The sequence below is a fragment of the Nymphaea colorata genome, chromosome 7 (assembly GCF_008831285.2).
Source record: "Nymphaea colorata isolate Beijing-Zhang1983 chromosome 7, ASM883128v2, whole genome shotgun sequence".
In the NCBI taxonomy this organism is placed as follows: Eukaryota; Viridiplantae; Streptophyta; class Magnoliopsida; order Nymphaeales; family Nymphaeaceae; genus Nymphaea; species Nymphaea colorata.
Genome location: NC_045144.1, coordinates 17,047,337 through 17,176,465, shown reverse-complemented (window position 1 = coordinate 17,176,465; position 129,129 = coordinate 17,047,337). Strand labels below are relative to the sequence as shown.

At 40.5% G+C, this 129,129-nt stretch overlaps 7 protein-coding genes across 8 annotated transcripts; 5 read left to right on the top strand and 2 right to left on the bottom strand.

Annotated features, from left to right (window-relative positions):
• Positions 1-9,860: 9,860 nt before the first annotated feature.
• On the top strand, positions 9,861-15,485 carry LOC116257541 (chaperone protein ClpD, chloroplastic). Its single transcript, XM_031634389.2, has 13 exons — positions 9,861-10,942; positions 11,597-11,757; positions 11,880-12,109; positions 12,230-12,338; positions 12,420-12,550; positions 12,877-12,978; positions 13,055-13,336; positions 13,416-13,543; positions 13,638-13,932; positions 14,123-14,356; positions 14,507-14,740; positions 14,993-15,271; positions 15,401-15,485. The coding sequence occupies exons 1-13, from the start codon at positions 10,248-10,250 to the stop codon at positions 15,443-15,445; spliced, it is 2,925 nt and encodes a 974-aa protein (XP_031490249.1). The 5' UTR covers positions 9,861-10,247; the 3' UTR covers positions 15,446-15,485.
• A 6,058-nt stretch (positions 15,486-21,543) lies between these two features.
• Positions 21,544-72,761, top strand: LOC116257294 (transportin MOS14). Its single transcript, XM_031633907.2, has 24 exons — positions 21,544-22,251; positions 25,439-25,537; positions 25,693-25,917; positions 26,144-26,263; positions 28,000-28,083; positions 28,881-28,940; positions 29,742-29,870; positions 30,071-30,132; positions 30,339-30,395; positions 30,595-30,718; positions 31,378-31,509; positions 35,890-35,970; positions 53,645-53,758; positions 53,913-53,992; positions 54,117-54,252; positions 55,065-55,214; positions 56,334-56,419; positions 58,064-58,251; positions 58,347-58,439; positions 70,135-70,322; positions 70,430-70,541; positions 70,802-70,959; positions 71,813-71,929; positions 72,022-72,761. Exons 1-24 carry the CDS (start codon positions 22,042-22,044, stop codon positions 72,244-72,246), a joined length of 3,030 nt encoding a protein of 1,009 aa, XP_031489767.1. The 5' UTR covers positions 21,544-22,041; the 3' UTR covers positions 72,247-72,761.
• Positions 72,762-76,194: 3,433 nt separating this feature from the next.
• Positions 76,195-77,546, top strand: LOC116257937 (universal stress protein PHOS34-like). Its single transcript, XM_031634960.1, has 4 exons — positions 76,195-76,384; positions 76,479-76,576; positions 76,686-76,807; positions 76,931-77,546. The coding sequence occupies exons 1-4, from the start codon at positions 76,213-76,215 to the stop codon at positions 77,028-77,030; spliced, it is 492 nt and encodes a 163-aa protein (XP_031490820.1). The 5' UTR covers positions 76,195-76,212; the 3' UTR covers positions 77,031-77,546.
• Positions 77,547-81,989: 4,443 nt separating this feature from the next.
• LOC116257768 (U2 small nuclear ribonucleoprotein A') lies at positions 81,990-96,390 on the top strand. Of its 2 annotated transcripts, none has more exons than XM_050078807.1 (8): positions 81,990-82,406; positions 83,723-83,748; positions 84,796-84,925; positions 85,032-85,237; positions 91,832-92,008; positions 92,591-92,641; positions 92,805-92,984; positions 95,956-96,390. In XM_050078807.1, exons 1-8 carry the CDS (start codon positions 82,325-82,327, stop codon positions 95,959-95,961), a joined length of 858 nt encoding a protein of 285 aa, XP_049934764.1. In that variant the 5' UTR covers positions 81,990-82,324; the 3' UTR covers positions 95,962-96,390. The 2 variants fall into 2 exon arrangements, with proteins under 2 accessions (XP_049934764.1, XP_031490603.1); XM_031634743.2 differs by having other exon boundaries at positions 81,995-82,406; positions 83,723-83,763.
• A 2,353-nt stretch (positions 96,391-98,743) lies between these two features.
• LOC116257674 (UDP-glucose 6-dehydrogenase 4-like) lies at positions 98,744-101,132 on the top strand. The gene has a single exon (XM_031634623.2). It carries the CDS (start codon positions 99,087-99,089, stop codon positions 100,533-100,535), a length of 1,449 nt encoding a protein of 482 aa, XP_031490483.1. The 5' UTR covers positions 98,744-99,086; the 3' UTR covers positions 100,536-101,132.
• A 1,815-nt stretch (positions 101,133-102,947) lies between these two features.
• Positions 102,948-114,138, bottom strand: LOC116257490 (DNA repair RAD52-like protein 2, chloroplastic). The gene is made up of 4 exons (XM_031634297.2): positions 113,369-114,138; positions 112,548-112,585; positions 107,110-107,201; positions 102,948-103,371 (listed from the first exon to the last, which is right to left on the bottom strand). Exons 1-4 carry the CDS (start codon positions 113,746-113,748, stop codon positions 103,228-103,230), a joined length of 654 nt encoding a protein of 217 aa, XP_031490157.1. The 5' UTR covers positions 113,749-114,138; the 3' UTR covers positions 102,948-103,227.
• Positions 114,139-123,732: 9,594 nt separating this feature from the next.
• LOC116257287 (uncharacterized) lies at positions 123,733-125,159 on the bottom strand. The gene has a single exon (XM_031633901.2). The coding sequence runs from the start codon at positions 124,916-124,918 to the stop codon at positions 124,169-124,171; it is 750 nt and encodes a 249-aa protein (XP_031489761.1). The 5' UTR covers positions 124,919-125,159; the 3' UTR covers positions 123,733-124,168.
• Positions 125,160-129,129: the final 3,970 nt, after the last annotated feature.

The following is a 129,129-nucleotide window of genomic DNA, read 5'->3' as shown; positions in this document are numbered from 1 at the left end:
TCAGTTTATCAAATCGCCGTGACCGTGATGATCCCCTGGAGTTTGGATCGGCTTTCCAATATCCAACTAATTGGTTAGGATAAGGTTTGGACTTCTTAGCCGTTTTTTTTTTTTTTTTGTTGTATCATGTTTGGATTGCAATCCAAATCCAGTGTTTCAACTTTAGAGGTCGTTTGGCATTAGTAACAAATTTTTATTGTTCTACGAAACTATCCAAAAAAAACGTGTTTGTGTATTTTAAATTTTGCTTTTATGGGCGCAAATGGCGTCCGAGTTCATGTGTGGAGTTCAAGTTTCCGAACAACTAGTGAGCAAGTCCAGATCCAAATCCAGGACGGGCACCAGCTGTGGGTCCAGTGCACCGAAATCGAAAAGGTCTGGAGGTTAGATTAGACGCTCGCAAAAGAAGATGGAGATTAGCTCCTTTTATACGCATCGCATCGGCTCATATGATACTAAAATGGTATGAGCTTTGAAGGAAATATTTTTGCCTTCCTAAATTATTACATCGGTTTTAAGTCAAATAATTAAGAAGTAATCCAAACATATCAGTTGATACCCGACACTGGCGGTGTTGTAGAATTTCTTATCGTCCCATCTGTTATACACCAATTGTTATCTTATTACTGCTATATATTTATTGAACGGTTTTGTTTACTTTAATACGTTTTACAATAAACAAATGGTTCCTGGAAAAACCATCAAAAACCATGTTTTTAATGAGCTTTTAAGACTTGGTTGGTATGTTGGTTTGCATGACACCTTCTTAACCATGCTATGTTTTCACTTTCTGAGATTTGGTTTTTGTTTGGATGACTGTCAAAAAGGGGATTTGGTGGGTGCCTTTGGAAATTAATTTCAACTAAATGACAATTATGTAACAGTTAATTTCTTCAGAGAGAGAGGGAGAGATCACAATATAGAAGAATTGTAAAACTTATGGATTTCAAGCGAACTAAAATGGTTATTAAAAGCCATTGAATGCCATATTTATTTACTTTAGATTTGAGATCCAATGTGATCTTTCTGGTCCGACCATGGGAATAATTTGATTTGAGATTTAATTGATAAAAAGAAAAAGAAAAAAACAAAGAAAACAGTTCAATAGTAACTTATTAAGATGGCGTTTCGTTGTTTGATAACCACCCAAAGAGTCCCACAACAGCGTTTTGATGCTGTTGTAGGAGTGCAACCAAACAGGCCCCAAACTTTTTTGTCATTTAACTGAATCACTGAATCTGCGGCTAATTTTTGTTATTCTTTGGATTACGTTTGGTACAAAACCCATAAAGGATAGCGAAAGTTAAAGGAAAGTCGTTCTTGCTTGAACGAAAGTGCCTTCGCTTTCGGGAAGATCTCCCTCTCTTCTCAATGCTGTAAAACACGCAACGCTTTTCTGCATTTGGTTGGCTAACTTCAATATCCGGATGCCAATCTCTCACCAACTTGGATGATCATCCATGTCGTTCAGATCCCCATTTCTAGTGAGATGACCCGATCACGCAAGCTTGTTTGTTTCTTAATTCGATGACGCGTCCACTTTTAGAAGTGATTATATACGGAATCTTTAATTTGCTGGCGGCCCAACCTCAAATTTAGTAGGACTTCAATTTTTATTTAATTGACCACCTCTATCAAATAAATGTATGCATCGATTGAAATCGGTTCTTACGGATATCCACATAAAATTCATTGTTTGCAATATCTTTGATATATAATGAATTAAATTGACCTAATCCGATGAGGTGGATAACAAAATTACTAGTAGAATGTAAAAGTCCCGACTCTCAGGCGGTCTGGAATTAATTCCGGGTCAAATTGAAAAGTTGGCTAAATGCAACATCTGGACCTGGGGCGACATTAAATGGTGCAAGGATAGGAAAATGGTTTCAAAATAAACCCCCAAAATTCAAGGGCCTTCTATAGTTGATAAGTCCAACCTGTGATTCTGACCTGCTTCTGATCCATTGAAGAGTCAAGTCCGTTTTCAGAACCACAAATCAACTCTAGAATCATTGTAACTATAAAGGCAACCGAAACAGAACCCAAATGAGCCCATCTCTTCAGGAGGAGCCAAATTGAACTGCCTCCTTGCATGCCTTTCTTGATACATTTCCATTTAAGCAGACCTCCTTTAGTCAAGTGGGCCTCTCATTTCTTACTTTTCCGATACCATGCATCACTTTCAGTGACAACTGCACAACATGAGCCGTATGTTAAGTTGATGAAAATCATTTCGGCTATTGATTTCAAATATATGGAGATTAAGTTGCAAATGTAGAAATCAAACTGTTTTTCAAGAGTCCAACATACCCTTTAAAGGAGGAGAAAGAGACAAACAACCTACATTCCTTAAATGAATTCTTTAAGGGGCATTTTAGAATATTTAAAAATAAAGTTTTATATATTAAATTTTTGAAATTTTTTATTTTGGTCCATGTGCAAATTTTGAAAAAACTATAGTCAGCCCCGTAAAAAATTTTAGAAGTTTTGATCAACGTACATGAAGTTCTAACGAGGGATATGTGCGAACTAACTAGACATATCCTTGAACAGTTTTTGAACAAGTGTGAAGCCTATCTGTCGACGGAAAACAAAAAAAAAAAAATATGAGGACAATTTTTTAGATCGTGACCAGAGGGAGAGCTCGTAAATGACCTTATCTCAAGGGGGGCGTTGATAGACTGGGAAAAAAATCAATATTCAAGGAAAAGCTTATTAATTTTTTTAAAATAAAACTGCACCAATTAAAAAAAAAAAAAAAGACTTTTCTGCTCATCTAAAAAAACAGGTGTATTTTCATAAACACCTCCTTTTCTAAAAAAGACTAACATTTTTTTTTTGAAAGAAAAAGTCTGGCCGAAAAATCTCTTACAAGCAAACTGTGGTTCGTGGTAGAAATGAATTCTGTTTGTACAACTTGGGGTCAGGAAAATGCAAATAAAATGAATTCTGCAGCTGCTCCTGGCGGAGTTGAAGCTTTAGAATTTTCCTCGTCGGGGTCGGTCAATTGAGCGTCAATTAATTAAGGGGGTTAAAACTGAAAATTTCTTAAACCGGGATGCGAGTCGATCAAGGGTGAAGAGGATGAGTCATTATCCAAAGCAGATGCCTCCATCCTCTTCCTTTGTATCATCTCCTTCATCGGGGAGAAGAAGGACCTCGCCCCACGTGGTGCGGAAGAGATTTCTACTGTCTGGGGAATATAACGCTTTTACGTTATAGGGCGGAAAAAGCAGAAACGGAGGCGATTCGAATAATATGAAGGAGAATTGTTCCTTCATCTGTGACAGTGAACGAGAGAAGAGGAGGTGGTGGATGTCGTGGAATGCCATTCACTATGCCACCACCAACAGCAGGGACAACACCACCTCCACAGAGAAAAATTAATCTGTTTGGCGTAAGTTACAGCATATGTAACCGAAAGGCTGAAACTTGCCATCAAGCATTTGGGAATCAGTAAAGTACTTATTGCCGCCACTTGAGGACGGTGGTGGCTGCAGCCTCACCTCCTCCACCAGTACTGGCGAAATGAAAGGTCCCCTCCTCACCTTTTCGACTCTGCAAAAGGAATTTTTACATATCTTGATTCCAATAGTTTCCCATTTAAAAAATTTCAGATCATTCGAATCGTGAAAGCAAAACCCAGTAATGCGTTCCGCCTTGGTGGATTTCTCTCTCTCTCTCTCTCTCTCTATATATATATATATAATGCTTCAAACAGAAGCTTCATTAAAACTTTTATTAGTCTGTCGCTTTTTCTTCCCTGATTTCATCTATGCTTACAAGGTCGTCTAGCGAAAACAGGCGCTTAAATCACTGGAATCTAACAGATATGTTCATTCTCTCACTGTATGGATCGCTTTGATGCCACGATGGAACTCTTCCCTGTTTAGGAGCTGCTGTACCTCATTCCTTTTCCGTTCCTCTCTCCCAACTCGCGAGTGCTCTTACGGAGACGTCGGGCATTCTTTGCCTCTGTGTCTTTTGCCTTGGAAGCGACCGCCATCGGTGATGTACCGCCGAAAGGAATATCGCTGTTAAGAAGGAACGTACGTGTGGGACACGTGCGAGAGCGTCTCTCTTCAATTGGTCCCAACCTAAATCATGTGCACGTTTCTTGAAAGGGACATGGAATTCGGCCTGGTGACGTTGACACGACCCCCGAGTTTCAATAACTTTTTCTTCTTCGATAGACTCTTGCGATCTAAAGCGAGGAGTTAAAATACATGGAGCTCCATGTAACTTTATCGTGATGCGTTTGGCACCAAGTGCAAGTGCAAGCGAAGCAGATTGTTCTTCTTCCTCGCCAACGGGTAAAAGCCACAAAGACCACGCAATTCAAATCAATCAAAGACCTTAGTTTTATTGGAGCAGTACTGCAGCATGGATTGTGATACATAGTAGGTAAGTTTGGACATGACAAGGCAACCCTCAACCCTTTCCAACATAATTTATAATATGTTGTCCAACGAAAGATCAACCCGGCTCCTACGTTCTCTCTGGACTAATAAAATCATTACTCGTACGATTTAAAAACAGATGGCTTTTATTGTTCACTAGCTAGCAACCACTCGCAATGTTTGGGCGTACGGTCTCTGGTGATGTGGTATGTCACATACCTAGAGCATTAAAGTTGTACAACTTAGATAAGCTTTCTATCAACATGTCCTCAACGTTGTCTTCCCCACGACACCTAAAACATTATACAACTATGTGCTAATTTTTATTTCGTCCTGTCAAAGCTCCCTTTTCACTTTATTTTTTAGCCGGATGGAATGCTCGGCCAGGATTGCTTTAGGATTAGTGCTGGCAGTTGATTAATTTCGTCTATATATATATGTCGTGCTATATAGCTAAATAAAGACTAAATCTTGCCTCCGAGTGAGTGTCATCTAAAGAAAGATAAATACTGTTAATCTATAAGTTCGATTTGTCTTGTTTCGCCTGAAATTCAATTTTTCTTTTTTCTTCTTTCACTTTCCGCAAGTTTACTAGTCCGATTGATCTCGTGGGCATGCACACCTTTGGCATTGGCTTTTGATACAATATCTATTCTTCCAGCTGGATCAGCACCCGAAGCAGAGTTCATGCAATTATGACGCGGTGCTAATGGGGATGGATATTCAAACAACGTATACAGCTCCACCATGCGTGCTTTCTTTTGCTGGACTCGCCCTTAGTAAATATCAAATTAAATGTTTAATTAAGATCGATGCCCGTGGGGCTGAATATCGATTCAGAATTTCAACCATCTGCTTAATTTGCCATTAAACAGCTGCTCCATATAACTGGATTCGGATCTACCTAAATCCAAATACCAAATTAATGTTTCACGCCCCACATAGACTTGAGACCCACATACACTTGAGAACACTTCCTTTTTGAATTGAATTCACTTAAATTGTTTGTTGATGACCTGATAGTGTAGATGGGTTAAGCATATATGTAGATAGTTTAAAATTAACCAGTAATTCAGGTGCCTAATTCGTGTTTTTTTGGATAAGAACTGAATATGCATGTATCTTTTGAATTCAGAAAAGTTAATTATACGTTTTCAGTCCATCGATTTTAAGATCATTAAAAGAACCCTACCTGCTCGAACGAGTGAGTCGACCACTAAAACACCAACATGTATGTATTACGTCTTTAGGAATATTCTATTTACAAAAGACGCTGCAATTGAAAAAAGGAGATTTAAAAAATTTCAAAAGTATAAAAAACATACCTACAGCAGGCCACTAGTATAGGCTAGAGTAATCTACAATATGCAAGAACTCAAACTAGTGGCCCAGATGTGGAGGATAATTGCTTCTCTTTTTGCTCATTTTTGGGTAACTGGTAAACAACAATTGCTAATGGGTTAGAATCAAGCTAAGCTAATTTGTTTTCGATGAGTTATTTACTAGGAAACATGGTTACCGGGTTCAAGTTACTGCAGTGGATATTGTCTAATTTGGACTTATATATTGTAGTACTCGAGCTGGATTCAGCTAATTAGTAATTGGGTGTAGATGAAGGTCCACAGACTATGGGTCATTTTCTCACATGGCATTGAAACATGAATCGTTCTATTCGGATAGTCTGTCTAAGTGTGCTAAAAAATTGATTAATTATGTAAGTGCAACGGAAAGAAAAAAAAAAAAAAAAAATCAAGGAACATTTCCTAGCTACATTTTGCGTCCCCAAACACGGACCGGCAAATGGGTTGCAAAGAATAGAAAGGCCCATCCTTTGGCAACGAAAGGGCCCGGACCACCATACTATCGATAGGAAAGGAAAACTCACATTACAACGCTCCTCACACCTGGGCTTCTACTGCCTTCTCTACGACCATGAATGCTCAAAAATATCACGCTGGGAAAAAAAAGACGCATCCGTCTCTAGCACCAAACAGCGTAGGACAAGCTACATACATATATGGTCCTTCACATGTCCATGTGCAAAAGTTTTCCACATCGATGATACTGGATCACATAAGATATTGAGAAATCGGGAGTGAAATTGCAAAATTTCACCTTGTTGGATACATTAATTGCAGCAAGGGAGAGAGAGAGAGAGAGAGAGAGAGAGAGAGGAAAAAAAAAATGTTTTCCTAGAAAAATAATTAGTAGAAAAGTAGCAAAAGTATCGGTCGACAAAAATTTTGGCTGGCAAACAAGAATGTTTCCTATCAAACAGGAAGAAGTGATCACAACTCTGTTTCCTCCGGATCTCTAGGGTCTTCAGTACGCCATGAACGACCTTGACATCATGATTCCATCGTTTCCTCAGAGTCAGGCACGAGGACTTAAATTCCCAAGTATGCATGGCAAAGCGCCTCCTCTTGGTCCACCACCCTCTCCTTTGATTATGGAAGTCTATTAAGAAGAAAACCCAAAATCTTCGCACCAAAGACAAGGAGTACATCTTGTGCACTAGAACGAAGCCAACCTCATGGATGTTGATCAAACCGCTGAGCTTGAGTCAAGCCTGGCTTGAACCCCTAGCCCAAGCTGTAGCCTGCTCGATTAAACCAATTTGAAAGAGTCATAGTACAAAAGAGCTCTACTCAGTTTTAGCATAGAATCTCCACGATCGAATTCACTCTTGTTCTCCTTTACAAAGCACGGTCTCCTCGGGCTTCAAAGAATATCAGCTACTTCTGCATCCCCAAAAGATGGTTCCAAATACAAAAATGGGGGGCTGGGAGAGACTGTCAGCGGTAAAAACTGCCTTCTGTTTGAAAGGTTTGCCCCGTGAACGGGGAGACTTTCTTCGTTCTGGGTCCAGCTTGTCCCTGAGGTGGAATTGTTCTAGGACATGGGTCAAGCGACAATCCACTTTTGTCTTTGTGGTTTAACAGACATCCCCAGAGAAGGGATGTCCCTAGGGTTAAGGCGAGAAAGAAGAAAAGTTATTCGGAAACATGTTGAAGTCGCAAGCGAAAGAAACTTGATCATGCTATCAAAGAAATTCATGCCAATTGGTCATGGTCGATTTCTTTGAGAGAAGGCTGCAGACAGTTTACCAAGTTGACTTAGTAGTTACTAAATTTCACAGCAGTTGATGAAACACTTGGTAAAGGAAGGTGGAAACTTTTGAGCCATTATAAGCCTCGTAAACTTGAATGAAAGCTCCAGGCCTTTTTGTGGCCCTCGTTCGGCTTGCAGATTCCTTGCATAAGTCACAAGTTTCGAGTTTTTTACTGTCAACATGTAATGTGTCTACATATGAGTTAAAAATACTACCAGCGTCGCATGCATGTGGGATAGTCCATCTTCCATTCAGACGCGCACAGAGATATCTTGTGTGTCTTCATTCTTGAGGCAAACCTTGGATATTCATGTTCTCCTCCACCCTGGACAACGTTTTCTGGAAAAGTCATCCATGGTTGGGCTATCCTATCCTTGCATGCAAACAACTCTCCAAGTTAAGGAAATCCCCCTCAGGTCATAAAAAGGAAATTAAGGGGCTCGCTTAGACAATCCATCGGTACTGGCCGGTTATCGCATCGGCGGAAGCCGATCATCCGATGATCGATGGGGAGCCCTGTTCGATGCCATGCACATTTTTGCTGCCACCCTCCTCCAACCCCCCATTTTTTTTTATGTCTTTCCATAATTAAGTTTCTGCTCTTTTTGGGTGATCGTTGTGTTGGAGATCAAAATTTTGGTTAAAAGTTATCAGGTATAAAATTTTAAACTTTGAAGCGGGATTAATTGAAAAAAGTTTACTTTCTGTGTTGATTTCCTTTTGTATCGGTCAAAGTTTGGTTGAAACACTTACATAAGAATTTCTATCAAAGGTGGAAAACTCTAAATAAAAGATTAAACTGTAATCCGTATTTCATGTAGAAATTAAAAAGAAAAAAAAACAAAAATTTAAATAGGAAGGCGAGGTCCTAACTAATCCGGAATGCACCTCTCTCTTTAATAAGTGAAGTGTAGCCAGAAAAAGGAATTTCGACACGGGGCTCTCGTGCCACAGAAAAGATAAAAGATTCTTGTAGTTGTAGGGGGCCGTACCGTACTCCGATTATTTGAACTGCCGCCATGACTTCACCTGAGCTGAGAGGCAGATCAACTTCACTTTATGGAGTTTCAAGTAGAGAGACGGTGGATGAAAGGGGATGGGAAAGAGATGGTCAACGGTCCAAACTGTAGCACCTCTCACGGAACCCCCCCCCCCTCCCGCTTTGACGAATCCCGAAACGACATGCGCCGACTTCTTCCTCCCCTCCCCGCAAGTGGAACTGGACGCTGCTGCTCCACCTCCACCCCCGGTCTCATCCGGCGGCCCTTCTCCCCCTTTCACCGCCGCTCGTTGCAGCTGTACAGCTACCACCAGTAGTCGGTAGGGGCCCGTCTCCCTCAACACATCCCAAACCTCATGTTTAATTTTATTTCCATGTGCACACGACACTAGACTTCTCCTCCTGGCCGGGCCCCCCTTGCCATCTTCACCTTCTTCCAACCCCGGATCTTTCGTTGCAGTTATATATATATATATATATACCCACGGACGGCCTCATCTCCCGTTGGTAGCAGCAGAAAAGTAAAAAGGCAAAGAAGACACGGTTGGCGATGACCGTTAACCGGTAATGCTACTCCCCACACGTGAATGATTAAAAGGTCGCTTTTTGTTTTTACTCTCAAGAGCGATGAGGCACCACCGACTTCAAAATTTACTGATGGTCAGACAACACTGTAGACAGCTTACGCTCTGGATCCGGAAAATACCATTTTTTTTTTTCTTGGAAGCCAAGACAACGCATGACTTGTGAAACAGAACCTCGAGCGAATGTATCTCCCCTCTTCTTTTCTGTTACAACAGCGTTTTACCTGTCTGTCATCCAATTTGAATCAAATCCTCCTCCTCTTCTTCTTCCTCTTTTTCCACACCGTTCTCTAAAATGGAAACAATATTTACAAAAAAAAAAGACTTTTGGCAACACTCGTGCTGCGTGTGACTTGCTCATGCCTGTGGACTATTCAATAGCCACCTTTCTTTTGTGAGTTTCACACTTTTTTCTCTTCAAGTTCGCACCTCATTATTGTGGTTGAGGTTAAAGTCCATGAAAGCACGGTATATATGTGATGAATTATGGGAAAGTTTTGACTTCAAAGTATGGTATCGGTTTCCACTAGAAAGTAATCTTCTACCGTTGTTGAAAATGAATCAATTCACCTTATCTGTTCCTTCGGCGAGGCATTCTGCCGGTGGTTAACGTCAAAAACTGGCCTCGTAAAATTAACTAATAAAGACTTGGATTGCTCCAAGGTCTCGGTTGGGTATATTTTATAGTAGGAAAAAAGCTGTTGGAGGGATGTAGCGGGAGAGGGAGGGTCCCTCCCTCCTCCTCCTCCTCCGCTCTTTCTTCCCCCCCGAGTTGAACGAAACGAATACATACAAAAAATCAGAAGTTTCTTTCTTCCTTTCCAGACTCTCCTTTCGGTTCCGTGCTCGCTTCGTTTTCCTTCCTCCTCACCTTTAGAATCTCTTCCTTCTCTCTCACACTGCCCCGCCTCCTCTCCTCTCTAAATCTCCATGCGCACGTAGCAGCCTCCCCCTCCCCCTCCCCCTCCCCCTCCATTCCCTTCCTTTCTCTGTACATTCTATTTATATATACGTCCAGCCTCCACACATACAGCAGAGCCCCAGAATCACCATCACCACCACCTCCTCCTCCTCCCTCCTCCCTCCTCTTCCAATCAATCGCCCCCCTTGGCCGATTCTTTTCCGTCCTTTCCCTTTGCACCGCAGAGATGGAAGCGGCAGTGGCCTCCTCTTCTTCCTCCTCATCCTCCTTGCTAACCGTAAACATGACGGTGGCGACTGCCGATTCTTCCCCTCTGTCCAGGCGCTTCCACCGCTATGGTCCCAACTTCTGCGCCTCCTCCTCTTGCTCCTCCGTCTCCGCCAGGTTCCCGCCTTCCTGCTGCCTCCGCAAGAGCCCTCCTCCTTCCTCCTTCCTCTCCGGCAATTACCAACGCTTCTCCCTCCAGGGCTTCGGGATCGCGACATCTCCGTCGCGACGACCGAGGCGCAGGTGCTTGCGCGTGTCGGCCGTCTTCGAGCGCTTCACGGAGAGGGCGATCAAGTCGGTCATGCTCTCCCAAAGGGAGGCGAGGGACTTGGGCAAGGACATGGTCTTCACCCAACACCTACTCCTGGGCCTCATCGCCGAGGACAGGTCTCCGGAAGGCTTCCTGGGATCCGGGATCATGATCGAGCGGGCGAGAGAGGCCGTCCGAAGTATCTGGAAGGATGATTCAACCAAGGAAGGAACCAGCGGTACGCTCTCCGCCACCGATGTCCCCTTCTCCATCAGTACCAAGCGCGTCTTTGAGGCCGCCGTCGAGTATTCGAGGAGTATGGGTTACAATTACATCTCCCCCGAGCACATTGCCATTGGGCTTTTCACCGTGGACGACGGCAGTGCTACCCAAGTTCTGGAGAGGTAGTGGAAATTATTCGTTTTTTTCTTCTTCTTTTTCTATATTCGCATCTGATCTGCTTTCTAGACGTTGAAGGATGCTATCTGGTTTTCTTTTGCTGTCCCAATTTTCTTCTTGTATAGTGAAGTTCTGTCTCGGCTCGTCCAATTTAAGCCAAAAAAACCGAGAGGATATAGCAGCAATATCCTCGTAAAACTTCATCAACTGAACGTCAAGCTGAAGTTGAATTGATTGGGGTTTACTGGATAGATGGATGGAGTATGATAACGTTCTTGGTGAACCTTGTGTTGGAGTAAGAACGTAGTGACTCTGTAAGTATCGCGGGAGACAAATAGAAATAATCAAACAAGGATTTCTTTATATGTCCCCTGAATTGGCATGTGAGGGAGAGGCTCCATGACTACCGATTTGAAAGTCTGCTGGTTTGAGTTTTAATGGCTGGTTGTTTATCCTGAACACTAGTCACGTTTCAGTTTACTCTATCCGTAGCATCTAGAGAGATTCTTCATGCATATACGTGAGGACATCAAAGTTTGAGTCAGTAGGCAGACCATTGGATGCGACTTCCTAGTTGCTAGATTTACCACAAATAGTAGTTATTGCATACTTTTAAGCCTGTTTCTGCAATAATGTGATCATGGTAACGTTTCTTGCAGGTTGGGGGTAAAAGCAGATGACTTGGCATCTGTTGCTGTCTTAAGGCTGCGGGGAGAGCTAGCCAAGGATGGCAGAGAGCCACCTAATATGATCAAGAAATTGAAGTCTAAGCCAACTTCTGGCATGCCCATTACCGCGAGGAATACAGATAAGAAGAAAGGTTGGTAGGAGAATATTCAGGTCAAACCTGGCTAGTTTCCTGTCCTCTTTTTCCTTCTTCTTTACTAGTCGTTAACGGAATAAGTTTAAATTCTAATCCTTGTGTTCCAATGCTCTTTGCAGAGAAAGGTGTTCTCTCCCAATTTTGTGTTGACCTTACTGCTAGAGCGAGTGAGAATTTGATTGATCCAGTGATTGGTCGTGACCATGAAGTTCAGAGGATTGTCCAGATCCTTGGTCGCAGAACTAAAAACAACCCAATTCTTTTAGGGGAACCAGGAGTAGGGAAAACTGCAATTGCTGAAGGGTTGGCCCTGCGCATTGCAAATGGAGATGTTCCTACATTTCTTTGGGTATGTATACACACACGAACAACATGAGCTTATTGGTGATTGCAGTGTGTCCTTGCATGGTGCATTTTAAAGAGACGCTTTTCTTATCCACTTCTTTGAAGCGCCAAATGTTATCTGCAGGAAAAACGTATAATGTCCTTGGATATAGGCTTGCTGATGGCAGGTGCGAAGGAGAGGGGAGAGTTGGAGGCACGTATCACCAGCTTAATCAGTGAAGTGCAGAAAGAAGGTACATGGATGAATTCTGAAATGTTTATACACCGTTCAGATGACTTGTCATTTTCATTGATTAACATATTCTGTAATGCAGGTAACGTTATCCTATTTATTGATGAAGTTCATATACTTGTTGGATCTGGCACTGTTGGAAAAGGGAGCAAAGGAGCGGGGCTGGACATGGCTAATTTATTGAAACCCGCCCTTGGGAGGGGAGAGTTACAGGTACATGCATCTTCCAACCAAAAGCAATGCATGCACATACATATTATATTTACTGCTTTCTTTCCACAATTTTTGTATAAAAATCGAATAATGAGATCGTGGCATTTCCCTGTACTTTGCCGGTGATATGTATTTCCAGGTTCTAATCTGTCTAATTCAATTAACAATGAAAAACGAAGCCAACAAGCCTTTCTCAGCTTGGATTCCTTTTTCTCTCCTTTTCCCTTCCTCTTTCCCCTGTCATGATGCATTTGAAGTTACATGTTGATGGTATGCATATGTAGTTCTTTCTTGGTGGGATACTGACATATGCCAACTCTATCTAGTGCATTGCATCTACAACGTTGGATGAGCACAGGAAGCATTTTGAAAAGGATAAGGCATTGGCCCGGAGATTCCAGCCTGTTTTAGTGAACGAACCAAGCCAGGTAGGTTATTATATAATCTTCAAAGACTGGCACTGTGATTTCTTTTCTAATCGTTTCTCTTCTAAATGTTTCCCAGGAGGATGCTGTCAAAATCTTGCTGGGTATCCGTGACAAGTATGAGGCCCATCACAAGTGTAGATTCACTGTGGAAGCTATAAATGCAGCAGTCTACCTCTCTGCAAGATACATTGCAGACAGATACCTTCCTGATAAGGCTATTGACCTCCTTGATGAAGCTGGAAGCAGAGCCCGCATGGATGCATTTAGAAGACGAAAAGAAAAGCAAACCAGTATACTTTCAAAATCACCAAATGAATATTGGCAAGAAATTAGAGCTGTTCAGACATTACAGGAAGTGGTATGCTCTGCACATATTTAAGGTTCTCATACCTATTAGTTATAAGGTTTTAATAGGACTCATGGAATCAAACATGCAGGTTTTGTCGAATAAAATTAAGTATTCAATTGAAGGGGATGCCTCAAAGTATGAGAATGCTGCACCTACTGAGACAGAAGGCAATGATAAAGTTGTTCCAGAATCCTGTCTGGATTCTGATGAGGCCGAGTATGATATCTAATATATATAGTTTCCAAGCAAGCCTGAAGGTGTTGACTGAAGAAACTAGTTTTCTTACTGGTTCAGTTGATTTCTTTTGCAGGCCCGTAGTGGTTGGTCCTAATGAAATAGCTGCAGTTGCTTCCTTGTGGTCGGGGATCCCAGTTCAGCAGTTGACGGCTGATGAAAGGTTGCTTCTCATTGGGCTTGAGGAACAACTTCGTGAACGTGTAATTGGTCAGGACGATGCTGTCAGTGCCATCTCACGTGCTGTGAAAAGATCACGCACAGGCTTAAAGGATCCTGATAGACCTACTGCAGCTATGCTCTTTTGTGGTCCAACTGGAGTTGGCAAAACCGAACTCACCAAGGCTTTAGCTGCATCATATTTTGGATCAGTAAGTCGCATACGATCACTGTAAACAGTTAGCCCTTGTCCGACTTAGTTGCAGTGCCAGTGTTTCCTCCTGTCATTTAGTCATAAACTTGCTCCCAGTCACATCTTTCTGGCATAGATATTCTCTGTATTTCCTGGTTGATTAGACCATATTTTGCCTTTTGCCTGACAGTTTTTCAACTTATTTCCAGGAGGATGCAATGATAAGACTGGACATGAGTGAATACATGGAGCGCCATACAGTAAGCAAGCTGATTGGTTCACCCCCGGGATATGTGGGATTTGGTGAAGGTGGCACCTTGACAGAAGCTGTTAGAAGACGGCCGTTCACTCTGATATTGCTTGATGAGATTGAAAAAGCTCATCCAGATATATTCAATATTCTGTTGCAAGTGTTTGAGGATGGTCATCTGACTGACTCTCAGGTATGTTGGATTCACTAAAACTGTCATTTTAGCCCGAACATGGGTCATTGATTTTATATCATTAATGAACAACCATGATTATGTACTATTGGTGAATATTCTGCATCTCAGCTTTGCTGTGAATTGCTCATTGTTGTTCTCAATGTGCAGGGCCGTGGAGTTTCATTTAAGAACACATTAATTATCATGACATCCAATATCGGTTCCACAGCCATTGCGAAAGGTGGGCGCAGCAACTTTGGTTTCATGATTGCAGAGGACAATGATTCTTCATATTCTGCTATTAAGGCCCTGGTTATGGAGGAGTTAAAAGCATATTTTCGGCCAGAGTTACTCAACAGGATAGATGAAGTGGTTGTTTTTCGTTCTCTTGAGAAGGCACAGGTATTGTTTCCTAGTAACATCAGCTGTCATATGCCTATTCTACTGCTGAGAAGTGCCCTCTGGCTCTGCTAGGGTTTCTTATATACGATGATGTGTGTGAGTGAAAAGCATCTGAAGTTGACCAAATCGTACTCATGTCCACTAGCTTTTCTCTGTTGGTGCTTGCATTGCATTCTCCATTAAGCGTGTACATCACTAAGTTCTGGCTGGTATTGATTATTCTCTGATTTATTTGTGTGATTCTGATACCAGATGCTTCAGATTCTTGATTTGATGTTGCGAGAGGTTAGAAGCAGGCTATCGGCCCTGGGGATTAGCCTGGAGGTCTCCGATGCAGCCATGAACCTTATATGCGAACAGGGTTATGACCGAAGCTACGGTGCCCGGCCTTTAAGAAGAGCCGTAACTCTTTTGGTTGAAGATGTGATAAGCGATGCACTCCTTGCAGGAGATTTTCAGGCAGGTGATACTATTGTTATAGATGTTGATGCCACAGGAAACCCGTTTGTCAAAGGCGACTGGGACCACAAGGTACATTTATCATCAGCTGCGCCATCTTTGTGACCGGCAGTTCTGTCAGCAGAAGTTTGTATACCCCTCTCCGGGGCATCTTCATTTTGTATAGCTATGTATAAGAATCTATTCTTTGCGCCGTTGCAGGCCTTAAATCATCTTGCAGCGGCTTGTAACCTACAACAATTATAATTTATAATTCAAGATGGGGGACGGAGATTCTTTACTGGTACTGCTTGCTTGTTCCTATGCATTTGCCAGAAATAGCCAAAAGAAGACACCGATTCTTTGAACTTTTCCCGTCGCCGCTTTTGCGGAGCTTCGTGGAAAAGGTTTCGCTTTCCTGTTCGATAGCTTTACATTCCATGTATTCGGCAGGAGTGCCAGCAAAACGGAGTTGGTGATCGTCTCGTTACTCGCCTCAGTCAATGTATTGCAGAGAAGGGATGGGATTTACTCAAACTGACGAATGGAAGAGGTGCCCTGGTCGTTCTGCCGCTCCCGTCTTTGAAGCCTTGTACATGCATGCAGCAGACTACCACATAAGTAGCAAAACATACTTCAAGTTTGCTCTATGAGCATGCAAGTACTTCAAAGCCATTACCTAGGACTCCCGGTCCTCTAAACATGGTCGTGGTTTTTCTGCCGCTCTTGAATACTCCAAGGGTGGCACTTCCAATACCTGGTAATTTTCGTGGACGCATTGCACTGAGATATTGACGAGCAAAACACAATTGCTTACATGTTAGATGGTTCAAAAATTGTACAGTATATGGGTCTCTGCAGAAGTGTCTTCTGTCTATAAAGGCAGAAATAAGGGCAATCTTGATTAAAATTGGTTTTTTTATCAAGAATATATTAAGAAAAAATTACAAATGACTAGGCCCAACGTTTGCGCAAACAACAGATCACCGCCCAGGGTTCCACATTCCACAAATCACCACTCCACTTGTCATCAGAAAATACCCCTTGCAAAACATTTTTTCCCAGATCACTGCCCAACTGGATCAAAGAGGCCATCATGTAGCCATTGAATGGAGAAGCCATCTGAGACTGCGCGGAGGAAGAAAAAGTACCGAGAGAGAACGAGAAGAGAGGCAGACTCATTTATCTTGTACTACCTGTAAGAGTCAATTGTGAACAAAGTACAATTGAAACTGCAGACTTGAAAAGCATAAAAATATTTTCATTGCAGGCCATCTGGTGTTGAATGTCATGTTCCTATTATCCTAAGTCTGCCGATACTCTTAATTTTTTCTTATATATATGTCAATTAAGGTGGAAAAGAATAAGTACAAGGTTCTTGTATACGAAGATTTTTGTTGTCTGCCGCTTCCAATCATCGTTGACATCTCATCAACTGGTCAAGTACTACATGTCCAACGCATTGTGGAGGATTAGGCGCCATTTCCGCCATATGGCACATTAATAGTACTCTTATTTTCAAGTGGTTGTCCTCTATCTTTTAACTGCAATAAGTTTGGTCAGTTTTTCTAAGGCATACATACAATCGGAAGGTTAGGTGGTCCTGCTAATGCTAAGTCAGAAGTTTTGCCATGCTCAATCCATATTTTCAAGTGAAGGGTTTCCATGATAGAAGCTATATATATATATATATATATATATATATATATATATATATATATATATATATATATATATATATATATATGTCTTAGTTGGGCATGTTTTAGTGTGACACTTTTCTAGTGCAAGAGTGCATCAATCACCATTGCTTGTGGGAGTGAAGTGGTTTCCTAGGGGTCTACCGTGCGGAAAATTGGGTCGGTGGACTAAGATGGTGTCTTGGCTCATTGTGGATGACAAGTTGTAGATGCAACTCAACCTGTAGTGTTCGTATTTTCAGCCTCCTAGTAAACGTGTATTATGCATGCCCAAAGGTAAAGAAGATACAATGCACTTATTTTTTGGGCTTAATAATACCTGTTTCATTCAAGCATACTTAGATGAAACTTGATATCGTTGTCAGATGTATTATAGCTTTCCAAAGTCATATATTGAACTGTCTATTATGCGATATAGCAAGAAAAGAACGGCTGCAGTGAAGGACCTGATTGTTTTTCGCATGATGGATCATTTGGATCAAAATAAACAATATTACTTATATGGGGCGTTAAGTTTCAAATGCGTTCTCTATATTGTTGGGAGGTTCTAGTAGATGTCTCGTTTATTGGGTAGACATGTGGGATTATATTGAGTTAGGATATCAGCACTATTTAGTTCATCTAAAATTGTGTTTCTTGGATCTTGATCTTTCAAATTATGTTCCTATAGTTTGTTATTAGTTCCAGTCTCCCGTTTGGCTTTGTTTTGTTGGTAAAGTTGAGACTCTCTCTCTCGCTCGCTCGCTCGCTCTCATAACAGATTTTCAAGACATGAAAACCAATCAAATTAAATGATTCACAGGTTGCAACATCAAGAACAACCTTACTAGTCTAAAAGCAAGTTAGTATTTATTTCTATAATTACTTTTAAGGGGGTGTTCGTGATAGAACCTCGCTGCCAAGACGCTATCTCTACCCAAGATCACGCTCAGTAGGGCAAATCGATTTCAACTTTCTGATCTGCCGCTGCTTCTCCTTCTATCGCAAGAACAGTGAAGGCAGATGTTCCTTCGGCCGATTGGGGAGAAGAAAAAAAGAGTATTGAGGACGGGAGGAGGATTGACGCCATCAGATCGAAGAAAGACACCAGCCGTCGCTGGTCAAGGGTGAGGAGAAATCAATCCGGCCGTCGCCGAGAAGACGAGTAGACTTGGTTGAGAAGAAGATGGGATGAGAGAGAAAGTGACGCCCAAAGTGAAAATCAGTTCATTCTTCATTCAAGCGTAATCCAAAAAGCCCTAATTTCAAAGCTTATATACATGAGAAGCGTCCCGGTTCACTTAGCTCCTAACCCAAGACGGTACAAAGAACTTAAAATAAAACGATTCTAACACGTCTCAAACCGAGACGGTACAAAAGAGTAAATAAACATAAACAAAAGGGCGTCTGGATTGGATCTGGTTGCGCCCGCTCTTTCTACGGATCCGGACCCTGTCTCACCTTTTTCGACCTTAGCTGCTCCACCCGCTCCTCCCACTGCAGCCATATAAGTAATACCCAATGGTTCTATTAGTGTCGAACCCTGAACCATGCCAAGGTGTCGTGTGGTCCAACTCACTCGCGTGCACTTAGCCCTATGTACCTAGGTGCTAGTTCAACCCTGCATGTCGCTCCTTGGGCTTGCGCCCATCCTTGGCCGTGCGCCATGCTGCGGCCTGCTGCTCACGGCTCTCCCTACCGAGGCTAACCTCACCAGGCAACAAGGACATAAGCCTATCGGGTGGTAATCGGCGTGCCCAACTGCTACTCACGCCGCTGGTCGGCTCCATTCTAGAGCTCTCGGCCAGGCCTTCGGCCGTCCTCAATGGTGTCAAAATAAGGGATGTATCAGTTCGATTGCTTTTGATATGAAATCCTCAAGATTTAAGAATGTTGCGTTAAGATCCAACCCCTCTCCCCCTTCAATCTTGAACCCAACCTTTTATCGATACAAAAGGCAAAATAAGCATTTCGAGTGTGCGGAACGGTGTCTGTGAGAGGCTCAAGTTCTGCGCACCAGCGGCGTCTTCTTTGTGCTTGAGGAGGCAGCAGCAACACCAAGGGGCCGTTTGATGGCTTGGAAATGTGGAATTGGAAATATATTTTTAGAAATATATTTCTTGGAAAAAATGAATGGGGAAAATCTTTCTGATTCCAATTTTGGTGTGTGTGTGATGACTGAGGAATATATTTCCAGAAATATATTTCTATGTTTGATGAAAAAGAATTATATTTCCATATTTTTAGAAAATTAATTCTGAGTTTGATAATAAGGAAAGAATGTGTCCATTTCCAATTGTGCTTTGCAGTTCGAACATGTTGAATCAGTTTTAGATTAAGTTGATTTACAGTAAATTTACAGTTTGGTCTTTTGAGCCATGGTCTTAGTATCTAGACTTATTTATGCATCGTCTGAGTGCTCTGCAGAAATCGATCCATCTCCATTTTCAATCTTGTCACTTAAAAAGTATAGCTGTCATGAATACACTAACTATTCATACTAAAATTTGTCTGGCACAAAAATGAGAAGGGACTTCATCAAGAACATCATTGTGGACATATATATTGCCAGCCCTTGGGAACATTCTGTTTACAAGCCTTCTCCAGGTTCCCATTCGAGGAACAAATCCATGCCGTATCATCTCTCTTAGAACCAACTCAGCATCATCTAACAATCTTTCAGTACAGAGTCCTTGAATCAACAACTTGAATGATCTAAAACTAGGAGCAGAGCCTTCTGATATTTTTCGGTACAAATACACTTTTGCATTTTCTGAATCGGGCCAAACTTGCAGAAATGAAAATGAAATTTATTGCAGCATTTTCGAAAGACCATCCAATGGGCACCCATTTCTGTATCAAAGCCAGATCATTATCAACCCAAAGCAGAAATGGCAAAAATAAGAAACACAGAATTGGAGCGATCTCACAGCTGTTAACAACTATGCCACATCTTTCAAACTAGAAAAATGAAAGACCAAAACAGAGAAATAGAATCAATACGACACCAAGACCACTACCATCACTGGAAGGGCCCAGGTTAAATCGTTGAAGTGCCTAATGAAAGCAGCTTAAGAAGAGTTTCTGCTCTCTCTCTCCCCCTCTGCCTTGAATATTAGAAAAATACTGCTAGGTGCTAGCAGTAATTTGACACAAAAAGACTCACCGAGACAATTTCAGTTGGTGGGTGAAAGGAAGAAGAGGAAAAATCTTGACTGTGAGGCTGGCCTGTATAAAGCCCCAGCGATTCCCTGACTTGGGTTTGATTAAGCAACACCTTAGTTGGCGCCTCACAAAAGCAAACCCGTGAACACAGGTTTTTCTTCTTCTCTTTCAGCTGCTGCTGCTACCGCTTCCTCGAGTTCATGCGCAGACCCGAACCCTTCACTGGTGACTTGCTTAGATGACTACCAGACCCTGAAGAGTCTTCCACCGCTTCATTTCCAACAGACTTGAGGCCGGACTTAATATCCTTAATTTGATGAACCATGGATTTTACCATTGAACATTAACTACATCAACAAAAACATGCTATTAGCTACATCAACAAAAACATGCTATATCAAATCCACATCAGTCATGGATTTCAAATCTAAGATCATCAAATGGCCCCTTAAGACGGCCATCTGCATGAGTCAATTGAATGCTGATTTATTAAATTTTAAAAGTCGAATGGCGCTTATTCTTTGCAGAAACAATGTCTTGTTAATTTGTAATTTTATGGCCATTTAAAAATATGATCAACATGAAGAAAGTTCAATTTAATAACGACTGTTGATTTGAACACACGATTAGATGATAATCTAAGAATATTGTATGAAATTTACTTGTCAAGTTCATGTTTAGAGATTCAATTAAACTAAAAAATAGTGTTAACTTTTACATATGGTTGTATAATTTTCTCCGAGGAAAGCCAAAGTTTTTGCAAGATTGATTGGAACACACTTTATCGTACAAGCGGTTTCAACCGGAAACACACTTCAGTTATAGGAACAACCCAATGGGCCTTTGTTCTACAAAGGGTTAACAAGATGAGCTGCTACTCAGGTGGCGGATTATCTTGATGCAGCTACACTGTCTATAAACCAACAGTGGGCAGACTTTGATATGAGCAAGCCAAGGAGCTCGCCTAGAGTTCACGACGGCGTGATAATGGGTATGCAGCTGTCAGATCCTTTTGTTTAAATTCAAACAGCAAATTTGGTTATGGACAGCTATTTTTGCTCATTTGCCAATAAGGATTGGCAACAAACCACACCACGATCATAGATCCTTTGATTTGGGTTCATCTTTAATCTTCAACACTTCATATTTATATATAGATAAAGTCAGGCTTTCTCCTCTGCTATCATAGATCAAACTTTTTTGCTAGTTCAGACAAGTAAAATAACAATATTTTATCAGTACGAATTTTTATTTCAGCAAAAGCAAGCTGATATATGAATTGAGGTAAGCTCATCAATCGTGCTCTATATCCAACCATTTTTTAATTTTAATCTGAAAATAATTTTATAAAAAATTTCAATATTTAACAAAACAAAAATACTTGGTTTTTGAGCTCACCTACACTACAATTGACAAGACAAGACCGTTCACAGCATAGAAAGAGCTTGTGAAGCATTTAGGACGCAAGGCTGCATCTCTCGAGCTGAGCTGTAGCTATGGAGCGAGAATGATACGTTGGATATTTTCCGAAGGTTTACGGGCGGTTGTTTCTGACATAATCATAATCATCATCATAGTCATCGTCATCACTCTCTTCACATTGCCTCTGCTGGTGCCGCCGCCGAATCACCGGCCGCAACCGCATTATTATTTAAAAGAAAAAAGTGTGAAATGAAAGAAAGGGGGGAGGAAGACGGGCGCTAATGAGAAGACGCCGAGTATCGTCCTCAACAGCCGATCGTTGAGGCCTCCAATCGCTGATGATGACGCTGCCGAAAAAACCGAGCCTGCAGGAGCAGCCTAAACCCCACCGTCTCTGCTCCTCCCCTTCCGTCTGAAGCTGCAATGGTTTTCATGGACCCGTCCTTTTCTCGTTGACTGCAGCACCCTAAATTCTTACTCCTATTCCTCTCCTGGAGAAGCCCACGCCGCTCTCCCCTCTCTTCCTCTTCTTTTTGTCCCTCCATTTGGATCCTTCTTTCTTGAGGGACTTCGGTGGGAGGCGGGCAAGAGAGGGGGATGGAGTTGCAGATGAAAGTGGCGGAGGCGGTTCATACGCTCAACCACGGCATTGAATCGTCGCTCAGGGTTGCAGCCAATCAATGGCTGGTCATGTTTCAACAGACCGACGCCGCCTGGGAGGTTGCCACTTCCATACTTACCTCCAAATGCTCCCCTTACATCGATTGCGAGGTCGAATTTTTTGCCGCTCAGATTATCAGAAGAAAGGTACAATCCCATTTCTTTATCTCTATCCATGCCCTCGTACTGTCATGCCCTCTAGAGGGTGAGGGAAATCGTTTCTTGACCACTACATCCTTCTCTACGAATTATCTGCCTTTCTGCTTAGTATCCTATCTTGCTTTCTGATAGACAAGATTAACTGTGGAGCTTGCCCTTGCCATTCCTACTGCCTGGATCCATCCGCATGTATATCCTCAGAATAAAACAAACTGTTTTCACCTGTCTTCTTCAATCAACCGTTTCCTTCGTGAAGGTTTGGAAAAGGTTTAGACTCAACGATTGGAAATTGAAGGGAACTGTCAAAAGCGTCAAGATTGGTTACAATAGTGGCTTTAATGCGTTTCGTGTTTTGGTTTTCGGCCATCGAGTAGCGTTTTTTCTTGTACCAACTACTTCAGTACCCTGAAAATCTTAATAAGATATAATTCAAGTGATTATCGGGCTATCTACCCTTTCCAAGGCCGACAAGGCTTTTAGGACAAGAACAGACTGTGGATGGCATATAAACCTTTGCTCAGGGGCGCAAATGAAACGGAACATTGACATTGTGTAGGTAAGGATAGCATGAAATATAGATTTTATTGGGTCATGCGCATAGATAGGTTTGGGATACGTTCCACCGTATTCCATCATTTATTACTATAGGCAAGGGAACGGAGAACTTGATGCTATTTTAGCAAAAACTTGTCATGTTTAAGATGGCTTCAGTAGCCAACACATTAGCACCTGTTCCAACTTAAAAGCTTGCCGGTTGTGTTTAGCTCAGTGGAGTGCTTAAAAAACCCACAACCATCTACTCATCTGACTTGTCTGATCCAGTCACCTGCTTGGTCATAAAGAAATAATCAGTTCCTCCAAGACTGGTCCTTAGTTTTAGCATGACAGCTGATCAATAGGTCGACCTTTATGAGTTTCAGCATCACTTAGCTGATAGATGGGTTGACTCGAAGTGATGTATCTAAGGCATGTTTGTGCCCCACAAGCACACACACACACATGCATATTCTATAAATTTTCAATATGTTGTATTTAAAAAGATGATACATATGCATGCAATAATAGCCACAGTTAAAGATATCACTAAAAGTTGCATTTTATTTGCATGTCTACATTATTATACACATTATACATGCAATATAGTAGAATAGATTGTACTAACACCATAAGAATCTGAATTATCAACACCCTGCCAAGACATGGCCATAAAACACTAGTCGAGAAGTAAATAGATTGCTATTCTGATCCAGATACAAATCAAAATGAACTATTGACTGCTTGGGAAAGTGGTAATATGCTCAAATTTGTAGAACTCTGATCTCCATGAAGTCACTAACATGTCGGCTTCTTGAATATGAAACCATTACTTGCTGATTATTTAGGAATTCAGCCAAAATCAGACGGTTGCCCTGGGTACAGACTTTAGGCAAACCTATGAATTGCACTGAGAAAACCTTTTGCACCTTTAGTCGTGACATGCTTGGCTGATTCTGGGACTTCATATTGAGAAATAAATTGTGTACATATTTGTTAAAGTGCCTGTGTTGTGTGAATTGTGAACACAGGTATTAGTTTCAAGGATGGCTAACATTGGAAACCGGACATGTTGTGTAAGTATGTGCAAATATGTGTCTCTGCATGTCTGCAAGCAGGATTTCATGATATGGGTGACATGAATGGGGTTCTATGATATAGATAAAATTATGTCAACTGTCTTGGATATGCAAGGTGGATTATAATATATGGACAAATAAAAAATTTAAACCATGATTTTTGTCAACTTTCAAATTTTTAATAGTCCACTTAATTGTCTAAAAAACATTGATTAACAATTTCTAAATTCTAGTGTTTTGTATCATGATATTTATTGGTTGGTAACTTGGTATTATTGGGGACACTTGAGGCATGATTTTTAAATAGTAGGATGGTGGTTTAACATTTGTGGATTTGTATGTGCCTTTTGTGTTTTCTACTTCTGGGTATTGTTTAGCCAATTTAAGATTCATTTCAATTAGAAATGCTGAGCTATATTGGGGTGTTCGTATTCCCATGGATTCTTGACCACCTATTAGAAGAACTCGTATATTATCTAATAGTCTATGAGTATATGGTTGTTTGCGCTGAATGTAAAAGTCTTGTTCAATCATACAAATGACAAATCCTGTTCAAATGACTTGATAAAGTCTTCAACAAATAGCACACAATGAGACAAATTCAAGAAAGTTCACTCTTAATGATGAAAAGTGCACTAAGTTACATAAAAGCTGAATATTATTAAGAAAGAATAATATTGGCATGGGGAAACATTACAATGAGGAGAATTCCCTTATTTATAAAGTAGAATAGAGCTAGCAAGAGCTAGCCGTTGGAGCTGTTTCAATGGCTCCAAATAGAGCTGTTGAACCTTGAAACGGTCCAATGGCTAGATAAGTCTGGTCAAAGCCTAAACCTGACCAGACTGAAACCCAAGAAAATAAAAATAAAAACAACATAATTACAAATAAATAAGAAAAAAAAGTATCATTTCGGAGAAAATACATTTTATTTGAAAAAATGCAAAAAACAAAAAATTAAAAACAGCTCAGCTGAAAAAAGGGGAAAAACACATTTTTTTGAAAAAAATGTAAAAATGAAAAAAACCACGTTATTTTCACGTTTGTTTTGTTTTTTCAATTTTTTGTTTTTTTTTGCATTTTTACATTTTTAGGTTACTAGTTTTTATTTTCACATGCTATTTTTAGAATGTTTCCTTTTTTAACTTTTTAAAGCTTAGTGAGATTTTCCCAATATTTTCCCAAGAAAACAACTCTAAAAAACCTTGCCATTTAATACCCAAAAGTGATATTTGTGTGACAATGAAATGCGTTGACTCCTATATACACCTGTACATTATTATACACACACATGCCATATTATATAATATATATGTATTTGATCAAATCTGTATAAACATTAAACACATATATAACAGTAATGTACACACATAATGACATATTATATACATACATATATATATATATATATATAGTACATTGATTTTCTAATACTGAATTCATGAATGTTTTAATGGTACTGTACATTATGCTTAAAGTGTTATTAGTTAGTTATTTCTGTAGTTTTTTGACATACTGCAACGGCTTCTTCTTACACATGTATTATTTTCTTGTCACCACAGATCCAGACTGAAGGAACTTACTTGCATATAGGGGCTAAAGATGCTCTTTTGAGCTCTCTCCTCCTTGCCGCAAAAAGGTTCAGTTTGGGTCCTCATCAGGTACTTTATCTTCTAAAAAAGTGTTTGCATCTGTGTGCTGATAGTAAAATCTCTTGCCTTTAATAAAATGTCAAGCTTCTTGGATTTTGTTTCTCTCTCATTGATTAAACTTGAGAGATTACCATGATGCCATCTTTGTCATTTTGTTATTACAGCTGTTAACTCAAATCTGCCTTGCATTAGCTGCACTTGTCCTTTGTGCGGTGGAACATAAGAAGCCTATTGAGCAACTCTTTTCAAGTCTTCAGGAACTTCAACTACAAGGCAATGGTGATATTGCAGTGCTAGAAATGTTGACAGTTCTTCCTGAAGAAGTTATTGAGGACCAGTATAAGAACAATAAGCTAAGTTCCTCTACTAGGTGGCAATTGGGTCAAGAGGTCCGTAATTGTTTACATTTGTTTTGCTCAAGATTTTATGGATATGGGTGCTCTTTTTTTCCACCTTTGGTTCGAACATCTATATCCCTCTCTACTTTTGAAGATCTTTAGATTTTTTTTCTCTTCCTTAATCTATCTTGTGCTTGTTATTGCTGTAGGAAGTGGATGTTTTCCCGTTATGTTGCATTAGGTGTCCCTAATTTATGTTTGATTTTTCCTCTGGCAGCTCTTATCGCATACCCATGCTGTTCTTGACTTCCTGATGCATCAGTCTCAGCAGAGATCTGCTGATGGCGTTCAACTTCATGAGAGAAACCGGAAAATTTTAAGATGTCTGTTGAGCTGGGTGAGTCAAATTGCCTTATCTTATGTGCATTGCTTAGCCTTTTAGTTGTGATGTTGAATGATATTCTGTTTGTCATGGTTTAACCTGCATGGTCTTCCATTACAAGTTTGGATCGTTGAATGCTGCCGCAACTCAGTTATTACTGGAGAAATGCGGCACATATTACAAAACTAGAGCTAACCTTGGAGCCAACAACCATTACGCATTCATCAAATTTGTATTGTGGGTTTTTCTAGGTTTCTTATCTCATAGAAATAAAATTGAAAAATAGAAAAAACAGGAGAAAGACTGTGAAATAATATGTATTAACATATGTATCTTGCAAAAATATACTGAGATGATCATAAAAGTTCCTTAAAAAAACAACGTAAATAGAAATTATATGCATAAAAATATATCAATAGAATCTTTTTCCCCAAGAATCTTGCAGAAATGCTATGATATTTATTTCTATAATCATGATATTGCTATGGTATAATTTCTTCATCAGTACTTTGGAAAGGTTGCGATACTTTTGCTAATTTTATCAACTGCTACTGCAAATTTATAGTGTGAATTTTAAAATGAGTGTTGCCTTTGGAATTCTGTGTCTACACTCTTACTGATGATAACAATTAGTTCTAACTTTGTTCATTTAATTCGACCATGTCACAACGAAATCATATATTGCGCTAGTGACAACTACAATCTATCTATAAAAAATAGCCGAAATGGTTCAAAAGGACACTTTAACTCGATTTTTATCATTTCATCTTGTGACAAAGCCACTTTGGGTATGGAAGAAGGTGTGAAAATCACATTCATGTGGTTAGTTTGGGGACAAGAGGTAAAAGTATGAGTAATTTTGACAATCATGGAGGTGATTTTTGTGTGTAAAAAACCTTAGAAATCATCCTGTTGCCCACGTAGATAACATCTGTGTGTCAGATTTAACAAGAAATGCTCATGGAAGTGGTGCAAGTCTTGATGTCTTATTTGTGGATTAAGAATTCAATTTGTGCTATATATGTATTTATGTATGCATCTGTATGTGTGTACGTATAGCAACGCACCCATTCATGGGCTGGCATGAATGAGGCCTGTGTTAGGTCATGCTGTTGGCTAGCTCAGCTCAGTCAACCACCCATGAGCCTATCAGTTTAATACAGCTGCACTAGCCTGTGATAAATCCTGATGAGGACGAGAGACACACCGAAGTATGTCAGGTAGTAGAGAATGGAAATGAACCATGGTTCTTGTGCACATGGTACCTTCTCTCATGATCAGTATGACTAACAATTTTGTATAGCATGATTTGGTTGACTGTGTAACACTAAAACTTAGCTTTCACCTGATGCTGCTTCTCCTGTTATTGAAGACAGTATCATCTTCTTTGGTTCACATCCCTACTACAAGCCTCACCATGTCACTCTCTCCATGGCCATATTTGACTCAAAACTGCAAGTAGGACGTGGACTGCAGTTAGTTACATGGCTTTTCATTGTACTAGCTGGTAGTAAATTTCTTCCTAGTGTCCCTGCTAGAGGCTCGAACGTCACTCTTACCACGCCATATTTATCTCAACATTTCAAGCAGGAAGTAGACTATAGCTAATCATCACTTTTCTGGTGGTAGTTTTGTCATGAGGTCTAGATTTCATTTTGTTATGTGTCTCTTAAAGGATATAGGAACATGGACACTCTAAATGTGAGATATGCATTATAAATAATTCAATGTTTCACTTAATTATGTTGCAGGTGCGTGTTGGATGTTTTGCTGAGTTAACTCCGTCTTCCTTGCCAACACATCCACTGCTTAATTTTGTTTATAATTCGATGCAGGTATTCAATTTTCTGGTTTCTGCTATCTGTGTTTCTTCTTAAACCTATCCATTGACTTCCTTGCATGGGACAGCTATGTGATAACATATTTATGGAATGGCACAACCAACAAAAGGCCATGTGTTTTGAAAAATTTATATAGGGGGAGCATGTCAAGCTAGTAATTGAATTTATAATGGAAAAAATTGTAATCGGCAAGCCTTAAATTGTTGATAAGAATTTTGAAATTACATGTTCTCTTCTTTGTGCTGTTTGTGTACTTGAAGTTTGCAGCATAATCTTGTAGTTTTGAGGAGGCCAGTGGAAATTCTTTGCTTATGGAATTTGTATTTTCTTGATGGGCTGAGATTTGTGATGACCTATGTAATCAGCATATAGTGTTCACTCTGCACTTTCCTGAATCTGTTGGGTCTATGAATCCCATTTTCTGTGTCCTTCACAGAGTTTCTTGGTCCTGATAACAGTTCTGTGAAGTAGGTACTTTATAAGATCATAACAATGTATTGGCATATGTCAAAGAGAAGCACATAAAGGCAGGAACTTGACTGAGCATTTAGACAAGCTTACGAGCAGCTGATTGGTATAACATTGATCTGGTAGCTGTGTCCTTTAAATATTTGAAGGGGTTTAAGAACCTTACTACACATGTTAAATTTTAATTAAATCTGGCCACATTTAATTGCATGACCCTGTTAATGGTTGGCCTTTCTGTCCTTAGTGAAGTGGTCATGTTTGAAATGTTTTAATAGTAGAAACAACGGGCATTTGGCTGATTAACAGATTTTGTCTTTGTCCAGGTCTCATCTTCATTTGATTTGGCTATTGAAGTTCTTACAGAACTTGTGAGTCGACATGAGGTATGGATGGTGTTTACTGTTTTGGCTGTTTGCATGCATATAAGGTGTATCTATATTTGGAGCTTTAATGATAAAATTATGCTAGGAAGTAACTGTGATTGTCTTTAAAAAAATTTCTTCTTCTTAATTTTTCCATAACATTTTTCTAAAAATTATAATGTATACTGTACTTACATGCTCATACGCTATTTTGTGTTCCATGTTAGAATGACATAAAACCCTTCCTCAAGATTTCTTGGTCACCTTTAATTACATATATTGAGATGCATTTGTTGTCTAATTGTGCTTTTTCCCTTACTCATTCCATTTGGATTTCTTATGTAAATCTCAATCTTAAATCCAAACCATAATCCAGGCATGTGATCCTGGAAAAGAAAGGAAAGAAAAAGAACAGTTGGTTTCCCCTCCCATGGCGTTCCTCTTGTCTGATTGATGTGAGTGGAACACGGAGAGGAGTTTCCTTTTGTTTTGTTTCATTAATTTATGTTTTGCATACAACATTCATCAAATTATGATGCCTCATTTTGGACGCAACTGGGATGAGTCTTGATTCCCATAGAACATTGATCCAATATGAAAACTCACTTAGAATGCAAGTGGATTGAATCCCTGCCATATGTTGTTGGATTTTGATTGATTCTTGTCAGAGTCCGATGAGGATAAAAAAATTTGCAGTTTCCTCTTAGCTAGTCTGGGCCCTTCTGAATGGCAACAGTCATTTGGATGAGGATAAGATAATTACAATGTGGAGTCATCTTTGTCATCATCTTCTATTTCTTACGGTTTTGTTTTTTAATTCAGGGTTTGCCTCAGGTGTTGCTTTCTAGAGTGCAGTCGTTCAAGGAAATTCTTCTTCAACCTGCTTTGGCAAATGGAGATGAAAAGGTTATCGGTGGTCTAGCATGCCTAATGGCTGAAATTGGGCAAGCGGTGAGGAACTTTTTTCATCCTAGCTGAAAATATTATGTGTTTCTTTTGTTTTTGGGCGTGGTGGTTACTTTCAGTAAATGGTTTTATGTTTACTTTGTGTTGAGTAAATTGGTCTGCAAATAGCCTGCTTTGATGGATATACTGCATTTGAAGCCAACCATTTCTTATAGGTTTGTGATATTATGTTCATCATGAATCAGGCACCGGGATTGATTGCTGAGGCAAGTCCAGAAGCGCTTGTGCTTGCAAATGCTCTTTTGAGGTTACCACTTACTGTCACTGAACATGTTCAGAGTGTAGTCCTTAATCATGTTGGGACCGCACAATAATCTATTCATCTTTGATATCCAAATCTGACCATTTTAAAGATGGTCATTGTGCCACTTTTTAGATTATTTCAAAGTCTTTTCTCTTTCCAGTTCATGTGCTGTGCACTCATTCATTGTCTTCATATTGGGGCTTTGGCAGTTGTGTTGCATTTCCAAGTGAAGACTGGGAGATATCAGATTCGACGTTGCAATTCTGGTTTGTATGCTTGGCCTTCTTTCTGACGAGTGATAATGTTCCATCTGTATGATAAACAGCCAGATACTTGCATCAGTCAGGAAAGATAAAAGTTGGATTGGTTTCAACCCCTATTGGTCATTTTTTTTAATATATCTTCAGGTTTGATTGGTGGGTTTCATTTTTCTTTTATTCTCCACTGAATTTTTTGTCTAAATAGGTGCACACTGGCGAGTTATCTTCTTGGGCCAGATAATGACAAAGGAAGCAATAAAGAAAGTGCCGTGGAAATGTTTTTACCTATTTTCTCAGCATTACTTGATGCTCTTTTATTACGTGCACAGGTGATTTTCACTATTTATGATTATTTGTGCTTTGGAAATTAGGGATCTTTGATTAGACAGTCATTCTAGTTTTCCTTCTTGAGAACCTGATTTACAGCTAAAAGATTTGTGTTTTGTTTATACAGATGCTGAATGCAGTTTGATTCCTTCTCTTATTTAAGTGAATCATGACCAAGGCAACTTCTATGATACTGATATTTTTTAATTCCGCTGCAGTCTTGATTTATATTTTTTATTATAGTGGTTAAATCTAAGGCAGCAATATCTTCTTCCATGATTCTCCTAACTTTCGCTGTGGATCATAATTTTTCCGGCTAAATCTGCAAAGAGGATCAGTCATGGCCATGCTTGAATATGGACACTATTTAATAGGTTAAGCAGCAATATTTAGTTAGATAAAGTAGTATATAAAAGTTATCTGTTTCAATATTATGTAATTTCCATTTGTATATAATTGGAAGCTGGCTACTTCAGTAAGTGCTTTAAAATTCAGTGCTGGATTTTGTGCTTAGGAGTCCTACATTTTTAGCAATTGTACCAAGTTAATTCTATTGTGCGACGCATATTAGTCATCTGACAATGTGTTTTCGTTTCTAACTAATCTTTTTTCTGATGGATCCTTTCATCATTAATGGCTTCCATTGCTTGTCTTTTTGTAGGTTGATTCCAATGAGTTCGATGACGATGGGGCTTACAGTGTTCCTGATGGTCTTATTCAATTTAGAATGAATATAGAGGAGGTTTTGGGTGATATATGCCACCTTTTAGGATCTTCCACATTTGTTCAGAAGGTTCTCTCTCTTTTACAATTCTCATTCAATTCAATATGATGTTTTACTTATATCTTTAGACACTCCGTTGGTTTTTTCAAAGTTCTCATTTACATATGCTTTATGTTAGCCTGTTTATGTCATGTCTGCCAATATTATTTTATGTACATTCTGATGGTTAAATTTGAAAATTTTATTAAAATGAATAAAACAGGTACTAAGGTGAGTATGTTACTACAAGAATATCAAACCAGTAACGAAATGCAAAGGTGCAGTACTATTTTGCAAAGCTTGAACAGTACTATTTTGCAAAGCTTGAACAGTACTATTTTGCAAAGCTTGAACCTAACATGCAGGACCTATAATATACACAGTAGAGATCAAGAAATGCATTGTGCATCAGGTAAACTATATAAAAAAATTCTGGAAATAGCACAATTGAACTGCAATTAGAAATCACTGCAGGTGTAAAATTGTACTTTTATTCTGATGTTTTCACTTGATAATTGCTTCAGAAGGTGTGAGGCCAGTTTGTGGGACATAAAAGTCTTGGTCAAAGAAGGCATTTCTTGCGGAAGCAAGAAGGGGATCATCTTTAAAAAATAGTGGGATCTAGGGATGCTTTTTCCTGCTGAATAGAATTTGTTTTTGTGTAGTATGCTTCTTCCACATTCAAATGCATTTAACCTATTAAGGCTGTATTTGCCTAAGAAACTAGGAAGCCTATGTACCGTTTGTTCCCTAGTTGCTTCTAGAAAGTATTATATTCCGCCCGAGGAAAAGGGGGAAAAAAAGTGGAATACCCCTGTAGAATTTAGATAGATAACTAGAGTTGAGCAGTGCTGATCTAATTTTGATAATGATTGAAGAGCTATAAAAGCCTAACTAGATATTGACAATTTTGTCTTCTCTCGATAGAAATGTCTGTGGCTACTACTCCCACAGTATCACATACATAGTCAAATTATTTCCGTTATTTATATATGCTGGATGTTTTTGGAAAATGGTACTTTTTCTACTGCAATATCTGTGCTCTTCCTGCGATAGATCAACTGGACCACGTGCTTGTCTATGGGTCTTCCAACGACTTTCCTTTTGGGTGCATGTGATGCACCTGGATCCAAAATATCAAGTGCTGATTGTGATGACATCTTGGGTCTGAATTGAGATCTGATCCAGATTGAGACATGGTGTATATTTGGGCATCCACATCTTCTACATTTTAATATGGTTGTAATCTGTTTCTATGATTTATGGCATTATTTTCCATGTTATGTCTTTGTAATATATAATTAGGATGAGATTAGGTCACACCCCTCAGATTGTGTCAAGTGATTCTCACAAGCATAATGTCAATCTAGATTATCTATCACAATATCCTGAATGTTGATTATGTTGATTTGGCTGGTGAGAACAATTATTGAATCTCAGTTAGTTGCTTCTCAGAATTAGATTTGGTTATAGACTTCAAAACCAATACTTTCCTTTTTTATTTGGTATTTCAGAGTGTGACTTGATCACCCAATGTCATTTGGCAGGTTTTCACTGTGTGACTGGCATGACATTATGTATATGTTTGTGTGTATGTGAATTGAATCATATATATTACAGTCCTAAACACACTAACTACCCCTGTGAAAAGGAGAGAGTGTAATATGCTGAATAAGGGTGTGTCATAGAGGCTGGCTGGATCACCCAATCTCATTTGGCAAGTTTTGACTGCATGACTAGCAGGTCATTATATATATGTTTGTGTGAATTGAATCACATATCCACAGTCCTAAACACTCTAACTACCCGTCTGTGAAAAGGAGAGGGTGTAATGCTGACATGATAAGGGTGTGTCATAGAGGCGCATGTAGGGTTTGTAGGATTGTAAAATGTTGGATTGATTTACTTCTCTATGTTTTGTGTGTGTGTGTGTGTGTGTGTGTGTGTGTGTTTCATGATAACTCTCTCTTTCTCCTCTCATTGAATGCTCTAACATTTGATGAGGATGAGAGATCAAGTGGTCCGAGTCAATGTTATAAAAGGCGTAGCGTATCGCATATTGGTCGGGCCGACCTATACGCCGTATCGGTCGGGCCGACCTATACGCCGTATTGTAACGTATCGCAAACGTAGCGTAGCGTATCATAAAATGAATTTTTTAATTTTAAAAAATATTTAAAAATCATAAAAATAGAGAAAAATCATTAAAAATCTGAAAAAATGAACAAAAAATCAGAAATTAAGAAAAATGTATTCAAATATAAAAAAGATCATCATACATAAGGAACATTCATGTGTATCAACGACACATTCAAAAATAAGAAATCAAATCTTCAAGAATAACATATAAACATCCATCACGATTTTAAACTTGAAAATTTTATAGAATCTTAGGACTTAGAGTCTTAGGACTTGGAGTTTTAGGACTTAGATTACATCACAATTTTATAAGTTCAAAACATATAGTTATTATCTTTCCTGATTCAACGATAATATCTCCCAAATTGATGAATCCTTGGTTATTTTTTATGAAAATGGGCAAAATCTCTCCCTCCTACATCTATTGGAGTCTTTAAATACAAGAAGAGAGAGGGGGAGGAGTGTTTAAACTTTTAAAAAGTAATGAAATATGTGTTTTCTCTATCGTACGATACAGGGGTGTATTGCTCGTATCGTACGATACGGGCGATACGCGTACGATATGGATGCGTATCGTGTTTCAAACACGTATCGTATAGGTTTTCTTGACCTATACGATACGTATCGTACGATACGCGTTCGTATCGTACGATACGGATAACATTGGTCCGAGTCGTCAAAAACTAATGTGTACAGGGAAATTAGATCCTAACATATTCATATATGGCACATATGTTATATCTTGTATTCCACTTTACAGTCACCGCAATCTCTGCAAGAAAAATGAGGGAAGGAGAAGAAGGGGGTGCTCAATGGTTACAACTTACAATTCTCAAAATGTAGGGACGTGACTTTGCTCTACACCTTTTGATTACTACAGCTATATGCCTTTTGATTATTACAACAGTTGAAAACAATGCCCCTATTTGCATCTACTACCCAACATGAACATCTTAACAACCCCATGATTCTTTGTATCTTTCTCCTCATTGAATTATTGGGGGAGAATAATGAAAGTGATAAGTGAGTGGTGTGGATTGTCAGGAGACTCAAAACCTAATTTTCCCATATGTGTGTGTATGCATGTGTGTGGTGTGTGTGTCTGTGCTTCCTTTTCAGCTTTGTCACTGGTAGAACAACTTCATGGTCAGGTGCACTCCTGCCCACCCTGCAATTTTCTTTTTTAATTTAAAAGAAAGCTATTAAGTGGAACCACTTTATGGTCAGGTGTGCACCTGCACTCTTGCTCTTTTCTTTTAATTTAAAAGAAAGCTATTATGACTCTGTTCTGTAATTTACTTTAGTGACCATCTAATCTTATTGTTCCCTCTAATTTTTTTGTCTTCTTGTTTTGCCCCTCGGAAAAAGAAAAATAACAAAAAATATAATATTTGAAAATGTAACATGGAAAATGGAAATGTATATTTATATCATTTTTTTCTTTAGAGAAGGTAGCATTAAATATATATAGCAGCTTTGAGTTTGTTTATGTTTAGGTTTAAATTCACTTTAAAAAGTATTTTCTTTGTAAATTCTTTATACCAGTTTAATAGTTTTTAGCAATAGATGGGCAAAAGCTTTAGGCAAGTTTTTACAAATTATCATTTTATGTTTGTCAAGTACAAAAACTTATTATTTTTAGATAATCTGATACTTACATTGTTTGTTTTTAGTTATCTTTTCAAGAATTTTTTGAAAAAATATTGATAAATTATTCTTTTTAAAAATATAGAATATAAAAGGCATACGGAAATTAAAATTTCAAAAGTATTACATAAAATTACAAAACTGTGTTAAAATTTATCAAAATGTGATGTTCACAGATATTACTTGTGATTTCATTACTTGTACTTGATTTAATACCAGAAGAATGAATTTATCTGTTGATATCCAAATTTAAGCCTAACAACTTAATTGAAAGTCTGTGCCCCTGTGGATTGAATTCCTGTCCGTTGATAATATGAGTATTTTCCACTAGTAGATCAATGTCAAACAGGGGTTTATTAATTATTTTCAATTAATGAAGCAACAAGAGGTACCATAGAAAGGTAGCCATCAAATTGACGGGCTTGACCAATTTGAAAGGTCATTCAACATAAATTGAAACAACTGAATTGGAGTTGTTCAATCAAGATCTTCAATTTGTTGATAATATATCGATTTTGAACTGACCTTGAGAATCATTATATGAATTATGCTTGTTTATCTGGTCTCAATATGCTTGCTTCATTTGTTAAATCCAATTGTGTAACTATCTTTGACCATTTGCAGCTCTTCTGCAGCAGATGGGGCTCTTCAGTTGTTCATATTCCTTGGAAAGAGGTTGAGAGTAAAATGTTTGCTCTTAATATGGTGAGAAGTTCTGACACTCACAGGTCTTTGAGAATGAAGTTCTATAGATCTGCATTTCATAATTAGTAAAAATATATTTCTCTCTCTCTCCAGACACACACACACACACATATATGTATTTATATATACAGAGTGATTAAACGATGAGTTGGGTATCCAAAGTCACTCAGTCATCTACCAGGATAGATGGTTGAGAGAAAAACAAGGAGAAAAAGGTGTAAATTAATACTACATGACGAAAATACCCACCTACTTTTTCTATGTGTTTTTTGTTTAACCGTCCATCATGTTGGATTGGACGTCCTGATTAGATGGCTGGGTGACTCTAAAAAACTAGAATCACGATTCAATTTTCCTATATATATATATAAAATTGGTTGCTTCCTACTATCTATATGCTATGGACAGTTGTGTTTTCTTATTCTTAAAAAGCTTGTTGCCCAAATGAGACAGTGGAAATGTAATTGGTGTGGTTCTTTTGTGAGGAATAAACTCTTGAGTCATGTCCATTCTGACCCCCAAAAAAGAGACTTTTGAGATCTAAAAATCTAGATAACTGTGAACATTAATCTTTTAATCTTTTGGAATTCCTAAATTTGGTCACTCATGTTGTGAATGGTTGGCCAACAGTGGATTTCTACTAAAAAATGATGTAAATCCTATGTCACAATGGTACGGGTATGGGTGCGGGTACAGGTACTGGTACGACGTTTCATAAATCTTGGTATGGGTACGGTGACTATTATATATAATTAATTCAAAAAATTAAAAAAACCAAATGAATCCATAAATCATAGATATTCCTTAAAATGTTCATAATTAAAAAAAAAACATAAAATGTTCCATAGATCATAGATAATCTAATAAAACATACACTATTCCTTCCCTTTACTTGAGGCACCCATACTATAATAACAAAGATAATATAACACGTGAGGGTAAAACAGAAACCTTTGAATGAGAATTGTAGAAACACGAAGATGAAGAACAAAGGAATAAGATGAACACGATGTAACGTGGAAAAACCCTCAACGAGAGTAAAAAACCACGGACGAGGAGGAACTGGCGCCCACTAGCGACCAGACTCTCTCTCTCTTAAGATTTTCATTAACCTTTAAGATTATGGTTTACACTGATATAAGTATGCCCTAACTAGGACATAGTGGATCGGGTCCAGACTCGGACCCATACACCAAGATTCGACAACACTCCCCCTCAAGTTGGGCGTACATATCAAACATGCTCAACTTGGATACATTTCTCTCGAATGAAGTTGATGATAGAGCTTTCGTCAAAACATCAGCGGTTTGGTCTTTAGACTTCATGTAAGGTAAGATTAACTGTTTAGCATCAATCCTTTCACGAATGAAGTGACGATCAATCTCAACATGCTTTGTTCTGTTGTGTAGTGCAGGGTTGTTAGCTAAGTTGATTGCAGACTTGTTGTCACGGTACATCTTCATTGGTCCTTCAACCTCTATTCCAATATCAGTCAGCAATATTTTCAGCCGTAGTAACTCTGACACTCCCATAGCGATGGCTCTATGCTCTGCCTCTGCACTAGATCGAGAACACACATCCTGTCTCTTGCTCCTCCAAACAACAAGATTTCCTCCCAAGTAGACACAATACCCTGTGGTAGACCTTCGAGTATCAGCACAACCTGCCCAGTCTGCATCGGAGTACCCCTCAATCTCTACAGTCTCTTGTTTCACATACAAGAGTCCCTTGCCAGGATTTCTCTTCAAATAACACAATATTCTATCCACAGCCTTCAGATGTGTATCAGTAGGTGCATGCATGAATTGACTCAGTATATTTACCGCAAAAGTGATATCTGGTCTCGTAAGGGTAAGATAAATCAACTTTCCAACCAGACGTTGATATCTTCCCTTAGCTTCTTCACAAAGCAGCTCTCCATCTCTAAGGCTTAACTTGTGTCCGATATCAAGTGGGGTAGAAGCGGGTCTACACCCCAGTTTACCAGTCTCCTCCAACAGATTTAATGTATATTTCCTCTGGTTTAGCACAAGGCCAGTACTAGATCTAGCAATCTCAATACCAAGAAAATACTTTAGTTTGCCAAGATCCTTGAGATCAAATTCAGCAGCCAATAACACTTTTAACTTGAAGATCTCCTCCTCATCATCTCCCGTGACAATCATGTCATCCACATAGACGAGTAAAAGAGTGACCATGCTCTCATTTTTCTTCACAAATAGAGTGGGGTCTTCATTCCCTTGATTGTACCCATGATGTTGCATCACTCGTCTAAGACGTTCGAACCATGCTTGAGGCCATATAAGGCCTTTTTCAGCTTACAACATTTCTCTGGTTCTTCATATCCTTGGGGCATACGCATATATACTTCTTCTTCGAGATCACCATTGAGAAAGACATTCTTAACATCGAGTTGGTACATCCTCCACTCCTTCATCACAGCTAGGGACATAACAACTCTAACCGTCTTCATTTTTGCAACTGGAGCAAAAGTCTCTAAATAATCAATCCCATATTTTTGACTAAACCCCTTGGCCACAAGACGAGCTTTGTATCTTTCAACACTTCCATCGGGTTTGTACTTAATGGTATACACCCACTTGGATCCAACCAAGTGAGCTACCTTAGGAATCTTCACAACTTCCCATGTCATGTTTCTTCTTAAGGCTTCCATTTCTTCTTTCATAGCATCAGCCCACTTGAAATCACTTTGAGCTTCAGCAACGGTCCTGAGCCAAAGAAAGAGAAGATACAAAACACTTGTAATCCTTGCTAAGTCTTGAATAAGATACAAAATTACCAATCGGGTGTTGAGTACATGATCTGACACCCTTTCTCAGGGCAATGGGAAGATCTTCATTTCTTTTTCAACCTCATCTTGAGTCTTCAAGGTAGGACTTGGTTCATCCAGGGAAGGAATGGCATTGGGATTGGAAGTAGATCTCGCACCACAAGTCACATCCTCTGTCCGAGCACCTCGTCTAGAGTAGACATGTCCAAACATACGATGACCTTCCTTCTCAGTTCCGGTGCCACACCCTTCTTTCTTCTCAGGCACATCAACAGCTGTGAGAGGTTCTTCTTTCTTGTAGTCCAGAAAATCTGTAAATTGAATCTCTCGACTCTGAGAATACTCTTCCCCAACCACAGACTTCTTCTCCTGAAGAGGATTCTCACAAAAATAAGAAGCATGTTCCAAGAAAGTAACATCCCTTATAACATAAACACGGCCAGTGGTAGGATCAAGACACCTATATCCTTTCTGAGTAGGAGAATACCCAACAAACACACCCTTGATAGACCGGGGATCAAGTTTCTTAACATTGGGACTGTGATCATGAATAAAACACACACAGCCAAAAACACGAGGGGGAAGGGGAAAAGGTTGACGACTTCTTGGAAGTAAAGAATTGGGAGTCCGACCATTCAGCACACGATTAGGCATGCGGTTGATGAGATATGCACTGGTAAGAGCTGCATCACCCCAATAGTGCTTGGGAAGATTCCTCTGAAACAAAAGGGCTCTGGTGACATTAAGGAGCTGACGATTCTTCCTCTCAGCCACCCCGTTTTGTGGCGGAGTATAACTACAGGACGTCTCGTTAACAATCCCCCTTTTTTGAAGGAACTCCTCGACTGATTGGCGCATATACTCACAGGCATTATCCGATCGAAAGGTTTTAACAGTTCCACCATATTGAGTTTGCACAAGTAGAATGAAGGTCTCTATGATATGAGGTGCCTCACTGCGATCCTTTAACAAGTAGACAAAGGTGGTTCGAGAGAAGTCATCAATAAAAGTTATAAAATATTGAAAACCTTGACGGGTATGAATTCCCAAAGGCCCCCACACATCAGAGTGAACCAAGGAAAAAACTTCATTAACACAGCTAGTAGAAATAGGTTACGAAGCCCTCACATGTTTAGCAAACTGACATACATCACAAGAAATCAATGACAAATTTAGAGTGGAACACAAATCGGAAAACAACTGTTTCAAAATCCCAAAAGGTAAATGCCCAAGGCGTTCATGCCAATACAAGAAGGACTGAAGGCAATCTTCTCTTCGCTTTTCTGTCTTGCTGATCGCTGTCATAAGAGTCGTGGCCACGCGTATGGGAAGATGATATAAGCCATCTGACGCCAAACCAATCCCAATCCTCTTCCCTGTCGCCAAGTCCTGCAAAATACAACGAGTTGCAGAAAAGATGAGTTCACAATTCAGCTCTTTAGTAAGTTTACTAACTGACAAGAGATTTAAGGGAAGTTGAGGGACATGTAATGCTCCTCGCACATGAAATTTGTCCAACAAGGACAGACTCCCTTTTTTGGCCACAGAGGTAGAGGAACCATCTGCAAGAGATACTCGTTCCCGTCCTGAAGACAACTTATATTCATGAAACAATTTAGGGTTACCCGTCATGTGGTGAGTAGCACCACTGTCCACGATCCATTCCCCTACACAAGAGTTACCTTTATCCTCTACAATGGCAAGAGCATGATTAGCCTTTGTCTCATCTAATGCTTCGACCTGATTGACATCGATCCGACCCAAATAAGCCCTTAGTTCCCGAAGTTGTTCAGCAGAAATAGAGATCTTCCCTCCACTAGATTTTGTTTCTTCAGGCACAGTCGGCTTCCCGTAAGAAGACTTCCCTTTGTTACCCTTTTTCTCTGGATGAAGATCCCAACAGAAATCCACAGTATGACCATTGTTCTTGCAATGAGTACATCTACGAAGAGATCTAGTAGTGCCTCCAGGACCCCAACTAACAAGAGTAGATCTCTCATTATGTGACATGAGATCTCTCTTTCCCCCAGATGTAACCAGCCTCCTCTGTTCTTCAGCTTCAACACGAGAATACACATCTTCAATACTCGGCACTTCTCCTGAATTCAGAATCTGACTTCTAACGCTTTCAAACTCATCATTTAAACCAGCTAAAAAGAGGAACACCCTATTTTCCCACTCTTTAGCAACATAAAGTGCCTAATCGTGAGGACAATGCCAATTAATATCAGAATAATAGTCAAGATCCTCCCACTTGGCTTTCGAAGCCCCGTAATAATCTGCAACAGATAAGTTCCCTTGCCGAATTCCATAGATAGTCGTCATTAGTTGGTAAGTTTGGATAACTGTTTTCTTCTGACCACACATCTCCTCCAAAATCACCCACATGTCTCTAGCAGTCTTCTTCCAAAGAATAAGGGGTTGGATATCAGCGGAAACAGAGTTGACAATCCAAGTTTTTACTTGATTATCCTCAAGAAACCAAGTGTCCCACTCACCACTTGTCTCTGCCGGTTCAGGTTTCCTTCCATTGATAAAGGCAATCCGACCGCGACTTGCAATCCCCATAGTCATAGCGGCCGACCACGGGAGATAGTTCTCCTTGGTAAGGTGAATAGTAGTGACTTGAACGGGAACATTCTCAGTTCTATAAGCCCCAATTTCAGATTGAGCAGTGTTGACGGTGGACGAGGAAGACGTTGCCATAATTATAGATCAGCCCTACAAAGAGAACGAAAAAGAACCAGCAGCAGCGATACGCTGGCGGCAACACTGGACAACAACGGCAGAAAGAGTGGTGACTAAGAGCAGGGCAACGATCCAGCAGCGGAAGAACACCAGACCTCACGGTAGCAACCAAGGCAGAGTCGAGCGGCCTGGGCAAAACAGACGAAGGAGGAAGATGACGGCGGACCAGCACAGGGCGACGCTGGAACTCCAACGGCATCGGGTCAAAAACAGGGACCGAACAGAGCAACGTCGGGCGACTCAGAGAACCGCGGGCGACACAGCTGGTGGCGGCGACGGCAAGCAGGGCAGAAACAGAGAGTCGTCGGAACTTCAGATGGCGTCGAGGGACTCCTACGGCATCGAGGCGTCACCGAAACTCCAACTGCGTCGAGAGCATCGCTGGAAGAGATGCCGGAACTCCAACAGCGTCGGGCGATGACCACGTCGGGCAGTGAACCGTCGGGCGATGGGCAATGAACAGTACCGGCACGAGTCTTCCTCTCACATGGCCACAACAGAAACAAACACTCGAATCAGTCACGCCAGAACTTCACGGCTCTGATACCATATACAAACACGAAGTTCAAGAACAAAGGAATAAGATGAACACGATGTAACGTGGAAAAACCCTCAACAAGAGGAAAAAAAACCACGGACGAGGAGGAACTGGCGCCCACTAGCGACCAAACTCTCTCTCTCTTAAGATTTTCATTAACCTTTAAAATTAGGGTTTACACTGATATAAGTATGCCCTAACTAGGACATACTGGATCGGGTACAGACCCGGACTCATACAGCAAGATTTGTCAACAAGAATCAAGGGAATTGGATATAACAAGTCAACAATAACCGTAAGCTAGATAGTGCATATAGAACATACCAAAAGCAGGAAAGTGAAAAATCATAGAAACAGAAAAATCCTCTCCTTGAACATAAACAACCACGTGCAGTATAAGTATCAAACCGTGCATCTCCTAACAGTGAGAATTTACAAAAGGAACATATCAACACCCAATTTATTCTTCTTCCTTAAAATGAAGCGGCTGAAAATGGAGGCTCGAACAAACAACAAGTTCTTGAAAAAGATGACATTGAAAACAGATAAATAGGGAGCAGGAAATTTCGTCGGAATGTGCCATCAATGTTGGGAAACTAGAGAGAAGAACAAATCCCGCAACATTGAAGCAGATCGGAAGTTGGAAACCCTAAAAATAAAAAAGGAACAAACAAACGAAAAACCTGCGTCGGCGTCGCCCACTCGCCGTCCGTCGCCGTTCATCGCCGGTCGCAGTCAGTCTGCAGCTGCCCAAACACCTGCCGAAAGAACTTCAGCCTTCAGCTCTATTGAAAGTCGAGAGGGAGGGAGGAGATGGGCGGTTTTAGTTTTTTAACTTCTTTTTTAGTTGTGTTGCAGTCTTGAAACGTGGAGAGAGAGAGAGAGAGGGCTGAAGATGTGAGAGTTGAGAAGAAAAGAACTTGTTCAATTCACTAACCCTAATCTCTCTTATAAAGAGATTAGGGTAGAAAGAAGATTTACAGATTACATCAATCTAAAATAAAGAAAATATTAAAGAGATCTTATAACTCTTTGATATTACAAAGAACCACCTAGAAACATAAACATTCTTATTTCAACACTCCCCCTCAAGTTGGAGCATACATATTAAACATGCTCAGCTTGTCACAACATTTAGAGAAATCACCAATAGGGAGAGCTTTGGTGAAGACATCTGCAGCTTGGTCTTCTGAAGGGACATGAATAGTGGCAATGGTTCCTCCTTGAACGAGATCCTGAATGTAATGACAGTCAACCTCAATATGTTTAGTTCTCTCATGAAAAACTAGATTATTAGCAATGTATGTGGCTGCATGATTGTCACAATACATCTTCATGGGAAGTGAAATCGACACACTTAGGCTAGATAGCATGGATCTAACCCAAGTCATTTCTGTTGCAGTTTGAGCCATAGCTCTATATTCAGATTCTGCACTAGATCTTGACACCACACCTTGTTTTTTACTTCTCCATGATATGAGGTTGCCTCCCACAAATACACAAAATCCTGTGGTAGATTTTCTGTCCTCGACTGAGCCAGCATAGTCCGCATCACTATAGGCTTCCACTTCCAGAGTCTTGCCTTTTGTGAACAAAAGGCCTTTGCCAGGAGACGATTTCAGATATTTAACCACCATCAAAGCAGCATCCCAATGAGCTTTCCTTGGTTTTTCCATAAATTGACTTAGCTTCCCCACTGCAAAACTAATGTCTGGTCTTGTCACAGTAACATAGAGTAGTTTTCCAATAAGGGATCTATAAGATCTAGAATCCACTAATTCTGTTTGGTCATCATGAAGGTGTATACGTGGATTCATTGGCAAATTAGCCGGTTTAGCTCCTAGCATCCCTGTGTCTTGCAATAAATCAAGAACATACTTTCGTTGAGAGAGAACAACACCCTCCCTATTTCGAGCAACTTCTATTCCCAAGAAGTATCGAAGTGGACCAAGATCTTTCGTCACAAAGTGTTTTTGAAGAAACAGTTTTGCATCAAAAATTTCTTGATCAGAGTCACCTGTTAGGATAATATCATCAACATAAACCACGAGAACGGTTATACCTCTAGAAGTCTTCTTGATAAACAGAGAATGATCAAGAGGAGATCTCACAAAGCCACACTGTGAGACTACCTCGGAAAACTTGTGAAACCACACATGAGGACTCTGCTTGAGTCCATAAATAGCTTTCTTCAACTTGCACACTTTGCCACACTCCCCCTGTCGTTCAAATCCTGGTGGTTGTTGCATATAGACAGTCTCATCAAGATCACCGTACAACAAGGGTTTTTTGACATCCAGTTGATACATGTGCTAGTCATGATGGACAGCCACAGAAATGATAAGACGAATGGTTCCCAACCGAGCAACTGGAGAGAAGGTCTCAAAGAAATCCACACCATAGGTCTGCATGTAGCCCTTAGCAACCAACCGAGCTTTGTATCATTCCATAGAACCATCAGAATTATATTTCACTGTGAATACCCACTTTGAGCCAACAATATCACAACGAGGAGGAGGATCAACAAGTTCCCAAGTGCCTCTCTGCACTAAGGCATCCATCTCATCTTGCATAGCCCGTCTCCATTGGGTGTCTAATAAAGCCTGCTGGTGACACGTAGGAACTGTATGAGCAGCCAGAACTTGAATGAACTGTTGCATATTTTTACCAACACCATCAGTAGACACAAAATGAGATATAGGATGTAAAGTACATTATCGCCTGCCTTTGCGAAGAGCAATAGGTAAGTCTTGACAGGGATCAGAATGACTAGGGCTATGCACTTCAGATGTACTTACTTCCTGAGAAACCGTTGGCGAAGGATTATGAGAATGGTCCTGTCGACGTGTGTAGACCAGCGGAGGATCACGAAACTTGGACACTACAGTAGAAGGAGATTCAGAAGGAAACGACTCCAAAGAAATAGGAGGAATAGGTAGTGGGTTTGGTGATGGTGACATCTCAGGAAGGATGGAAGAGGAGCTATAATAAGGCTGAGACTCAAAGAATGTGACATCCGCACTGATATACTCCTTTTGAGTTAAGGGATCAAAGCATTTGTAGCCCTTATGGTTTCTGGAGTAGCCTATAAAGATACACTTAATGGCTTGGGCTCCCAATTTATCACGTGTGGGTCCAAGTATGTGAACGAAGCATGTGCAACCAAATACTTTGGGAGCCACTGGAAATAAAGGTCGTTGTGGATGCACAAGTTTAATGGGAACCTTGTTGTCAATGGAGGATGAGGGTAAACGGTTGGTTAAGTAACAGGCCGTGAGGATGGCATCTCCCCAAAAAGATGCAGGTAACTTGGTATGAAGCATTAGGGAACGAACCACATTTAGGAGTTGGCGATGTTTACGTTCAACTCCTCCATTTTGTTGGGAGGTATGGGGACAAGTAAACTGAGGAGAAATGCCATTATCGGAGTAGAACTTCATTAATGTTGAGGCTTTGAACTCAAGGGCGTTATCAGTGCGAATGTTTTTAACAAGAATACCAAACTGGGTCTTTATTTCAATAATAAGATTTTTGAGAATACATACTACTTCAAACCTTTCCTTTAAAAGGAAGACCCAAGTGACTCGAGAATAATCATCAACAATGACAAGAAAATACCGAAATCTTGACCTACTAACAACTCTGCTAGGACCCCACACATCAACATGAAGAAGATCAAATAGTCCACAACTGGACGGACAAAGACTCGATGAATAATGACTACGGGTGTATTTGCCAAGTTGACAGACTTCACATTGGAACGACTCTGGTATTGAAAGCTGAGGAAGAAGGTGACGGAGCTTGGAGACAGATGGATGACCAAGTCTGAGATGCCACTGAAAAGAGGAGGACGGTGAGGTGATCGATGATGCTGCAATACCCACTGGATCCGACAGGAAGTAGATGCCCCCTTTCTCATAGTCTCCACCAATCGTCTTCCCAGTTTGCAAGTCCTGAAATGAACATAAACCATAGTCAAATGTAACACGACAGTGTAAGTCATTAATCAATTGTCCAACTGATAACAAATTTGTTGGGAACTTAGGAGCATATAACACATTAGGAATAGTCATAGACTGAAAAATCTTGATATCACCATAACCCAGAATATGTGATCATCTACCATCTGCAAGTTTCACATGACGTGCTTGAGGCAACATGTGTAGCACAATAAACATAGAAGGTTCACTACAAAAGTGACTCGATGCTTCGGAATCAATAATCCAAGTAGTACCTGTATCATGTGGGACACTATCAACAGACATAGCACTGTCTATCATGACTATAGAGGCCGACGGCGGGGAAGATCTGAGTGTTAGGAAGTCCTCATACTCAGACTTGTTGATACTCACTGTCACTGTCTCAGGGTGAGAATGCGATAAAGACCCATCTACAACTGATGAAGCTGCCTGAACAGACCCAATAGGAGATGGTAAAGAATTCTTGCCCTGCTTAGATGCAACATTTCTTCCTAGGGATGCATCGGAATGACGACCATGTTTATCCCAACTTTTGTCTTCTAAATGTCCTATTTTACCACAATAGGTGCACTGAAATCTTCCCCTACCTCCTCCTAACCCACGACCAATGCCTCTCCCCCTGAATGAACCGCATCCACGACCTCCTGAGGCTACCAAGGCCGAAGCCTGTAAGTCACTAGAGGGCTGAGAAATGGTCACAGCAAGACGACTGAGTTTGTTGTAGGCATCAGCTAGGTTAGGGATTTCTGCTCCAGTCAACATCTGAGCCTTTGCTACAACATATTCAAGGGAGAGACCCTGTAAAAACTTCGGAACCATAGACTGTTCACCATGAGTTTTATGACATGTTGGACATGGGGGACGTAATGCTTTAAGTCGTTCATAGATGGACTTGAGGGAGGCGAAGTACTGAGCAAGACTTTGATCACCCTGTTGTAAATTAAGTAATTCTTCCTCCACCTGCAATATCTTGCTAACATTCTTGTCATTTGAGTAAGTTTGCTTCAAGAAATCCCACATTTGTTTGGCCGAGGTATAGTATGCAATAGTTGATGCGATTTGTGGTTGCACACTATTCATGATCCATGACATGACAATATTATTATCTCCCTTTCATGAAGTATATTTTCCACTCTTTTCGACAGGCTCATTTTCTTCTATAACATGCTCCTTCTCATGTCCAATCACTGACATCATAAACACACGAGACCAAATCTCATAGTTAGGTCCATCTAACTTTACCGTAGAACCATAAGAGAATGAGTTTCCTCCACGTTTAACCTCATAAGAAAAATCAGTCCTGAGATTTTCAGTCATTGCAAATCTATCCACAAGGGATCAACCACCACAGGCAAGAGAAATTATATATATATATATTGAAAAAGAGACTGATCAGCAAGACCAAACTTCCCACACAGCCACGTTAGATGCACAAGAGCAAACAAACCGCTGTCCAACTGTTGACAGCAACCCACAGCCAACAAAAAACAGCAATCTGAAAAAAAAAACTGCTAACAGACCACCCTAAGGTCCAGTCGTTGATGCAGGAAGGCGCTGGACTGGGACTGGTCGCAGGCAGCTTCAAGGCAGAACAGGGCTGAAACTTCTAAAATCCGCCAAAATTCATCCAGAGCTCGGATCAAGCTGAATTTTGGACTGAAGCTTGCTGGGATGATTATCTACAGACGCCCAAAAGATGGGGGACAAATGCCCACCCTAAGGTCCACTCGTTGTCCAGGCAAGGAGCTGGACTGTCGCCTGTCACAGGCTGTTTCAGAACAGGGCTGTCTCGAGCTCCTCCTCACGATCTCAGCAGGAAACAAGCAAAACCAGCCTTAACCAACCAACAACTTGTCTATTTATGTACCTAACGCAGCTGTACCACACATTAATTTTCACACATCATGGATAACGACATCAGATAAATGTAGTCAACGTAAACTGCCACAAAAAAAATCATAAAGGGCAGTCCTCCACTTGGCTGCCTTGATCATAGACCACATCAACCCATAAGAGTCCAGATGACTGGAGTCTATTCACGCATACTTCCTAGCGCGAATAGACTCCTCCACCTAGTTTCGTTGCTGGAAATTAGTCAACAAGAACAGATGAGAAGAGAAGAAGGAAGAGACGGAAGAAGAGATAGCCTGAGAAGGAGAAGGAGGGTCGCCGGCTGTTCACGTCACATCGCCAGATTCACGGACGTCTGCAGCCTATCGCCGGTTGTTCAAGTTGCATCGCCAGTCACGTCCCGCTATGATACCATGTTGCAGTCTTGAAACGTGGAGAGAGAGAGAGAGAGGGCTGAAGACGTGAGAGTTGAGAAGAAAAGAACTTGTTCAATTCACTAACCCTAATCTCTATTATAAAGAGATTAGGGTAGAAAGAAGATTTACAGATTACATCAATCTAAAATAAAGAAAATATTAAAGAGATCTTATACCTCTTTAATATTACAAAGAACCACCTAGAAACATAAACATTCTTATTTCAACAAGTTGTTTGGATCTGGTTCTAACCCAAATCCGGATCCAGCGTACCGCCCCGTACTATCGTATCCGTTTTGCCGTACCGGTACGGGTACGTGACTCCTTTTGGCATACCGCTGTGACATAGTGTAAATCACATCTATGTTCAAATCCAGAAAGAGTTTTTCGCAAAATAAGAAAATTATAAAACTAATCTAAACCTCCTCTGACTAGGAGGAACCGCCATTTCCCTTTCCATGTACATACATATACACATTCCTACTGTATATGTGTGTGTGTGTACACCTGCTTTTTCTCTCTTCCTGTTTTTTCCCCTAACCATCCTCTCCACCTTAGTTGGTAGATCTTTGAGATGGTGAAGGACTTAAAGTCAAGTGCATTTTGAGACTGGTTTTACTCATTTATTTTATATATATTTACATACACACATGAGAATGGTCCAGCCCCTCTGGTTTGTCTCTCACTTCCTCACGTAAGAAGAGAAAAGTTCGTGTGTATCAACTAATGAAGGACTTGTATGCTCTTCGACAAGGGGATCTCTCGGTCGTTGATTTCTACGCTGCATTAAAATCTAAGTGGGAGGATCTTGACTACCATTCTGATGATATCTGGAGTTGTCCTCAAGACCAGATGCATTATATGACCAAGGAGTGGGAGAATAGGATATTCCTTTTCTTAGCCGGACTGAACGATGAATTCGAAAATATAAGGAGTCAAATTCTCAACTCTGAAGAATCATTCAGTATTGAAGATGTTTATTCCCGTGTTGAAGCTGAAGAGCAAAGGCGGCTGATCATAAATGGGAGAAAGGGGGATCACATGTCTCACAATGAACGGTCAGCCTTCGTTAGCCGTGCCTCTATGGGAACTGCCTGTTCCTCCCGTAAATGTACTCACTGCAAAAAACTAGGTCACACTATGGAGTTTTGTTGGGACCTGCATCCAGAGAAGAAGAATAGTAGGGGGAGGTCTTCTGGTAGAAAGAAGCCTGTTTCGAATGCAATGAACCCTAGTGACGGTAAAGTTTCTATTTCTGCAGAACAAATTCGTGAGCTCCGAGCATATTTGAGCCAGATTGATGTTGGTCAGGCAGACACGTCAGATGAGGTGAAGGTCAATCAGGCACTGGCCGTTTCGGGTGAAAAAGGTACTTCTTGCATGGGGGAGTGGATTGTTAATAGTGGTGCCACTCATCGCAACCCCAAACTCTTTCATGACTACAAGCTATCCTCGGGAAAGGAACGTGTATCCCTTGCCAATGATTCCTTTACCTCTATGGCAGGAAAAGGGAGTCTTTTTTTGTTGAACAATTTTTTAGTGCATGGAGCCTTCCATGTTCCCCATCTTCCCTTAAATCTTTTATCTGTTAGCAAGATTACCAAGGAACTGAACTGTGAACTTATATTTTCTGAAAAACGTTGTGTTTTGCAGGACTTGGTGACAAAGAAGAAGATTGAGATTGGTTTGGTGTCTGATGGTTTGTATCGGCTTCCTATACGCGTTGCCACAGCTCTTATGTCAGCAGTTAGCAGGACAGAGAAGAAGAAGGAAGAATGTTGTCAGTTATTTTTGTATTGGCATGAACGCCTTGGTCATCTCCCTTTTGGGATTTTGAAACAATTGTTCCTTGAATTATGTTCAAGTTTGAACATTTCCATGTTATCTTGTGATGTGTGTCAGTTTGCGAAGCATGTTAGAGCTTCATATCCAATTTCAAATAGTTGTGCTAATAAAGTTTTTTCCTTGATTCATTCTGATGTGTGGGGGCCCTCAGGCATTCATTCTCATGGTGGTTTTCAGTATTTTATGACTTTCATAGATGACTATTCAAGGTGTACTTTTGTTTATTTGTTGAAAGACCGTAGCGAAGTGCCTCATATTATAGAAACCTTCATCCTCCTAGTGGAAAACCAGTATGGTGGGTCTGTCAAGACATTCCCATTCGATAATGCTCGTGAGTATATGTGTCTCACTGTTGAGGAATTCTTTCAAAAGAGGGGGATTGTTCATGAGACATCATGTAGTTATACACCCCCTCAAAATGGAGTTGCTGAAAGGAAAAACTGTCAGTTACTTAATGTCACCAGAGTTTTATTGTTCCAAAGGAATCTTCCAAAATATTATTGGGGAGATGCGGTTATTACTAGTGTCTATTTGATTAATCGCATGCCTAGTCGAGATCTAAATGGTCGTACACCCTACTCCATGCTTCCAGGGAGTAGCCAACCTTTTCACCTTCCTCCTCGTGTCTTTGGATGTGTGTGTTTCATTCATGACCACAGCCCGAATGTGAAAAAACTTGACCCCAAATCAATTAAGGGAATATTTATTGGGTATTCTCCTACTCAAAAGGGGTATAAATGTCTAGATCCCACCACTGGTCAAGTTCACATTACCAAGGATGTCACATTCTTGGAACATGTATCTTATTTTGGTGAGAATTTTCTTCAGGGGGAGAAGTCAATGTCTAAGGAAGATTATTCTTCTCCAAGTCAGGAAATTCAGTTTATAGATTTTTTGGATTATAGGCGCGAAGAAAATCCATCTGTTGAGGTGCTTGGAAAAGAAGAAGATGAGACGTCTATTGAGGTACATGAATAGGAAAAGGAGGGAGAGTGTTCTATGGAGACAAAAAGAGAATGCAATCGTCTGTTTGGGCAGGTGTATTCTAGAAGATTTTGTATTGACAAGGTGATTGATGGGGAGAAGTCCACTCCGAATCTCAATCATACTTCTTCCTTGGATGACCCAAGTCATGCTCAGAAGCAACCTGTTGAGAGAAAAAGTCAGACAGAAAATGAAAAGGAGGATCTTCCCTTTGCCCTGAGAAAGGGTGTCAGGTCATGTACTCAACACCCTATTGGTAACTTTGTGTCTTACTCTAGATTGAGCACTGACTACAAATGTTTTGTATCCTCCTTGTCTGTGGCTGTGATTCCCAGGAATGTTACAGAGGCTCAGAGTGACCCCAAGTGGACTCATGCTATGCAAGAAGAGATGGAAGCCTTAGACAAAAATCAGACATGGGAAGTGGTAGAGATTCCTGAAGCAACTCATTTGGTTGGGTCAAAGTGAGTCTACACCATTAAGTACAAACCAGATAGGAATGTTGAGAGGTACAAAGCACGTCTGGTGGCCAAGGGGTTCAGTCAGAAATATGAGATCGACTACTTAGAGACGTTTGCTCCTGTTGCAAAGATGAAGACCGTTAGAGTTATTATTTCTTTAGCGGTGCTGAAGGGTTGGGAGATGTGCCAACTCGATGTTAAAAATGTCTTTCTCAACGGAGATCTCGAAAAGGAAGTGTATATGTGTATGCCCCCAGGTTTTAAGAGACCTGAAAAATGTTGTAAACTGAAGAAGGCCTTGTATGGGTTCAATCTGTCTCCCCGAGCATGGTTTGAACGTCTCAGACTTGTTATGAAAAAGCATGACTATAAACAAGGAAATGGAGATCATACCCTGTTTATAAAGAGGATGGAAGACAAAGTTACTCTACTGTTGGTCTATGTTGATGATATGATTGTTACAGGTGATGATGAAAAAGAGATAGCAAGATTAAAAAGTTTACTATCTGCTGAATTTGATCTCAAGGACCTTGGCAAGCTAAAGTATTTCCTTGGTATTGAAATTGCCAGATCAGGTACGACTCTTGTGCTTAATTAAAGGAAGTATACCTTGGATCTACTGAAGGAGACAGGAAAACTGGGATGCAGACCAGCTTCTACTCCTCTGGATGCTGGGCACAAACTCGGTAGCAAGGATGGAGAACCTTTGTGTAAAGAAGTTAAAAGGAGATATCAACGTCTAGTTGGTAGATTGATATACCTCACTCTGACTAGACCGGATATCACCTTTGTTGTAAATGTGATGAGCCAATTTATGCATGCACCTACGGATGCGCACTTGAAGGCTGTAGATAGAATCTTGTGTTACTTGAAGAAGAATCCCGACAAAGGACTTCTATATGTGAAACAAAGGTCTATTGAAATTGAAGGGTATTCTGATGCAGGCTGGGCAGGTTGTGTTGACACCAGAAGATCTACTTCAGGGTACTGCGTCTACTTGGGGGGAAATCTAGTTGTTTGGAGAAGCAAGAGACAAGATGTTTGTTCCCGCTCAAGTGCAGAGGTTGAATATAGGGCTGTTGCTACTGGAGTATCAGAGTTGTTATGGCGGAAGATCTTGCTGACTGATATTGAGATAGAGACTGAAGGGCCTATGAAGATGTATTGTGATAACAAGTTTGCGATTAACTTGGCTAACAATCCAGTACTTCATGATCGAACAAAGCATGTTGAGATTGACTATCACTTCATTAGAGAAAGAATTGATGTCAGAGAGTTAACATTACCATACATGAAGTCTGAAGATCAAACTGCTGATATTCTGACTAAAGCTTTACATGTAACTCCATTTGAGAGAAATGTATCCAAGTTGGACATGTTTGATATGTATGCCCAACTTGAGATGGAGTGTTGACGGATCTTGATGTATGGGTCCAGGTCTGGACTCGATCCAGTGAGTCCTGGTTTGGGCATACTTATGCCATTGTAAACCCTAATCTTGCATGTTAATGAAGTTTTCTAAGAGAGAGAGAGTCTGGCGGCTAGTGGGCACTAGATCTCCTCACCCGTGGTTTTTTCCCTCTAGTTGAGGGTTTTCCACGTTACATCTGTGTTCGATCTTCGTTTCTTGTGCGTCTATTATTTTTACAAAGAGTAAATGAAATCAAGTTGTCCCTTGGAGGACTGTAGTTTTTCATTTTTTTTGTCCTTTGAACTTGATTTTTTCTTGATAAAAAACTGCAATAAATAACCATAAAACTAAAGAAAATGAAAATTTGCAGTCAAACTATAAAGGCAAAAGTGTCTATATGTGTGCTCATCTCTGCACTTGTATCCTCACCTATGTGACATAGGTTCTTATTTAAAGTCTTGATAATCATTTGTCAAACTGATACATTGCTCTGCAAGTGCTTATTCACAAGTATCCTCCTTATAAGACTAGGTGATAAGGAGGTTTTGCTAATACTGTCCAACAAAAAAACTTTTGATTGCTCTGAGTCGGTTATATTTTTCTAGGTTACTGTTTGATGCAAACTAATCTGATACGTTTTGTTCTACAGGTAGCAGAGATAATCCTACAAGAAGGACATCCATTTGATTTTTCTATTGTTATGCAGTTGGTGACTGTCCTATCTGATATACCTCCAGATAATCTTAAAGGATTTATGGGATTTGTAAGTTGTGTCTTTCTAATGAACTCTTTCATCTTCCATCTTAAGCTGTTTGCAGTGGCTGTTGTTTAATGTCAGGTTGTGCTGATTCTCTATGTGAATCTTTGATGATTGTATGCTTTTAAGGATTTTACCAAAGATGATCTGCTATTGACAGGTATATCGATCAGTTGCTGATGTTGTTGGTTCATATTCCAAATGGATATCCTCTTTCCATAATGCGACTGGGCGTTTGCTGTAATAATCCTTCTTAGAGACCTTTTATTTCATTATCTTATCTTTACTGCTTCTTTCACCAGAAAATTTTCTGCTTCCTCCTAGATGGTCTTGACTCCCTTTTGTACTGATCTGCTATTTTCAGCTTGTTTGTAGCATCAGGAATAACAGAGCCCACATGTGCAAATTCTTGTTGTACAGCGTTGCGCAAAATTTGTGAAGATGCTTCCACTGTGGTCTGTGAACCCTCCAATCTGGAAATATTGATTTGGATAGGAGAGGTAAATTTTTTTCTGCATGATATGTTGAAAGTTAGTACATAATACACACACAACCACACTGACATGTATGCTTGTGTGTGCATCATTATCACAAACACTGTTCTTGAGTTTCTAATCGGATATTTCTAGCATTTATTTTTTTAATATATATTTCTTCTAATTTTTCAACAACATTGATAAAACATCAAAATAGTTTTAAAACATTATAAGAAACAAAGTAAAGGTTTAAAGTACATAAAAATGTTTCCTCTAATGGAGAAAATATCAAGATACTATTACTGTATTTTCTTGGTGACATTTTCAAAGTATGTCAATATGTTGGCTGTTTTTTGTTCTTCTCTATTTGATTAATATTAATATATATTTTTTAAAATATGTGATAATTTTTACAATTTTACATGTATGTGCATTTGTGTATCTGTATGTGATTTTGGGGGGGGGGGGGGGGGGGGAGGGAGGCTGTGTGGATGGATGGGTGGCATTTTTGGCAAAAAAAATATATTATCTCCTGACATGGACTGTTTCCTCTTTCCTCACTGATCCCCTTGAAGGCTTGAACATCAAACTTCTCTTCTGATTAAATTTTCAATTATCACGTATATTACCATAATACATCTTTAGTCCTCTATAGCTGCAGGCTTTCCACAGACGTGATATGCTAAGAAATGCCGGTGGTTTGTTCATGATGTTAACTTGTCATGCCTTAGAAAAGTAGGACTATGTTGTCCAATTTTTTCCGTCTTTGAGTCTAGAGAGAGCGCATGTGCATTGGCTAAAGGATCAAAGCATTTTACTTATTTCCTCTCTTTCAGGGATTGGAGAAGTGGTATTTACCTCTTGAAGAGGAGGAGGAAGTTGTTGGTGCCATAACCGTCATTCTTAATGCAGTTACAAATAAAGACCTGAAAAACAGCTGTCTAGGCAGATTGCTTCGGTCAAGTTTTGGAGCTATTGAAAAGCTTGTAAGTTTTCAGCTTTATATTTCAAATTTTGCTTTTTCTGTCTAATATAAAATATAAGTAGTCTCTATGGGTTAACAAGTAGTTTATACCTGGACATTCTGCCTCCTGATACTGAAGATAACCCCAGTACTTTGAATACCAAAAAATGGAGATGCTTTTAATGAATTTTTATTTTTATTTTGCTATAACCTACATGAGCATACAATGATAAGCTGAAGGCATCAAGTTGCTATTCCTCTTTTAATCTTTTTGGAAAATTTGCCTCGTTTTTTGTCTCAAAAATAAAATAAAACAAGTTATCACTTCTCAGTGTCATGGAATGATCTGAATGATCACTAAAATATCCATGTCATCAGTTTTTGTTTAATTTCTATGTTTTTACTCACTTTGTGTCTTTGATTAATATTTTTAATAATTTCCAAGGATTTTTTTTTCCTTAGATGTGTGGATATTAACTCTTTTTTTGTCGACAGCTCTTAATTATTTCTACATTATTAGCTCATGCTCTTATTTTTGCATGACTCTTGAAAAACCAGGAAGCTCATGACCCAGTTGGGAGTGGATAATCTGCAATTTAATGTGTCTTTCTCTTTTTTTCCTCTTTCCTTAATTATGATGCAAAAATTATTCTTATCATTGTTATGAAAAAAACTCTCATGTTTTCTATATTCTCAAATACCTTTTGTTTTATAATATTTTTCTCCATGTAAGATATGTTAATATTTTCCTTTATTAACCATTTTTTGTGTAGCCTTTCTTAAAGATCCTCACGGGAAATTGTGAATGGCCAGAGACTTTTCCTGTGCATTTATTACGTCATATTATATTGCATTTTATGTTTTATGCTAATATAACAAGCCCTTCCTGCATTAGTTATTTCGGCTTATTTAATGTTGTTGAGTTAAAAGGATCATGATCATGTATTAGGTCATCTGTACAAGCACATCATAGATGAGAAATTTAAATCATCAAACTTGTCTCTATTCTTGGAAGAGAATATAGTGGGCACTCATGAAATCACTGATGACATGGATATTATAAATTTATATTTTTTAATTTATAAACTGTGAATGAATCCTTGGCACATTTCTGATTTTTTTATCCCTTTCTTTTATCTAGATTGATGGGGAAAATAGTAGCTCCTTGACACAAGATCCTGCATCATATGCCCATGCATTGTACTCTACTGCCAGAGGTTTTTACAGGTGGATCTCTTGATGCCAGCTCAAATGAGCATAGTTGATGCACTGAAGGTTGGGTGGAAATACTACTGTGTGCCTGATTGGACCTCTTAGACCAGAAAGTTATTTACTTCATTAGTCTATATTTTCTACTCCATAACAGGGTTTTTAGAACATACGGAGTTTGATGTTGGAATTTTGCTGATACCTTTGTCTAACATCTAGACAATGAATCAGCTTTAAAGCTTTTTGAGAGGAGCCTGCTAGGCGAAATCATTGATGTATCCAGGTTGGCCAGATTTATTGAGGTAACCCAATGAATGGTCACTACAAGCAGTTAAAACTTGGCCAGGGGCCCAGGACTGACCAATTTTGCTGGTTTTGTATACACAATTGTCACAAATATCGTTCATAATGGCAAGATTTTTCTTAGGTTTTTAACAGCAAAGTTGTTTTTTTGGCAAAAATCTCGGAAAAAACTCAGAAAATTTTAAAAAATAAAAAATTAGGTATAAATGAAATAAATGAGAAACTAATAGAAAAACATAAATAAAAACTATACAAAAGTGTTAAAAGGAATGTCTTAATGATAATAAAAATGATGAAAATAATCTACTTTAAGTTTATATTTGAATCCATGATAATATCAATGCTGAAAAATAGAAAAAATGAAAATATCAGAAATTGAAAAAATAACGCGATAATTGCACAATAAATATTTTTCTGGTTTTTTTTCAAAATATCATGATTTTTTCCCTTTTTTCGTTTTTCTTATTTTTGACGTTAATATCACCATATTTTCAAAAATATCACGATATCTATGACATTGGTATACACTATACATGCACTTTTCTTGATTCAATTGTCATTATTTGATATTGTTATGTTGAGAATTCAAAAGACTTGGTCTCTTCATTTTTTCCTCTCATGCTAAGCCCCTTTGCCAGGAAGTTTTCTGTCAAACTGGTTAGTGTTCACAAATTTCTTTCAGATAAATGGGGTCCTTTTAGTATCTTTTTTGCTCTTTTGATTTACGTCCAAATCTTCACTATCTGATTTCGTCACAGGCCCACAAAGAACTGTGCATCTAGCTAGGTTGGTGAACTTAAAACATGAGTTCAAATAAAAATTTAATAACTGACCATCCACATCCCTTGCTGCAAAGCCAAAAAATGGTAGAAGCACTTTCTTGATGCACTGGTGCAGGCACTTGTAGGTATGTTGTGTATCTGAAAATATAGCTGCCATGCACATATTATTTAGAATGATATTATTTTGATTATTTGTATTAGAGAACCTGCCATGAGAATGACACTCACAAGAACAGGATATCAATAGGTGAATAATAAAGTGATGCAACTGTTTGCCTCTTATTGGATTACAGTCGGAGGATTGAATCAGAGGTCTAATTGCTAATATAGCATGAGAACCTTAAATATAAGAAAGGTCTACAATGAACCAGTATTCTTACAATTTTTTGATTTATTTGTTTACGCCATTATGTACTAACTTTTTTAACTAATATATCAGCAAATATTTTTTTTGTATAACAGTTTCCTGAAGCCTTACTGTAGCCGGTGCTAAATTTGGTAGTGTTGTGTATGTTCCTTTAGTTTATCTTACAATATTAGCCTTTGGCAACTTATGATTTCTTCTTGTTGCTCTCAGGTTGGGTTCTGTCTTTAGTAATCTTACAGCTCCTCAGTCACCTGATCCAGTTGAGGATGACCCTGTGCTCGCTTTGCTGGGTGTATTTTGGCCTTTGCTACATAGGCTTTTTAAGTCTGCATACATTGAGAATGCTAGTTTAGCCACAGCAGCTTGTCGATCTCTTTCTCAAGCAATTCAATCATCAGGTATCAGTAGCAAAAACAGGTACCAATTTGGATCTTTGATGCAAAATTAGCAAGAAAGTTATCACATGACACCTGCATATTGTTTGTTGAAACAGGACAGCAGTTTCTGATTCTCTTGCCACAAGTGTTAGATTGCTTGTCCACAAACTTCTTATCATTCCAGAGTCATGAATGTTATATCCGAACAGGTATGCAACTTAAGCACCCACACTTGATGCTTCAACTGTTCTGCATAGAAAACATGCAATCGCAACTGCTCTTTGGAAAATGTACTGCACCACCTTTGCTGAATAATGGTTGCCATTTTATTTGTTCGTTTTATTTTTTGTCAGACAATTTTTACTTGTTCTGTGTTTAAAAGGATATTTAAGAGCTAAGATCTGAGTGGTGCCATCGTCAAGTAAGAGCTGTCAGCTGTGTCACATAGGTTCAGGGTGGAGGTGCAGCAAAATTTTTGTGTGTGTGTGCATGTGTATAACTTGTCCACAAACAACAAAATCAACCATTTACAAGCTGCACCAGCACATGCATGAGTCATGTTGGTTTGGGTGCAGTGACTGTCTTGAAAAGTTCGTGTAAGATTTTGATATCTAATGCCAAACCACCAGATGAAGTTAGATGCAAGAGGAGAAGAAGAGGAATGGGCTGCACGTACAAGAGAGAGAAAGAGAGCAGCAACCCTAACGTCTGCCTCTTGATATCATTATATATTGATTTGGTATACAACAAAGTATACAAAACAATGTTAAAAAATACAAGTATGCCACCGGCCATTATGATTGAGCGTGTGGAGAAGATGGGTCGGGTCTGGTTGACCCGATCCAAATCATCTCCCTCAAGTTGTGCGTGTGGTTTGATCATGCACAACTTGTTCTTCAATTTCTAGAAATGATGTCGTGTGAGTCTTTTAGTAAAAAGGTCAACTACTTGTTGAGATGTGGCTATATAAATGGGAACAATTTCGTTTTCCTCAACCTTTTGACGAATGAAATGTTGATCAATCTTGATTGCACTTTGATTGTCACAATATAGAAATGATTGAGCAATGAGAAGGGAGAGTTCCCCAAGCAGATGACCTAACCATGAAGCTTCAGCCGTGCTTGCAGCCATTGCCCTGTATTCTGCCTCAATGCATGATCTGGCAACTGCACGTTGTTTCTTGCTACTCCAACAAATAAGATTGGAATGAAGAAATAGATAATAACCAAAAACTGATCGTCTATCGTCTGGATCACCTGCCCAATCTGCATCAGTATAGGTGGAAATGTTGTGACCGTGTAAAACAGATGACTGTCTTGTGTAGACAAGTCCATCCCCAAGAGTAGCCTTAAGATAACTCAAAATACTTTTGGTAGCATCCATATGCCCTTTTGTGGGTGTGTGCATAAACTGAGATACTTGATTCACTGCGTATATTATGTCTAGGCGTGTAAAAATGAGATATTGTAATATGTCAACTATACTCCAATTGAAACTAGGATTTGAGTATGCATCACTCCCATCGGAGGCATTCAATTTTGTGTTGAGAACACTAGGTGTATTTATGGGCTTGCAATTTGTTATACCTGATCTGTCCAAAATATCAAGAGTATATTTATGTTGCGTAAGAGTTAATGTCCCAAGAAATGCCGTAATTTGCCAAGGTCTTTCATCTTGAATTCTTGTTTCAATACCTCCTTTACATGGGATATATGAGATGAAAAATTTTCAGTAAGAACTATGTCATCCACATATATAAGCAGCCAAGTGGTAACTTCACCTGAATGATATATGAATAAGGAGTGATCTAAGTGAACTTCTGCGAAAACCAGCCTGTTGTATATGAAGGGAAAATCTATCGAACCATGAACGAGATGCTTGCTTAAGCCCATACAGCGATTTTTGTAACTTGCACACCCATTTGGCGGGACCATTTGTAGCATAACCTGGGGGTTGTTCCATGTATACCTCTTCTTTAAGAAAGTCATGAAGAAAAGCATTTTTAACATCCAATTGATACAAGGTCCATCCAAATGAGACTGCAAGAGATATGATAACCTGGATTGTTCTCATCTTGATGATTGGACTGAAAGTGTCATCATAATCTTCTCGTACTGCTGAGTGAAGCCTCTAGCTACAAGTCTAGCCTTATATCTATCAATGCTTCCATCGAGTTTATACTTGAGTTTGTAAACCCATTTTGAGCCCACTACATTCTTACCATCTGGACGAGGAACAATCTCCCAAGTTTGACATTCACTTAAGGCAATCATTTCTTCATTCATGGCCTCGACCCAATATTTGTTTTTGCATGCGTGCTCATAGCATTTTGGCTTCACCTTTTTGCTCAATTCTGTCATGAAAGCTGAAAATCCAAAGAGAAATTATCATAACTTACCTATCTATCAATGGGGTGCACACGTTCTGATCTACGTGGACAAATAGTGGCAGTTTCTGGGGCAGTTGCTGGAACTAATTGTCGAGTATACACTACTCCTGAAAAACAATTAGGTGAAGTCATGTTGTTGGACTGAGTAGATGAAGATGTGTCTTCCGTCTGGCTGTCTCAGACTCATCAATAATCCTCTCACCTTGTGTGTGGTGTGTGTCAGATCCTTGGCCTAATATTTCAGCATTCAGCCATGTATCATATGCATCATTTTTTGCATTGGGTGTTGCCTGTGTCTCCTTTAAATCCTTCAACTTGAGCTCATAAAAAACAACATGTCGTGAAATATGCACACGTCTAGTCTTTAGCCTTTGGATTGTAGCAGCGATAGCCTTTATAATTTTCTACATAACCCACAAATCTACATATGACAGCTCGATCTTGTAATTTATTTCTCAGAGAAACATGAACATGAACATAACAAATGCATCCAAAAACATGTAGCTCATCCTAATTTGGCTGTTTTTTATGTAAAACAAAGAAGGGAGATTTTCCCTCAAATAGAGATAGTGGCAGTCAATTAATGACATGAACAACAATATGAAAAGCTTCAGTCCATAAATTCATGGGCACATCTGTGTTATGCATCATACTTAGTGCACTTTCAACTATATATCTATGCTTTCTTTCAACAATGTCATTCTATTGTGGTGTGTGTAGACAGAAAATTTGTCTAGTGAACCCATGATTTAGTAAATACTCAGTGAATTTGTTTGAAGTGAATTCACCACCATCACATTGAAAATGCACGATATTACTGAAGTATTTGTTTTGGACCAAGGCATGGAATTGGGTGAACAAGCGAAAAACCTCTGATTTGTTTTTCATGAAGTGAATCCAAGTGTAACGAGAATAAGAATCAATAAAAACAACATAATATCTACTCCCAAAAGAAAAAGAAATAGGAGCAGGCCCCCAAACATCAGAATATATGGTATCAAATAACTTCGAAGCTCTCTTGTTTACTGACTGAAAAGGAAGAGCATGACTCTTACATATATGACAACTTGAGCACATGCTAGACTCATTTACTGGACTTTTGTAGTAGTCCATCTACAACAAGACTTTGAATGAAAGACCGACTACAATGGGCTAGACGACCATGCCAAATGGATGGCTATTAATACTCTGTTATATTGACTTCACTATGACTGGAATAGGATCAATTTGAAAGTTGAAACACAAGACTTGGACAGCTTTGGAGCTTCTTCGATGACGTACTTGTCTCCTTTGCGAACACCTTCAGCGAATGTCTTCTTGGTTCAAGCATCCTTGACATAAATAGAAGAATGAGTAAACTCAACACATGAATGAGTATCATCGATAAGCTTTGACACAGAAATGATATTTTTCTTGACATTTGGAACAACAAGGGCATTCTTTAAAGGTATGGATGAATGAGCTATGGACATATGTGCATTTCCAATGTGTAATATTTTGTGATGGGAACCATCTCCTGTAACAACTGAGCCTTTAGTAAATAAGGGAGAGCAACCAGAAAGCTTACTTGCATCATCGGCCACATGGTCTGCAGCACAAAAATCGACATACCATTGTCCTTCCTCATTTTGCCTGAGATTGATTTTAGACAAAGTTGTCATTAAAATCTGCTACACATCAGGAGAAATGTTCGACGTTGCAATCGAGTTCAATACAGTCGACCCTGCTGCCTTATTGTCACGCTTGACCTGTTTTACCTTGTTTTGGGGATTATGCCAACATTCTGACTTCACATGTCCTTTCTTATTGCAATAGTAACAAGTAGGTATCCTTCGTGGTACATTTGTCTGTGCATTTGTGTTAAGTATAGGAAGAATACCTTCTTTGACAACTACCATGCAAAGCATGGGCTCCAGTGACCAATACATTGTGACTGCCAGAATGCACTAACTCTTGTCGTTGTACACGACTCGCTTCATGTTGAATCAATTTCGCTTTCAGATCTTTAAAAGAGGGAAGAACATGCAATACTTCTAAAGCAGTGCAGAAAACATCAAATTCGGACCCCAATCCACTCAAAGCATGTTGTACCATGTCCTTATCGCTGACTGGGTGCCCTATGATAGCAAGTTGATCGCTAACATTTTTTATTTCATTTATGTATTCCAAGACTGAACGTGTGTCGTGCTTGATATCCTGAAATTGCCTCTTGAGTTGTAGAAATCTCGCTTCTGATACTAGAGAATACGTGATAGCGAGTACATCCACAACTCAAGTGCTGAAAGATCATCATCAATGCCCGCCAGAACTTCTTCTGATAGTGTGGAGGTAATATCGGCAACGAGAGATTGATCATGTGCCATCCACGTCTCATATTCAGGATTGACTTCTGCAACAGTTTCTTGAACTTGCCCTGCAGCATTCTTCACCTCTTGCATGATCCATTCAGGTGGCGCAGGTGTGGTGTCATCAAGATGTCCATAGAGACTGTGACTTTTGATGAACGGGACTATTTGACGTTTCCATGTCAAATAGTTGGTATGATTTAGCTTTTGTGAGACGAGTTGGGAGAGGAAATTGGACGACAAGATGCTAGAAATCCAGTGGGGATCCATACTTGTAGCAATTAGAATGTTGGAGAATAGGGCAGCAGGTTGGGGATGAAATTTGGGGATTCGGGCACACAATAGAGTTTAGGGCAGAAATTTGGGGATTAGGGCAGACACCAGGGATTAGGGCAGACGGCAGAAATTAAGGTTAGAGCAGAAATTTGGGGATTAAGGGAGGAAACAAAGATTAGGGTAGAAATTATAGATTCTTACCAAACGTTCTCAATGGCAAAACCTGCTCTGATACCATGTAAGATTTTTGTTGAACAAGAAAAGTTTTATGTTTTAGGAGGTTCCTTGTAATATTAAAGAGTTATAAGATCTCTTTAATATTTTCCTTATTTCCCATTGAGTTATTTTGTAAATCCCTTTTCTAACCTAATCTCTTTTATAAGAGAGATAAGGGTTATCGTAATAATAGTTCTTTCGGTTCAATCTCACGGCAGCTTCTCTCTCTCACTCTCTTCTTCTCCGCTGCAACATGGTATCAGAGCTACGGACGTGACTGGAGACGTGGAGCATACAGCCGGCGTGCGGACAGCGGACGTCCATGCATCTGGTGACGTGAAGCACACAGCCGGCGCGCGGACGTGACGCACACCGTCGGCGATCCTCCGTCTCCTTTCAGGCTTGATCTCTTCCACTTCCTCCGTTTCTTTCTCCTTCACCTCTCGCCTATTCTAGTTGTTGTTTTCCAGCAACGGAACAGTGTGGAGGAGTCTATTCACGCTAGGAGAGATGCGTGAATAGACTCCAGCCGTGGATTTTCAGAAGTGTATATAGTATCGCAGCTGTGTGGGAGTCTGCGCTGATTAATCGCCTATTATATGATCAACGCAGCCAAGTGGAGGACTGTTATCTATGACGTCTATGGCAAGTTTATGTTGATGGTCTTATTTGCTGTCGTTATTCATGATCTGTGAAGGATAAACTGTGGTACAACAGCATTAGATGCATAAATAGATAAGTCGTTGGTTAGCACAAACAATACAAACAGTGGGGATTCGTTTTCAGTTGTGGGCTTGCTGATAGCAGCGTTTTTCTGTCTTCAGATTGCAGTCTTCTTTGTTGTGGTATTGCTGTCAACAGTTGGACAGCAGGTTGATTGTTTCTGCGCACCTAACGTTGCCGTGTGGGACGTCTGTTCTTGTTGATCAGTTTCTTTTTCAATAGAAATATATATATATATATATATATTCTCTTGCTATTGGTGGTTGATCTCTTGTGGACAGATTTATGATGGCTGAAAGTAATAAATCTGATTTTTCTCATGAAGTTAAAAGTGGAGGAAATCCATTTTCGTATGGTTCTACTCTAAAGTTAGATGTGATTGGACATCAAAAGGAGCATGTTATAGAAGAAAACGAACCTGTTGAAAAGAGTGGAAAATATAGTTCATGGAAGGGAGATAATAATATTGTCATGTCATGGATCATGAATAGTGTGCAACCCCAAATTACATCAACTATTGCATACTACACCTCGGCTAAGCAAATGTGGGATTTCTTGAAACAGACTTACTCGAATGACAGGAATATTAGCAAAATATTGCAGGTAGAGGAGGAACTACTTAATCTGCAACAGGGTGACCAAAGTCTTGCTCAGTACTTCGCTTCCCTTAAGTCCATCTCTGAGCGACTTAAAGCAATGTCCAACATGTTATAAGACCCATGGTGAACAGTCTATGGTTGCGAAATTCCTACAGGGTCTCTCCTCTGAATATGCAGTAGCAAAGGCTCAGATGCTGACTGGAGCAGAAATCCCTGATCTAGCTGAAGCCTACAACAAGCTTAGTCGTCTCGCTGTGACCCTCTCTTCACCTGCCAGTGATATCCATGCCTCTGCCTTAGCAGCTTCAGGAGGACGTGGACGCGGTTTATTCAGGGGAAGAGGCATGGGCCGTGGGTCAGGAGGAGGTCGGGGGAGATTTCAGTGCACTTATTGTGGGAAAATAGGTCATTTGGAAGACAGATGTTGGGATAAACATGGTCGTCCTACTGCAGCGCCATCCTTAGGCAGAAATGTTACATCAAAGCTGGGGAAGAACTCTTTACAGTCTTCTATTGGAGCGGCCCAAGCAGCGTCATCAGTAGTAGATGGGTCTTTATCTTCTTCTCAGCCTGAGACAATGACTGTGAGTATCAATAAGTCAGAGTATGAGGACTTTTTAGCACACTGATCTACTCAGCCATCGGCCTCCACAGTTATGACTGACAGCGCTATGTCTGTTGACACTATCTCACATGATACAGGTACTACTTGGATTATTGATTCAGGGGCATCGAGGCACTTTTGTAGTAAGCCTTCTATGTTTACTGTGCTACACTCACTACCTCAGATACGTCATGTGAGACTTGCAGATGGTAGATTGTCATCCATTATGGGATATGGAGATATCAAGATCTCTCAATCTATGACTATTCCCAATGTGTTATATGCTCCTAAGTTTCCCACAAATTTGTTATCTGTCGGACAATTGGTTAATGATTTACATTGTCGTGTTACGTTTGACTCTGGTTTATGTTCATTTCAGGACTTGCCAACTGGGAAGACGATTGGTGGAGGCTATGAGAAAGGGGGCATCTACTTCCTGTCGGATCCCGTGGGTATTGCAGCATCATCGATCACATCGTTGTCCTCCTCGTTCCAGTGGCATCTCAGACTTGGTCATCCATCTGTCTCCAAGCTCCGTCATCTCCTTCCACATCTCTCCTTACCAGAGTCATTCCAGTGTGAAGCTTGTCAACTTGGCAAACACACTCGTAGTAGTTATTCATCGAGTCTTAGTACGTCCAGTTGTGGACTATTTGATCTTCTTCATGTTGATGTGTGGGGTCCTAGCAGAGTTTCTAGTAGGTCAAGATTTCGTTATTTTCTTATCATCGTAGATGATTATTCTCGAGTCACCTAGGTTTTCCTTTTGAAGGAAAGGTCTGAAGTCGTATGTACTCTCAAAAACCTTATTATTGAAATAAAGACCCAGTTTGGTATTCTGGTTAAAAACATTCGCACTGATAATGCTCTTGAGTTTAAGGCATCTACCTTAATGAAGTTCTACTCAGATAATGGCATTTCTCCTCAGTTTACATGTCCTCATACTTCCCAGCAAAATGGAATAGTTGAGCGAAAACATCGTCAACTTTTAAATGTGGCTCGTTCCCTTATGCTTCATACTAATCTCCCTGCATATTTTTGGGGAGATGCTATTCTTACTGCTTGCTACTTGACCAATCGTTTACCCTCATCCTCCATTGATAACCAGATCCCCATTAAACTGTGCACCCACAAAGATCCTTGTTTTCAGTGGCTCCCAAAGTATTTGGTTGCACATGCTTTGTTCACATTTTTGGACCCACACGTGACAAATTGGGAGTCCAAGCCATTAAATGCATTTTCATTGGCTACTCCAGAAACCATAAAGGCTACAAATGCTTTGATCTCTTGACTCAAAAAGAGTATATCAGTGCGGATGTCACATGCTTTGAGTCTCAACCTTATTATAGCCTCACTCCTATATCTGCTGAGATGCCACGGTCTCCAGACCCACTACCTATTCCTCCTATTCCTTTGGAGTCGTTCCCTGTTGAATCTCTTTCGTCTGTTGTGTCCAAGTTTCGTGATCCACCGCTGGTCTACACACGTCGACAGGACCCTTCTCATAATCCTTTGCCAACCGTTTCTCAGGAGGTAAGTACATCTGAAGTGCATAGCCCTACTCATTCTGATCCTTGTCAAGACTTACCTATTGCTCTTCGCAAAGGCAGACGACAATGTACTTTACATCCTATATCTCATTTTGTGTCTACTGATGGGGTTGGTAAAAATATGCAACAATTCATTCATGCTTTGGCTGTTCATACAGTTCCTACGTGTCACCAGCAGGCCTTATTAGACACCCAATGGAGACGGGCTATGCAAGATGAGATGGATGCCTTAGTGCAGAGGGGCACTTGGGAACTTGTTGGTCCTCCTCCTCGATGTGATATTGTTGGCTCAAAGTGGGTATTCATAGTTAAGTATAATTCTGATGGTTCTTTGGAACGATACAAAGCTCGATTGGTTGCTAAGGGCTACACGCAGACCTACGGTGTGGATTTCTTTGAGACCTTCTCTCCAGTTGCTCGGTTGGGAACCATTCGTCTTATTATTTCTGTGGCTGTCCACCATGACTGGCACATGTATCAACTGGATGTCAAAAACGCCTTTTTGTATGGTGATCTTGATGAGACTGTCTATATGCAACAACCACCGGGATTTGAACGACAGGGGGAGTGTGGAAAAGTGTGCAAGCTGAAGAAAGCTATTTATGGACTCAAACAGAGTCCTCGTGCGTGGTTTCACAAGTTTTCCGAGGTAGTCTCACAGTGTGGCTTTGTGAGATCTCCTCTTGATCATTCCTTGTTTATCAAGAAGGCTTCCAGAGGTATAACTGTTCTCGTGGTTTATGTTGATGATATTATCCTGACGGGTGATTCTGATCAAGAAATTTCTGATGCAAAGTTGTTTCTTCAAAAACACTTTGTGATGAAAGATCTGGGTCCTCTACGATACTTCTTGGGAATAGAAGTTGCTCGCAATAGGGAGGGTGTTGTTCTCTCTCAACGGAAGTATGTTCTTGATTTATTGCAGGACACAGGGATGCTAGGAGCTAAACCGGCAAATTTACCTATGAATCCATGTATACATCTTCATGATGACTATACAGAATTAGTGGATTCTAGATCTTACAGATCCCTTATTGGAAAACTTCTCTATGTTACCGTGACAAGACCAGACATTAGTTTTGCAGTGGAAAAACTAAGTCAATTTATGGAAAAACCAAGAAAAGTTCATTGGGATGCTGCTTTGATGGTGGTTAAATATCTGAAATCTTCTCCTGGCAAAGGCCTTTTGTTCACAAAAGGCAAGACTTTGGATTATGCTGGCTCAGTAGAGGACAGAAAATGTACCACAGGATTTTGTGTATTTGTGGGAGGCAATCTCATATCGTGGAGAAGCAAAAAACAAGGTGTGGTGTCAAGATCTAGTGCAGAATCCGAATACAGAGCTATGGCTCAAACAGCAGCAGAAATGACGTGGGCTAGATCCATGCTATCCAGCCTAAGTGTGTCAATCACACTTCCCATGAAGATGTATTGTGACAATCAAGCAGCCACACACATTGCAAACAATCCAGTTTTCCATGAAAGAACTAAACATATTGAAGTGGATTGTCATTACATTCGGGATCTCTTTCAAGCAGGAACCATTGCCACTGTTCATGTTCCTTCAGAAGATCAAGCTGCAGATATCTTCACCAAAGCTCTTCCTATTGGTGATTTCTCTAGATGTTGTGACAAGCTGAGCATGTTTAATATGTATGCTCCAGCTTGAGGGAGAGTGTTGAACAAGAAAAGTTTTATGTTTTAGGAGGTTCCTTGTAATATTAAAGAGTTATAAAATCTCTTTAATATTTTCCTTATTTCCCATTGAGTTATTTTGTAAATCCCTTTTCTACCCTAATCTCTTTTATAAGAGAGATAAGGGTTATCGTAATAATAGTTCTTTCGGTTCAATCTCACGGCAGCTTCTCTCTCTCTCTCTCTTCTTCTCCGCTGCAACAATTTTGAGATTTAATGTCAAACCACCGGATGAAGTTAGATGCAAGAGGAGAAGAAGAGGAACGGGCTGCACGTATAGGAGAGAGAGAGAGAGAAGAAAGAGAGCAGCAACCCTAATGTCTGCCTCTTGATATCATTATATACTGATTTGGTATACAACAAAGTACACAAAACAATGTAAAAAAAAATACAAGTATGCCACCGCCCATTATGATTGGGCGTGTGGAGAAGATGGGTCGGGTCTGGTTGACCCGATCCAAATCATACAATCTTAACAGCTTGGTATGGGCAGGAAATATACACCTATTTCTCATGATTGTTCACCACCTAAAACCCATACTTTAGTCAAGTTTATCATAACTCGTAGTGGAGGAAATCAAGCCCTTCCCTATGATAAAATGGAAAGTGATATTGTTAACATGCAGTAAAGTACCATGGTCATGTTGCAGTCCCTGTGGAGCACCTACTGCTTGAACAGAGGGTTTACCCCATCTAGTTGTTCAAAGCATCCATTAGAACAAGCATAACCAAAACCTAGGCCCTTGAAAGTCCTAATGTTGCTGCATCATCCAAATAGGCAGTTCTATGAGGTTTTACTGCCTCCTTCATAATTCGGTCAATAATCGAGAACCAGAATCAGCCTTTGAAGTTTGCTGGAATGCTAGGTGAATTGAGCATATAAATGCTGAAATTGAGACATACGTGGTACACACGAATTTCATTTCTTACTGTCTAAACTATATTTGAGTTTACAAGTACACAAGTAGAAAATAGTTGAAGTTGGGGCAGACAAAACAAGTATGAAGCTTACAGCGAAGGATTTGGAGCACCATTGTTTAAACAAGGACACTTAAAAGCACGACTTTGATCTTCACAAAGCTTCTTCGCCCTTCTTTTTTCCATTTTAAATTTAGATGTTTTTTTTTAACCTTGACACCTCAAAAGGGGATTTACAATGTGCAGAAAATGGTTTCCTCATGGACATGTCTCAAGAACTTCAGAGGATTTGTCACCATTGATGATATAACTACTTGACCGTTGATTTTATTTTCCAGATAGAATTGAACACAAGAATGTTCTTGCATGTCCTTCTCACTACCTTTTTCTTTTAAGAGCACCAGTTGTGTTACAAGACGTACTGCTGAAGACTGATGCTCTTCACATGTATGCTCTTGTGCTTGGGTGTGTTTTTGTACAATCTTGTGTACTTAGAATCTTACATGTTGACAAGGATATCTTTGAGAAATGGGCAGTTTTTTCTGCATTATGACTGCTTTCATTCACTGTACATAATGAAATCATCCAGCTGCTGTTGCAATTGAAGAATTTGGGCACAGAGAAGAATATGGTTCATTATTTGCTACCACATTCCAAAGAATTACTTCAGCAGATTCAGTCGCTGCTCTGAATTCTTCTTACATTTGTGACCAAGAGCCGGATCTAGTTGAGGCCTATACAAGCTTTGCATCAACTTTTGTCCGCTGCTGTCCTAAGGTATCATCATCCAAGTGCTTGAACAAAGCAGGTTCTATAATCTTTTGTCATTGTGAAATCTTGATTAGAGAGTGGAATTACTTACTTTCTAAGCCAATGCATGGCAGGAAGTTATGGCGATGTGCAGTTCACTGCTTGAGACATCTATCCAAAAAGCTGCTATATGTTGTACAGCGATGCATCGTGGAGCAGCATTGTCTGCAATGTCATACATGTCATGTAAGGACACAACCGATGATGTTAGAATAAACTTTTTATAATCTTTCGTCTGTATATGTGTATGCTCTATGTATAATGTGTGTGTGTTATGGGACTTAATGCAACAGAGGTACAAACACTAAATCTGACTAATGGTTTCTTAAAATTCTGGCTACAGCTTTGCTAGTTCTATTTTGCTTGATCTCTTGAAGTCCAGCCATCTATTTATGATTTGTGTTATTTGGATTGGAAGATTGTCAAGTTGGTGAAATATGTTGCAGGTTTCTTAGAAGCAGCATTAACATCTACTCTCGAATCAATTGCCTGTATTACTGAGGGATCATTCGGTGCAATAGCTATACAAATTTGCTGTCACAGTGGTGAAGGACTGATATCTAATGTGGTGTATGCATTACTTGGTGTCTCAGCAATGTCAAGGGTAAATATTTTTCTCATATTGCATCTTGCCAGAGGGACAACCACAGATGCAGACACACACACACACACACACACTGACGCCTCGTGGGTGAGATGCAAGTATATCAAATTTTCATGGAAATTGGATTGGACAAGTTATTCTGAATATGTCTGTTGAAGAAACAAACGGTCTTGTTTTCCTTCTAGATAAGGGCATTGATAGCTGCATGCTGCTCGGCACATTGTTGTTTGTGTTGGTGGACCTCGCAACTGCTCACATCAAAAATGCCTTCCATCCATCTCATGAACTCCAGCACACAGTCTCTCTCTCTCTCTCTCTCTCTCTCTGAAATTGAAGTTATCCTGACCGTTATAGTCTTCAATGGATCTAAATAAGAAATATGTAAGTTTGAAGTTTTTGATGATTGCAAATTGGAAAGGAATAGGGCCCAATGACTAAGGTTAGAAATGGACTGAGCTTGAGGTTTTACTTAGTACTAGCTTGTTCGAACTCAGCCAATCGGAACTGAATCCATACCTATAAAATAGATTGGCAAGTGATTGAGTAGATTCCTTTAAGTTAATATTTTTTCATATGTTGATATAAATTCCTGTATTTCTGTTTCTGAAAAAAAACAATTGTGAATGAAGTAAATATTCACAGCACTATGGAAAATCATTAGTATGTCGCCCTGTCGCTTGCTTTACCCACACGTCCATAATGCTGAAACTATAAAGTCGAAGTATTGTTGCTTTGATTGTCTCTGACAAGCAGATGAATACCATGTTTAGTTCCTTTGCTTTTATGTTGGATGGATGAGATTGTTATCTAGATATGATCAAAATTTCGGACTCATTTCTCTTATCCTTGATAGGTTCATAAATCAGCAACAATATTGCAACAACTGGCAGCGCTGTGTTGTCTGAGTGAGAAAACAGTCATGAAAACAATTCTCAGTTGGAAATCTCTGCATGGATGGCTACATTCAACGGTCTCTCTCTCTTTCTCTCTCTGTGCTCAGGTGCACGTGTGTGTAGTGATGTGTCTACGTTAAACTTATTTTAGATGCCTTTGCAAATTTAGGTGCAAGCTTTGCCATCTGAATACTTGAAGCCAGGGGAGGTAGAAATTTTGGTGCCTTCGTGGTTGAATGCTCTTGCAAGTGCAGCATCAGACTATATTGAGAGCATGACCTCTATTGCGGGGAAAAAAAGCCATGGGCACATGCAGGGTAAAGGAGGAAAAAGACTAAAGCATATAATCAGAGAGTTTGCTGACACACATCGGAATGTACCTACTTTGACCTGATCATGCATTTACCGCTCTTTGTACAGTATTGGTGTCATCAGTTGAGATGCACAGAGACTTATTGTCCTGTAACGAGAACTGTAAATGGAAAGTGCACCTTGGAGCTTGGTTTCCCGTTCATGGTCACTTTTGAGTTATAGGTTGTCATCATTTCTGAAACTAGATGCAAGTCATCTGTTTCACTTACGTAAAGGACAAACAGTTGAAGCATAAATTTTGTCATATTCTGCTTATTAAGCTATAGAATCGATTCTTTCATGTGGTCTGCAAATTGAGGTTGAAGGTTCACTACAAGAATTTCAGGACTTGCTGCTTCAGAAGAAGGGCGTCTAAAAGTTTGTTACTCCAAGATGTCAAATTTGCAGCGTGACAATAGCTAACAACTGCTGAGGCATCTTATACTATTGTAATATATGTGTACAATATGCGAGACAGCTTGTACAATCACAGTTGTGCTTGAATAATTGATCTGTTTGATGTGATAAAACTATCAAGTAGTTTTAGTTCGTTCATTATTTTTCTGTAGTAAAAATCTATCTGATTTGCCTTATGTCTCTTTAGATACTTGATGTAGTTGACGGCACTGTAAGAGATTGACTTGCATTGAGTTTGCACTCTGTTTAACCAGCTGATCTTATGTTCAGTGTCGGTAATTCCTAAGGTAAATGCTCACGCTATGGGTACATTTATTGTAATTATAGGTCGCAAATTTCCCATTATCAGCCGACACACGTCCCCTCGCAGCAAGTCTGCAATGATAAAAAGGCCGACGAGGCCTTCTTAAGGATCAGTCGATATGGGGCCAACTGAAGCCATATATGCACTTACGTTCACCTGCAGTTCTTTGAATAAGCGCCGGAAATTACCTAAGTAGTTGGTCACAACATCGCAGGCTCAAAATTTGTAGCTGATTTTGCAGTTTAAAATTCTTAGGTTGTGATGATTCTGAACAGGAAAAGCCGAGAAGAAGAAAGCGCCGAGGAAATGGAAAGATAGTTGCCAAAATACATAAGTTGTCACCAAAAGTTACCAAGAGAAAGAAATGCAGAAAAGGAGGAGGAAAGAAAAGGTGGCTATGATGCAGAAGAAAAGTTGAAAACCCAAATTGCAAAATAATATTGGCTGAGCCCATTCTCTCTCTCTCTCTCTCTCTCTCTCTCTCTCTCTATATATATATATATATATATATATATATATATATATATATATATATATATATATATATATATAGAGAGAGAGAGAGAGAGAGACGCTTGTGCGTGTGTGTGCACGTGCATATGTAATCCAGATGGATGCCGGTAGGTCAAATCAATGAATTTCTGTCTAATTTGATGTGAAACGGTAGAATTACTCTCATCGATCCCTTATTGATTTTGATATATATATATATATTGTGAGGAGTTGAAATCCTCCTGCCATCTATCCATCTATTCTCTCACACTTGCAGCCCAATGCATTGCATTGGGTTGTATGCTGTGAGAGGCTGGAGAAATCCGTATCATGTGTGTGTGTTACAAATTGGTACGTACCAGATCCTCATATATCATTCTTAATAAGAATAATCTGATCGTTTGATTCTAAAAATATCAAATGATGGAGATTAAGTATAAAATGGGAACCCAATTATTTTTTGGAAAACTTAAGTACCCAACAAAAAGGAAGAAAGAGAGAGGAAGAGAAACAAATGAGTTTACTCTATTGTCTCATCTCCTTAAAATCGATGACCTAGATGATTCTGATTAAATTTGGTATATGGGTGTCTAGTAGTTATCGGTATACATGTGTGTGTGTGAATTAGACAGTGGACTATGCCAATTAAATTGTGTGTGTATGACTTTCATTAAAATAAATCAGGCAGATTTATACAGACATAAAGATTAAATCTAACAAAAATGGAATACTTAATCGAAAACCAAAAGTTGAATCTAGTTAAATGGATATCTTCAATGAGAGAATCAGAACTTCGGTCAGAATGTAACAGCACCTATGCAAGCCGATTTTCTGTGGTTATTATGGTTTGAAGAAACAATAGTTGGTCCAAGTTGTGGTTGCAATGATTCAGATACATAAAAAATGTTGTGAGATTCATATTGAACAATTATTGTATTGAAGATGCGCATGTAAGTGCCCTAATCATCTTTAGACCTTTAATCGCTCCACAAAAACCAACTGGAAATATCAGTTACGATTTAAAGTTTTAAGTGGACCTCTTTCCGTTTGGCAGTTCATTAATTGCACAATTATTTTCTTCCAATATTTAAGGAATATGAGTGCATGATTAGTTATGCCTGTTGATATGTATCCAGAATAAGCATGACATCTCATCGAAGGGAATAGGTTAGCATTTCAAATAGTTACTATATTATTTGGAGTACGAACAATATGAAATAGACAAAAAACTACTTTAAACTATGTTTCATTCCATGATATAATATATAAATATATAGTTTAAACATGATTCGTTCCATGATATATATATATATATATATATATATAGACACACACATATATGTAAGTATGTATGTATGTATATTTTATATATAAAATAAATCTAGAGATGCATGAACTAAGTAAATTGTGAGATTCATATGAACAGATTATGGATTATTTTATGTACTTAGTTGATGATTTATAATGTGACAAACGAACGTACTTTTTCATTCAAAATCTATGTCACCTGAGTGCGGGGTGCGGGTGCCGGTGCCGGTGCGGGTGCCGGTGCCGGTGCGGCACATCTCAAAAAAATTAGGTGCGGCTGTGCGGTGAAGATATTTTATTAATATTAATATTAATATTATTATTATTATTAATTTTTCGTAGAAATTGAATAACACAATTAAAATTATACATTTTATGATAATGGGAAAAAATCAAAAAAGAAATGTTTGAAAAAAAAGGCAAACAGATCGTTTTATATGAAAGCCACCATTCTTTAGTCCTGTATCGTTTTTTTTTTAAAGAGAAAGGAGAACATATAATATATCTATAGATGTCTTAAATGAGATTTAACGGCGACGGGTGAGAATGGTGGATTTGATTTTGTGGATTTTGGATTTGGTTTTGACTCGGAACTAGATCCAACCTCCGGGTGCGGTTTAGGTGCACGCGTCGGGTGCGGGTGCGACCTCAAAGGAAACGCAGCCGGTGACGTAGTTCAAAATACTAGTTTTTACTATTGTATATAAAAATATATGGTACCGTGAAGAACAATCAATTAGATCAGTTGACTCAGAAATGATTGACCATAAAGTCCTCACATTTGCTTATTGATTGAAAACTTTGCTGTTCCTTTTTTAATTTGAAGCGAATTAATAAGTATTTGAAAATATACAAAAAATAAGATAAAATTTTTACTATTGTTTTTTATCGTCGCATTGGGTTGCGGCTTGCGGCCAATAGCAGGCGACACATTTCGTTGGATGAATGCCATGTCCACATTAAACAAAAATGAGTTGGTTTTAGTAGGAATTTAAGCATATGATGTTGCATATATGATGACTTGTAACATCTATTCTTTATATATATATATATATTGGGTGTGGTCAAGACATTTCACGTTGTTTGGAAGAATAATTCAAAAGACCCGGCAACCACGCATGCTTCATATGTAAAACAATGCCCTGAACCAGAGGTCATTTGGCCTAACGAGCGGTGCTCGTCAAAGGCCTGCAGTTTGGACGCCGGTAAAATGGGCGAGCCTCAACCATGTCTCGCGCAAGCAGTCCCCCCGCAATTCTCTCTGCGTCGCAGAACGAGATTGCCATCTAATCAATTTCCTTTCTCTTCTCAACGAAGCCGTTTGCGCGTTTGTTTGCCCGCGAATGGGGTGAGAACGAAAAGGTCAATGCCATCGACATTTGGCACCCAGTACATAAAAAAGAAAGCTGGAGGTCGGGGGTTACATCAAAACGGCGAGCCCGCGCAGAAGAGATCAGAAGGAGCAGCTCTACCTCTTCCGGTTGAACTATGCAGAAGAAGGTTCTGTTGGTCGGCATCGACGAGAGTCATGCGAGTTTCTATTCTCTGGAATGGGCCATCGATCATCTGCTTGCTCCTGACCCTCCTAATTCAATCTTCAAGCTCGTCTTGGTCCATGTCAAGTTGCCGGCTCTTTCCATCTTGCGCGTCTCCGGCCCCGGTAACTGAGCCTTCCTATGTATGTATCTACCTGCTGACAGCCCGTATTTAACATCTCCTCTCTCTCTCTCTCCCTCTCTCTTGTTGTTTTACAGGGATCGGCGGAGACATCTTGCCAACGGTTGAAGCTGATTTGAAGAAGACGGCTGCTGTAGTCACTGACAAAGCCAAGGAGCTATGCAAGCGCAAATCCGTTATGCCTCTTCCCTTCTGCATTCAAACACGAGGGCATGCCCTTAGGCATCCTTTCTTAGGCTCTCTCCTCTCTCGCTCATTTGGGTCATTCGTGCGTCGTGTTGCAGGTCATCAATTTCCATGTGGAGATTGTGGAGGGTGATGCCAGGAACGCCTTGTGCCAAGCTGTCGAAAAGTACCACGCCGACATCTTGGTCGTGGGCAGTCATGGTCACGGAGCTTTCAGGAGGTAGGCTAAAATCGGCCATGCCCACTTCATCCCGTGGGTCCCAGAAAGAAGCATTTATTTCCTTTTACTCGATCGCCGCTAAAAATGTCATCTTCTTCTTCTTCATTTTTTCTGGATGGGCAGGGCAATCTTGGGAAGCGTGAGCGACTACTGTGCACACCATGCCCATTGTACCGTCATGATCGTTAAGAAGCCCAAGAACAAAGAAAACCACTCGAACTAATCTCTCTCTCTCCCTCTCTTTTTCGTATTAGGATCAACCCGACTCTGATCAGGGGACTACCTGAAGAGTGGCAAGACTTCGTTTGGTGCTCTCCTTGTACTCTTGTGACTAGAACTCCCCTTTCTGCTCTACGGAGAAGCACTTTTTGCCTATTCCCTCCCGATGGATTGGTGGCCGTACTTTGGTTGTGGTAAAGCTGCAAGAGAAAGCTCTGAGAGCAATGTTCAAAGTAAAATGAAGCAACAGTGATAAATCTGCCTTCGTTCAGCTGTTGAATTTGATACTTCTCCTCGAGAGAGAGTGTATATCGTACCGAGCCAATAATCGTGAGAGTTGAACAGTAGTCACCGTAATCGAGCCCAAACTGACTCATGGGATGGAGAACAGATCCGATTTGTTCACAAAAAACTCTGCGTCGCACTTTGATTTTTTTTTTTTATACTTTTTCGATACTCATGTGTTTTACGTACTTATGCGAGCTAAAATGCAAGAAAAAGTTCGTCCTCATGTATGATTTTATGGCAAACGATAATTCGACCATTGAAAAAGTTCAAATGAAACATATAAGTTGAGTTCCATGTAAATATTAATTTGAACTTGTAAAGCAGTGCTGAGCTGCATTCGTTCGGCCTAAGGCACACCAGAGAAAAGTCCAGGGAGGGCTTGTTAATAGTCCTTACCAATTTTAGGAGGGCCTGTTTATCTTTTTCATACATTTAAAAATGATAAAAATCATCACAAATTTCAAACTTTTAAAACATCTAGATGATAGCCGCCTTTGTCTTCCCTAGATTCCATCTAGCTCCATTCATGTGCCTGGTATAATAACTACTGGAGCTCGATGTTGTGCCATTATTGCAACTTTATGCGTTTAAATCCAAAAAACTGCCCAAACTATGGTTGTACATTTTCATTCATATAAGTCTTCATTACCAGAAATCTGTTTAAATGAGCCTATCTATACAAATAATGTATACGATTATCGACATGTATAAGGTCATTAAATAGATTTCTAATAATCACCCATTTGGCCATCAATGTCATCATAAATCATGTATTACGAGTTATTCCTTATGAACTCAAAACTTATACAATTGCCATCATTTCAAACAATCTTGTCCATTAACCATATTAATCGGTGATCAAGGGGATCATGATTACTATAATTGTGACTAGACCCGTCAATAGCATGGAAATTACACTCAATGCAATTGTTTATTTCTAACTGGTCAGACCTTTTAGTGAGATCACAATCAACAATCTCAGAGTAAATTAGAAACATAAACATCATTTTATAACCAAAAGTCGCATATGTCGGTCACAAATGTGTATAAATACAAACTCCCACTCAAATCAATAATAAGTCCTAAATGACAAAACGGCCATATCAGCAATATGCTCATAGAGACCTTGGGTAGAACACCCTTAATGAGTAAATTTGCACTTATAAAGTTTGTTCCAATGCATTCAACAGATGCTTGACCACTTTTGAATTTTTCCTTTGACAATGAGAAAATTATTGTCAATGCATTGTTGTTGTTATCTAAACTTCATGTATAAACTCATTAAAGGCACACATATCTAAACTTCTATTATTGTTCGAATATTGATATGTATAGTTATTGTCTTTGGCAGTCTTTCAACTTCATTTACAACATACAACTAAATGACAAAGTTTTACAGTCATATTTCATGGCTTGTTAACTCATAAGGAGTTATTTCAAATCTCTAAAATGAAATTTGTTCCAAACATATATGCCATAGTGTGTAAATATATAAATTTCATCCTTTTAAATACTTTTTCAGACACATTGCTGATACTAAGGAGCAATCACAAATTTGTATCCTTTTTTTAATGATATTATGTACGAATCAATGTAACAACCCGATCCACTCTTAGGTTCGGGCCTTTGATTCGACGGATCCCAACCCGCCCCTTAGCAGTTTCGGCTATAACCCCAAAAAGGCTATAAAAAATGACAATTATCTATTTAATAACCCTCTTTATAAGCCCTTGAAGATCCCTCACAATTTTCAATACCAGACTAAGTTTTGGGGTATTACAATCTACTCCCTTAAGGCACACGCTTCAGTGCATGTAGAACCCTAGGTCTGAGTGTTAAACTGGCTCCAACACTACTGTAACAATCCAACCCACTTCTAGGTTTGGGCCCTTGGTTCGATGGATCCCCCGCATAGTGAAAGAGGTGATGAGTGTGCTCCTCAAAATCATGCTCCCAGTCAATAGATAAATATAGTATGATGTGGATCTGCAACTATCTTAGCATCCACAAGATCAAATTAAAACACCCAATGACCTTCAAATGATCTAATTTTTTTACACGTGGGCATGTACTCTTTTATTATTTGTAGATAACATAAAGCTCATTTTTCCAATGGTTCACTCTTGGGCATGTACACATGTGAATGTCCATTAGAGCAGTCGAGTCAAAAAATAATCTTTTCAATTAGTTTCACTTCAAACTGGTTTTTGAGGTATTTGTTAATAGTAAATTTGTTAGGTTAAATCTTTCTATGACCGTATTAATATAGTTTTTTAATGATAATATAAGAATATATCAAGAACGACTTGCATGGATATGAATTCTAAATACAAAAAAGGCAATACCAAGATCTTTTACTTCAAATTTCTTTGATAATTTTTTTTAGCATCGTGTAATGTCATTACTTGCAAAAAGTATATCGTTGATATACAATATCGAGAATGTACATTTAACTGTAAAAATTTTATGATGTATGGATTCATCATTCAAATTTACTTCAAAATTGAATGAGACAATAGCTTAATGAAATTTATGATGTCACCAACAACAAAATTGTTTAACACTATATATAGTTTTCTTCAATTTATAAACCATGTTTTTGCATATCTTATTACAAAGTTTTTTTATTGCACTATATATATCGTTTAATTAAATCTATTAAAAAACAGTCTTTAGATCTACCTAATATAACTTTGAATCAAAATTAGCTACTAGTATCAGTATATGTCTAAAAGTGTCTTTTGAAGAAGCTAAATAGAAAAGTCTCATTGTAATCAATGTTTTTTTTTTAAATGAAGTTTTTAGTAACAAGACAAGTCTTATATTTTTTCACACAACCATTTGAATCTCAATTACTGTTAAATATCCATTGCAACCAATGAGTTTTGTCGACAAACAATGAGTCAAGATCTTGTCTTCCATGAACTTCATCTCTTCATGCATGACTTTGATCCACTTGTAGGAGTTAGAAATATTGATGGCCTCACGGAAGTCAACTGGTCATTCCATCAATACTTATATGTTTTTTAATATATATAACATAATAATATAAAATTGCACTTATTTTCTCTCTATAGATATTCTCAATGACATTTTTTCTTGAGTTTTTTGAGGTTGTTGAGTTTGAACTCTAAAAAAGACTTGTGATTTTTCAACTAAGAGATTTTGAGCTGTTGTTGTTCTATTACTATTTTATCAATGTCAGACAATTAAACATGATCATCATCAATAGAAACCTTAGAAACAGAAACACAGTTCTTCCAATATAATGTTTCTGACCTTATCACATCTTCTAAAATGTATATCCTTAAATTGCTTTGTCGGAGTAGCTAGGTATAGCTACTATGGAATTGTTTCGGTTTCTTTATGCCGATGCATTGTATCCCCATTCTTTCTTTGTATGTAAAATTCTTTTATAATAAAAGATGGGAACTTACCTCCCTACACCTTTCATTGGCATTGCTACGCTTCCTTTTTAATTTTTTGACAATCAATATTGGAGTTTATGCGTCACAACTACTACATGTAAGAGCTTGAATTTCCTGAGTTGGATCACAAACAACCATTCAAACTAGATTAAAGTCCCTTCCTTGCTCAAGTTGCCTCATGTTGAGGTAGTCAAGCCAGATCTTTTAAATTACAAATATGGTTGAGAATTGAACAAGCAGCTCAAACTTAAAATTGATTCACCTTATGCAAGCTTGTCAAGATTCAGTTGAGTAATTCATAATGTTGCACCAATTGCAAGTATAGGTTCTCCTTTTTTATTTTTAAATTGATCTAAAAAAGTTAACTATTTTAAAAACTCAAACAAATGAGAAAATATACATAGATATGTGAAAATACTTTATGCTTTATAAATACTTTATGCTTTATCGGGTCAAGCTAATACAAATGTTAACAACATTGGTCGTTCAACTAATGTTGGTTGAATAATACTAGTGAATCCAACATGACCACATATGTTCCAGAGTAAGTAGGAGGGATATCCCATCCTACTTCTAGCTGAAGTCACAACGATTCCCTTCATTCCCCCAAGATTGCTTTTAGTGTTTAAAGGTAAAATTTTTACTATGCTTCAACTTGCATATCAATGTTTTCATTTTTACAATAAAAGAAGTTAATGCGCAAAGAGATCAAAATAGATATTAGCCGCCTACCAACTCATTACTCCATTTGTTGCACCAATCCTGTAGGTTATAACATGATTGTATAAACTCATAGCTACCTTACTAGAGCCAATACTTGAGACCCTTTTTAAATTTAATTTTTAATGTTGGTCAAACAATTTATAGATCGAGTACATTGTCATTAACTAACTTTAGCTTGACTATGCACAAACATGAATGGAACTTAGCGACTTAAACAATTTGACGAATTCTTCGTTCGGCTTCTTTCTGCTTTACCCCAATCTTAAAAATGAAACGATGTTCAATTTTTTATATTATGTAAACAATTTATGGACAAAGTCACTCGTCAATAAAATAACTTTAGCACGCAAATTGCCACATACCTTACCTCAACCTTGGAAATGAAACAAATTTAAGTTCAAATTTTTTTATTAATCAAAACAAACAAACACCAATCGAATTCTGAGCCACTTTAACATGTTCTTGAACACTTCGTTCGGCTTGTTTCCACTGATGTGCAAGCTTTTCAGTTTAATTCTCAATAGCCACGCAGTCGCCGGGACTCGGAAGTGCTTTCTTGGTTCGTTTTCTCAAAATCGTTTTGATATAAACTGGTGTCGGACGGACATCCCGCGGGTACGTGAGGCTTCGCATAAAGTCTTGCCGCTTGCCGAAGTAGGGCTTAGGGTTTTAGTTGTAATTATTCTGTTACTCCAAAAAGAAGAGGAAGAAGAAGAGCCCCTTTCAAGGGGGTCACCAACCTGCACACGAACTCCAACGGGAAATATACCAGCAGTCTTATTTCTTTTCTTTTGGGGTTGTCTTTCTTGTGCAACATTTGCAGTGGGTGCGTCATTCACGTCATTGGGGTCGATTTAACATGTTCAGGCTCACAGCAGACTTGATATGGAAAAGCCCTCACTTCTTCAACCCCGTTGGCGACCGCGAATTGGATCTTCGAGGTACTCATTCCCCTATTCTCTCCTTTCTCTATCTTCACCCCGTCATTGTCTCCAGGGTGCTTTTCATCTCTTCATCTCGTTATACAAATGTATCAGCATCATCGCTTGGCATTTTCATTTCGTTTTTCTTTTCTGCAATTTTCCATCGGCGATATGTAGTGGCTCCAGGGACGCATTGGTCGGCATCTCTTCTTTCAGTCTCTAGTGTGTGGTCTTGGGGTCCTTTTTCGTGCTGTTTAGGAAGGGAAGTTGGAGACGTAGCAACAATTGTCTTCAGGGCTGAGTTTAGGGTTTTGTCGTTATATCTTGTGAGTGCCTCCCCTTTCCTCAAGCCTAACCCGCCGGCTCCTCGAACGATAAAAGTTCCATTTATTCACCAATTTATGGATTAACCGGAATGCAATATATATGGGTAGGTATCCCCGTGAGTTCCGTTTAGAACCACCAATCTACTTATCTAAATATTTTTGGAGCATCAAGTGCTAGGTGTCCGATGACCTGTCTGGTGCCAGTCTTACCTTATATTAGGGTGCAACCCCACCATTGCATGGATAGGGATTTTTTGGGACGTGCTCCACTTGTCTATGAACTGACTGCATTGACAAAATAATTCTCAGTTTAATGTTTGTTACTCAAACCGGTGGTGGATCTACTCTAGTACCCTACTTCAGTAGCTTGAATTCTTTCATGTGGACTAGTATAGCGGCTGTAATTACTGATTCATTGTGAGAAATAGAGGGGGATCATGATGAAAAATGGGCACTGTGAATGTGAAAAGAGTTTGATGTTGGCAGAGCAAATATAGGAAGGAAAGATTTTTACAGAGAAGTAACTATCTTAAAAAAAAAATGAGAACTTCAATTGCATAGCTCCATTATCTCAACTAATTAGGATGTTTTATATTGACTTCCAAAAAATTCCATCATAACCCAAGTTTTCCTTTTTTCTTGTTTCATATCATGGGCCATTCCCTCAAGCAACAATCATGTTATTTTGCAATCACGCAAACACTATTGAAACCATAAAGTGTTGCTCGGCTGTTTGCTGCTAAAGGAATTGCAGTGGGATGTATTTTTGGCCCACCATCATCCTTTTTCCTGTCTTCGGAAGTGAAGATGTATTGAGGACATTGTTTCCGTCCTGTTATTCTGTTCCATACTTTCACATCTTGGAGCTCAAATTTGTTGTCTCTGCTGCTTTGCCTTTGAAGCATATAATTTTTGAATAAAGTTGCCTAGACAAGCAAAGGAATAATTACTAGTGAGGTCCTGCAAAATTTATTTATTTCTAACTTTTTGATGCTATTCCTGTTGCAGGTAATAGGCTAGCAGTAATTGAAAATGTAGGTGCAACAGAGGTAATCCTTGATGAATTGTTTTGGTTGTTTTACATATTGCGACTGATGGTATGCTAGTCCATCTCGTCTCTGACCCTTATGATATTTAGAAAGTATTACATCTCCCTGTCACTTGGGGTGAACCAAATGAAAGGCACCATTATGCTATTTAAAAAGTATCATATATGATTTACTGCAACTCATAGTTATAAAAGTTACCAATGTTTTGACAGTATCATAATTTTATTCCCTGATGGAGGAAAATGTTGCAATATTTTCAAAATTCTGCTAATGATGTTTTCTTTTTTTAAAAAATCCGTTGTTTGCATGTTTTTTCTGCATATATTCTACCATTTTTACTTTAAAATTCTAGAAATGTTTTGCATGGTTCTCAATATTTTTGTATTAGTAGGAAACTCATAATTCGATAATTATTGTTTATGCATTCTTTATTTTTTTGAATTCCTAAGGAAACGAAACCTTTAGGAACTTCTGATGAAAACTTTTACAAGAAAATTCCAATAACGATTTTTTTTTTACTAGAGTGCAACTGCAACTATAGGGTCCTAATAGTCCTTAGATTTTTCAGAGTGGTCAGGTTGAAAGGTACTTTGGGCGTCGCTGGACTACCTATACTAAAAACACGGATTAAGAAGAAATACACACACCCCTTCACAAGGTTAAGCCAAACCCTAATTCCTTTGATTAACCATTCATGGAAAAAAGTTAACACAACCAGCCTTATGTATGTTTATAACTTTATATCATGGGCTGGGTCCATGGTCTGAACACATAAGATCCGTCACGTATTCATTTTTAAGTACATATACTTTCTATTTTTTTTACATTTGACTGTCTATCACACATACAGATGTTTACCTACTTACACTTTGACAACATTGGAGCAGCTTTATTGTTTGTGCTTCTTATTGACATCCTTCACTACTGGATTAGATCCCCATATTGAAAATTATCTTAAATAATTGAAGATATATCATTTTCTTTTTCTTATTACCAGTTATAATATCTTACTTTGTGGGTTGTTTCCGACAGGACCAATTTGATACCATAGATCTGTCAGACAATGAAATTGTCAAGCTTGAGAATTTCCCTTATCTAAATCGTCTTGGTACTCTGCTGGTCAACAACAATAGAATCACGCGTATAAATCCTAATATTGGAGGTCTAGTTGCTTCACACAATTTACCAATTTTTGTCTTTGTATTTACAAATTTGATGGGAGGACTTTTTCATTATTAGAACATTTTTTCCCTTTTTGTGGTATGCAGAATACTTGCCTAAACTCCACACTCTGGTTCTGACAAACAATCGGTTGGTGAACTTGGTGGAGCTTGACCCCCTTGCATCACTTCCAAAGTTGCAATGCCTTAGTCTGCTTGATAATAACGTGACAAAGAAACCAAATTATCGTCTATATGTCATCCACAAGTTGAAAAAGCTACGTCTGCTGGATTTCAAGAAAGTGAAGCAAAAGGTAATATGTTGATTACTTCATTATGGTACCAACATCTTGAGGTCTATCCTTTTTTGTTGTTTCACTTGTTGATGAGCCCTGCTTGTATGGGCTAACTTCGTTTATAGCAAAATCTAATTGGATGAAAATTCTTGATAAAGTGATAACTGATTGCTTGGAGCAAATTGTATGGATTCTGTGTCTTGTCTAATGATTCATGTCACCTTGTTGCACCTGAGAAGAAGTGCAATTTCCAATGTTTTGCCATGTGTGATGTAAAGTTGAAAAATGGCTGAGTCTTTTCTCCTTATGCTGTCTTTGTTGAATGCAGAGACTTCTTGCATTTTCTGCTGAGCTGTCTTTGTTGAATGCAAAGACTTCTTGCATTTTCTGCTGAGCTGTCTTTGTTGAATGCAAAGACTTCTTGCATTTTCTGCTGATGGACATAATGCCTATTCTTGTCAGTCATAACTTCCTGAGATTTGTGAGCCATTTTTCAATTTCAAATAAAAAGTTTTATCTCTTTGAACTTCAGCTTTTTGTTTTTCGTCTTTTTTCTTGGTCATTTTGCAACTAAATTCAAAACCGATCAAGTTTATTACATAAATTTTAGCAAGGGAATGTTTCTTGAAGTTTTGCTATTGCCTTGAGTACTATGGTTATTGCTGTACTTCTGGAAAGTTAACCGAGTATTTTAAACTGGTTAAATCTTTTCCTACTTCTGGCTGTTTTTTTATCACTCTACATGTACCAGTGTTGTGCAATGGAGGCTCTCTTGTCACTATTTTGACTTCATTCTTGATTAACTGAAGATTTTTCTTCTTTGTTTTGATCAGATATTTGTTGTTTGTGCTACAAATGTTTAGGTTCTGTCCTTTTTATTTTGTTCTTTTTTGTTGACATCCTTTCGAGCTTTTTGATTAGAGCCATCTTTTTCTGCTGAACCTTCTTTTGGGTTGTACAGAGATATCACCTGGTCAGTCTTAACTTAATAGTGGGACTGCGCTTACATGAAGTCTAGTTTGCTTCATAATGCATGTAATAAGGATGAGGGAAACACTGGGGAAGACATGTGAAGAGGACATCCGAGGCTTGTCCGTAGCAGTTCTACTAAATTTGGTTGAGCTCATGCCCTATATTATGTGAGGAACTTAGGAGATAAGCACATAGTGTAGTTACCATGTTGTTTTAATAGTTGGATTGCTGACACATTGTTAAACATCTTTTAAATGTGGGCTATGTCACATAGGTACGGGTGCTGGTTCGAGTACGGCGTTTTCGCCAATCTTGGTATAGCGATACGACAATAATTATATATTTTTAATTCCAAAAAACAAAGTTGATATCTTCACATCATTAAGACAATGTTTCTTTCATAGTTCTTACATATAATCTCATAAAAAAAACATAAATAGACTAAGACAATGTTTTTTTTTTTTTTGGTTTGGATCGGTTCTGGGTCAAAACCGATCCAAACATACCCAGTGGTACCCCTGTACCGGTATGCCGGTATGGGTACGTGGTCCTCCCCCACGTACCACTGTGAGTTAAGTGTGTGGGCAATGAGTAAAATGGCCTTCACTAGTTGACTGTTATATTTGTCACATTTAAGCTGTTTGCATGCAGATTCTGATTGAAATGTAGTTCAGTCAGGTTCAGTTCCTTCATTTTCCCTTGAAAAGTCAATGTGGGCGTTGTGTATGCAGTAGTTTTTAGCACAACTAATTGGACTAAACTGATATTTTTCCCTCTTGACTTTATGAATGTGATAGGATTATTCCAAGTCAACCATCGTTAAGATGCTGGTTTACCTTGCGTTTCTCCATGCTCAATTTGGTGTTTCCGATGGACTGTACACATCTTTCTTGGGTCTAGCAACGTCGTGAATAGTGTTGAGGTAGAGCGAGGCGTTCCTCATAACATGACCTGAGGCTTATGCCTCAAGGGTAAAGTGTAAGCCTCATAAGAGCATGTTTGAAAAACATATCATGATAAAAAAAAGGATTTACTTCAATTAATATGCCCTAGGCATGGCGTTACATAGCTAAAAATAATACTAGGAAAGGGTGGAAATCGTCTACCAGCAGGTGCTGTAGCAAAACTTATTGCAAAAGAGATTTAATAGGCCACAGTAAGATTAGCACTTGTACAGCTTCGTCTGATATCCAAAAGCTGCTTGTCAACAGTCATATAACATCTTCCAAGATGGCCAAACGAGGGCTTTGAGCATCATTGAAGCCAGGATTGGGAGGGACAAACAGTCCAAGGTTTGGGGTGGGGTTTTGTTTTTTTTTTTTTTGGGGGGATGGGGCGAGATACCCTCAACTCAACTCCCTGCCCCCTTGTACATGCAGTGTGGCAAAAAACATTTAAAATGGAACTTATTTGAAAAAGTGAAACCAGTAAAGAATACAACGTTGTTAACATTGTGGAAAATACAGCAAACTTGATTTTTGATAAATTGGTCCCCTGGCTCTGTCCCTGGTTGAAACTTGAAAACCCTTATTTGACCCATTAATGCCTCAAATAATACACACCTTAAAGAGGCACATGCCTTGGGGTGTATGAAGTGTGCCAATGTTGTAAAACGCGCATCATAAGGCGTATCGGTCGGGCTTTAAGATACGCCGTATCGTAACCGTATCGTAATTTTTTTTAAAATAATAATAATAAATCAGAAAAAATTAAAAAAAAATCGAAAAATTCATAAAAAAATCAAAAAAATTAAAAATAATAAATTCTACATAGAAAACATGTTTTAGATAATGATATACTTATTAATTATTATTGCTAAATGCTATAAACTTACGCGTTCATGGTTCATCATTCATACTTCATAGACTTCAAAATTCATAACAATATCATTCAATTTCAATCAACAAAGCATAAGTCATAAAGTGATAAAGTCATACAACATTCAAGTGTTCAACAACCATAGATAACTCTTAAGTGGTTCGATACATATAATGATTCATCATTCATAATCTTTATCATCTTCATCTTCTTCTTCATCTTCATCGTCAAGAATTGGAAGATCCTCACCAACATATTCAGCACCAGCAGTAGCACTAGCAGACTCTCCTTCATCAACAAAGCCTTCTGTTGCTTCAGCTTCAAGGTTGAAGCATTCAAGATCTTCATCATCAAATATTGTAGCCGGTTCTTCCTCAATCCATGGCTCCAGATCGTCAAAGTTTTCCAAGCTGATAGGATCGAACTGAGATGTGTGCTTCCTTGCTGATGTTTTTTGTAATTCTCTACGTTACATAAGAGAAAGCTTGTTAATATATAATTTCATATAAATATATTGTACAAAAAATGTAAACATTGAGCTATATTACCTTTGTTTCAACCTCATATTATATCGAACAAAAACAAGGTCATTCAACCTTTTATGTTCGAGACTATTCCTTTTTTTGCTATGGATATGTTGGAACACACTCCAGTTCCTTTCGCATCTACTAGCACTGCATGTCTGGCTGAGGACTTTGATTGCAAAACGTGCTAGGTTTGACAATCAAACCCATATCTATTCCACCACAAATCTAAACAAGAATATAATGTTATAACAAATCAATGTGAAAGTTCTAAAAGAATCAAATGTAACAAATGTAAAGTAAATTAAACATTTCTATGTATTTACCTGGACGCATGGTTGTCCTGGCTCGAACGGCGACAGGTTGTCCCATGCCCCGATAACAAGTATCATATAGATCTAACTCATTGCCGACGGCATCTTGTTCTCTAGAATCTGCCACTAACACGTTAATACAATCCAACAAACCACTTAAGACTTCTCTGTCCTTCTTAAATGTAGGAAAAAATCTACTTGCAGGATTTAGATAGTAAGCTACTGTATGAAGAGGTTGATGAAGCTGTCCAGTCCACCTTTTATCTATCATTTTTCATATGGGCATATATAACTTTTTCTTTCCTTTTAAGTTGTCTCGAATTGCCTCTTTTGCTTTATCCATGGCCTCATATAAGTACCCTATGGAAGGCCTATCCTCACTGTCAGCTAACCTGAGGACTTTCACTAATGGAACACAAACTTTCTATAGCTACACATGATTCCCAAAATTCGTTATTAAATATGATATCCACAACTAAAGAAGCATTTCTTTTATGAGCATGTGGATATGCAGCCCATTCTTCACTAGCGAACATCTGCCTCAAATGAGTTTTTTGTTTCACCACACTCTGCACAGTCAATACATTTGTGGCAAATCCAGTTTGTGCAGGTCGTATCAATTCAACTCATTTTGTAAACTTTCTCATCAAACTCAATACATATGCATGATTAGATAAATTTTGTTACCTCTTGACATTGGTCAATGGCTGATTTCATATCATGCATCTCATTAAGATCTTGAAGCATAAGATTAACACAATGAGTGACACATTGACTCCAAAAGAATGTTCCATACTTTTGAAATAACAAATCTCCTGCAGCTCTCTAATTTGCAACATTATCTGTAATAAACTGTACAATGTTTGCAGGCCCAACTTCTTGTACGACATTATCAAAAACATTGAACAAAATCTCAGCAGTCTTAGGAACATCAGACAAGTCAAGAGATTTCAAGAACATTGTATCTTTAGGGCAATAAATAAGAAAATTTACAAGTGTTCTTGACCTTGTATCAGTCCATCCATCTGACATAATGGAGCAACCTGTTTCCTTCCAAGATAATTTCAATTGATCGCAATGTTAGACACTTCTTTCACTGTATCTTGAAGAATTTTACCCCTCAACTGATGATATGATGGCATTTTGAATCCGGGGCCTATAGAAGCAATTGCATCTGCCATGGCTTGGAATTGAAAAGAATTAGCTGCATTAGATGGAATACATGCATCATAAAACCATTTTCTTACCATCTTTTGTGCTTGATATAGCATATCTTTAGATATCATAACAGCACGAATCTGCGGCTGACCATCTGAGCTAGTATATGAAGGTAAAAAGCTCTTAATAGAGCCAACACTAGACCTACCAGTAGGAACTCTACCACTAGGTGGTCGCATACCACGCTTGGCCCTATCTGCTGTGCCTCTTCTCTTCCTTCCCGTTACGTCAGATCGACCTCCTTCATACATGATCCCTTTTCCTCTACGATCTCTACCTCTTGAGGTCTCCAAATCTGTTCTTAGAATTGTATCATCTTCATCGTCACATTCATAAGCTTCTTCCTCTTCTTCTTCATCTTCCAAAGGCTCATTATAGCCTACATCTGCCTCTTCAATTTCTTTCTGTATCCTCTTTTAATGTAAAGCATGAAGCATATCTAAACATTGCTGACGCACATATGGAGGCAAAGGTTTGTTTGATCCTCCAACACAAGGAGACGCATCTTTGGAGGTCCCTGCCAAATGGTGTTTCATTCTACTAATCCCTCCTGAAAATGTATTCCCACAAAAGCTACATTTGAGTTTCAAGCAGTTATTCTCCTTCACCCTTTCGCACCATTGCCATGTAGGATCCATATCTTCAAAAAAAAAAAAAAACGAAATCCTATGGTAAACTTAATGAAAAACATTCAAAATCTTTCAATCTACGATTCTACGGTAAAAGATTATGAATATGTGGTAAAAACAAGAAATTTCATACCTTATAAGAAGAAATCAAGAAAACCCCTTTCCTCTCAACGAAAATCAACCACCCACGCACAAATCGACCTTTCAATCTTCGATTTCACGGTGAAAATCGATGTTTTCACGGTGAAAATTGATGATCTTCCCTCTTGGACACACAAACCCCATGTTACAAATGAAGAACCCTCGCACGTTTTAAAGAAAAAGTGAAAAAGGAGCCGTCAGGTGTCTCTTTTTAAAAATTTGCTCGTATCGCACGATACGTGCGATACAGGGCCGATACACCCCCCATTTACGATACGGGGGGTGTACCGTATCGTAAATGGTGATCGATACGATACGTATCGTACGATACAGGCTCGTATCGTACGATACGTAAAACATTGAAGTGTGCATCTCATGGTAATAATGCTTTAAGCCTGTGCCTCAATGTTTTTACTGTAATGCCTTACCTTGAGGTGTGATTTTTGTGTCACAAAGCCCAAATGCAACACATATGGTCTGAAACACTTAAAGAATTTAAAAAATCCAACTGTTTTTATTGTTTCATAACTGTTTGTGAAACAGTTACATGCTGAAAAATATGCAAGGTAAGCTTTTGCTGGAATTGCTGTTTGTACATGAAGAAATATGGGCCCTTCCAGTTGTAGTAGCGATTGTGCATCCCTTTCAGTAACTCACTTAGGAGCCAATCCATTATCCTCTTGAATGAAGGAATTGAATTCACATCACCTTGGCAGCTTTTGAAGGTTGTGGATATTGTTATTCTTAATATCATTGGAATAGTTTGATCAGTAACTCATTCTTTTCCATTACTTATATCCAACTAAAGATCTTTAGAGTCTTTCAAATTATTGCAATTTATTTCATGCTCATGCCTGAGTTGGATAAATTTTGCTCCATGTTGGATGTCAGCTATTATGGGTTCAGATGCTGTCAAATGCAGTAGTTGTACTTGTCATATTCATCTAGTTACCTTTTGACAGTTCATTTCCAGCTAATGTGTGGTCCTTATTGCAGGAAAGGGCTGAGGCAGAGAATATGTTTGTTTCTTCTGATGTGCAAGAAAATATCAAAAAAGAATCTGCAAAGACATTCACTCCAGGGGAGGTCCCACCAATTGTACCAGAGGTTTCAGAGGAACAACAGCCTCCCAAGGCTGCTGGCCCAACACCAGAGCAAATTATTGCTATCAAGGTACTATTTACATGTTATTAAACAAGACATTTAATACACAACTTTTTTTTGTTGTGGATGCAATGAATATAAACACTAGGCAATGGTACTAAAGAGCATGGGGCCTTAAAATGTTAGATAAGCAGGCAGACAATCATGTTGATACCCAGGTGGGTAGATCATAAAAGTTGAGAATAAATTGGTAAGATTACAGACAGAAATGCCAAGGATATCAAGATGCCCATGTAATACATATAATGGCCAGCCATTGACCTTGAAATTTCAATGTGTTAAACATCATTGGGCACTTAAATTTTGAAAGTAGATGTCTGAGTCGAGGAATGTAGGAGTTTATAAACTAGAAATATATATGCTTGATCTCTAATCTCTAGAGGTGTCTGAAAGTCAGGAGCGCATATGCTCAGACAGTTGCTGAAAAAACTCGCATGCTCTTTCTCTCTCTCCCTCGCTCGGTCTCTCTCTCTTTCTCTTTCTCACTCAGTTAGTATGTATTCTGTCAGGTTCTGGTTGTGATCCTCTGATTTATTGGTATGGAGTATTTTGAGGACCTTTGCTTATAAAATTGTATATTGTTTCATCCAGGCTGCTATCGTGAATTCACAGACACTTGAAGAGGTTGCAAGGCTTGAAAAGGTGATAGTTGATATCTGATTATCATATGCTTCCTTTTGCACTTATACCTTTATACTCCTGGCAGGACATTCTACTTATCTCATGCAATTGCTAGACATTGTTTATATAAATTATCAACCTCAATTGCCAGTAATTGACTAATTTGGCAAGGTTCTGTCAACAGGCATTGAAGTCTGGACAACTTCCTGCAGATCTGAAGATTGCTGAAAATATAAAAAGCCCATCTGCTGCTGATGGTGAGTTGACCGACAAAATGGATGCTGATAACCAGAATGATGTTAGTAATGTTCCCCAAAATGCTGAAGGTCTGCAGGAGGCTGATCATGCTGTTCCAATTGAGGAGGTACGTTAGAGTTTAGACACTAGCGCTTATGACATCCTATTTATGTTTTTTTTCCTGAATATCTTGTTGTGAGTGTTTTAGACGTACAGGGACTAGGTATATAAAAATCACTTCAAAGGCATACAGGTTCCATGGAGCCATTCCTTTTTGTTGTATGGTGTTTGGGTTTATCTTTCTACATTGTGTTCTAAAGGGCAGTCACTTCAAGGGCTTATGTGTCTTCTTGCATCCTTTTGATGATATACTCTTATAAAATTGAGTGGGATGACTGCAAACATAGATATTGGATGAGTTTGAAGGCCTTGACAGTATAAGTGCAGGTACCACTAGAAATCCTGTACTTCTGACTGGTAGAACATATTACAGCTGGGAATTTAACAAAATTTCTGGGGAATATACAACTCTGAGTAGGTGTCCTCGAGGGCTGACAAGAAAATCCTTGTGCTTAGGGAATTTTAGTATTCTCCTTGGGTTTTGCAACAGTGGTTGTTCATTGTCTTTTTACTTTATTTAATAGGATAAGCAGATGTTGATTTTGATCGTAAAACTACTTGGATCTTAATATCTATTTGTTTGCATTTTTATACACGGGCACAACGTAGGCCGCTGCATCTGAAGCAGGTGCATATTGGGGTTTGCCATGGGTGTGGCTGTTAATATTTGACAGTTTACATACTAATCCAAATGTCTGTTTGTGTGTGTATGTGTGTTTAAATAGAATACAACTCCTATTGGCACAATTTCCATTGAGTGAGCTCCAGTCTCATGTTGCCCAGATAATGTGTTGGGTTTGTATTCCACTATCTCTCTGTAAAAGGCAAATGCCTCTATTTCTACCACATTTGTCGGGTAATAAGATATTGAATGCAATTGAAGAGGTTTTATCAATGAAATCTCCATTTATTCAAGATGTAGGTACAGCTTACAAATTTACAATCCATTTTATAGTTCTTCTCTTTACCCCTTGCAGGTAAATGAACTCATTATATGATTGTACAATATGAGATCCAAATGAAAAGATGTGAATCTTTTGCTTAGTTCTTTTGGAAGGTTTAATAAAAAACTATTTGAATATGATTTGATTTCCAACTCCAATGTAGTAGTATGCTATTAAAAGGGAGTGATAACTTTTTAATCAAAACACTAGAATCAAGGATCTTTTTTCTAAAGATTCTAGGATATAAGCATTAAGCACCATAAAATTTTAGGATATAAATCTATGGGATGATTATATGATTTGATTTTCAACTCCAATGTAGTAGTATGCTATTAAAAGGGAGTGATAACTTTTTAATCAAAACACAAGAATCAAGGATCTTTTTTCTAAAGATTCTAGGATATAAGCACCATAAAATTTTAGGATATAAATCTATGGGATGATTCATCAATTTGTAATGGATCCAAAGCTAATGGAATGTTTTTTGGAAATCTGAATGGAGTAATTATGTAATCATAGTATGTAATCCACCAATTAATTTATTTTAACCCATCACACTTTTCATACATTCCTCTCTCCATATTCCTTGGTGTGCCTTGTGATGGGCATGGAAGGAAAGGTGCTTCTTCTTTTCTTCTCTCTAATGATTGTCCAATTTTTTATTTATTTGTCCTATTTGCATAGCAAAGGGAGCAGGCTTTCCCCTAACCATCTGTAGGAAACCAAAAGAGCTGCCAAGGGAAGGGATTGCTGCGATTCTTAGGAAACCAAAACAGCTGGTGAGGGAAGGGGATCACTGCTGGAAACCAAAAGAGCTGCCCAAGGATGGGAAACTGCAGTCTCTTCCTTGGCCTTTGGAGTGGCAAGGGCAGAGAAGAAAATGTCATTTGTGCAAGTCTTTTTTGTTTCCTATGCTGACTTGACTCTTTAAGGAGGCACAATTGGTGGAAAGCCGACCAAACCATGAACCTCCATCCATGCAGGATATATGAACCAGGCGTTTCTAGATATCCGATTCAAGAGGATGGGCAAAACACCCTGTTGATTGGAATGGAAGAAGTTTCCTCCTGTTGCAAACCACCACACGATCTGGGCCGTGGCCTTCTTAGAGTTGCTCATGGTAGATATAACCTTCCTCTTGGATATGGCAAGGTGAAAAAGGGCTTCCTCAAGAATTGGGATGGCAAAGGGATGGAGCGGTGGATTGATAAGTCTACTGGCTGTCCTTGTAGGTAGGGGAAGTAGACACTGGGAACATGATAAGGAAAGGTGAAAAAAATATTATTTTTTGTTAAATCCTTTTCTATTCCATTGAAAATGCATTTTGTGCTTTCTTATTACATTAATTGGTCCTATTTCATCAAATGTGAAACGAATTTCAGTTGATACTCTAGTATTTACATTTTTCAGCGTCTAAAATGTTGGCTTATTGCTAGTTGCTCATGCATTCCGTGCAAGTTATGAAACCATTAAACATGAGTAAATAGTGGACTCGCACGGAAAGTAGTTAATGGTTCCTCCGGCAATGTGTATGTACTTCCAAGCATTTTTTGCAATTGTAAATGTTTTTTTTACTTCGTAAGTTCTTCCTGTGTTGATTTCTTTAATTTAGTAATTTCAGTTTGTCTGCACGCCGCTATTTCTTCCTTCCACTTAGCGACCTTGGTTGTGCCAAGTCTGGTGATCGACTCATATGATAATCTTATATATACTCTGAGTTTCAATTATTCAAAAGTCAAGTGGTTTCTTGGCCTGGACAACTTTGGGTAGGTTTGGATCATTTTGCCAAGGATATCTTGTCTATCAAAAGAGTGGATGCCACCTGCGTAAACAATTTTGAGCCTGTAGAGTATGGGAAAATATGCGATGTGATTGTTCAACTTTGACCTTTGATTCTTCTTGTTCATCTACTGTACTTTCCTAAAATAAGTTCAATTATCTATGGTCAATTATCTCGTCTTTTTTTTTCTGGTCAGGTTTTTGCATGGACTTGTTTGTCAGGATTGTGATATCTCCAAATATTCTGCATTTCAGGACTAGGGCAGGGATATCTTGGATGTGCTTGAGGTGCTGTCTTTTGCCTCGCGAGTCCTCAAGCGTCAAGGGCTTCATGACAGGGATTGCATTTCTCATGTTGGGTATGCCTCTTCACCGCCCAACACATTCAGCAGCAAATGCCCTTGTGAACCCAGTACATGTAAACTGCTAGTTTTTCACCATCGTTGCAAAGGTTACAGGCGGAGGGAGCCATTAGCAAAGCAACGATAATTTTTAGAAAGATTCTATACATCCTTCAGTTTTCAACAGAATAGACTTGGTTTTCTGAACTCCCTTTCTGCACCTTCATCCATCAGCGTCCATATTTGTGAGCACATTGAGGAATTAATCAGTTATTCTTATGTCTTTCTCGTTTATCCTTGTAATTTGGTAACCATTACATAACGATGGGAGGTCCTCCATTTCATTTTACTGTGTGCTTGTCCACGATAAAAAGGTGCTTCACGATCTCTTCCATTTTCTCGGCTTTGGGAAGTCTATCCCCGTATCCTTTTGTTAATGATTCTTGAACCCTTTCTTTTGGCGCACAGACCGTAAGGTTGTCCTCGACTCCATGAAAGGTTAGAGTAGGTGGTTCAGCATGAATGATATTCTGTTGGCTGCAATCGTTTTTATTAGGTAAGCGGTCTGCGTCTTTTGGTTTTGCAAATATTCTTGAGACAGGCAGACGTGCCCTGATTATTGAGCTATGCACACACTTTCTGTTTTTTTTTTTTTTTTTTTTTTTTGTTTGACTTGGAGTTTCATCTCCAATCACCCAGCTTTGGTTGATGGAGCTGTTGTTGGCACCGCACAGCACTGTGGGTACTTTGTCAACCATCTGAAGTCAGATCGTGCTCCTTTAATGGTCTTCTCCATTAAATTCTTGTGGACAGCTGCTGCGCTGATGCTACTTTCTCTGATCCTGTTGCAAGGCGGATCCCTTGTATCTGATACTTTTAAAAACGTTATCCTTTTGGACTACTGCCGGTTTGGGAAAAAAAATTTGGGGAAAAAAAAAATTAATCGCTTATAACGAACAATGCAATGTTCTTGCAGCTCGACGAGATTGATGGTTACCACAGGAGAGGGGGTGGTATAAATCAGTTACCTCATCCACTCGTGTCTTTCATGAAATCAGTGGATATGATAAAATCGAACATCGTTGCCTTTGAGTGGTAAGGTGGAGCCAGTAAGGCTGGAAGATAAAGAGGTGGAAAACTGTATACTAAGCCAAGCATTGGAAACTTCTTCATTGAGAATCCAAATTTTCGTGCCGAAGGGTAGCAGCTTAACTTCTAAGCATCAAAATTGACTGATATCACAGGCTGGACAATTAATATAAGTCTCTCCCCTCTTGTAGCCTTGAAGGCAGAGGTTTAAGTAATGCAAGATTCCCTTTTGTTGCAAATGCGCCACAAACTAAAGCTGCTTTAATTAGTACCCTAACGTCAACCGGAAGAGACAAGGTATGATCAAGAAGACTGGATGCATTTTTAGAGGTTGATATGATGGGGCAGACATGGGAGAGATTCTGTAAGTCGGCCGAGAGCGTCAACAACTTCGAAGGGGAAACACAGCCACAAAACCCACAACGAATGGTCATTTACGTCTTGGAAGATGTACAAGCTATATGGTTGTCACAAAGTCATCACCAGGACAGTTTGGAAACAAACCAAGTTTGCCATAAGCAGTTTGAAGCTTTTATATCGAGTACGTGGATTATACCGCAGCTAATTAATGCATAAATTTTGTGCGTAGGTGTGCGAGACACTGGTAACTACAGTACAGTAGGCGTTGAAGTTAGAAGGGGATGCACCACAAGAGGACGCGTGAGTGAAGGAGTAAAATGGGGGTGCATCGCATGTGAGTGCCCGCAAGGAGAGACGGAGAGGAATGCGGTGGTGGTTTCTATGGACATGTTAGGGCCAAATATTCCACCCACTGTCGGTATCCATTTATCATCAATTTTTCTGTCGTCGGGAAGTCACGATTACTACCTTGTCTCGTTAGGTAGGTAAAAGCCCATTTGCATTTGGTATTATCTCCGTGTTTTCAGTTAATTCCCCTCTCCACTAAACGAAGAAAAGAAGAAAGAGCGAGAATAAAGAAGAGACAGAAAAAAAGGGAAAGAGAGAGAAAGGTAAGGATGAGTTGCTCCGCAAGCACCAAAAGGCTTACTGGCTAGCTTTCAGTAAAGATCAAGTCATCACCGATAGGGGTCGAGGCGTAATTGGGGTGGTACGAAAAGGATGGGAACCTACAATGAGAAACAGAGTATGCGATCCAGGTGTTCAAATTGAAAACTGGGTTTGAAATTTAACGACAGTCGACTTGATTGTACGTGAAAGTTAGATCCGTCAGATCCAGATTTCAAGTTCAAATTCGATGATCGGTTCCCAACGTCTATTAAAGCGGAAGAATGGGTATGAGTTCAGCGCCAGCCAGCAAATCGCCGCGGCTTCCGTGCAAGTGACTCGAAACACCACCACCACTACTAGTGCTACCAGCCTACTACTTCCAAACCACTACTCTTACTGGTCCAAGTCAATTCAACCCGCATCGTGCCGTGCTCGTCCGTGCCTAATCATCTTCTCGGAAGAATAAGAAGAAGAAGAAGAAGACGAACGGAAGGGGAAAAAAGGAAAAAAAAAGGAAAAAAAAGAAAGGCAAAGGGTAAGCTTAATCTTCGCAAAGCCCGAGAGAAGAGGGTCCAAAACCATCAACTAGTCGACGCGTAACGGTTGGCTATTCACCGCGTCGGTGGAGTCCCCCTTCGGATTTCTTTCTCGCCTAACCCCAACCCGACGGGGGAGAGATCCCGTCGTGAGCGAGCCAGTGAGTTCCCTTCCCCCTCCCCTTTCTCCGTGTGTATATATAGCCAATTCATACGCGACGCTCCCGCACCACTCATCAAGGAAGGAACACTGAAATCCTCCCCTGCACCTTCGTCTTCCTCTTTCTCTCAATCACCTTCATCCCCTTCCCCTCTCCTCACCTTCCCTTCCGCCTTCTTTCCCATAGGTCACTCGGAAAGGAGAGAAAAGAAACCCACACAAGCAAGCGAAGCAGATCAAGCAGGAGCGGCAGCAGCATTCGCACCACAAAAGAAGGGAAGAGAAGTAATCATGGTGAAGATCTGCTGCATCGGCGCCGGCTACGTGGGCGGGCCGACGATGGCCATGATCGCATACAAGTGCCCCGACATCCAGGTGGTGGTCGTCGACATCTCTGTGTCCCGCATCAACGCCTGGAATAGCGATCGCCTCCCCATCTTCGAGCCTGGGCTGGACGAGGTGGTTAAGCACTGCCGCAACCGCAACCTTTTCTTCAGCTCCGACGTCGAGACCCACGTTGCCGATGCCGAGATCGTCTTCGTATCCGTCAACACCCCCACCAAGACGCGCGGCCTCGGCGCCGGCAAGGCCGCGGATCTCACCTATTGGGAGAGTGCCGCGAGGATGATTGCCGACGTCGCCAAGTCCGACAAGATTGTGGTGGAGAAATCGACGGTTCCCGTCAAGACGGCGGAGGCCATCGAGAAGATCTTGACCCACAACAGCAGGGGGATCAACTTTCAGATCCTCTCCAACCCGGAGTTCCTGGCGGAGGGGACGGCCGTCGAGGACCTGAAGAAGCCGGATCGGGTGCTTATCGGAGGCAGGGAGACCCCGGAGGGCCGCAGGGCCGTGCAGGCTCTCAAGGACGTCTACGCCCGCTGGGTCCCTGAAGACCGGATAATCACCATGAACCTCTGGTCTGCGGAGCTCTCCAAGTTGGCGGCCAACGCCATCCTTGCCCAGCGGATCTCATCCATCAACGCCATCTCCGCGCTCTGTGAGGCCACTGGCGCCGACGTCTCCGAGGTCGCCTACGCCGTCGGCAAGGACTCTCGGATCGGTTCCCGCTTCCTCAACGCCAGCGTCGGTTTCGGCGGATCCTGCTTCCAGAAAGACATCCTCAACCTGGTGTACATCTGTGAGTGCAACGGCCTCTCCGAGGTGGCCAACTACTGGAAGCAGGTCGTCCACATCAACGACTACCAGAAGAGCCGCTTCGTCAACAGGGTGGTGTCCTCAATGTTTAACACCGTCTCCGGCAAGAAGATCGCCATCTTGGGGTTCGCCTTCAAGAAGGATACGGGCGACACTAGGGAGACTGCGGCCATCGACGTCTGCCACGGGCTACTCGGGGACAAGGCGCAGCTCAGCATCTATGACCCCCAGGTGACGGAGGACCAGATGCGGAGAGATCTCGCCACCAACAAGTTCGATTGGGATCACCCGCAGCACCTCGTCCCCAGCAGCCCCACCGCCTCGAAGCAGGTTTCTGTCGTCTGGGACGCCTATGAGGCTGCCAAAGGGGCACATGGCATCTGTATCCTTACCGAGTGGGACGAATTCAAGACCCTTGACTACCAGAAGATCTACGACAACATGGAGAAGCCGGCCTTCATCTTCGACGGCCGCAACATCGTCAAGGTGGACGAACTCAGGAAGATCGGATTCATCGTCTACTCCATCGGCAAGCCACTCGATCCGTGGATCAAGGACCTGCCAGCCGCCCCATCCGCCTGATAGACTATGGTTCTGTCATGTCTTGTTCCCCAATGTTGGTTAGCTTCCTTACTAAGCACCTCTCCTCCCCTTTCTCTTCTGCTACTCCTTTTGTCCCCCACAACCCATCCCTCATCTCTCTCTGTCATGTTTGCGCCTGTCCCTTCTCCTGCTACTGTTCATTGATGTCGAGTACTGATAACTATCGTCAATTTAGTTCCTTCACCCTTCCTCTCTCCCACTTTTCAGACATTTTCTTTCTTTTTCCTCTTTCTTATCCACATTTCTTATTTCAATTTTGTTTTGCATCTGCTGGTTCTTTCCCATTCCTTCATTAGAGATTATTAGGTTAAAATGCAATCAGAGCGATTACCTTCCAACTGAAGAGAGAACAGTGTGAACGAAAAGGAGAAACAGGGTTCGGTGATTTTTTTTGTCCTTGAGGTCAAAATTTAGAAAGATCTGCAGAACCCGGCCGGCTGACTGCCCTTGTGTTGGCGATCTATCTCAGCGTGCCAGGGAGCTTTCTTCCCTCTCTCTTTCACGTTTGTTGTTTTCGGTGCCACTTTTGTGTACCCAAATTATTATAATAAGAAAATTTCGGATTTTGTTGGTCTAGTCATGTGTAATTTGCGCCGATCCGGTGCGATCTGTGGCATTGTCTCTCCCTCTTTCTCTCTATACGCACACACCAAAAATGGGTGTAGCTGAACTGGTTGGGCCTCCCTCCTGCCAAAAAGTTTTGTGGCGGAGCTGGTTGGGCCTCCTTCCCGCCAAAAGGTGTGTAGTGTAGCGGAGTTGGTTGGGCCTGTGGCTTGATACAACAAACAAGCAGGTCATGGGTTCGATTCCCATATTGGACGGGACTGAGTGTAAAAAGGAATGTAGCGGTGTTGGTTAGGCCTGTGGTTTGATATAGCAAGCAGGTCATGGGTTCAATTCCCATGAATGCTACCTACTGGACGGGATCCAGGGTAAAAAGGTATGTAGCGGTGTTGGTTAGGCCTGTGCCTTTATATAACAAGCAGGTCGTGGGTTCAATTCCCATGAATGCTACCTACTGGACGGAGTTGGGTGTAAAGGCTGAGGGGTGGTGTCTTGTATTTTTCAGGCTGCTTAGGTATTAGTTGTGCCCCACTCCCTTCTCTCCCCTTTTCCACACACCATCTCTACCCTTTTTCCCACACACACTCTCTCTCTTTATGGTATTGAGGAGTGTCAATTCTGATTTCTGGGATTAAAAGGATGCTGCAATAGAGGCTACATGGACGGGTTCTTATCCCGCTCTTTAATCTAACTCTCTCTCTCTCTCTCTCTCTCACGCGCGCGCACACACACACAATGTGGAACGCGACTAAAATTATCGTAGAAAGAGGTTGTGAGTGTGAAAGGTCCGGTAAGAGTGGGAAGCTTGTAACTAATCCGTTGCATCTGGAAGTGTACGAGGTAGGAGGGCCCACAACGAAGTCATCTCGCCGCAAATTCTGGAGCGCTCTTTGATGACAAAGCACGAGAAGACTTAAAATTTCAGTTATTTATCACAAAAGGGCAACAACGTCAATGACATTAATGGCACCATGGTTAGATCATCAACGGGACATTGACGTCAATAGTACCATCTAGTTTGTTAGGTTCTATAGCAATCTGCATTCGTTACTGAGCGAGATGGATAACACAGCGATACCCATTGTCTATGAAACTCAGAGCTAGTATGATGATTTTAGTTTTTAACCGAAAATAGTACCCTCATAGACTGCTGACTGGTTAGCACTTATCTGGTTATTTGCTGCGAAAAACTCCTCCTGTTCGCACACCCGTAACCACCACTGGCATAGGCAACAATGACAGGCACATTAGAAGCTATTCATCAAACAAGGAAAACTACTAATGTTACATCCGTCATCTCCGCTTTCAGTAAATGAATGAAAAATTACTTCACATTTATTGCCGTAAGCCGTTGAGATCGCCTGTGTACCAATTAAAACAGTCGTTAATTTCAGCAGTAGTTTTATCCATGCGTTCAGTCAAGATCGAGCAGCTCTTGAAGATGCAAATGGTAACAGAACCTAGCTTTTAAGTTTCAATGCTCAATAAAAAATCATAAACAAGCTCGGTTGTCTCATCCTAGTTTATAAATTGGTTCTATGGAGCCGACTCCAAAAGCTACATTCATAATGCATAGAACAATTGAAGTTGAGTCCACTTCAACAGACAAAATGCGTCCGCGATATCATGCAAACTATAGCATGCCCCGCATGCTAATTAGACACCTGCTTCTCGGTGTCGAAATATTGCCTTAGGCGTTCAGGCCCTACACTGAATCAGGTTGAGCCAAACAAGCCTGGCCGAGTTTTGACGTTCCAAAAGGACAAATATCTACACGAGAGCCACAGTTGAGTAAAACTTTTGGAACAAATCAGCAGCCATACCCCATTAAGGCATCAAAAGATCAGACGTTCAATTTACATTAGCAACACATGATTATTCGTTCGTCACAGTAAACGACGAACGAGAGAAAAAGAATATACGCAAACACGTATAAAGCAGCTCCACCAAGTAATGTCTGGATGTCGTTTATCATTTTCTTCTTTTCTTTCCTCCGTTTGACAAGAACATAATGATTACATCGGCCCATTCAGGTCTTAAACAAACAGTGAATAAGGGGCTGGAAAGTTGGCATATTTTTGAGGGGCACAAGGCAAACATTCAGTTGCTACAGCGATTCATCTCCATGATACAAATGCAATCCTAACCCAAACCGAGCACATGCTCTGCAGAATGCGAGTGCCTCGGCTTCAGCAACTGCATCCTCCACCTGTCCGTTAGTTGATGCCGTTCCACAAGATTCACGAAATGCCTGCAAAGCAAGCGAAGGAGAACATTGCTTTAGCACTAGGAATATTGTTCTTCGTGTACACAGATTTGGAATTGTACCATGTGCTGCCTTACCATCAAGCACCGACACAAGCAAATAGAACTCACCAATATTCCCGCATAATACAATGTATTATTCAAATAGCCAATATAGTTGCTAAGGAACCATGTAAAGGAATAAAGTTTGACAATAAGTGGAAAACAGAGACCAACAAATGTGAGCTTAGGACGCCACGCTTTTTCCAAACCTGAAACTACTTCCCACAGTACAGCATATAAGTTGCATTACTCTGGTTAAGATGGACATCCTGAATTTCCATAAAGCTTATACGGAATTTCCAGTGACCAGCTCTCAAGGGAGATTCTTAAACACAACTCCTCATATTTCACGATGGTATATGTCTGTTCTTCATGATAGGTTATTTTGGCTAAGTGTGCATATGATGTAACAGTGCCTGTAACCTCCTTGTTCTGGCTACAAATATTTTGCTTTCGTAGAACTGAACTGAATTTAACAAGTTCTGGGTAATGAGGTTTCATAATGTTTCTTTGTTGTTATATTGAATGAATGAAAGGGTACTCTCACAAGAATAAAATAGGAGAAAATATGAACAGGAACCATCAGATTGGAGGCAATAACTGATTGTTTCCCAATGTATCACTCAAATAGTTAAGAGGGAGTGAAGCATATAATTAGGAAACCAAAATAAAATTTTGGTTAAGCACATATTATTATTTCAGTTAAAGTCAAAGAACCAGATGACTGATTAACTCAAATATACAGTCAATGAAGAAATAAAGCTTATCAAAAGGAAAAGACAGAGAACTGATTGAAAACCAAGAATTTAATAGGAAATGGAACCAATCAGCAATGAGAAGACGAAGAAAAACAAAGGGTAAAGTTAGAATCATAGGTGAGAAGCCTAAAAGCTGAGGGGAAACCAAGACAAACCATATAACATCAACAATCAGTTTTAGATTGAACAATGTCAAAATCTGGTTTATAATCAAAGTTATTGTTTCACAAAGCAGCCAACTCACTATTTTTTTAGACCCCCACGATGTCAAAGCTGTCCTCTCATGCAGAGCACAGTAGTTACAGAAGCATGCTATCCTGTCATTGCATTGGTAGGTTTTGTTTGGCTGTATTCTCAATTAATTGGTTAGTTTGCTTGCCCCAACGTTGCAAAAGGCATAGCTGTAACGCGTATTGGTCGGTCCAACCTATATGCCGTATCGTAACGTATCGCAAATGTAACGTAGCGTATCGTAATTTTTTTTAAAATATTAAAAAAACAGAAAAAATAGAGAAAAATCAGAAAAATCCAAAAAAATAAACAAAAATAAGAAAAAATCAAGAAAAATGTATTTAAAGGAACATTCATGTATACCAACAACACATTCAAAAATAAGAAATCAGAGATTCAAAATAACATAATAAGCAACCATGACAATTTTAAACTTGAAAATTTCATAGAATTTTAGGACTTGAGGCTGAGGACTTGGAGACTTAGCCTCTTAGGACTTGGAGTTTTACCTTCTTGGTGTTAGAAACCAAAAAACCCTCTTTCTCCAAGCTTCCCACCATTCCCACTACAAGAAAGCTTATTCACTGGCTAGTAGACTCTCCCAAATTGATGAATCTTTAGTGATTGTTCATGAAAATGGGCAAAATCTCTCCCTCCCACGTCTCTTGCAGTATTTAGAAACAAGAAGATAGAATGATAGGAGCGTAGAGTCTTTAAAAGTTAAAAATATAACGCAAAAAGGGGCTGTACCATACCCCTTTTTATGTTTTTCCCCGTATCATACGATATGGGGGTGTATCGCCCGTATCGTACGATACAGGCGATACGCTTACAATACACTAACGTATTGTGTATCGTATAAGTATCGTATAAGTTTTCTAAACCTATACGGTGTATATCGTACGATACGCATAACACTGGTTTGTCCTCTGGCTTCCTCTTGAGACTTGTGTTCTTTGGAAACCATGTTAAGTTGTACAAGCTCAACTGTTTTCATAATTTCTGCCCATGTTTTGGTTATACCTTCTAGAGCTTTTCCCTACTCTTAACTTTGTACCCTGTTAGCTTCATGCATTCCAAAAAACAATTACGTAAGTTCAGACTGGTTAGTACTTTTTCATGTTCTCATGCTTTGGGTTAGTTGTAAGTATACCATTTGAACAGTCTAGAGGATTATTTTATCATCATCTTCCTTGGATTCAATTGCATATATTAACTCTAATTGAAGAGGCAATCCAGATAACCACCATTTCCACTATCCACTTCTGTGTTTCTATAGGCAATTTGTTGATATTATTGAGGTGTAAGAAGCAACAGGCTGCTACAAGTACAATGGGGATTGTTTGAACCGAAACAATTGATTTAAGACATGGCAATTGCTATACAAAATCCTTGTGAGGCTATGTTGTACCAAGAAGAGTACAACATATATTGTCAACAATCACATTTTCCATGGGAGAACCAAGCACACTAAGATGGATTGTCGTCATATTAGAGGAAAAAAACTACCTCGTAGAGAATATTTAGCTTGCATATGTAATTTAAAAATTTAAGTTGCTGACTTCTTCACAAAGCTTTGACCACTCCAAGGTTTTATTTTATTGTTTGATACTTTTCAATTGTTACGTTTTAAGGTTGAGAAGATGCACAGTAGGGGGCCGTACACACACACACACACACACACACACATATATATATATATATATATATGTTGATTGTTTGTTATGATGTAACTATATTTTGTGTAAAGGTTAAACAAGCAATTTTGTTCTTTTTTTCCTCTATACTTGTTGTTTTCAATTCACTTTCTTGTCCATGTCTTTCAGTTCCTGATCACTTTGACTCTCGACCAGGACTGAGCTAGCTGGTGGCTAGCTCCAGCAGCTACATTACTAGTCATTATAGCTGGTCCAATGGCTAGTTTAGTCTGCTGTTTCTGTATAAATATGAGGTTCTTGGCTAATGCTTTTCTAAGCAAGTAGGCCCTTAATAGAAGTTACTTTTTTATGAGTTGTGAGATAATGCATTTCATTTATCAAGCTCATTACGTGAACTTGATTTTGGGAGTTTAACAGATGTCTTTATATAAATCTCCTCTAACTATAATGAAATTGAAGAGTGGCATTTTTAACTTTCCTCTATTTATAATGAATGAAGCGGCAGCATTTTTAACCCCAAAAAAGAAAAAGTGGTGGCAGCCTTCCTATCCACGACCATGTAAAGCAGGCATCATGAGAACTCGATGAAGAAAGTGAAGGGAGCAGTAGGGTTGCAAATGGGCTGCATCTTGTAGTAAGGTTCTGGCATTTTTGGCTGTAGATTTGATTTAAGACCCAATATCAAATGTATTTAGTTGTTCCTCTTCCCACAGAGAAGGAAGAATCCCTTTCTCCTTTCTTATTATGCTTTGAGTTGGAGGTGCTTTCCAGTAAGGGAGGATTTGCACTTGACCTAAAACCATCTCCCTTTCGTTAAGGTAACCAATAGGAGAAAAAAATGCATAAAACGAAATGACCTTGGTGCAGGAAGCTTAAGCCCTCTATGAGCCAAGCTTGAACCTAACTGTTTTAATCTCCAGGTAACCTCCATGTAGACAAGCTTCATAAGCACTGGCTCAGGACAGGTTCAGGCTCAGATCAGCTTATGCAAAATCCACAATTACGAAAGCAAGACCCAGTAGGTTCAACTCATACCTCTCCATCAGACCCACGAATTGTCAGCCGGTAAACAACAGTAACGTTTCCATCATCAGAGAATAAAATGTTTCGTATTTCTCCACACCAACCTGCAAACAAAGTTCATCAATGATGCATTACACACCTAAAAGACAATATTTGTAACACTTGTACATAGATAATCATATGTAGAATACACGTATTTTGTATATAGAATGTAATTTTGAAATACTTAAGGAGATTAGCACCATAACCATTTGCATGTCGGTGGTGGAATTGTACATTCCAACTAAATGAAAAATAAAAAACATATGCAACTAGACAAAATCCTCAGTTGTGCGTACACTGGGAATTGGACTATTGGAGTCAACTCCTGGTGGAAAGCTCTTGGAGCTATATGTCAGAACAGATACTTCCATCTCCTATTCATTCAAGACGCACCTCAGAATAATTCTGCAAATTCCCCGGTCCTTCTTGTTTCAAAGCAAGCTTCTCCCTTCCAAAAAAGGTGAGACATGGCCCTGAAATTCGACAAGACACGGAATTTCGTCCAAGATAAAGGAAAGGTTTGTGTTTACACTTATAAAGAAGGCTGAAGACACTGTATATATGTGCACATGTACCCTTAGGGTATAACCTCCGTTGTCAAAGACGAGACAGGCCTACAAATAGGAGCCCGGGGCATGCAAGGATGGTGACCTAGGCCCACCATGTCTATGTGAAAAGCCATTCATAATTGATAAGCTGTGTCCTAGGCACTTTAGGCAATAAAAAGCCTTTGCATTAAACAAAGAATGACAATTTCTTCTTCTTCCTCTTCTTCTTATTTTTCTTCATTCTTCTTCTTCTTCTTCTCTCATTGACTTGAGTTTTTTTTCTTCTCCTTTTAGCCATCTTTTCACCATGAAATTTAGATTTCCCTCTTCTTTCTTCTTCTTCTTCTCTCTTTTTGAGATGCAATTTTTTTTTCTTCTTTCACACCATCTCTTTCATTTTAGATTTCATTTCTGTTTTTTATTTTTTATTTTGACTTTTTGTCAAATAACAGAGCAGCTTATTAGGATCAGCCATTGGCTATCTCAAGGGCTGCATTCTAGCCATTGGACCAGCCAATGGGCAATAGCTAGCCCCTTCCTCCCTCACTCTCTCTTTTGTAATGACTTTTCCCTCTTTCTTGTACTGTAAGAGAGCTTTTGTGCTCTTTGTGACTACTTTATGGTAAAGAATTCTTGTCTTTCATTTGTCATAGTCCCTTGACTGTTTGATCTTGAACTTTTCACATATATATATATATATATTACAACTTAACTTTTATTTTTTAAATAAATTATATCTCATCCATTAAATTGTCTAGGCAGGTTGTTATTCAAATGAATGTTTTAGAGCAGGGAATATGACCAAAAAAAGTCTAGGCCACACCATTCCATCACCATATATACTATTTATTGCTTCCTATGTGTCAGAGTAGAGTTTTTTTTGTCATTTATAAGGACCCAATTTTCTCGTTGTTAGTCAGGTCCCAAGTTCATCTTTTGATGATTTTATATGTCATGTTATGCACATCTTTAACGAAGATCCTTCTGCTCATGCCCATCTTCATTCAAAGCTCTCATTGTCGTCGTCACCTGAATTTTCTAATCGCACTTTTAATATTTTCAAGTATAATAAAACAAACCAGTGGCAAGTTTGCCTTGGCCATTACACCAGGTATTTTAGTGAGAAAGAAACCTGTGTCAGCTAAATTACTACCAAAGTCTAGTTACAATCTTGAAGTTGATGGTAACAAGTCTACTCGCTATCAAATTTGTGAAGTCATGTGCAACCCTTCAATTCAATAAAAAAGAGAGCTTCAAAAATCTTTGATATTATATGTTCTAATGTATGCAGGGAGCTGCCCCTAATTTTGGAACTCATTATTATCTTATATTCATAGACTATGTTGTCAAGGCGCCTAGGCAAAAAAAAAGACAATTTTTTTTTAAATTTTTTTAGTTATGTTAATATGCCAAGTTATTTTATTTAACAATTACTAATATTTGAAATATGGAGAGTAGTAATATAACAAGCATAATCAACTTAAACGATCAAAATTTAATTGTTTACTTCATTGAATATGCAAAATCAACTGAAGAAATTTAACATTACTCATTAAACGTAATCTAATACAAGAAACAAAAAAAAAAGAAAAAAAAGAAAACTAGATCTAATCTCTAGGAGAAGGAATGTAAATCCACAACAAGGCGTTAATCCATTTGAACTTAAAGAAAGACATAACCATACTAATGTATATACATAGCATGTATGAAGTATTCCAATACTATATAACAGACTAAGTGACTAACAGTACATACATATAACAATATACATATAAGAACATAGTCAACATAACAATCCATAAAAGTATCTAATCAATACAACACAAAGTACATAATAATATATACTCAATTAAGAAACTTTAATTGAAAGGAAATGTGGCTGTGCACTTTCCCATGGACTAGGCGTGTTGGAGCCTAGACCAGCCTAGGAGAGATTAGGCACCAACACATATCCCATCGCCTAAGTGGTGGACTCACGCTTAGTCCACGCCTAGCCGAGGCTTAGGCAAGGTCTTAACAACATAGTTTATAGATAGTTACTCTCTTTACACCTGGATATATTTATGAAACATAAATCTGAGGTCCTCAATTGTTTGGTAATTTCTATGCCTTTGTCAAGAATCAGTTCTCTAAGCATATATTGTATTTTCAATGTGATGGAGGTAGGGAATTTTTCTCCACAGATTATTACTTTTCTCTAAAGTAATGGAATAAATCAGTGTGTCTTGCCCAAAGAAGATTTTTCAACAATTTATTAAAAAATCAGATGTCTCTATCGATTTTGGAAAATAAATCACCTTATTTCACTCTTTTCAGGGTTCATCTTGATTATGACTATCTGCATATGTATGCATATATTGATTGCTCTTTGAAAAACAAATTTCATGGACAAATCTGTAAAGTGCAGATTTATTAGATATGCAGACAATCACAAAGGGTACTGCTTTTATGACCCTATGAGCAGGCGATTAAAGATACCAAGAAATGCTGTTTTTGATACATTGAGTTTCGGTGACAAGGATATGTTCCTCTCAGACAACTGACCTCCACAATTGAGTTTATTATCTGTGACCTGAGTGTTGAACTTTTTGAGTATAGATGAAAATTGTTCCTGGCTGGTAGTTAAAGAGGCACATCGCGCCAGGCAAGATCAGTTATGAACAACTTTGATTTACCACCCCTAGGAGCTGATAGATTTAAAGGCACACACGAACCAAGGTTCCTTCCCTTATTTTGGATGCATAAACTAATCCTCCCTCTGATTGATCATCAAACATTAGAAGATCTGGTCAGATTCGACATCTAGTAGAAAGGTGGCCCTATCATGCCATCAAGGCATCAACATCTACGATAATGATGCACCCAACTTAAGTACAACAAAAGATGTACCAGTTGGACAACTTGAGATCCACATTTATGATCTGGAGCTCACAAGAGGATCAGCCAGCTTAGACATAGGTCATATGACTGGATGCTATGTCACACGTTCTTCAAAAAAGGGGCCACACCCATGTCGACACGACGCTGGTGCTGGTGCTGCTCCAACACACATCTCAACCGCATCCTTTCTTATGCAAGTACCAAATATTTTCCATTCTTTTTTTTTCTTCTCCCTATCCCTTTCTTTCTTTACGTATAGTAATAAAAGTAAAAATAAAGGACAGGTTAAGATAAGAAACAAGCTAAAATTATATATATTATGAATACATACATTTATATATATAAAATAAATATATGATATATATACACCCTCACCGCACCCCGCACTCATGTGACACAGACTGGATGTCAATCTCTCAAAGCATAGAGCATTAAACAATGGCTTTCATCATAAAACATTAAAAAGGGGAAAATGGTCTCTGTTAACTACGCTATCTTACTTTTCTTTTCTCTTAACAGTTTATATCTCAATCCTGTAAGGCTCTCACCAGTAACTCAATCCTAGTTTCAATTCCTAAGAATATGGAAGCGTACAAGAGCTTTTCAATAAAAAGAAGTTCTTGGAGAGCTTTTTTATGACCTTCTATGATTATTAATGAGATGGAGGTTGTGCTAAGAAACAAAACTCGAATTTTGTAACTTTGCATCCCATAAAGAAAAAAAACAAAAGAAAAATGGCAGGGTCCAGTTAGGCTAGTTTAAAGTTTAAGGCATTAGAAATTTGGAGCCATAGAGAAACACAATCCCATACAGTAAGTGAACAGTTATACACAAGCAAAATAGTGTTGGTGATCAGTAAGTCCTTGTTCCATCAGCAAGGTTTAATTCAATTCAAATTGCCCTTGTTTTTGTTGCCTATATGGTCATTATTCTGCTAATTCAGCGCAAAGAATACTGTCTTGAATCGAAATTTTTAAGAAAAATCATACATCTCAACTTATACCTCTACCATCCACAAGGTGAAATAATCAAAATCATGAATATCTTGAAACTTGAAAGCTCTTAGGAAGATTCTACTGGTGATCATGTCAAAAGAGAGTTGATGATCAAGGCCTACTTACAAAAGTTGGAAAGGATTAGCATCTTTATCATGCATCACAATGACAAGGTGGTAATTGTCTGATTGGTGGTGCTGATAAGCAGAAGGTTCAAACATGCTAAAAGCAGGCCTTTTCCCTTTCTTTTCCATTTTTTCACTAACGCAGGTAAACATTACCAAAAAAAGACTTATCTAATGGTTTGGCTGATGCTAATGAACCAAGTAAATTGAACCTACATACGTGTATGTATATATATGCATGTGAAGGTAATGTGATTGTATGGGTGCACAGGACCGGGAATAGGACAGACACAAACATATCGAATTTAACATGTGTATTAACCTGACGTTAGAAGTCTTCGGCAACAGAAGAACCTAGATATTTAGAAAGTGGACCAGAGGAGTTTAGATCAAAAACACTAAGCAGACCTAGAAGATAGACCTGAAAGAACGACTAGGTGCCGTCAAGGCAGGGCCTAAGCAAACCAAAAACAGTAAAAGAAAGAAAGAGGAGAAGAAGAAAAAGAAAAAGAAAGAAAAAAAAAGGAACAAGAAGAAGAATAAAAGAAGGGAAGAGAAAGAGGAATACAGAAAAAAAAAAAAAAGAAGAAGAAGAAGAAAAAACAGACTTTATTGAGACCTTTATTAAACTGGGTGACTAGATAGTAAAGCCTAACAGAAAAGGTGGCAACCCAGGGCTCAGGCAGTCATAGGCAGGCGCTTAGGAGCGCTTTAGGACCATATAGCAGATAGATTTTACAGAACTGAAATCTTGACATTTGGAAACAAAAATGAAAACACATACAAAACACAATGAGATGATAATGCAGCTAGAATTGGGACAAAACAGATGGTAGGAAGCATAAGTATAATGGATTAACCTGGAGCGAAGAAGCTCAGCATTCGGTTGGCATGATACCTGCAGAAACAAAAACAAAACGAAATAGAAACGGTAAGAATTCTAATTCTTATAGATACTGGAACTCATAGGGAAGAAAATGGATTTATGGATGGAATAAGAGTCAAAAGGAATGAAATCATGACGCACGATCCCCTTGTACCAGATGCAAAATTTTTCATCCTTGGAGAAGGCAAGATCCTGCCCAGCAGAATCCTGCTGAAACACCAACCCTATATATGCGAGTACAGGTAACAGAAACCACAAGCTATTTGCCTGCAGCAAAATTGTCTGTTGTTTGCATATGCGTAGCTTTTAGGAATCGCCACAAGGATGAACCTGACCCCGAAAGACCGCTAATCGGTTCAGCCCATCCAAGCAACTTCACATGAATTTATTTGCGGAAAGTATTAGTGACCTTGGGAACCCTGTTATGGAATTAATTCTTTTCCATGTCTCCAGGAGAGAAGAGCGAAACCCTCTCACTGGACATCCATGGTTTCTCATCCATAGGATAAGGGAAAAAATTAAAGCTGTAAAACAAATGCCAGACAAAAAAGTCATGCTGTTGCTTTATTTATGATCTTTCTCCATTATTTGTAGCTTTAGGAGGCACGGAAAGAGAAGTGTGCGAAAGAGTGAAGACGCAGTCAATCTACTTCAGGTTTGTAATAGTTACTAGGGCGATTGGAATGAAGCGGCTCCCCTAAAGATGGCTTTTCGAGATAATGGTAAAAGGAGTTCCAGATCTCCAAAAATTAAGACAGCGAAGCTGCAGCGAGCGAGAGAGAGAGAGAGAGAGACCAGGGGATGTAGTTGTGACCATTGAGGGCGTCAGTCTTGATAATTTTGTCAGGTACCCTCTTGTTCAGGTCCCTGAGGATCTCCACCAGGGGGCGTGTTATACACGATAAATTGGAAGGATTGTCCAGCGGAACCACGTAGTTGGAATTGGGGACGGAGCCCTTCTTAACGCCACCCTTGCTGCTCGCGTCTGCGGCTGCGCTGATCCAAAGGCCGCCACTGCCAGCACTCACACCACTCCTCCTCCTGCTCAACGCCTTGACGCTGACGGCGTAGGAGGGAGGCCGGCATCCCTTCTCAGAGTTCCTGCAGCCTCTCGACTCTTTGTTCTGCACCACCCTCACGCTTAGGACTCCTGTGGCGACTCCTACAGCCTCCATGACCAGCGACCTCCCCCTTCTTCCTCCTTCTCGGGCGATGAACGATCAGGAACAGGAACGGGAAGGCTTTGGTTGGTTGGGGATTATGGGCGAAGGGTAGTGGCGGGCCGGAGAGCGTGTCCAGTTTGAAGTCTGTGCCGCGGGCGTGGATTCTACTTCTCCAAAGGGGAGATGGGGTTAGGTAGGTGAGCGTTCCAATCTGACATTGACGCAGTTTCAACTTTGAAGCCTACCTACCGAAAGAGACGCTACCGCACCATAACCTCTCTCTCTCTCTCTCTCTCTCTCTCTCTCTCTCTCCCAACACCAATGGGTGCGTTGCATACGCGCACGTCTCCACGGAGGGACAAACTTTTCAATATCTCAACAACCGCCGAGGTTGTGGCGAGTAGAGAGAATGGCTGGCATGCATTCCGATTTATTCCACATAGCCGGATTTACATCAGGGGTAGAATGACGACCAGTTCGTTGCTCGCTTATCAGTTATGAATCCTCAGGTCCAGTGTATACGGATTTCCGATGGCATTCATCTCCGAGCAAGGTCCAGGCCGCAAGCAAAATGCACCAGCCTCTCCGTCCACTCTGACTCACCAAATATTGGTTGAGGCTGTTCATGGGAGAAATTGAGAGGATTGCAGGTTTTATCCTGAAATACAAGCTCTTACAAGCAACATAACCACTTACTAACAGTTGGCAGGGTTGATTCGTCAAATTAAACCAATAGGCAAAGGTTCTTGAGATTCTACAATTGACTGAAGCAAAACTCATTCAACATTATCGGAAACAACAGGAGTGGAAAGGGAACAACGGCAGAGGTAATTGAATCAATTTCACTGTGATTTGCATTTGGCGAAGAAATAATAGATATGTAATAGACGTCAAACGGTTCGCGTCTCCAATCGAGATGATTGACTGACCAAAGGTAGTTGAGGAATTGTACATGGCAGAAATTTGTAATTCCAGTTTAGGGTATGGGGTTCAGGTTCGTTTCAAGAGATCCAGCTTCAGATTTGGACGGGATATGTTTTCAACTGAGATTCGAGCATGGAAGCATTGCATGGGTTGGGAAAAGCGGCATGATGAGAATGCCGCCACGAGCATTAAACTACGGCCTGGTCGATCCGCAGCGGTCCTGATACGGGTCAACCTTCGACTTGGCCGAGAGCAGCCACTAATGAGGTTAAGAGCAGCCATAGCAGGCGAAACAAGGCTGCCCTTCATGTGGAATCAGGCCCTTCATGACCGTGTTGACCCCAAATGGGTTAAGAGGGAGGAGTGGGAGGCGTAGAGCAGTTGGTGCAATCCTTGCATGCAAATGGAATTTAGCTTAGAATTGTAGCCGAGGGAGGAGCGGGAGGAGAGGCAACGACTCTAAGCAAAGGTTCTTGAATACCAAGGAGGTGGGTTGAGTCCAAGTCCGGTCTAGTCCAGCCTAGGTCTTCGCTAAACCCAGTCACTTAGGGTCAGCCTAGGGCGAACCTAGGCGAATTCTGATCTGAACCAAGGCCCACAACGTGCGGGCTAAGGGGAGGACGAGTTAGGGTCGAGACACTAAGTCTCGAGTTTGATTTCTTGCTTGCGTTTCTTTGTTTTAGAGTGCGCAATTGTTTTGGCATTCAATTCCGTTTTGGATTTCGTTTTTGAGGTTTGGATCACATGTTTAGATCCACTTTTGATTGAGAGCTATAAATACATTGTACTCCTTTGTTTTGGTATGCGTTTTTTAGACAATTATTATGGAAGTAGAAAATTTGGAGGCAGTTTAGAAGAAGGAAAATTCATTGTCAAGTGTCTCTCTCCCTCCTCACGGATTGCTCTCTCTTCTCCCTTTGCGCAATTCTTCTACCCGCGCCCTCTTGTCTTCTTTCTTCTCTTGAACACATTTGGGAATGTCGGCAACCATGGCGAGATTTCTGAAGAAGATCTTCAATCCAGCGGGTATTTCTTCCTTCTATGCCTAATTCTCTTTTCTCTTCTCATCCACTCGCCCAAGGAATCGACGGCTTGAAGACTCCTCTTGCTCCGGCGTGAAGAGCTCTCCACAAGACCACGGCTTACCCCAAGAGATCAGCAACGAACTAGTGCAGCCAACACTCCCCACCGTGAAGGCTTGAGGCTACTCGTTCCCGGGAAGGCTCGTCATCTTTTAGGCAACTAGAAGGTGAGGGCAGACGACCAAAGACTTCCGATTTGAGAGGTTAGTGCATTCGTTTAAGAGCTGAAATTGTGTAACGCCGTTGTATCGATTTGAGTTGAGATTCTGCCATTAAGGGACTATTGATCTTCACGGTTTCAGCCAAGAGGATCACTGGTTCACTTAGGAAGAAGCTCTCCCTAAATCGGTTCTTACGAGTCACAAGGGAGACTCTTAGCCGATAGCAAGGATCTCGCAATTTTGAGGGTCTTTTCCTTCGGTTTTCAAGTATCATTTCATGTGTTAGTTTATGTTCTTGCGCCTGTTAGCTTGCTGTGTGAAAAAGAGAAAAACAGAAAGAAAAACAGAAAAAGAAAGAAAGAAAAGAGGCGAGAATTGAAAAAGAAAAAGAAAATGAGAATCGCCCAAAAGAAAGAATCATGAATGCGGCAAGCTAGAGGCAATTCGGTTCAAATTAGTGTCTCGCCGGAATCTGTAATTCCTGGCCACTGCTGCTAACATTCCGGCCAGTTTCTGGAATATCCGGTGAGCATTTGGGGGTAATCTCAGGCCGATCTCCATCAGCTGCACTAGAACCTCTCCAAGGATCTCGGTCACATTTGGGGAGAAACCGCGTGTGGCGTGGAGGAGCTCCTAGGTGACGCCACCTAGCCGCCGGTGCATGTGGTGAATCAGCCTCATTCCTACAAAAGAGGTAAGTGGATCTCCAGCTTGGGCCCTTCGCCATCTCCACCCTACGCTTAGTCCATGTGGCAAGCATCGGGACACTTAGAGAGATCCTAGGATTTGAGTAGGAAGTGACGCACATTTGGTGGAACATTAATTCGCCACCTCATAAAGTGTTTTTCTAGAATAGGAATCCCAGCTAGATAAGTTAGGATATTCCCCAACTTCGTAGGAAAGCAGCCTCATCCAGTTGCCACTTGTCCCTCCCTCAGCCTAGTCACCACAATAGCCAACTACCCAAGGCCAGCTCGCCCCTCCACCTCACCATTTGCCTATCCTCTCTCCTATTCAATTGGGAGATAGCCTCTACAGGTCGCCACCTAGCCTTGAATCGTGGAGATCAATCTCATCTGGAATCTTCTCCAAGATCATAGCCACCCACCTCACCAATCTGGACGCCACCTCACTCCACCTTCATCATCCACCTAGCCTCTCTCCTATTTCCTTGGGAGATAGCCCACTTGGAGTCGCCACCTCGCCCAAACATTTTGGAGCTGGATTCTCACGTGGGACCTCCTCCACGTATCCAGCCACCATTTCCCTAAGCCGAGTCTACCTAATTCACACTTGAGTTACCTCAAGTTACCGCCACCCATTTCCATTTCCCCTTAGTCTAGGCGCCTAAACCTACCCTAGCTACTTTGTAGGAACCCACGATTTAGGCCCTTCCCTTCACCAGGTCAACCTAGGATTTGTCCCTTAGGACCCACCTTACCTAACCTTCCATTGACCCAGCTCATTGGCCGAGCCTAGCCCGGGCCCACCTGGTCCCACCTGGTCCGAGCTCACCCTGCCCAAGACCCGCACCTAGTTGGTTCCAACCCTAGTCCACAAGGAAGTCCGCCTAGTGCATCCTTGAGAGTCTTGGAACCGGCGGGTCTTGCCCCAGCCATCTCCGGCATCCTCAGGCCGCCGCCGGCCACCTCTGCTACTTTTCTGGCGACCTTCCGGCGTGGATCCCAGCAGGTCCCCAAGTCAGCCAGCAAGTGCATGGAGAGCTCCTAGGCGATTTCAGCAAGGAGATTCCTCAGTCGCGCGACCCTTGGAGCGCTCTCATCCACCGACCGGCGTCTTTATCATTGGAGCCACAGCCCTACGCCGGCCTCTCTTCTTGTGTTGCTGTTAGTCCTCGAGTGTGGAATCTCACCTCGAGGCGTGTGGTTGCTTCGCCAAGCTAGCCTTGGCCGGTACACCCTACCCTTCTCTTTAGACTCGAGGGTGGTAGCATTTTATTTCTGCATTTTGATTTCAGCCCGACCTTGGGGTCGTCGTTGTGCATAGAGGGACCTCCACGGCACTGCGCCAAGGACACGACCTCGTGCCGACATTAGCCTCCTACGGGTGGGTGTGGTTTGATTCGATTAGGTTTGGTTTGATGGTTTGTTGAGTGAGTTTTGAGTGTTTTATCAAATGTATCGCTTCCGCTTGTACTAGCCTCACAACTTTTAGTCATTTGTAGTAGGATTTGCTTGGGTTTGAGATTAGCCATTCTTGTATTCCGCTGCCTATTTGGGATTTTTAAGTCGGGGTCCTGTCCGACTGGGTAGTGTCATTGTTTTATTTGTCCTAGGAAAGTCTTCTGGTTAGTCCAAGGTGATCGTGGGGGTAGGCACGGCCGTTGGTTTCAGACTTAGGTCGGCCACGGGCAAGACCCTACCAGGTCCGAACCCCCCACCCTGTCGGCTTTCATGCTGGGAGTTGGCCACCGGTGGTGGAACATAGCAGTCGACTAGGATCTAGCCACATACTCACATAATTCCTCTTCCACGGGTCATTCGTAACTAACTGGTAAGCAAATGGAAATCATTGTTTCCGCAGAGACCCGCAGCAAGAACTATACGTTTCGTTTGGGGGTGGGGGGTGGTTGGTGCGGATTTAAAAGCAGGTTGGGGTTGCTACTCCATTTAGAAAAGCTTGTGCGAGACCAATATTTAACTTGACAGCCCTCCCTGTCACGGGCCGACAACTCCGGACCGTGCGGTGCGGCAAACTCTCGTCAGGAAGCCGCAAGCCTTCGCCTCGTTCAAGTGGGCGTAGATCACTTGAACGCTTTCTCGAAAACAAAGGACACAAATTTGCACAATGCCGACCATCCAAAACAAGGGACACAACGCAATATATTTTACTTCAGAGAGAAGAGTACATCACGAGGGAAAGCAAGTAAGCTATTACACTTTACTTACAAGGATGACCGAAGCCGCTTATAGAATTCTCAATGCCGACCGTCCAAAACAAGGAATCCCAATATCACACTTATGGAGCCGTTTTGGGAGGGCACTCCGACATAGGTGAACAAACTAGCTTACACCAAGACTCAACATAGGCAAAGTAAATACAACAAAAGCAAAGGACTGTACAGACTCTAGACGCAGGGGAACAGGCTCCCCCCTTCAAATCAAGCGCTGGCCTCGGCGCTAACAGCTTCATGGTAGGTCTGGACTTCTTCTGGATGACTTCGCTTGAAGCGGAAGGCATACTCCCATGTTGGCTGATCATCATCTACCCACTTGACCAAGTATCGCTTCGGTTCACCAAGATAGTTCACATTGTGTCGAAGGATTTGGTCCAACTGACGGTCACTGGCACGCCGGATAGAGGGAGCACGCTGTAAAATCGGTTCTCTCCGGGGCTGGCTTCTCTCCGGGTCTTCAGCATCGGCATAGAAGGGCTTGAGGTTGCAGACGTGAAACACTGAATGCACCTTGAAGTCTGGCGGCAGATCTAATTTGTATGTCAGCTTCCCAATTCTTTTGACCACAGTGAATGGCCCTTCACACTTCCTTATCAACGCTCGGTGTCGCCCACGGAAGATGCCCGAACGGTCTGGGTAAAGCTTGACAAGAACTTGGTCTCCCACTCGAAACTCAGCAGGTCTCCGATTCTTGTCAGCCCACTTCTTCATCTTCTTGGCGGCCTTGTGCAAGAACGCCTTAGCAATCTCCGTCTGTTCCTGCTAGTCTCTGACAAACTGGTAGGCGAAGCTGGGTCTTCCCTTCTTTTGGGCTGCAACTGTGTGAGGCATCAACGGCTACCGCCCGGTGGCTACTTCGAAGGGGCTGTGGCCTGAAGACTCGCTCTTCTGTAAGTTGTAACAGAATTGGGCCACATCGACAAAGTGACGTAGGTACTGTTCCAACAAAGCATTGATGCGTTCGGTCTGGCCATCAGTCTGAGGGTGGAAGCTTGTGGAAAACAGCAAGTTTGAGCCTAGCAACCAAAACACTTCACGCCAAAACTTGTCCGTGAAGCGAGCATCGCGATCACTCACAATACTCTTCGGCACACCCCAGTGCTTAACAATGTTCTTCACAAACATCTCCGCCGTCTTCTCCGCTGGACTCTCCTTTGTGGTTGGGATGAACGTGGCATACTTAGAAAACCTGTCCACAACAACAAAGATAGAGTTGTAGCCATCAACTCAGGGTAAACTCACAATGAAGTCCATAGAGATGCTTTCCCACGGACGTTCCGGAATAGGAAGAGGCTCGAGCAGGCAGGCAGGCTTCTGATTAGTCCCTTTGTCCTGCTGGCAGATGAGGTAAGTCTTTACATATGCCTCCACATCATCACGCATCTGAGGCCAATAGTAGCCACGTTCAAGAAGGGCCAGAGTCCGCTCCTGGCCTGGATGGCTAGCCCAAAGCGTATCATGGCACTCCTTTGTTAGCTCCCTTCAGAGATTGCCCCACTTCGGCACGAAAACTCGTCCGCCCTTGGTGAGGAGCAATCTATCTCGCAGCCAGAATCTCCGAGTCTTCCCCGCTTCAGCCAAGGCAACCAAGTGTTGGGCCGCTGAGTCTTGCCGCATTCACGAACCCGCTCGAGGAGTGCACCCTCCAACTGTGCTTCGGAGGTCCCCGCCCTAGAGGCTGCAAGTTCTGCCTTTCTACTCAACGCATTCGCTACCACGTTGGTCTTTCCAACCTTGTACTCTAAAGCGAAATCGAACTCTGCCAAGAATTCCTGCCAACGAGCCTGCTTCGGAGTTAACTTCTTCTGAGTCTTGAAGTAACTCGTGGCCACATTGTCCGTCTTAACGACGAACTCTGCCCCCAGTAGGTAGTGCCTCCATATGCGCAAGCAATGCACAATGGCGGTCATCTCCCGTTCATACACCGTGTACCGCTTTTCAGGGTCCTTCAACTTCCGACTCTCATAGGCAATCGGATGACCATCCTGCATTAATACCCCACCAATGGAAAAGTCTGAGGCATCTGTGTGTACTTCGAAGGGCTTGGAGTGACCTGGCAACCTAAGGACGGGCTCTTGTACAAGGGCACGCTTCAGGCCTTCAAAGGCATCTTGGGCGGACTGAGTCCAAATCCAGAATCTATTCTTCTTAAGTAGGTCAGTGAGGGACGCCGCTATCAATGAGTACCCCGTGATGAACCGCCGATAGTAGTTAGCTAACCCAAGAAAGGACTGCAATTCAGGCACATTTGAGGGCGGCTTCCATTCTTGAACAGCCTTCACTTTCTCCGAATCCATTCGCAGCTGGCCATTCCCTACAATGTGGCTGAGGAAACTGATCTCCCGCTATCCACAGAGACACTTCTCCTTCTTCACAAATAGATCGTTTTCTTTGAGTACTTGGAACACCGTCTTCAAGTGACTGACGTGCTCTTCAAGGTCGCTGCTAAAGACCACAATGTCATCAAGTTAGACCACCACAAACTTGTCAAGGTAATGGTAGAATATCTTGTTCATTAGAGTCGAGAAAGTTGCAGGGGCATTCGTCAACCCGAATGGCATGACTAGGAACTCATATGCTCCATAGCGGGTGATGCAAGTGTTCTTTGGTTCATCACCTTCCACAATCCTGACCTGCCAGCAGCCAGAACGAAGGTCTAACTTAGAGAAGATCCTCCCCTTGCCCAACTGATCGAACAAGTCCGCAATGAGAGGCAAGGGGTACTTGTTCTTCACCGTCACCTTGTTCAAGGCGCGGTAATCCACACAGAGTCACTTAGAGCCATCATGTTTCGTTTGGAACAATACAGGAGCCCCGAATGGTGCCTTAGAGGGGCGGATGATCTCTGACTCAAGCATGTCATCAAGCTGCCTTCGCAGCTCCTTCAATTCGGCCGGTCCCATTCTGTAGGGGACCATAGCTGGTGGCTTGGCTCCGGGAACCAAGTCAATTTCATGATCAACTTCACGCCTCGGGGGTAGGCGCTTGGGCAGCTCGGGGGGCATCACTCCCTCGAACTGCTTGAGGACTGAGGCTAGTCCTGGCGGAATGACTCTCGGCTGAGGGTCATCTTCTTCTAGACGCACGGCCACGAAGAATGTTTGTTCCCCATGACGCACGCCCTTCTTCAGCTGCATGGCCGACAACATCGGCTAAGACTTGCTTCTGATAGAGTGGCAGTGCACTGTGTGGGACTGATCTGCACCCATCAACGTCAATGTGTTGGTTTTTGGCAACATCATTGCATTAGACGCAGGGGAACACTCCCATCGTGGATATTAAATCGAACCCTCTCGAGGGCCTAAGCAGGTTAACGAAATGCCACTGTGGGGTCATCCACAAGTGCACAAGTGTGTATTCATTTAAAATGAATTGGTTACAAACCAAGTGGGGATAAAGTAGCTGCAGCTCCAACATAATTTTGAAGCGGTCGTTTGTGATCTGGGGTTGCCATTCACAAAGTTTGGTTTTTATGGCGAATTTTCATTTGAAGGCTCACAACTTCCACTGCTTCCTTATTTGATTGTCTCCGTGACTTGGACAGAACAAAGTTGAAGAGTGACGCCCTGTGTACGCAGATTGCTATCGGCCACTGGCTGATGTATGGGCTTGAAGGACAACCTTTTCCTTCACAGGATTATCTTTACCGTAATTTCAGATATTGACGTACCCTCTCAATAAGAGTGAGGACTTCTCTGGCTACAAGGGCGACCTGCGAAACCAAATTTTACACAAATATTTTAAAAACTGCATGAATCAACGACCTCAGATCATTTCTTTCGAATTGCATGAATCACATCATGAATTTTGAATTCACGAATATCAAGTGGGACTCCTCTCCTTTGATTAAAGATTCTTTAATTGAGCAAAAATGAGAACATTAACATGGTTCTCATATATGTAGTTTGCTAAAGAATAGGTGTAAGGTGGGCCATATGTTTGATTAAACCTTCGAATCTAATATATAGAGAAATCAAATGCCTTGTTAAAGAAAACATTGGCAGCGTGCGCAGCTCTGGTGTGAGAATTTAAGAATTAATTGGGCGAAAATTATAGGGTTGGGAGTTGTGCTGTTGATAAGGCTGTCGGATGCAACTGTGCTGAGCGGTTTAGGCTCCCTCTCATTCTCATAAGGCTACCTCTCCATTAAAAAACATATCAAAATGATAAAAAAGCCCTATTATACACATTATTTAGAAAATTAAAATCTAGGCGAAAAATTAAGAAAATACTTCTCCGGAGAGCCGTTGCAACCTCGTCGCTGTCTGGGGAACTGGACAGCGAGGTATAGGCAATGGTCGAAAGCAAAGGGTCGATTACCCTTGGTGGACGGCGACGGTCCTTTCGCTACTGCTTGGTTTCAGCTTCCCGAAAGGAAAATGCTCATATTGATGGATCCACTGCGTAGAGTAGGACATCCGATCTTCTTTGAAGGAGCACCTTAAGTCACCAACCGGGTCCTGGTCTAACCTCAATGCAATGGGATTTTAAAAGGTTGGTGTCATGGTGTGGACACTGGCCTCCAGCAGCAACATTGTAATTCTCAGATTATATATATATATATATATATATATATATATATATAAATTAACCAGCTATTTCTGTGTCTGTATGGTTATTTTTTATGTTTGACTTAAAAAGCAAATATATAACCATGTGAATAAATTACGGTGAAAAGTTTATAAAGTGCCACCAATAAAACTGTTTCCAACGATGACTTTGTCTTTCAAACACAATTTTATATGACGACAATTAAACAATCTAATTTAATTACTGCCTAGGGTATAGACTTCGTCCGTATTCGTATAGGTCAGATTAAAAAAGGGGTATGTAAAAGTAAGTATTGTATTGGTTGCAAGTGGAGAGAGAGGGAGAGAGAGAGAGAGAGAGAGAGAGAAAGAGAGAAGTGTCCTGGGAGCAAAATTATTAGATTAGAGGCTGCAGCTTTATAAAGAAAAGACAGTGTGCATATGCAAACATGTTCATTGCTCAGACTCAGGGTACGGGTAGGGAGGGACGGCATGATGGACGAGTAACGTGTCCCGGCATGGGCAGAGAATAGAGGACGAGGTGCATGTGACGCCCAGTTGGGCAGGGTCCCACCACGCACCGCCCTCCTCTCTGCTTCGCTTAGAACAGCGGCAAACCGTACGGTCCATCAGCAACCGACTGCGGCTTCTCCTCCACCTCCGGCACCGTCTCCGGCTCAGTGCCGTAACAGTGGAAAGAAGAGAAAATGGCGGAGGAACACGAAGAGGGAACCGAAGGAAAAAGAAGAAGAGGAGAGATAGAGAAAGAAAACCGCAAAAAGATACATAAATAGTTCAATCAATCCTTCTCCTAACTCTTCATCCGAACATCCTACCTTCTCTACAGACGATGGAGGACTCCGACGGTTGTTCCGGTCTTAAGGGCGCCTTTTTCTTTTCCTTTTTCGAGCGGATGGCCTGGGCTTCCTCTTCCTTGGTACGCATCAGCACTTTGTCCTCCATTATCACGTCCAGCGCTGGCTCCCACAGCCTTCTGGGATGGCACGCGACCTTGTCTCGGCCACCAAACAGTGAGGAGGAGGAGGAGGAGGAAGAGGAACAGGAGCTCTCGTCAGGAGAGATCTTGGAAGAGGACGGCTGCTGCAAAGAAGTCAGTGCGGCCTTAATCCGCTGCTTCAGCTTCGGCTTGGATGTCCCATCTGCGCTCAAATCTGCGGGGTCGGAACCACCCATGATCATGATCATCGACGACATCATCCTGCTAGTAATGCTGCTCCCTTGCTGCTGCATCTGCAAGAAGCAGGAGCACGGTGGGGGCGGGGCGGCGTCCAAGGGAGAGAGCGAGGAGGAGGAGGAAGAGGGGAAGATTCGAGGGAGGGGAAGGAGCACGTAGCTGTTGCCTGTTTCCAGCTGGGTCTCCAACGGGAGCATGGAACCACGCTTGGTGGTGCCGGCATGGGCGACGAAGTGGTGAGGGTAGAGCATTAGCAGATCCGACACCTTGAGGGGCAACATCATCTGCCTTACCTGCCCATTGGGCTGGATCACATCCACCGTCTGCCGCCCACACTGTATCATCCGCAGGCTCATGACTGTATTCTTCCCCATTCTCTCTCTCCAGGGAGCTCAGAAACTAGTAAAAAACAAGAAGGGGAGAGGTGAGATACTTCTAAATGCTAGCGATGCGCAGTCTTTGCCATACAAAGGAAACCATCCTTGCTCCGAGATTCAATGCCAATACTTGATTTTGGCAGGAAAGAGCGGTCATTAAAGAAAGGTGCCAGTATCGACTACAAGTAGCATGCCTGCCTGCAGGGGGAGAAAGGTTGCCCTCCCACCCGCGCCTTTTTCAACTAGGAAAGGGGAAGTTTTGGGAGAGAGTTGACCTCTTTCATTGATCAGTCCGTTTTGTTTTACGTATTTAACTATTAACAAGAAAAAGGTTCTCGGCGCTCCTCCTCCTCCTCCTCAACCGCAAAATTAAGACCTCTTTTCTTTTCTAAACCTCCTCTTCCCCGTGATATTGTTAAAGAAAAGAAAGGTGCGGTCTCGAGACTCTCGACGACGTCCAGAGCAACCGGTCCGTCAGATGGACGGTGCTCCGTTAAGTTATGCCCAGGACAAATTCCAAATTCGTTTAGGCTTCACATCTCCCCTCATTCCAACCCGAATGCTCTCCATCCATTTTTTCGATTTTGAGCAAACTATCTCAACCTTACACAGCTAGATCTAGATCTGGATCATCTTGCCGATCCCCCAATTCATTCCGTCCCATTTAGATTTGGGTTCTGGCTAGCCGCCAGAAAAATGGGGCAGGTTTACGTAGACTCGGGCAACGACCCGTACTCGAGAGCGGGCTTTGGAATTAATTTTAGTGAGAGAGGGAGAAGGGTTGGATTTCTCTGCTCCAATCACGTGAAGGACAGAGGGAGCATCTTTTTCTCCGTTCACTTCCCTTTTGCATTATTTCTCCCATTCGACGGTGGATAATTGATGTGCAAATGTAATGGTGGAACGGGAAAAGGGAAAGATACACTACGGGCTGTTGAGAAAAAGAACTGAGGTCATCGCCCGTCAGGCTCGCCCTTAGAAGCAGACCCCCAGCCGTCTTTTGACATGGGGAGCGGACAAACTAGTAGGGGTGGAAGAAGCAAACAAATTGACAGCTCTGTCAGTGTTGTGCCCCCCTCCATAATGGGAACCCGATGTGGCTTCCCGTGGCAATCCATGTCATGTGCTCGCCAACTTTTCTCCACGCATACTATGTCTCCGGGTTTTTCTTTTAGTCTACTCGTTGAAATTCCACTTAATGCTATGCCAGCAACTTTCTCCTCCCATTCACCATTCACCATATGGACATGCCTTGTCCGGTGTTTTCAAGTATTTTTCATGTGGTCAAGTTGAGTTTAAGGTGATTTCTTAGTCTAGTCTCAGAAGATTCTCATCCGAATGAACCATGAGCTGTTTACTTTGTTTATTTTATTTGCTTGACAAAAATGCCTTTTTTTTGGACATTGTAGATAGCATGTTTTGAACCAGAAAATGAAAAAAAGAAATGAACTCTGCTTAGACAACGTCAATCGTTTCCTACATGTACATGCAGTGTTCTTCTGTGTCTGTGTCTGGGAGTCTGTACAGTCTTTTGCTTTGTTTTGCATTGTGCTTTCTTTGCTTACGTTGACTCATTTGCTTATGCATGTTTACTTGTAATGGAGTATCCTCCCACCGGTTTAAGTGTCAAGTATTGGGATTTCTTGTTTTTGGTGGTCAGCATGGGAATCCTGTAAGAGGCATCGACCATCCTATATAAGTAAAGTCGAGATCATTCTCCTTGCTTATCTCTCTCGTGATGTACTAATTTTTCAAGCGAATACATTGCGAGATTTCTTTATTCACAAGCATTCTTTATACACTCGTTTTCTCAAACTACTTTTGCGTCCCGTTCAGTGGTTTGAAGGCTTGCGGCAATCAGGTTCTTGCCGCGTCGCACGGGCCGAAGTTGTCAGCCTGTGACAACTGGTATCAGAGCCAGGTTCGGCTCAATCTGGGGAAGCGGTTGGATAGTCGGTGTAGAACTACATGCCGACGATTGTTGATCGAAAGAGACCTCCGACGATCGTTGATCGAAGAGAAAGAAGCTCTGACGACTCAATACAATCTGCGAAGTGCCAAGGGCAAGGGGGTAGCCCATTCTGACGAGATGGGTACATCCCAGGGTCAGGAAGACCTGACCGAGATGGTGAACAAGCTGACTACCGACGTAACTACTCATGAAGAAGCGTTGGGTAATGCAGCTGAGTCCTTCGGGGAAATGAAGGACGAGATGAAGGTACTGCGGGAACAAGTGGCCGACCTAGTGGCCATGAATCGGGCACTGACTGACACAGTGACCGCGTTACAGGCTGAAGTCAAGGAACTTCAGGTAAAGAACCGCACACTACAGCGACAGATCTCTGTAGGTGGAAGTGGCGATCGGCCAGTGAGGGTCGACATTCAGAGACCCGCTAAATACAACGGAACTCGGGATAGTCGAGTGATCGACAACTTTTTATTCCAAGTAGAGTATTACCTGGACTTGCAAGGCGTTATGGGGGACGACCTTCAAGTCAAGACTGCGGCTATGTTGCTAGAAGGTGATGCTATGGCATGGTGGAGAAGGAAAATGCTCGACATTCAGAAGGGAATCTGCGCAACAGACACTTTCGATGATTTTCAGCGAGAGTTAAGAACTTACTTCATGCCCCCGAATGCGACACGCCATGCCTATCGGATGGTTGGTGAACTGAAACATACCGGATCCTTGCGAGATTACGTGAAGGCTTATCAGAGGCTGATGTTAGATGTGCCAGATATGCAAGAACAAGATAAATTGAACTTGGTTTATTTTGGGACTGCAATCATGGACACAATTTGAAGTGGAAATGAGTAATCTAGAGACCTTGGAGGATGCTTATGTGGTAGCAGGACGTTTGGCTGATACTCAGCACAAGAGCTACACTAACGCCTTTAAGCCGTCGAGGAAGCCTGACCATGGAGGAAAGAAAGAGAATCGAAGGGAACGGAAAGATGAACCATCAACTCAGCGCCAAGTCGAAAGAAGAACTTTCTTTCGCAGAAACGACAACTCTCAGAATAGAGTGTTGAAATGTTGGTTTTGCGATGGTAATCACTTAGGGATGCAATGTCCAAAGCGTGTAAATAGGGACAATCAGGCAAGCTCTTCAAGGCAATCTGCTAATGCGGCACAAGGTGAAGAAGGGGAAGGACCAAAGATGGGTGTACTTCAACTTCTGAACATCATAAAAAGGGAGGAAAAAGTGAAGGTGATAACGACATCATCTAACGAGCTCATGTACTTGGAAATCCTGGTAAATGGAAGGCCTACCTTAGCTATGGTAGACACGGAAGCCTGCCGGTCTTCTGTGGCATCTTCCTATTCCAGAACGTCCATGGGAATGCCTCTCCATGGACTTCATCGTCAGCTTGCCCAAAGTTGACGACTTCAGCTCCATCCTTGTGGTTGTGGATAGATTTTCAAAATATGTCACCTTCATCCCAGCCTCTAAAGAATGTCCCACGGAGAAGACGGCAAAGATGTTCGTGAAGCATATAGTCAAGCATTGGGGCGTGCCGAAAAGCATTGTCAATGATCGAGACACTCGCTTCACAGGAAAATTTTGGCGCGAAGTATTCCATTTGTTTGGTTCAGATTTATTATTCTCAACAAGTTTCCACCCTCAAACGGACGGCCAAACTGAACGAATCAACGGATTGTTGGAACAATACTTTCGACACTATGTCAGCGCAAATCAAAAGGATTGGGTGAAATTGTTGGATGTAGCTCAATTTTGCTACAATTTACAGAAAAGCAAGTCTTCTGGACATAGTCCATTTAAAATAGCCACTGGACAACAACCGTTGATGCTGCATACCCTTGCAGCCCAAGGAAATGGAAGACCCACTTTTGCCTACCAGTTCGTTCGCGATTGGCAGGAACAGACGAAAATGGCTAAGGCGTTCTTACACAAAGCCGCCAAAAAGATGAAAAAGTTTGCAGATCGGAATCAAAGGCCTATGAAATTCTGAGTGGGTGATCAAGTCCTCGTAAAGCTCTATCCTGATCGCACAGGCATTTTCCGTGGTCGACACAGGTCATTGATCCGCAAGTATGAGGGACCCTTCACAGTGCTGAAGAGAATCGGAAAGCTAGCCTACAAGCTAGACTTGCCGCCAAACTTTAAGGTGCATTTAGTGTTCCATGTTTGTAACCTGAAGCCCTTCTATGTCGATGAGGAAGACCCCGAGAGAAGCGTTCCAGA

Bases quoted from the DNA above. Each gene is read 5' to 3' on its own strand.
- LOC116257541 (XM_031634389.2), top strand. From the start codon at position 10,248: ATGGAAGCGGCAGTGGCCTCCTCTTCTTCCTCCTCATCCTCCTTGCTA. The intron at 10,943-11,596 runs GTAGTGGAAATT...CGTTTCTTGCAG, and splicing joins GCTACCCAAGTTCTGGAGAG to GTTGGGGGTAAAAGCAGATG. The intron at 12,110-12,229 runs GTATGTATACAC...TGTTATCTGCAG, and splicing joins ATGTTCCTACATTTCTTTGG to GAAAAACGTATAATGTCCTT.
- LOC116257294 (XM_031633907.2), top strand. From the start codon at position 22,042: ATGGAGTTGCAGATGAAAGTGGCGGAGGCGGTTCATACGCTCAACCAC. The intron at 53,759-53,912 runs GTAAGTTGTGTC...TGCTATTGACAG, and splicing joins TTAAAGGATTTATGGGATTT to GTATATCGATCAGTTGCTGA. The intron at 70,542-70,801 runs GTAAGGACACAA...AATATGTTGCAG, and splicing joins TGCAATGTCATACATGTCAT to GTTTCTTAGAAGCAGCATTA.
- LOC116257937 (XM_031634960.1), top strand. From the start codon at position 76,213: ATGCAGAAGAAGGTTCTGTTGGTCGGCATCGACGAGAGTCATGCGAGT. The intron at 76,385-76,478 runs GTAACTGAGCCT...GTTGTTTTACAG, and splicing joins CTTGCGCGTCTCCGGCCCCG to GGATCGGCGGAGACATCTTG. The intron at 76,577-76,685 runs GTTATGCCTCTT...GTCGTGTTGCAG, and splicing joins AGCTATGCAAGCGCAAATCC to GTCATCAATTTCCATGTGGA.
- LOC116257768 (XM_031634743.2), top strand. From the start codon at position 82,325: ATGTTCAGGCTCACAGCAGACTTGATATGGAAAAGCCCTCACTTCTTC. The intron at 84,926-85,031 runs GTCTAGTTGCTT...TGTGGTATGCAG, and splicing joins TATAAATCCTAATATTGGAG to AATACTTGCCTAAACTCCAC. The intron at 92,009-92,590 runs GTACTATTTACA...TGTTTCATCCAG, and splicing joins AGCAAATTATTGCTATCAAG to GCTGCTATCGTGAATTCACA.
- LOC116257674 (XM_031634623.2), top strand. From the start codon at position 99,087: ATGGTGAAGATCTGCTGCATCGGCGCCGGCTACGTGGGCGGGCCGACG.
- LOC116257490 (XM_031634297.2), bottom strand. From the start codon at position 113,748: ATGGAGGCTGTAGGAGTCGCCACAGGAGTCCTAAGCGTGAGGGTGGTG. The intron at 107,202-112,547 runs GTTAATCCATTA...CTTTGTTTGCAG, and splicing joins GCTGAGCTTCTTCGCTCCAG to GTTGGTGTGGAGAAATACGA. The intron at 103,372-107,109 runs GTATGAGTTGAA...CTTGCTTTGCAG, and splicing joins TTCGTGGGTCTGATGGAGAG to GCATTTCGTGAATCTTGTGG.
- LOC116257287 (XM_031633901.2), bottom strand. From the start codon at position 124,918: ATGGGGAAGAATACAGTCATGAGCCTGCGGATGATACAGTGTGGGCGG.